At 36.2% G+C, this 140,304-nt stretch overlaps 9 protein-coding genes across 9 annotated transcripts; 4 read left to right on the top strand and 5 right to left on the bottom strand.

The window, feature by feature from the left end:
* Window positions 1-45,313: 45,313 nt before the first annotated feature.
* K441DRAFT_540712 (uncharacterized protein) lies at window positions 45,314-45,646 on the bottom strand (the record flags this gene model as incomplete). The annotated part of the gene is made up of 1 exon (XM_067642606.1): window positions 45,314-45,646. The coding sequence occupies one exon, from the start codon at window positions 45,644-45,646 to the stop codon at window positions 45,314-45,316; it is 333 nt and encodes a 110-aa protein (XP_067508553.1).
* Window positions 45,647-60,315: 14,669 nt separating this feature from the next.
* K441DRAFT_653479 (uncharacterized protein) lies at window positions 60,316-60,523 on the bottom strand (the record flags this gene model as incomplete). The annotated part of the gene is made up of 1 exon (XM_067647546.1): window positions 60,316-60,523. A coding segment is annotated over one exon (168 nt), but the record flags the coding sequence as incomplete, so codon positions are not given.
* Window positions 60,524-60,752: 229 nt separating this feature from the next.
* K441DRAFT_703085 (t-SNARE) lies at window positions 60,753-62,142 on the bottom strand (the record flags this gene model as incomplete). Its single annotated transcript, XM_067653448.1, has 3 exons — window positions 60,753-61,467; window positions 61,533-62,065; window positions 62,120-62,142. The coding sequence occupies 3 exons, from the start codon at window positions 62,140-62,142 to the stop codon at window positions 60,830-60,832; spliced, it is 1,194 nt and encodes a 397-aa protein (XP_067508551.1). The 3' UTR covers window positions 60,753-60,829.
* Window positions 62,143-62,654: 512 nt separating this feature from the next.
* On the top strand, window positions 62,655-63,516 carry K441DRAFT_541014 (calmodulin; the record flags this gene model as incomplete). The annotated part of the gene is made up of 5 exons (XM_067642624.1): window positions 62,655-62,714; window positions 62,817-62,832; window positions 63,033-63,158; window positions 63,216-63,428; window positions 63,482-63,516. Coding segments are annotated over 5 exons (450 nt in total), but the record flags the coding sequence as incomplete, so codon positions are not given.
* Window positions 63,517-65,200: 1,684 nt separating this feature from the next.
* K441DRAFT_693236 (uncharacterized protein) lies at window positions 65,201-69,522 on the top strand (the record flags this gene model as incomplete). Its single annotated transcript, XM_067652632.1, has 2 exons — window positions 65,201-65,878; window positions 66,375-69,522. The coding sequence occupies 2 exons, from the start codon at window positions 65,201-65,203 to the stop codon at window positions 69,441-69,443; spliced, it is 3,747 nt and encodes a 1,248-aa protein (XP_067508549.1). The 3' UTR covers window positions 69,444-69,522.
* Window positions 69,523-71,010: 1,488 nt separating this feature from the next.
* K441DRAFT_703084 (glutamine-dependent NAD(+) synthetase) lies at window positions 71,011-74,522 on the top strand. The gene is made up of 16 exons (XM_067653447.1): window positions 71,011-71,103; window positions 71,167-71,415; window positions 71,489-71,517; window positions 71,577-71,587; window positions 71,646-71,717; window positions 71,774-72,428; window positions 72,487-72,528; window positions 72,579-72,834; window positions 72,880-72,949; window positions 73,006-73,029; window positions 73,088-73,123; window positions 73,181-73,707; window positions 73,762-73,777; window positions 73,843-73,874; window positions 73,929-74,359; window positions 74,469-74,522. The coding sequence occupies exons 1-15, from the start codon at window positions 71,094-71,096 to the stop codon at window positions 74,132-74,134; spliced, it is 2,235 nt and encodes a 744-aa protein (XP_067508548.1). The 5' UTR covers window positions 71,011-71,093; the 3' UTR covers window positions 74,135-74,359; window positions 74,469-74,522.
* A 5,143-nt stretch (window positions 74,523-79,665) lies between these two features.
* Window positions 79,666-81,205, bottom strand: K441DRAFT_628373 (phosphatases II). The gene is made up of 3 exons (XM_067646194.1): window positions 81,021-81,205; window positions 80,591-80,916; window positions 79,666-80,492 (listed from the first exon to the last, which is right to left on the bottom strand). Exons 1-3 carry the CDS (start codon window positions 81,083-81,085, stop codon window positions 80,017-80,019), a joined length of 867 nt encoding a protein of 288 aa, XP_067508547.1. The 5' UTR covers window positions 81,086-81,205; the 3' UTR covers window positions 79,666-80,016.
* A 1,065-nt stretch (window positions 81,206-82,270) lies between these two features.
* On the top strand, window positions 82,271-84,639 carry K441DRAFT_603273 (UPF0187 domain membrane protein). The gene is made up of 6 exons (XM_067645296.1): window positions 82,271-82,945; window positions 83,000-83,147; window positions 83,215-83,422; window positions 83,476-83,831; window positions 83,893-84,066; window positions 84,139-84,639. The coding sequence occupies exons 1-6, from the start codon at window positions 82,769-82,771 to the stop codon at window positions 84,513-84,515; spliced, it is 1,440 nt and encodes a 479-aa protein (XP_067508546.1). The 5' UTR covers window positions 82,271-82,768; the 3' UTR covers window positions 84,516-84,639.
* A 17,013-nt stretch (window positions 84,640-101,652) lies between these two features.
* Window positions 101,653-101,808, bottom strand: K441DRAFT_541694 (uncharacterized protein; the record flags this gene model as incomplete). The annotated part of the gene is made up of 1 exon (XM_067642660.1): window positions 101,653-101,808. A coding segment is annotated over one exon (156 nt), but the record flags the coding sequence as incomplete, so codon positions are not given.
* Between the last annotated feature and the right edge of the window lie 38,496 nt (window positions 101,809-140,304).

Here is a 140,304-nt window from a genome sequence, read left to right as displayed (position 1 = left end):
AGTCGATTAAACTACTTAATAAAAGGCCTTTACTGAACTACCACTTCTAATATTAATCTGCTTTAATTGTGTCGGCCAAGAGTCTATTACGCTTATTAGTAACGATCTTTTTAGCTTAACTAAAGGCTTATTTATATATAGAGCTTATCGCTAGTATAGAGAACATATTAAGAGTAATCTTGGCAAGCGTTAGATAAAGGATTTAACTAATTTTAAGCCACTAGTTAAGAGGATTAGGAACAATGTCGTTCCGCTTATTACTATTATTAGAACGGATCTTAATAAACTTAAGGCCTATGTTATAGTAGCGGTTAAGCTTACTAGCGAGCTTAATACGCTTTTAATTACGCTTTAAGGAAGTAAGGCTCTTATCTATAACTAAGGACTATATATATTCATTAGCTAAATTATTATTAGATTTATAAGGAACCTTCCTATATTATAGCTTAGCTAGTTTCTTATCTTCCTTATTTACTTACTTATTAATATAGTTATTAAATAGAGTCTCTATACACCGCTTAGCGTGCTTCTACTACTAGGGCCACTATTTCCACTTATCGCGAAAGTAGGCGCATTTAAGAGACGGATAAAAGATTACTGCGGCAAAATAGTAAGGGCTCTTGGCCTTTATTTTATTAAATATTTATTAATCTTTTTAATAGCCATATTAACGCCTAATTTAAGGAAGGAGTTATATTTATTCTTAAGGCTTAGCTAAGTCCGCTAGAGGATTTAATAAAGGAGCTCTATATTAGTAATTAACTCCCATAAAGCGCTATATAAGCCTTTAGTACTAAAACTATTAGCGTCGCCTTTTATACGCTTAGTAGCTAATATAAAAGGCTTTAGGATCTTAACGAGCTGCTCTACCTACTACTGATCTTCATTAGTAAGCGCGTCCTAAGATAGATCATAGCTATTATTAGCGGGCTTCCTCTAAGCTAGTAAATATTTATTAATTACTTTATAAAGAAGTAATACACAGCAGAGTATAAAGTAAGTATAATTTTATTAAACGCCTCTATTCTTAATAAGCAGAAGCTTTGCTTAATTAAAAAGATTATCCTTAATATAGGCCTTAGTCTAGTTCTTAGCAAAGTCCTTATAGCGTTTTATTAATCGTATAATATATTTAACGATATTATAAAGCTTGCCTATAAAGCCTCTCTACTATATAAGATTAAATTTAACGTAGTTACTTACGCTAATTATTAAGCGTTTAAGCTTGCTTATACCTTTACCATATATTAAAGCCTTAATAATAAGGTTAATAATATAGCCAACACACTAAAGCCGCTCCTTTTTAGCCACTAAGAGGCTTTATAAGAGGTAGTTATAGAGCTTATTATTATTAATGGCGTTATTAGTTATTAAGGAGCCAAGCTTATAATTAAATTAATACTTTTAAATTACCGACACTAGGGCCGTTATTATATTCTTAGTAAAGTATAACCCTTATAGTCGCGGAAGGCCTAAAAGCACTAATTAAAGCCTTCTACCTTTATTAATAAAATAAGCCACTATACTAAGCAGTAATATTCCGTTTATAGATATCCAGATATTATAGGTAAGATTAATTTTACTAAGTGCGGTAAGGAGGAGGTCTTTAATATTAACGCGTTGCTATTTAAATGCGGTTTTAACCTAATTGCTTAGTAATATAGGCGCCTTTATAAAACAGTCTTAAATCTAAGGACGGTTAAATATTAGCAAAGCGCGTGTAGAAGGACTTATAGCTTAATAAAAGGTAATGTCTTATAGAATTGTCTAATTAATATAGGCTTAAATGTAGCTAGCTGCCTAGAACGGCTAGCGTTTATAACTGCCAGCGGAAGCAGAAGTAGAAGCTTCTATAGCTAGTAGTCGTATTCTACCACTATAACTTTTAGGGCTAATAGTAAGGTTATGCTTTAATTTCAAATGGCCGTTAATATAATTGTTGCCGTTAATTATAAGTAAAGCACCTAGTCTTTAAGCTAGATGGCAGAGCTTATATAGCTAGAGCCTTTTTTTACCTAAAGGGCCGTCCTAAAAAAGGTCTACCTTATACTTCCATATTAGTAATATAGAAGCTTTACTTAATAGCAACCGCTTATTAGTAACTTGGTATCTATATTTACTAATAAGCTTGCCGTATATTATTAAGTAGAGATTGCCCTAATTAATAGGAAAGATATAGACGTAGTTTTAGTTAGCTAGAGGAGGCTCTTACAATATAGAATTATTTTAATTGCCTAATTTAATATCATTGTTAATTAGAAGAGGGGAGGAAGTAGTTAATCTATAAACCCTACGTAGTACTAAAGTTAAGTAACGCGTAGATTATAGATTTAATAAAGAAGTAGAGGAAGAAGTAGAGGAAAAAGTAAAGGAAGAAGTAGAGGAAGAAGCTCTACTGCCTAGTTAACGCGTAAAATATAATATACGTTACATTTTATATAGGTGGTATAGGGGAACGGGCTCACGGCGCGTAGTGGAGATATTAGGGGAAATGCTTTATTTACTATGACTAAGCAAGAGATTCCTATAGGTTTCTTATTACTTAGCGTATAATCTTAGTTAAAGATTTAAATATCCTTAACTTCTACTAAAAGCTTTAACTTACTACTAAATCTTACTACTAAGGCAGCGAGCTGTTAGCTAGCTGTAGTCTTATAGCTAACTAACTGTTATAACTCTATAAGCTCGCTGACTGCTTACGTTATCAGCCTCTTGGCAGCGACGCTAGCAGCGATGCTAACTCTTAGACATATTAAAGGGCCGTAATAAGCTCCTCGTCCGTCTATTTATAAGGCTCTTTTTTATTAGCGACGTCCGTTAGCACCTTTTTAAGGGAGGATCTCTTATTTTACTTAATAATATATACTTCTCTTTTAACTAGGTAGTTACGGATTCCTATTTTAGTATTGGATTATACTTGTTTAAAAAGCTCTAGTATAAAGTCCTTAAAGTCTTTCTAAAATACTATCTATAATTGAAAATCTGTAAGATTGTGCCGTGTGTATAGGTATATTTTAGTCTCTATATACTCCGTTAAATCGTTATTTATAGCCGTCTTTAAGTTAATTCCATAGCCACACTTAGTAATTCTCTCCTTTTAATTAATTTCTATATTGTTATATCTTTGTATATATTATAATTTAAGGTTAAGTAAAGGTTCTAGAGGTTTAGGTTTAAGGTTTAAGGTATTCTCTATAGCCTTAGGGCCTATAGAGTTGGTCTTAGCAAGACTATAGTCCTTTTATGCAATCGGTACTGTTTCTAATACGGTTCTTAAGCTTTAGCTTTTGCGTATCTTCTAATCTATACGTCTACTAATTAGTGTCGGTATATATGCTTTAATTAACGTGTATAAGTATTACTATATTGCGATATATATGCGGTATTAGTTAATAGATAATTAATTCTCCTCTAATATAGTGTTAATAATATATATACGCGTCTCGCGTAGATTATATGCTCTATATACGTAACACGTAAAACGAATAACTACTAATAATAACCTAGCTTAATAATAAATCTAATAAAATTTGTCTTTCTTATAAAGAACTTGTATTTCTTAATTGCTACTAGTATCTGTTCTTCTTATAGTCTTTTTAAATCCTATTTAACGTATTCTCCATGTCTTTCCTTAGTTATTAAGTAAATAATAGTGTCGTTAAGGTATACTATAATAAACTTATTAAGGTATTCTCCTAATATACTATTAATTCGCTTCTAGAATATTGCTAGTGTATTTATAAGTCCGAATTATATAACTAATAGCTTATATAGTCTTTCCTTTAACCTAAAGGCTGCCTTTTATTTATTGCCTTCCTTAATTCTAATTTAATAGTACGCATATCTTAGATCTATCTTTATAAAGATTTATACATTACCTACCCAATTTTAGATTTTGCTAATTAAGGGTAAAGGATACCTATCCTTCCTAGTAATGCTATTTAACTATCTATAGTTAATATATAGCCTAAGTTTTCCGTTTTTCTTTAGTATAAATAGTACTAGATATTCTATTAATAACTATAATAGTCTAATATATCCCTTTTATAGGTTCTTCTAGACAAACTCTTTAAGTACTCTTAACTTTTCTTTAGTTAGCTTATAGATTAGAAAGAACTTTAGACTTATTTTTAGTTTTAATTCTATCTTATAGTCTTATACTATATACTCTAACAGCTTTTTACTTTCTAGGCTCTATAGCTTTTTGCCATACTTATAGTATCTCTTTAGTATATAGGATAACCCCTTCTTAGTTTCCTTATATATCGCTCTGACTTAGTACTATACTAACTTAATTGCTATATGCCTCTTGCGTTATTAAGTATCTCTAATATTAACTTAACCTATAACCTAATTAATCCTTAGATTATATTCTTATAACTAAAGTATACCTAATACTACCTTATCCCTTCCTAATAGTAGGATATCAAAAGATATTTTAATTTGTTTTCCTTTAATGGTTATTTAAATAGGTCCTATTTTAAGGTTAATAATGCCTCTATTATAGGCTATTAGATCTCCTAAAATTGTAACTAATAGATAAGGGTGCTCCTTTTATCTATAAGGTAGTCCTATCCTTTTTACTACTACTAGTTAAATATAGTTCCTTATTGCTATACTATCTATTAGTGCTTTAAACTATTAATCTTACCAATTAACTTATAAATTTAGGTGTTGTTTTTAAATTCCTTTAAGGGTTTAAGGCTCTACTACTAGCTCCCTTTAGTTTTATAGGCCTCTACTTTTCCTAACTGTTAGCTGCTTAATCCTATTATACTTATTAGCTAATACCTAGTTTGCTTTTTTATCCTTAATATACTATAGATATATATTCTTTAGGCATTTCTACTACTATTATTCGCCTAAGTATTTTTCTATAAGGAATCTTCCTAGTTAAAGTATTAGATCCCCTAATCCCTAAACTTCTACTAGATGCTATCTATATATATACTTAGCATTTCTATACTATCGCTTATCTGGCGTCTAATATATCCTTATAGGGTATTTCTAATTCTTTTCCTTTAGATTTTTGTGTATATTATATATATTATCTATATATACAATCTATACTAATATATAATATGCTAGGTATCTTAGGTTAACTCTTAGCTTATCTTTACTTATAAGTTTAAACCTCTATTTAGTTAATCTAAACGCTAGTCTTTTATTTATAGGTACTATAATTTACCTCTTACTTCTCTAGTCCTCTAATATTTTTTTCTAGATTTCTTAACATTATAATTAATACTCCTTTAATGCGACTTATACATTTTTCTATAATTACTTAGTTTTAAACAACTTTCTTATCTAGCTATATATAAAAGTCTTCCTACTCGTTATTATATCGCTGCCTATACTATCTTTAGTATAGCTCTGTAAGTGTATACGATCTATTTATAAGGAAATATCTTATTATTACTGCGTCATTATAACCTTTAGTATGCCGTTTTTTAAATCTAGTTAGAACCCCTAGGTCCTCTTCTTATTCTAGTTCTTTAAGCCACTTTACTCTTAACATGCCTACTCTTAGCCTATTAGTGATTTTCTATATAGGTACTTTAACCCTAAGTCTGCCTAGTATTCTTAACCCTTAGTAGCCTTTTTATTCTTACTGCGCTTTAATTTAATTCCTAAATCCTTTCTAGTTCTCTCTTGGTTTATATCTAGCTATAAAATCCTCTAAACCCGTAAACCTTATAATTCTAGTGTTAATTGCTTAACCCTAAGGCTAAATACTTTGTTTACCTACTATAGGTACTCTTATTTATTCTTTAGAGTCTTACGCCCTTAGGAATTCTCTCCCTATACTTATTTTTATATCCTTAAACTAAGCTACTACTTTACTCTATTAATTTTTATCTATTATAGGTCCTTAAGCTTATCTTATCCTATTTTAGGAATCTTAAGCGTCTCTTATCTTTTCCTAAGAATCTTAAGCCTTTAGCCTTTTGCCTTTATTAAGTGCTAAAGTAGTTTACTATTCTACTTCTCTTGCGTCTTATAAAGCGATAAATATTGTATTTAATAGAGTCTTAATCCCTATTACTAATCCGTCCTCTATAGTGGATTTAACTTCTGCCTTTATTATAATATCTTTAAGGTCTATATGCTTCTAGTAAGCTGCCTTTATTACCTTATTATCGCTAAATGTTTCGCCTATATTAAATTTATCGTCTTTAATATCCGATCTATAAGATGGTTCGTTAGTTCCTCTAAACTCTAATAATTTTAGCTCTTATAGCTAATAGCTTGCGCCGTACTTAGCATCCTTATAAATTTAGTATATGTTATTATAATAAAACGCAAAACTTTTAATTAAACACTCTTTTAATTCTTATATATACTATTATCCCTCTATATATATACGTCGTCTACTAGTCTAGTTCCCTTTACTATATAGTTTTTTTTTATAACTATCTTTACAGTCTCTGGCGAAATAACCCTATTTTCCGTAATTTATATAAGCTTCTTCTTTAAACCATTTTTCTTATTATAGAGTCCGCCTAAACGTCTTCTACTACTAAGATATCTAGTTTAGCCTCTGCTCCTTAGACCTTTAATTACTTAATCCTTATCCTTTAGGTTTCTATAGTTATTTACTTTTATACTTTTTAGTACCACTTAGGTCTATTAGCTCTAGCCTGCCATTTTATAGTTTCTAACTTAGTTAATGCGTACTCTGCGCCTTATACAACTATAGAACTCTATCTTAACCTTTTTAGCCTACTCCCTTTAGTAGATCTTATTATTAATCTTAATTACTTAATTAATTAATTCCCTTAGGGTATCCGCATCTTCTATTAGGATAATTACGTCCTAGACTTTTACCTTAAGTCCCTGTTTATACTATACCATAAGCGCTTTATTATTTTATTTAACCTATATAGCTAGCGTTTAAAACTATATTATATACTTAATTACTAAGGTTTATTATACTAGGTTTTAAAGCTTTTTTTTTTACCATAGTGGTTACTTTTAGGTCCCTGAATATCTATATAAGTTATTCCGTGAATTCTCCCTAACTTAAGAATATAAACTTAACCTTTGGGTTCGTATTTATGCTTCTGTTCTTCTATATCTTAGTAAGGTAAGGTTTAAACTACTTAAGTGCTCTTCCCATTAGAAACAATTCTGCGTAGACTACTTAGTCTATTAGTATAGTAAGCTTTATACCCTCCTATATTACCTTAAAACGCATTTATACTAAAAACCCTTTAAGCTTTAACTTCTTCCCTAAAAATCGCTTAACTAATAGTAACTTAACCTTTACTACTCTAATGCCATTAATTTATTCCTTAAGTATTTAGTTATTATCTATTAATTAATTAACTATCTCCTATAGTTAACCTACTGTAACTAGCTATAAATCTATATCCTATATACTAGTGTCCCTAATTATTCCTAAAGTGGTTGCTACTATTAATGGCGTTATAACTAGTGCTTTTGGTGGTATGTTATTTAACTTTATTAATACCGTAACTAGGTAGTGAATATATAATAAAGCCTTGTAGTAATAACTACGGTAGACTTATTAATAGGCTAGGTGTATAGATAATAATAAAAGTTAATAACGTAATAATAACTAGTGGAGTAGTTGCCTAATAGATTAACTCTAATTATATTCTAAGATTTACTATAAAGAAGAGAACTATTTAGGTAGGGACCATAGTCCTTTAAATACATAATACTGCGCCTAAGAAATACTTAGATATGTTAGCATATTAAATAACTTAAGTATATAACGTTCTAATAGATCTTATAGATCCTATGTTCCGAACTTATAAAGTAACTAGCTATATAACTTAGCTACCCCTTATCCTATAGCTTAATCGGTTCTAGCGCCTCCTATACTGTCTTAACTAACCCATTTATATATCTTCTTAGTAGTCGTACTACTGCCGATATAAGGTCCGTAATATTAAATACCTCTTATATAGCCCAGACGCCTATTTTAAAGAGATACTCTAGTTTCTATATAATAAATATAATATAATAGTAGTATAGAGTATACTATTAGCTAGATTAAAGTAAAGGAGATAGAGTAGAAAGGTTATAAGGTGTAAGGGCGCGAAGAGGCTTTAGAAAAGATTTAAAGGAATAATATAAATTCTATCTAAATCTAAGGGTATATAGCTCTTGTAGAGAACAAGGCGTTGCGTAAAGAAGAGAAAGGAATAACGAGAGAATCTTATAATTAAATAGTTAGGGGTCTTAGTGGTCGATACGTGTATATATACGCACGCGGTTTTTAACAGACTTTAATAGAATTTAATTAATCTATTAGAACTTAGTAGAATTTAGTTAAAGCATTGGAATTTATTTGTTAAGTGTTTTATTAAGATATTCCTACTATAACTAAGCTAGTCCTATTATAGTACTCCCCCTTTAGCTAAAGGTCTAAAATAATTTAATTTAGTTAAGAATTTATATTTATATTGTATTGTATTTTTGCGTTAGGTAGCGGTATAGAGTTTTACTAGTTTTAATCGTTAAATAGACTAATTAGGATTTTCTATACCTAGTATAGAAAATCGCTATTAGTTTAGTTAAGGCAGTAAGCCGAACTAATATCTTTGTAGTGGGTCTTAGTAAGGCAAATCTAACTAATTAGACAACTTTAACCATTAGTTAAAGTTCCTTAATATCTTGCGTATTATATAACTGTATTATAAACGTTATAATATTTTAAGTTCTTTTTAAATTTAAGTTTCCTACTATCGTGTTTCGTGTATTTATATTAGGTAGTAGTTATTTACCTTTATATCGTGTCTATCTAGCTAAATTAGGCCGCGAAGGATAGTCCTTATAGAATTCTTTTACTAAGGAAGGCGCGTCGGCCTTAATCTAGTTATAGGTTTCCTAGGTTTATATTTTATATCCTTTCTACTTAATAAAAAGTTTAAATTATTTAGATTATGTTTTCTATTAACGTATGTGATGGGGTTATAAAGGTGACCCTAGTTATAACCGATTTGAAAATCAAAATTTGCCAAAATGCTGATTTGGTGGTAAATAATTAGTAAAAGCCATTACAAATTATCGCATAATCCTTCCTGCGAGTCCTTTGGTAAAGCAGCTTCTTTTACTACCTTCTTAGCGGTCTTCTAAAGTTGCATAATAAAAGCTGTAGCTGTAGCTGCAGCGGTGACTACAGAAGACTCTTCTGCCCGCTTTTGCAGCTTATCCGCAATTAGTTATTTCCATGCCTTAGTATACGCTGGGTAGACTCTAGGATGCGTTATATAGGCTATAAAATACGCACCCGTGCTTGCGCGTACGTTAGTGTGAAACTGTTAGGGACCTTTATAACGTCATAGGCTTTCGCAAAAGGTTCAGCGCTTTTATAGAAACTTGCTGTTCGCTAGGTTGTTAAAGCTGCTTATAGATGATCTTTTGTATCTAGAGCACGCGGCCAGCGAGGCATGGCTTTGGTAATATGGAGTTCTATATAAGGGAAGTAAGGAGAAAAGTTTAATGTGTTGATGTTCAAAGCGGCAGTATATTTTAGGCAATAAGTTAGCCTAAATAAGAAGGCGGTAATATAAATCGGTTATAACTAGGGTTACCTTTATAACCCCATTACATACGTTATATATTATTAATTAAGTTAATAAAGTAAGAACCGTTACCATTGTTAATAATTATAGAAAGTAGCGGCGGCACTTTACAAGTTAAAGGTTTACCCTTTAAAGGTTGTAGTAAGCTTACGTAAAACGTTAGGTATATTTTTATTTTAGTTAATAGTTTAAGCTTATAAGTATACGGGCTTAGTTTCTTCTTAATTTGGTATAGGCCCGTAAACTTTTATTTAGGTTTCTTTAAGGGCCGTTAAGTCTTTATATTTTGTATATTTAGGTAAACTATATTACCTTCTTTGAAGTCCTACGCAGGAGCTCGTCCTTTATTTATATACCATTCCTATACTATTTAAGCGTACGTTAATTTACTTTATAGTAGTTCTATTAACTACTTTATTTAATTAACAAAGTTATATATATTAATTAACTAAATCCGCTTAATTGTGGGTCCTATTATATTAATTTTAGGTTATAGTTTAAATCTAAATTAAGGGTCTTGTTTGTAGGTTGTGTAAAATAGCATTATACCTATTAATTTGTTTATTATATTATTCGCAGTAAACTTAGCTAAAAGCAGCTACTTTTCTCAGTTATCTTATAGGTAGGAGCAGTATATTTATAGGTATTGTTCTATAATTGCGTTCGTAATTTTAGTTTAACCGTCTATCTCTAGATAAAACGTAGTTAAGAGTTATATTTATATACTTAATCGTTTATATAGGGCTTACTAGAAGTCTAAAATAAAATAGCTTTTACGGTTAGGTATTATTAAATTAGGAAGTCTATATAGCTTAAAGACGTATTTAACAAAACATTTAGCTACTAAGATAGTATTAATTAAGTCTATAGGAATTATATGCCGCATTTTTATAAGGTGGTTAACTACTACCATAATATTTATAAATCTATTGCTACTAGGTAAGTCTACTACAAAGTTAATTAAGATATTACGCTATCTTTATATTAGAATTAGTAATAGTTAGAGTTATAATAAAGCCTTATAGTAGGAACTACGGTAAACTTATTAATAGGCTAGGTATATAGGTAAATAAGAAGTCAACAATATAATAATAACTGGTGGAGTAGGTTGCCTAATAGATTAACTTTAATTATATTCTAAGATTTACTATAAAGAAGAGAACTATTTAGGTAGGGACTATAGTCCTTTAAATATATAATACTGCGCCTAAGAAATGTACTAAGTACGTTGATACGTTAGTACGTTAATATATTATATTCCTATATTCTAAACCTATAATATAACTAGCTATATAACTTAATTATCCCTTGTCCTATAGCTTAATTAGTTCTAGTACCTCCTATACTATCTTAACTAACCTATTTATATCTCTTTTTAGTAGTTGTGCTACTGCCTATATAAGGTCCGTAATACTATTCCCCTCCTCTTTATCTTTATCTTTAAAGATATCTCCTATCTTTAAGTTATTTATTAAAGGTATAGCATTCCAATCTTTAATTTAATAACCTTTATTATTCCTAATACCTCCTATTAAATCCTCCATATTTACCGTTATAATTAGCTAATAATATTTATTCTTTTATTTAGTAAAGTTATACAATCCTATTCCCGTTATATAGAGAAGAAGTTAATATATATTACGATTACGGCTCTATCTAGTTACTAACCTTCTTTTTATACTAAATATATGCGAGCGAATATATAGTTATCTTATAATGTTTAATTTGTCTTTAATACTAAGTATACGCGCTCTATAATTTTATATAACCGTCTAGTTCCTTATCTAATCTGCTATAGGGTCTCGCGTATTAGTCGCGGCTAAAAGACTAGAGGGTAAGCTAGCTAAGGCTCTTACTAAGGTTTAACGTTGTTTTAATAAAGTGTCTTAGGCCCTAAAGGCTTAACTTAATACTTACGCTTAACTAAGCCGTCTTATAAAGGTTTATAAAAAGGTATACTTAAAAGAGTTACGTCTTATAAAGTAAGGTCTCTTTAAGCTTAAGGCTAAAAAGGCTAAAAAGGATTTTAATTAAGAAGAGGCGGAAGCAGTTTATATACTAGTAGTAGATCCCTTAGATAATCCGGCTTGTCTATTACCTAACCTATTCTCTTTTAATACTCTTATACCTTTCCTGTAGAGTTCTTTAAGTTCTATAGTAGTTCCTAAGTAGTCTCATTATAGCCTATCCACTTTACTTTATACTATATTTCGTTGTTAATATCCTTATAATTAATAATCTTTGAAACCTACTATTTGTCTTCCTCTTATCCTCTATATATATCTACTTTATGAACTAGTAGCTCTATATCTCTATACGCTGTATAGGGTATATCTTTATCTTTACTAGTAAGTTAAGTCTATATATAACTCCTAAAATCTTAGCTAAGATTTTAAATGGTCCTAGTTTAACGTAATTTAACTTCTTACTTAGTCGTCGACTTGTGAAATTTTTGTGTAATAGCTATACTTTATCCCCCTCCTTAAGATCTAGTCCCTTAGATCTCTTAGCGTTATAGTACTTTTTTATAATATTTTTTTATATTAATTTTGCTGTAAAATAGAAGTCTTTATAAAGATTTATTAGAGTCTCTATTCTCTACTTTACTGTTTTACTTATCTTTTTCACTTATTTTAGTAGTAGCGATATTCTAGACCTATATCCGTAATTTGCCTAAAATAGTAACATTTCTATGCCTTTCTATAGTGTTATATTATATGCAAACTATATAACTAATAATAATAATACCTAATTATTCTGTGCATAATTAATATAATATCTTAGGTACTGTTCTAGTGTCAAATTTAATCTTTCCGTTTATCCGTCCGTCTGCGGATAATATATAGTAAAAGTTACTGCTTAAACCCCTTATTTTGCTAAAAATACTTTCTAGAATACTGCTATAAATCTTAAATCTCTATCTAATATAATTTTACTTAGTGCTCTATATCTTACAAACACTTCCTTAATATAGATTTTAGTAATATCCTCCACTAAGATTTCTTCTGTATATGCTATAAAGTAGCCCTATTTAGTTAACTTATCTACTATTACTAGGATTACATTATATTCCTATTTAGTAATAGGATCTCTTAATTTCGGCAACTTTATAATAAAGTCTTATAATATTATTTCCTATAGATGTTTTAGTATTTTAATAGACTATAGCTTTCTATACAGCTTATACCTTATTGGCTTATTTCTTTAGCAATTTATATACTCCTTTATAACTTCTCTTACTAAGCCCTAAATTTTATTAATAATATATTCTTCCTAAAGCCTTAACACTAAGCCTATAGCTCTATTATATCCCTATATTATTCCTCTATAGAAATCTCTAACAAACTCTTTTACAATATCCTTTAGCATATACATTACTTCTTAATTTTTATATTACTCTATATCTAGGTCTTTAAATTATACCTTTTAAATCCTTTTAGTTTAGTTACTTTCTAATAGCTTATATTCCTAAGTTACTATAATCTTAGAATAATTATACTTAATTAATCTATTACTATCCTTCCATAGTATTACTCATAATAGTTTCTTATTATTTTATAATTTAGCCTTTCCACTAAGTACGTCTGCTCTTGCATTTTTGGTTTCTTTAGTATACTAAATCTTAAAATAGTATTCTGTAAGTATTTCTACCTATTTAACTTATCTCTAATTAAGTTCTTTTATTATTAGGAACCCCACTAGGTTCTTATAATCCGTGTTAACTATAAATAGTTTCTCTATACTTTATAAGAATGCTCTCTATTCCTTAAGTACTATAACTATACCTAATAATTTCTTATTATAAATGTCATAGTTTAGTCCTAGTGGTGTTATTTTTTAACTATAGCATATTACTAGATGCTATGCATTCCTATACCTCTATAGTAAGCATACTCCTAGTATAAAGTCTAATACGTCCGTTTCTATAACCGTTTCTAATCCTAGTTAATAGATCTTAAGAATTAGTTCCTAGGTAAACAACTCCTTAAGTTCTTTAAATAATCTTTTTTATTTATTTCCCTATACCTATAGTTCCTCTTTCTTTATAAGCCTTATAAATAGTTCGATATTCTTTAACTACTATACTATAAACCTTCTGTAGTAGTTGCAAACCCCTAAAAATAACCTTAACTATATTATATTTTCCGGTTCTTGCTAACTTACTATAGCTTTAACCTTCTTTAGGTCTATACTAATATAACCTAGCTTAATAATAAATCTAATAAAATTAGTCTTCCTCGTAAAGAATTTATATTTCTTAATTGCTACTAGTATTTATTCTTTTTATAGTCTCTTTAAAACCTATTTAACGTATTCTCTATATTCTTCCTTACCTATTAAGTAGATAATAATATCGTTAAGGTATGCTATAATAAACTTATTAAGATATTCTTCTAACACGCTATTAATTCGCTTTTAAAACGTCGCTAGTGCGTTTATAAGTCTAAATTGCATAACTAATAGCTTATATAGTCATTAATTTAACCTAAAGGCTACTTTTTATTTATCGCCTTCTTTAATCCTAATCTAATAATACGCCTACCTAAAATCTATCTTTATAAAGATTTGCGCATTACCTACCCTATTTTAGATTTCGCTAATTAAGGGTAAAGAATACCTATCCTTTCTGGTAATACTGTTTAACTATTTATAGTTAATATATAGCCTAAGTTTTCCGTTTTTCTTTAGTACGAATAGTACTGGATATCCTACTAATAACTGTAATGGTCTAATATATCCCTTTTATAGGTTTTCCTAAACAAACTCTTTAAGTACTCTTAACTCTTCTTTAGTTAATTTATAAACTAGAAAAAACTTTAGATTTATTCCTAGTTCTAACTCTATATTATAGTCCTATACTATATACTTTAACAGCCTCTTACTTTCTAGGCTCTATAGTTTCTTACCGTACTTATAGTATCTTTTTAGTACGTAGGATAACTCTTTCTCGGTTTCCTTATACGTTACTCTAACTTAATACTATACTATCTTGGTCTGTTACTATATCTTATCTTATTAAGTATTCTTAATATTAACCTAACCTATAACCTAATTAATCTTTAGATTATATTTCTGTAACTAAGGTATACCTAGTACTGCCTTATCCCGTCCCAATAATAGGATATTAAAAGGTATTTTAATATATTTTCCTTTAATAGTTATCTAAATAGGTCCTCTTTTAAAATTAATAATTCCCTCTCTATAGGCTATTATATCTTCTAAAATTATAACTAACGTTTTACACAAGCGAGCGCCGCACACGGCCGAGCGCCGCAGCTTAAAACCCCACCAAAAATTAGAAAATTCATACTTTAATATCTTAACAACCACTAAATAATAAATTCTAATAATTTAGATTTAGACTTATATATACACTCTATAGCTTCTATTAAAGTTATATAGTAAGTAGTTTAGTAGTTTTTAAGATATTAAATCTTAGAGGCTAAAATAGGGCTAGGTTACTATTATCTTAAAAACTACTAAACTATTTACTATATAACTTTAATAGAAGCTATATAGTGCATATAAAAGTCTAAATCTAAATTATTAAAATTTATTATTTAGTGGTTGTTAAGATATTAAAGTATGAATTTTCCAATTTTTGGTGGGGTTTAGACTTGCGGAGGATAGGCTGGATAGGCCTCTCAGATAATAGGCCTATCAGCTAATAGTATCCGGAGACTATCCGGATAGTCTCCGGATAGTCTTAGCAAAATCCCCTTAATATGCTTATACTTGTAATGCACCTCCCAATATTAAATAAATAAATTTTATATTAGTATAGATTTATAAAGCTTATAAAGCGCTTTAAAATGGTATTACTTTTATCTAAATATCCTAAGGATAAGTAATAATAATAAATTCAATTTACCGCCCGTCCTGGTCCCCCTAGTGGGTCCACGCAGGCTAATACCTTTTATAGGAAAAACTCTAACTTAGAGAAAACCCCACCTCGGGCCACGCTGGAGAGATAGCAGCGTTCCGACATGGAGCGCTAGTGACTCGCCTTTTACCTGCCTTTAAGTCTGCATATTAAGCCAACTGGCCGCGCTTTGCGGATAATCTTACTCTACCCCCTTCTTTCCTTATCCTTTTACCCTTATTCTTTTACTAGTCCTCTAGGCTTTAAAAGGGCTAGTATCCACTTATATCCTTTATATCTATTACCTTTACTGCCTAAAACTGGGGTAAAATACCTAACTGTACTAGCCATTTTGCTACTGCTTAGGCGCTTTCTTTATTATTTAAAATATCCTAAAGGCGTTTAGAGGCATATTTTGCTATAAAGTCCGCCCTTTAGTAGTATAGACACTGGAGTAGTATATAGTAGACTATCTACCTTATCTAGCCATATTTATACCATAGGAGAACTGTTAGTATACTAATGGATATAAGCCATATATTAAGCCCTATTACCTCTATACGAAGGAGAAATAGTGCTATAGCCTCTGCTTTTATTAGGCCTTTATATAATAGGATTATAGGTTTCCCCTATAGGGTCTTCTATATGGTTTCTATGCGGTCTTTAGCCTTTACTTACTACTATTATCGCTATTCTAAATCTACTTATTTCGCGATAAAGGTAGTTGCCTGCCTTTGGTGCTAGTGGCCTCCTATATAGTGGCGGCGCTCCGCCTACGCTCTACCGGCGTTCCGCTAGCTATGCTTATAGGGGTTTATTATAGCTTTCTGCTTTATATAGTCCTTCTAGTACGTAAGGAAGCCTTATATTTTATTTTTATGGTCCTTTACGCGTTCTTTAAGCGCTTCTAATAGTACTAGTAGCCGTTTTATTTTTTACTAGCGCTTTACTAATATATTCAAGATACCGTTAAGTGCCTCTACTAATTCCTTTTCTACCCTATTAGAGGCCGTCTTGGCGGCTCTTTAAAGGGCTATTGTTTTAATATGGAGTTAGATTGGGGGAATAGCCGCTTCCTTCTCTATTGCAGCTATTAGTATTTGCCGGTATGCCCCTATAACCCTATAGAGACACTAGTTCTAGACTTTCTATAGTAGTTTAAGCAAGCTTTTCGCTGGCGTTTCGCCGTTGTCCCGTACTCCCTATACTTGGGCGCTATATAGCATCGCTAGTTAGACGGTAGCTATATATAGAAGGCGTGAGCGGCGTATTAATAGGCCCTATATAGATGCGGTAATTCTTAACATCGCTTTAAAGGCTGCTAAGCCCTTACTCGCGGCCTTTTTAACCTATTTTTTCTATTAGAGCTTAGGGTCTACCTAGATCCCTAGGACTTATATACTGGTTTTCTGGGGGGCTATCTTATAGCCGGCGATACGCACAGTAAACGTAAGGTCTGCGGTGGTGTAGCGCCGTTGCCTTATAAAGTGTATAAGCTAGTACTTCTTAGGGGCGAACGCCGCCCTGTGTTAATTTGCCTATACAGTATAGTAGTTATAGGCGGCCTCTAATTATCGACAGTTCTCTGCCGTAGAGTCCCCCTAGGTAATAAGGTTTGTGTTATCTATAAAGCTAAACCCTAGTGTGCCGCTGTTAGGGCGCTAAAATTCCTCTAACAGCTCTGATATAAAAAAGAGGAATAAGATTGGTAATAAGGGTAACCCTTAGGGGATGCCTATCTGTATCTAGATCTAGTTGCTCTTATATTTTATAAACTTAATATAGGTTTTACGTACTATTAGGAAGCTTTATACGAAATCTATAAGCCACTTTAAAAAGCCTTTTTTTTTAGAATATAGAGGAGCCTTTTATAGGAGACATTATTAAATACCCCTACTAAGTCTAAGCTTAGCATTAATACTATATACCTACGGCGCGTTCGCTACGCCGTTTATATATAAGAGCTAAGTAGTTCTACCGCTAATAGTGTGGATTATTTACGCCTTACTCCTATCTGGTTCTAAAGGAGTAGCCTATACTCCTCCGCAGCCTTAGATATAATATTAGCTATATACTTTTCTAGGACTTTTGCTAGCGTATTTTTAAGGGTAATTAGTCTATAGCTACCTAGGAAAGAGTAGTCTTTTTTCCTTTTTTACGTAATACTATAGTTATGGATTCTTTAAGGCTTTCTAGTATTATTCCGCTGGTAAAGTAATAACTAGCTACTTCTGCTAAATCTTTTATAATAACTAGGGCAACTACTTTAAGGACCTTGTTTGGTATACTATCTAGCCCTAGGGCTTTTTTATTTAGAAGACTCCTAATAAGCTTACCGATTTCTTCTGTTAAGATAGTAGGGCTAATATTAAGCATATTTTGTTCCCTTATTGTCTCTATATTACTAAGGTCTGCTATTTTAGTTTTAGGAAAGAACTTGGCTATAAGGATATTAGCCTTTATAATATTATTATCTATTAAGGGATCCTTAGTAGACCTCCTAAGGTCTAATAGATAGGGGTCCGCCTTCGCTACGCTTACTTTTCTGCTCCATTTTAATAGAGTCTAAAGTCCCTTATTATATGGTTTTAACTAGTCTTTAGTAAGTTTATAAATAAAGTATTTTTAGTTATTACAACTAACTCTCCTAATCTCTTTTTATAGTTAGTTGTTTAATGCTAAATATCTTTAGTAGTCCTTAGGGTTATTATAAGCTTAGAGCTATCGTCGCGCCTATTAGGCGCCGGCGTGGAGCTATATAGCATATAGCGACTATTCTTAACGGGCTTACCGGCTAGGCTGTGCTTATAGGCAGTATTCTTTAAGTGCTTACTTAATCCCTTCCTAAAGGGCTTAAAAGGGGTCTTTAGATATGGTCTAGTTAAGCTCCTAAATGCTTTAGAGAAAGCCCTATAAGTTTAGCTTCTTAAGGGCGAGGCGCTGGCGTTCCGCTAGCAAATAGCTAGCGTTATTAATTTGGATGCGGATTAGTATATAGTCTCTTATAAGGGCCTATTCCTTAACTATACTATAAAAGTTAACTTTTCTATATAGATCTAGTAATATAAATATAAGGTCTATTATACTTTCCTATTACCCTCTTTTTTATATAGGCTCTCCTTTTAGTATAGCGAGTACTAGGCCTCTAGTATTAGTTTTGGCCAAAAGGCGTTCCGCCTGCTCTTTGCTGGCTATATACTTTCCGCCCTATATTAGGTAGTGGGCGTTAAAGTTACCTAAGAGTATAATTTCTCCCTTAGCTTCCTTAATAGCCATTTTAACCTTAGGCTATGCCCTAATCTAAGGGCCATCTTTGCGCGGGTTATAAATATTAATAATTATAGCCTTTAGCCCCTTTAGGCGTACCTAAAGGGCTGCGGTAAAGGGGCTATACTGTCTACACTTCTAATACGCGGCGTTAATATTCCGGCTAATTATAAAGCAGACCTTTATTATAGGGAGAGCGTTATATATAAGTATAAATCCCCTAGGGCAGTATATTAATTTGGTATATCTATTATATACTAGCTTTTAAATTATAAGGACCTAGTAGTCCGCTAGCGTAACGCTATTAAAGAAGAGGTAATACGCCCCTTAGTTTGCATTTCCGCAGTTATACTAGATAATTATATACTTACTTATTTAAAGTAGGTGTGGGCTTATCTATATCTATATCCTATTCCTCTTCATTTTCGCTATTAACTATTATTACTCTATTAGCGCGAAGCCAGAGCCTTAATTATAATCTATCTCTACTTACTATTTTAATAAAAGATAGTTTACCTAGTCCCTATTTAAGTGGTTATTCTTAGGTTTTTAGGTAAAACATTTCCCGTTCTCTTTTCTTATTAGTGCTAATTATAAGGTTTCCTAGTATTAAGGGTTGGTATATTATTTTTACGGCTTCTTGCATACGGAGCGACTGCGTTAAAAGGGCTATCCTCTTTATTTAGATACCTTTAAGGTAGCTTTAAAAGGTCCTATACTCTTTTCTTTATTATACTTTATAGGCTTTACTATAGTTAGTATAGGATACCCTTTCCTTAGGGCAATCTGTAGTGTTATATAGTCCCGTATATTGCCTATATTTTATTTACTTTCCGTATACGCTTTATATATACCCCTATTAATTATAGCGGTAGCATTGCTTTATAATTACGCTATTCTTAAATAGCCTAGTCTTAAAAAGCTAGGATTTAATAACTATCCCGCTTTTTATAATCTTTTGCTAAATTACTTAGGTTAGGATGCTAATTATAATTATTCCCCTAGTCTTCTTAGGTTCTCTTTAGGCGCTACTAGAGTTTACCTAGCGTTTTATCTGCGCTTTAGGGTTATATAGCTATTAGATCTAGCTAATAGCTATCCTAAACATAAGGCGCTTTGTGGCTTTATAAATAGATTAAGTTAATTCTAAATTATCTACGTCCCTTCCGCTATTAATTAGGGTCTTAAGTAGGACTCCTAGTACTTTTAGGAGATAATCTTTTCTTAGTATCCTAAGTCCTAACGCGTCTAGCCCGTTTAGGATTTAGTCCTTTATTATTTAGAAGGGGATATAGATATCTACGTCCCTACTATTAAGGGTGCGTACAGCGTATACGCTTAGTATTATTCTCTAAATAGTCTTAAAAAGCTCCCCTAGTTTATAGCCCTAGGGCTCCTTAAGCCGGACGCGTATACTCGCTCTCTGTAGTACCGCGACTATGTTTACCGTATAGGCCGCCTACGCAGTGACGGCTGCCTAGGTTTAGACCTATACTAGGGGAACTCTTAGGCCTAGGGGTCCTCCTTTACGCGTTTCTTTTTAGATTTTCTTAATACTAGCTTTAATTTAGTTAAGCTAGGCCTTAGTTTCTTGTTCTTAGGTTATCTAGGGGACTAGACGCGTTAAAAGGGCTTTAATATACTATATTGCCTCTTAGACTAAGGCAAGTATCTAGTGCTATAGAGTTTCTTTTTCCTCTTTTATAAGATCGTTTTTAATTTATTTAAGTATTTCCTTTAGTTTTTACTATTACTAGTAGCTGTTTTTTTCGCGTTATTGCCTACCTAGTTTATGGTTCGGCTCCTACGCGTCGCGACTCTCACAACTCCGGCGGGGAGCCTGCGCCCCTCCGTCGTCCCCCATGCTCTAGATAGGGGGCGGCGTGGTTTTATAGGGTTTCTTAGTGCGGGGAATAGGATTCCGATATTGGGTTGCTTTATTAAGTAGTTTTTAGGCTAGTTTCGCTGCTGTTATGGCTAAGCGCTAAATATATAGATTAGATATAGTACTAGGATAAGTAATATTATATAGATATAAAGCTTATAAGAGCTCTGCGAAAATAAAGCTTTAGGGGAGCCGCGTACGGAGCTCTACTAAAGCTCTGCACGAAGCTCTGCACGAAGCTCTATACGAAGCTCTACACGAAGCTCTGCACGAAGCTTTTATATAGAGCCTCCGTAGTAGAACCGTTGTACGCAGAACCATCGTACGCAGATCCGTCGCGCAGAGCCTCTGTACGTAGAAATTCGTGTAGATTCTCGTATAAAGCCTTATATAAAGCTTTTATATGCAAAGCCTCTATATAATATAATAATATTTAATTAAAAAAATATATAACTACTTAGCTAATAAATCTTATTTTTGTAAAGATAAATATTAATTTTATTATAGACATCTAGACCTCTCTAAGCTTTAAATAATTATATACTAAGAAATATAGCTAAGGCTATCTAAAGACTATCTAGATAGTCTCTAAATACTATTAGCTAATAGGTCTATTATCTAAGAGGCCTATCTAGCCTAGATATAATATCTAGATAAGGCTTAGTATCTAAAAAATTTTTACTATAAAACTAAATCTTTTATTTCTATTATATAATACTATAAATATAGCTATTTCTAGGCTTTATATAAAGCTATGTACGTAAAGCTTCTATATATAGAGTCTTTAATATAAAGCGTTGTATAGAGCCCTATACGTAAAGCCTTTATATATAGATTGTTATATAGAGCATCGTATAGAGCCTCTATATATAAAGTTTTTAATATAGAGTATTATACAGAGCATTATATAGAGCGTTATAGTATATTAGTGCTATATATTAGTAAAGCCTTAGAGATCTAGATAGGGCTTTAAGTAGAGCTTTATAAAGAGCTTTTACAGAGCTTTATGCAGAGCTTTATGTAGAGCCTCTACTATCTACTATAAAAGATTGGTAAAAAATCGCCAAGCCGTAGCAGCGTGTATTGCCCTCCATTAAAACAATATACCCCCTATAGCCCCACTAATATAACTCTATATTTTATAAATAGAGGCCTATTTTATAGCTCTATTTTAGGGCTATAAAATATAGAGCGTTATTAGTAGGGTTATAGGGGATGCTTTGCAATGGCTTAAGGCTCTCCGCTGACTTATCCGGCCCCTCCATTCCTAGAAATAANTACCCCCTANAACTCTACNAAAACGGCCTTAAATTATATAAATAAAGGCTTATTTTATAGCCCTAGAATAGAGCTATAAAATAGGCCTCTATTTATAAAATATAGAGTTATATTAGTGGGGCTATAGGTAGTATATTATTTGGATACTAGAAGGGAACTCAATCTACCCCTCGCTACGCGAGGGGCGTCTCGCGGCTCGACTTAGGTGGCCTTTCGCTATTTCAACTTAGGTAGCCTTTACGTGATAATCGCGTATAGATTTACATAATTGATTACGTGATGTATATTAACAATAGCTATTTACATCGTCGTCGTCGTCGTCGTCTTCTTCTTTAAGCAATAGTACCAGCACTACCACCGCTGCTGCTGCCGCTCCTGCTTCTGCTCCTGCTGCTGCTGCCACTACTACTACCACCGCGACCACCGCCGCCACCATGTCCGCGCCTAGCCGCCGCTTCTCGTCCGTGCCGCCGCCGTCTTAGGGTGGGCAGCCTGCGCGTAGGACTCTTATAACGAAAGCAAAACTTCTAGATATATAATATTGTCCGTTTCTGTTTAATTTAGGGGAAGCAGTACTAAAATACCATTTACGGTAGTAACCTAAGATAGTACAACATAGAGCTAACCGTGTATAAAAACCGGCATCCGTAAATTAACGCCTATAAAGGTAAAAGACTAACCCTATGACTTATTTACGGTTATCGCAAAAGATAAACGGATAGGAAACTGCCGTCGACTAATAATAAACGGCAGCTCGCCTTCTGTAAAAGATAGTATAATCCATAGGATAACCCGTAGCTGGTTAGCGAAGGTGCCGCCAAGAATACGGGCTTTAAGACAGCGGCGGCCTATCCAGGTAAGAACTATACGGGTACCGTTATAGAGGCCCTCTTTAGGATATAGGTTCCGTAAAAGGATTATTAGAGCGCCAACCTTAAGGCAGAGCCGTGTAGGAGGAAGATATATAGGGTTAAAGCTCTGCAAAAGCTCTAGGGGGGGAGTATTTTTAGTATTTAGATCGTCCTGTTCTATAGTATCTATAGAGTGGAAAACAGACTTAGGGCCATTAAGAGAGTAGAGAATAGTATCATTAATAGCAGCAATAGTGTTGTTACGGATAGTTAAGATAGCACGGCCGTAGAATATATGGAGATTAGTATACACCTACCGTAAAAGATTAGGAGGGTAAATAAAGTCGATAAAAGGCTATAGACCGGTAAACTGGGCGATACCGGTAGGTAACTAGATACGGCTAGTAAGAGTAGGGTTATAAGAAAGACTGCAGACCTAGGTAGTAAAGCGCTAATTTAGCTTGCCGTCTAAAACGCGTATATTTTAGCGTAGCGATAGAATACAGAGGGAAGGCCATAAGAAGGACTGCCGTAAGTAGGCCGTAATAACATTAGCATAGGTCCCCCGTTTTACAACAGGGAAAATCTAAGTAAAATTACTACCTAAAATAACGGGAACGCCGCTAAAAGGAGCCTGGGTATTAGAACGGACGTCCGTAAGCATACAGTGCATAGCTTTAAAGTAGTAATAGTACTATATCAGCACTTCGTCCCAAATTATAAGGGCAGTAGAGCGCAGTAACTGCGCTAGCTAGGAGTCTTTAGGCACGTTACATACGGATTCCTTATATAGATTAATAGGAATGCGAAAACGGGAGTAGGTAGTTCGGCCGCTAGGTAGTAAAAGGGCAGCTATGCCAGAAGAGGCAACGTAGAGAATAATGCGGCCGCGGGAGCGGTAGTAGTGGCAGATACAGCAATAAAGAAAGGTTTTACCGGTGCCTGCGGGGCCCTATAGGAAAAAATGGGCGGTCTGCGGGTCCGTATCTATAGCGGTAGTAACTGCAGTAAAGTAGGCGGCCTAGTTAGAATTTAGCTGGGAACGCAGCTCCGTAAAAAGGCGGCCTTCCTTAGTAGTGCTGTAATTAAGCTTTATGGCAATAAGCGGGTTACCATCTATAAGGTCCCAGTGGTGCTATAGCAGAGGTAGAAAGTAATCCGTAAGAGTTTTGCTATAATCTATAAGCACCTACTAGATAAGATATAGGCCGTAATCCAGATATACATTATTAATACTGCCTAGAAAATTAGGCCGACGCTCTAAAACGCAAGGGAGATTATCGCAAAGAGACGGCTTAAATTTCGCCTAAAGGGCAGGAGGGTTGCTTACGGGGCCGTAAACTAAAGAAGTTATAAAAAGAGACCGCAGCTAGGCGCTGGTAGCGAATACGGATGCTTCTTATAGGTAGTTAACCCACTCTTAGTCGTTATTAAGGAGCCCTAAAGCCACGTAAGCGGCTTAAAAGGTTAGGTAAATAGTACCGGCGACAGTACGGAGGTGCTTAAAAGAGATAGCGCCAGAAACAACAGTAAGTAGCAGCCGTAAATAATACCGTTCGCTAGTAACGGGGCTGCAGTAATATATACGGCCGATAACGGTATCCTTTCGGCGGACGCGGCGCTGCCACTAGCGTGTTTTTGCCATAAAGGTATACCTATAAGGGAAGTCCTGGTAAAGCATAGTACGACTATCCGTATTTTCGGAGTTATACTAAAACCAAGCGGTTAAAGTTAAATAGGCTATTTTAAGGCGCTATTGCAGGTCCTCTATAAACTCGTCTAGCTAAAAATAAACGGGCTGCTGGCCGAAAAGGTATACGGTAAGGTGTATTACGGGGGGGTACTCCTCGTAAATAGGAAACTTAAATAGCCGCCAAACGGCCTCCATAGGGCCGATATATCTGCCGTAAAGGTACTTACTAATTTTGTCGTTATCGTCCAAGAGCTATACGGTTGTGCGGTCGTCCCCCTTATAGATATACTTATTAATATACTTTATAGCCTACATAGAGCCGCAGGCCTCAACATTAATATAGGCCCTATACTTTGCGCTAAGATACGGATTATATAGATATGTTTATATAGCTAAGCGAGCACTATAGCAGCACCCCTGCATCTTAGCAACACTAACATTATTAATATTTACAAAATTAAGCCTTGCTTGCTTGCTTTCTATATTAGTCTCATTTAAGAGCTAATACCTTATTTACTTAATTTCTAATAATTAACTATTACTGTTAATAACTTAACAACCTATACGCTCGTCTAAACCTTCGCGAATTGTCTATAAAAACCTTAAAAACTTAACTAACGACAATATACTTGACGAGCTAAACTCCTTAAAGGTTACCTACCAGTCTCCCTCACCTTCCCCTATACCTTTAGGCGATACGCCGGCGTTATAGTCTCTATCCTCTATAATGGCGCCTCTCTCCGCGGCTTAACGCGAGACTTTAGCCGCTAAAAAAGCTAAAGAACGGCTTTAGTAACTACATAAGAAGGACCTAAGAATTAAAAGAGCTTAGGTAAAGGAGATTAAGAATTAGGCAACTAACTAGAAAATAAAACTCCTTTAGGAATAGGAGGACCGTACTAAAATACTACGCGTTTAAAAAGAATAGGAAGATTAGGCAACTAAACTCCATATATTAAGCCTTGCTATAGTAATAGCGAGATTAGCTACGGCAATATTATTCTTAACCCTAATTAATAAACCGGGTAAGTTGCTCCTATCTATAGCTAATATCCTAAATACCCTCCTCCCTAGCGTCCTAAATAAAGAGATACTTAAGGTATTTTAGGGTACTTTCTTATCTAATAACCTCTTTTACCTCTAGATATACTAGCTCTAGTCTAAGCCTTAAAATAATATCCTTATTATTAACAGCGTCCTTTCTATAAGACTAAAAGAAGGGATAATAAAGAACTACCTATCCGTTAAAGTGTGGGTAGAGGGCTTCCTTAACTATATAATAATTTTAATCGTTATATATAAGAATCTTTTAGTAGATCTTATTCCCTAAATACTTACCTTCTATAATTAAGTTATTTGGCTATCTACTACCTACTAAATTGCTCCCTTAATAACTATGGCCTTAGAGCACCACTCTATAGTTATTTAAAAGAACTAGTTAGAGCTAGCTAACTAGAAGATCTTTAGTAACTTCCTAGATATCTATTGCAATCCTAGTACTTATAAATCCGCATCTATTTTAAAACGCATGTAAGTAAGTACTAATATCTTAAGGACCTATTATAGCTTTAATAGAGGAAAGTGTAACCTAGGTAAGGATTACAAGTTCCTATATACCTATAGTAAGTGCGGTAGCCTATATACTATAAGGAATTGCAAGTAGTAATTACTAAAGGAAAGTATTAATAAGGAAAAGAAAGAGGAGGAAAAGGATTTTATTAAGCTATACCTACACTCCACTAAAACTGTGCTCTACCCTTATAGTATAGGTAGGCTAAATACTATACTATTATTTCCAGTCTTTTTGCCCTCCTCTCCTCTATAGGACTCTCCCTCCCCCTTAATTATTTAAGCGTGGGGGCGTTATCTATCTCTATACCCTAGCAACCTTTAACGCAATATTATTGGTATCTTAAAGTTTAGATGCTAGATTAAGGCAGACCTAAAAATTAAGCTCCTCTCCTAGAAGAACTAAGCCTTAATAGCTATAAATATAGTCCTAATCTTAGAAAAGATTAGCGCCGATCTAGACATAGGTAGGATTATAATAGTAACGTCTCCCGTTATATCCTTACCGCTAGGTTTAGTACCTAAAGCGGATAGGGAATGGCGCCGTATTTATAACTTATCCTTACTATTTAGCCAATCTATTAACAACTTAATCCCTATAGCATTCGCCACACTATAATATTTAACAGTTAATTAGGTTCTCTAATACGTTATATATATAGGCCGTAATTATATAATTATTAAGAGGGATATTAAGGACGCCTTTTAAAACATCCCACTTTCTATTAAAGCTTAACGCCTTATAGGGTTCTCCTAGAAGGGTGTGGTATATTTTAAACGTTACCTCTTATTCGGCCTTTAAACTGCACCCTTTTTATTTAATCTTTTTATAAAGGGATTCTACTAGATACTTATCTAATATATCCTAAACGCCGCTTTAGAGCACTATCTAGATAACTTTATCTTTATACTCTCTAACGCTTCTATCCTCCTTTAATTACTTAGTATATATAACTAATTAAGTAATAAATTAGGCATCCTATAAAACAAATTAAAGAATATTAAAGGCACTACGGCTAAAGTCCTAGGTTATATTATAGATACTCTAAAGTCTAAGCTATGTCTTTCTCCTTTAAAACAGGCCACTATAATTAAGGAGATTAATAAAGCGTTAAGTGGTAGATCCCTAACGCTAGTTTAGAGTTAAAAACTGGCTAGTAGACTCGCTTAGAGCGCCTAGGTAATTAGGCTTAGGCGTTTATATAACCGCTTTATTTAGGAGTTTATCTCTACTTTTATAAAGGTAGGTAGTTATCCTCGCTAACAGCTAACAGCTAAACTTCGCCAAGACTTATTATAGTAGAGGGATGCTCTTACCCTTTTAAATAATATCCTCTTCTTTAATAATACGGATTAAAAACAATTCTATCTCTTTTTAGACATATCTAGGATTCTTAGTTATAGGGCCTTCTTCTTCCTTAAGGATTCTTAAGGGATAATATAGCCGCCCTATTTAGTATCTCTACCCTAAGACAATTCTTTAAGCTGCTACCCTAATATAGAACACCGCCTTGCCCTAATTAATAAGCGGGAGGTCTAAGCGATTACGACCTTATTCTAGCTCTAGGTAACGCGGTAGGAGTATAGCTTAGTCTATATCCATACGGATAATACGGTAGCACTCTTAGGATTCCAGAATACGGTAGTAAAAGGACTAGGTAATTACCCGCTCTATAAGATCCTCTAACTAACCACAGCTTATAATATTACGCTCTATATAGAGTAGGTTTCCTCTACAGAAAACAGGCTAGCTAATACTCTATCTCGTTTTAATTACGATAGGGTATTATTACTATACCCGCATTAGGATACTTCTAATTTACCGTTACTATACGCTTCTTTATTATATTTAATTTAACGCTAAAATAGGAGACCTGGTCCCTCTTAAAGACCCCCTACCTAATTTCTGGATTAAGGTAAAAGCCCCCTTAGAATGCTTCAGCCAACTATTATAGCATAGCCTCTCCAATAGAACGAGAGATTTATACTATCCCGCAATTAAAAGTTAGGAGGGCTACTATAACCTTTACGGAGCGGTAAAGTACCTAGCGCCTCTTTACTATTTAGGAGAATAAATTACCTAACAGATTTTTAGTAATGCTAGTCTAGAAATAAGCCGTATTAAGCCTACTATAGTTAAAGCCTATATCTCCGCAATTTAATCCCACTATATTAACGCTAATTATAACACCTCCGTCTTTAATAATCCTATTATTAAGAGGATCCTAGACGGTGCAACATTTATAAATCCCTTTACTACGGCTAAAAGATTGCTAATTACTAAAGATATCCTNNCCTAATTAGTTACCCNAAATACCNAATCCGTTAAGNATCTTAACTTTAACNCCGCCGTNACTACGGCCTTTNNGGGATTCCTTTATNTAGGNAAGATTACCTANACTAAGGCTTANAAAGATAGCTACNCCTTCTCTANTATAAAATATACTAGAAANGACATAACGCTAGNANAGGACNATATAATATTACGTCTAAAGCGTAGTAAAACGGACGTTAATTACTAAGGAGTCTTAATTATAATTGCCGCTTTAGGGCAACCTAAATACGCAGTTTAAGCTATAAAACACCTATTTAAAAATAACCCCTAACCCAGAAACGCCCCTCTCTTTTGCTTTAAAAGATCGGCCTTTATAAGCTACGCGGTTAGGAATAAGCTAAAGTATAAAGTTACTACTCTTAGCCTTTACTCTAAGCTCTATAACGGACACTTATTTTGGAAAGGTGCTGCTTAATACGCTTAAGATAATAGTTTCACGGACAGCTAAATACAGCAACTAGGCCGGTGGTCCTTATAAGCGTTCCAGCTTTACTATTTATTATTCCTAAAAGACCTATTCTAGCTAAGTGTAAACTTCTAATATAAAACGCCAATACCGTTCTTATTATTACTCGCCCTAGATATAATAGGCGAAGGTATTTAGGCACAACGGCGTGTAGAAATGCCTATTTTAGCACTCTAATATATTAACTTAAATCTCTCCTTTCCCCCCCTTTTTTATTTTTTACTTTTTCTTCCCCCTACTCTACCTTGTGTGGTACAGGCGCTGCGCTTCTAGGTCTATAGGTATTACGTTTAGTTAAAGCAGGGCAATCCCCTATAAATGGCCTTGCGAATATACCTATTCTTAATTAATGCCTTTAAGCCTATACCCACCAATTAGATTAATTAATCCTCTTTTCCGTAAGCGTATAAATAATAGATAAATATGTCTATATGGCTAAGCGAGTACTACAGCAGCACCCCTGTATCTTAGTAATACTAACATTATTAACATTTACAAAATTAAGCCTTGCTTGCTTGCTTTCCCTCCCACCTATACCTTTTTCTTTAGTTATATATTTTGGGCTTTATAAATAGATACTATAGCAATATACTTGCGCACGGGTCTATAGGCATCACGTTTAGTTAAGGTAGGGTAATCCCCTATAAATGGCCTTATAAATATACCCATTTTTAATTAATGCCTTTGAGCCCGTACCCACCAATTAGATTAATTAATCCTCTTCTCCGCAAGCGTGTAAATAATAGATGGTACTATATAGCGGTTGTTAAGGTCTATAGTGGCACTATTACTGCCTGGTATATAGATAGGCCACGACCGTAAATTATCGCGGCGCCGATACTAAGGGTACCTATCGTTATGCACGACCGTTACGGGGCAGAATGGCTTTAGAAACCGCTTTAAGCAGGTTAGCGGATACCCTAGAGCACTAGTAACCATATAGGGGGCGTTTAGATTAGCAGCACCGTAGGGCCTATAGACCATTATAGTCCGCACAATATCCGTAAGGCGTTTAGTAGGGTCATCTTGGGGCCGTAGGAGCTCTGCGGATATATAGCGGTTAATAACTACCAGATCCATAAACGAATCACGGTCCTCCGGATATAAAAAGAGAAGAAGGTAAAGATACGGCAGGCCCCGTTTTTAATATTTAATAGTCTAAACGCAGCTAAGGAATCTACCAAAAATTTACTTTTTCTTAAGGTTGGTAAGAAGGTGGGCAACCTTTATATGGAAAACACGGGCAACTAAATCAGGACGGTTAGTAGCAGTTTAGAAAGGTAAAAGCTCGCGTGTAACTTTGTCCCACCGCGGATTGGCCGTAAAAGTAATAAATAGGCTTAGACGGCCGTAACGGCGGACTATAGCTATAGCATCTTAGTAGCACTGGCTGATAAAGCGGGCGCTACCTAGGTAGTTTAAAGGAAAAATAACGCGGCGGCCGATAGAATTAGCGTTAACATCTCCGCGGGAAATAGCATCTATAATACCGTTATATAGATCCGCGCGGAGGTTAGACTAATAGGAACGGATCTAGTTAAGCTTGTTTTAGTTATATAGGGCCTAGGCGTTAACTACGTACTGCTAAAATAGCCGGCAAAAGGCAAACGGTACTAGTTTAGAGTTGTTACGGACGTAAAGGTAAAACTAAAAATAAGCTTACTAGGGAAGCCGGTTATACTAGTAGGTACGGGAATTGCTACGGAGCCGTATACCCCAGTGCCAGCCACGGTCGCTATAAGGGAAGAGCAGTATGTAGTATAGCGGCATATAAGCGGCGTAAGTTAGGCTAATATGGTAGTAACGCAGGGGCTTACCAGGCAGCCTACGGTTAGCAAAAACAATATCGCGGCAGCTAGAATTTTTATACTCGTTAGGAATAACAACAGCAACCTCATTAGCCGTAGGTAGATTTTTACAGCGCCGATCTACCCCCACTTTAAAAATTAGCTTTATCTGCGGGTTAAGAATAATCTATAATAGAGTAAATATGGTTTACGCCTAAAGCCGTTCTATAGTAGTCTAGTATAATATAATAAAAGGACTGCCAATCTCATATAGTATATTAGTAAGACACCGTAAAACGTCCGCATTAAGCTGCGGATTAGTCTATAGACGGATATTAGTAGCGTAGGCGGGGTTATAAAAGTAAAGCTAAGCATATTAAGGTGTAGCTCTAGAGGGAACTTCTATAGGCCTAGCAAGGTGGTACAGTTCGCTATAAATCTGGAAACAATTAATACCGGCCAAAGTAGCGCCGTAGTCGGTAGTGGTATAGTTAATAGAGGTAAAAGCCAAAGCTACGTTATATAAACAGAGCTAGTCCTAAAATGTACGGGCGAAGCGTTCCTAGGACTACAGCAAGGTCCGTAAATACTACGGCGGGGGTGTAAACAAAGGTAGAATAACATCGCCTTGCTTATAGCAGCTCTTAAAGTAAGGCTCTTTAGCCCGCGTAGAACCAATCCGTTCATCTATCCAGTATAAAGCTTAGCAGTAATTATAGGCCGTATTTATAGGCCCGATATCTAACTAGTCCGCAATAGGGCGGACCGTAGCAATAGCGGCCATACTTATAGGCCTAATATCTAACTGGTCCGTAATAGGGCGGACCGTAGTAGACCGTAGCTAGATTAATACGGGCGGTCGCGGCTAGATTAATACAGGGGGTATAAGGAGGCGGGAAGTAGAGGGAGAAGTAGCGGCGGTAGCAGCGGTAGCAGCAGTAGCAGTAGCGAAAGCAGCAGCGGAAGCAGCAGTAGAAGCAGCAGCGGTGGTTATAGTTTAGTTTATAGGCTGCGGAGGGTCCACCAAAGGTCGTCGGGACCGTCGGTTTCTTTTCTCCTATATATATATAGTTAGAAAAGTAGCAACTAATAAAAGAGTTAAAAAAAGGTTTAACCTTATAAGATTTATAGTTCTTATACGCAGCTCNAAGACGGTTCNTTGCAAAGTNAGTAAAAGAGNGGTATTNGTTANAGCTAGTGNAAAATATACGATCGGAAGGCATTTAGGCNGTAGGTAGAGAGTAGTAACTAGGGTAGTAAATATAGAAGAGAGTAGTAATAAGAGTAGTAATAAGAGTAGTAAGAAGAGCAGTAATCAGGGGCAGGAAAGAGGGTTTAAATTTAATGGGGTAGCACGTGCTTAATTAGGTGACTAGGTTTTTTTCATAACTAATTAAAAAGCGCTAAGCCCCTTCGAACAGTATATATAAGATTATCCGGATATTATCCAATATCCGGGCTATCCTCGGATAGGATTATTATCCGCCCGACCGGATAGGATAATTTATCCTCCGCAAGTCTGGTAGGGTTTTAAGCTGCGGCGCTCGGCCGTGTGCGGCGCTCGCTTATGTAAAACGTTAGTAGATATAGGTGCTCTTTTTGTCTATAAGGTGGTCCTATCTATTTTACTACTGCTAGTAAAATATAGTTCTAGTTACTCTACTATCTATTAGTACTTTAAACTATTAATCTTACTAATTAACTTATAAATTTAGGTATTGTTTTTAAATTCCTTTAAGGATCTAAGGCTCTACTACTAGCTCCCTCTAGTTTTATAGGCCTTACCTTTTCCTAACTATTAGCTACTTAATCTTATTATACTTAGCTTACTCTTTAGCTAATACCTAGTTCGCTTTTTATCCTTAATATACTATAGACACGTGTTCTTTAGATATTTCTACTACTATTATTTATCTAAGCATTCTTCTATAAGGAATCTTCCTAGTTAATATATTAAATCCCCTAACCCCTAAACTTCTATTAAATGCTATCTATATATATACTTAGTATTCTATACTATTGCTTTTCTAGTACCTAATACATCCTTATCTAGTACTTTTAATTCTTTTCCTTTAGATATTTAGATATATTATATATATTATCTATATATATTATCTATACTAATATATAATACACTAGGTACTTTAGGTTAACTCTTAGCTTATTTTTATCCTTAAGCTTAAACCTCTGTCTAGCTAATCTAAACATTAGTTTCTCGTTTATAGGTACTATAATTTGCCTCTTACTTCTCTAGTCCTCTAATCTTTCTTTTAGATTTCTTAACGTTATAATTAATACTCCCTTAATATAACTTATGCGTTTTTTTATAATTACTTAGTCTTAAACAACTTTTTCGTCTAACTATATATAAAAGTCCTCCTACTTATTATTATATTATTATTTATACTACTTTTAGTATAGCTCTATAAGCATATATTATTTATCTATAAGGAGATATCTCGTTATTACTATATTATTATAACCTTTAGTATACCGTTCTTTAAATCTAGTTAGAACTTTTAGGTCCTCTTCTTACTCTAATTCTTTAAGCTACTTTACTCTTAGCATACCTACTTTAGGCCTATTAGTAATTCTTTATATAGGTACTTTAACCCTTAGTCTACTTAGTATTCTTAACCCTTAATAGCCTCTTTATTCTTACTATACTTTAATTTAACTCTTAAGTCTTTTCTAATCTTTTTTTAGTTTATTTCTAGCTATAGGATCCTTTAGATCTATAAACTTCGTAATTCTAGTATTAATTATTTAACTATAAGGCTAAATGCTTTATTTACCTACTATAGGACTCTTTCCCTTTATTGCGGAAGTTTCGTCTTCCTAATCTTTTACTTTAATCTATCCTCGTAGATAACTAGCTTATACTCTTATCCTTTCTTTAAAGTCTTAAGCCTTTAGCCTTTTGCCTTTATTAAGTACTAAAGTAGTTCGCTATTTTACTTCTCTTATGTCTTATAAAGCGATAGATATCATATTTAATAGAATTTTAATCTCTATTACTAACACTTCCTCTATAGTAGATTTAACTTCTACCTTTATTATGACTTCTTTAAGGTTTATATGCTTCTAGTAAGCTATCTTTATTATTTTATCGTTGCTAAATATTTCGCCTATATTAAATTTATTATCTTTAATATCCAATCTATATAACGGTTTGTTAGTTTCTTTAAATTCTAATAATTTTAGCTTTTATAGCTAATAGCTTGCGCTATACTTAGCGTCTTTATAAATTTAGTATACGTTATTATAATAAAACGCAAAACTTTGGATTAAATACTCTTTGGTTCCTTATAGTACACTATTGTCCCTCTATACGTATATATCGTCTACTAGTCTAGTTCCCTTTACTATATAGTTACTCTAACTATCTTTATAGTTTCTAGTAAAATAACCCTATTTTTTATAATTTATATAAGCTCCTTTAAACTATTTTTCCTATTGTGGAGTCCGCCTAAACGTCTTCTACTACTAAAATCCCTAGTTTAGCCTCTACTCCTTAGACCTTTAATTACTTAATCCTTATCCCCTAGGTTTTTATAGTTGTCTACCCTTATACTCTTTAGTACCGCTTAGGTCTATTAGCTCTAGTCCGCCATTCTATAGTTTTTAACTTAGTTAATATATACTTTACGCCTTATACAACTATAAAACTCTATCTTAACCCTTTTTAGTCTATTCTTGTTAATAGATCCTATTATTAATCTTAATCGCTTAATCTATTAGTTCCCTAAGTATATCCGCATCTTCTATTAAAATAATTACGTCCTAGACTTTTACCTTAAGTCTCTATTTATACTGTGCTATAAGCGCCTTATTATTATACTTAACCTATATAGCTAGTGTTTAAAACTATATTATATACTTAATTACTAAGGTTTGTTATACCAAGTTTTAAAGCTTTTATTCTGCTATAGGTATTACTTTTAGGTCTTTAAATATCTGTATTAGTTAGCTTACAAACCAATTCCAGCTTAAAAACATATATTTAACCTCTAGGTTAATAGTTATATCCCTATACGTCTATATCTTAGTAAGGTAGGGTTTAAACCACTTAAGTGCTCGCCTTAATAAGAATAGTCCCGTATAGACTACTTGGTCTATAGGTATAGCAAGCTTTATACCTTCTTATATTACCTTAAAGCGCATTTATATAAGAAACCCTTTAAGCTTTAACTTTTCCCCTAAGAATCGCTTAACTAATAGTAACTTAACTTTTACTGCTCTAATTCCATTAATTCGTTCTTTAAGTATTTAATTATTATCTATTAATTAATTAACTATTTTCTATAGCTAACCTACCATAACTAGCTGTGAATCTATTTCCTATATGCTAGTGTCCCTACTTATTCCTAAAGTAGTTACTACTGTTAACGGCGTTATAGCTAGTGCTTTTAGTAGCATATTGTTTAACTTTATTAATACTATAATTAAGTAGTAAATGTGTAATAAAGCCTCATAGTAGGAACTACGGTAGACTTATTAATAGGCTAGGTATATAGGTAAATAAGAAGTTAATAATGTAATAATAACTAGTAGAGTAGGTTGCCTAATAGATTAACTCTAATTATATTCTAAGATTTACTACAAAGAAGAGAACTATCTAGGTAGGGACTATAATCCTTTAAATATACAATACTGCGCCTAAAAAATGTACTAAGTACATTAGTACGTCAGTACGTCAGTGTATCGCATTCCTACGTTTCTACGTTTCTATGTTCCGAACCTATAACGCAACTAGCCACGTAACTTAGTTACCCCTTATTCTATAGCTTAATCGGTTCCAGCGCCTCCTATACTATCTTAATTAACCCATTAATATCTCTTCTTAGTAGTTATATTACTGCCGATATAAGGTTTGTAATAGGAGTACTCCTTATTTCTTTACGTAAGAAGTCTTTCTATAAACGCACGTTCTATATACTTGGATATATTTTTGTATATAGATATATATTATAGGCCAGTAATACGCTTATTAAACCATCTTATGCATCTTTATATAGCTAGGATATCCTACTATAGAAGAGTTATATATAAATTTGAGTATTTTAAATTGCAAGAGTTCGGAATTTGGGACTACTATCTTCTATTAATAGTATAATTGGTTATTGTAGATTTTATATTTAGCGAGCATAATATCCTTATATTGCCGTTTTCCTATTTAAATTGCTTTTATTATATCTACTATTTAGGAATCGTCCTTATATTTATGCTTTATTAGTTTATCAATTTCTATATCCCACTTATTAATTTCTAATTTATTTTTATTAAGCTCCTCGTTTAGAAATATAGAGCGTAGTTTCTTAAAGTATTTAGGGGACAGTAGAATTTATAATTAATTTATAATCTATTTGTCGGAGGTGTTTATAGGTAAGTCCTATAATTATTATATTAATAAGTCGGGCTTCTAATTAAGTTTGCTAAGTTAGTATATAATCTTAAAGTTAAATTATAAGAGGTATTTGGCCTAACAAATTTGGCGCTATATTAATTGCTTTATAGTTATAACATACTATAGGTTTTTATGGTCTGTTAATACGCGTATTAGAAATAATAATCCTTTAAGTTTTAGGCACTATTGTTTAAAATATCTAATAATTATAAGCAGTTCCTTATCGTATATCTCGTAGTTTAATTTAGTAGGGGTAAGTTTTTAAGAGAGAAAGGCTACTAGACGTAGCTCGCCGTTCTTATTATATTATAATAACATTCCTTCTAGTATATAATTAGACAAATCTGTTTTAATAATATATTTAAGGTTAGGGTTAAAGTAAGCGAGAATTAGAGTAGTTGTAAAACGAAGTTTTAGGTCATTAAATGCTTATTTATATTTAGTAGTCCATTTAAATCTTACGCTCTTCCTTATTAAGTTTATTAATAGCTAAATAATTTTTAAGAAGTGATTAATAAATTAATAAAAGAAATTTATAAATCCTAAAAATCCTTAAACGTCTTATACGTTACTGAGACTTTTTGTTATAGGATACCCCCATAACACCTTATATACGTCTACCTATTTCTACTAATTTAGCAACTAGAGACCGACTACAAGACGGTAATCTAATAGCAATCTACGGCAATCTAACGGCAATCTGCTATATTCTGCTATATTCCACTAAGTTCCATTAAGCTTTACTAAATCCTATTCTACTCCGTGTATATATTAACTAAGTAATTAAGTCCATAATATATACCCTTTCTTTCCATTTTTCCACCTTCTTTCCTTATATAATATCTTAATCTTATTACACAGTTTATATATATAGCTTAATAATATCTACTCTGCTATATATTATTGTCGCTTATACTTACTCCGTAACACTATATTACATTAAACCTATACCCTATACTACCCTAATTAGTATATAGAATAATCTAGAAGCCCCTATATCTGCAAAAGACCTATATAATATATTTACCAAATAAATAGAGACTCTGTAATAGGCTTTTACGGACACACTTACCCGTTAAGAAGCCCGATATTATAAGTTAATTAAATCTCTAAAAAAAAGGAATTAAAGAGATCTGCTGAAACCCACCGTCTGCTATACCATTACCCCTACTTACCCCCACTGGCATTAACCTATAAATTCTAGATAGAGAGAACGTGTCTAAAACTAGCTCCTTAACCCTAAATTCGCTAACTAGTACCCCTATAAAGAAGTTAACTAAACGTCTCCCTAATCCTCTTACCTATTTAGGTAAAAGGAGTGAGATACGCTCTTTTTTTTTATAACCAACTTAAGAATAAGCTAAATGGCAATATTAATCGCTACCTAACCCCTAATAGCCAACTATGTTACGCTATAAGTCGTTTAATAAGAGATGCTATAGAAACTATATACCTGTTCTAGCTAAGCACTATAAAAGAACTAGTTACTATACTAGAAGCATTATATAGCGACCCTAACTAAATTACTATAGTATAAAGAAAACTAAATAAGATGATATAAGGCTCTAAGAGCTTTCCATTATACTTTACTAAATTCCACTACTATACTAAAGGGACTAGATAGAACGAACCCGCCTTAATTAATCGCCTAGTAGAATCCTTAAACTCTAAATTAAAGGCCTCCCTTATGGGAGTTAAGCTTTTAGATACCCTTACTACTTACGCTAATATTATTAATAGCCTATATAATAATATACTACGCCTTATCCTAAAATATATACCCTAATACTTCGCCCCCTAGCCGCCTAAGACTTATAAAGATCTAAACGCTATAGATATTAACATTAGAATACTATAGTATACTCCACTAGGGTCCTCTGAATAAGAACGATATATTAAGCTAGGCCTTTGCTTTAAATACAGAAGCAAAGACCATATCTTAAGAAACTGTTCCGTCCCTTTACCTACGCCCTAAAACAATTTATAAACGTCCAATTTTGGCAACTATCTACCGCGCCTAACCTTAAGTTATCGCTTACGGCCTTCCTTGTCCGGTTTTGGCTTTACGCCTAATAAGCACTACTTATAAGGACGAAGCTATAATTAATACGCCATAAGAACTCCGCCCTAATTGCCTCTAAAAGGAAGGGTTTGGAGCTAAGTTACTCTCTAAGACGGCTCTGCCTTAGGATCTTATTAAATGCTTTAGATATTACGAACTCTAACTCTTAGGACTATAGTATAACCGTTAACTGCCGCCTATAGTAGAATAATTAATAGGCTAATATTTAAGTTCTAATTAATATAGGAGCTGGTAGTATAGGATTTATTAATAAGATCTTTATATAAGATAATGGTTTTACCTTAACCCTCCTTAACTAGTATATTAACGTATTTAGATTTAATAGTAAACGCACCGTCTTAGGTTATATTACCTATATCGTATCCCTAAAACTCTAATACCTAAACTATAAAGAATTAATTAAACTTTTTATTACTACTATAGGTTACTTAGTAATTCTTAAATAATCTTAGATAAAGCTATATAAGGTAACTATTAATTAGGATAACCTTAAGCTTCTATTTACTGCCTCCTGCTATAAGTAGAAGTGCCTTATAACTTACTGCTTAGACTTAAAACTAAAATCTAAAAAATCTACTAAAATTTATCTTATACCTAAGAATTCTACCTAATTTTACTAACCTAGGAACTATACCGAATTCCACGGATATAAGACTTTTACTAATATCTATTAAGGATCTAAAAATTTTACTAAACCCTATAAACCAATTCTAACTACTATACCGCCCTAAGCTAAGTAGAAGCTTAAGCTTAATATACAAAAATACTAGAAGAACTAGTATTCTACTATAAAAGGATTCTTAAAGAACTTAAACCTAAATTTAACACTAACTCCGTACTTAATACTAAACCTAAACCTAAATAAGAAACTATGGACAATCTAAATAAGCTTAGCACCCTAGACATCTATATAATTAGAGCTACTCTACTAGTATAACTTACTAAGAAACCTAAATATATAATCTTTACTGTTATAATAGCCGACATTAAGAAGGCCTTAGCATTAAAGAAGTATACTAACCCTGCTATAAAGGTACTAGTAGACTACTATAATTGTCTAAAAGTATTCTTATAAAAGGAAGCCGATAAGCTACTGGAATACTAACCATATAACTATAAAATCGTACTTAAAGAAGGAAAGTAGCTTGGGTTTAGACCCCTATATAGAATATCCTAAAATAAACTTTAAGTACTATAAAAGTATCTAAACAGGAACCTAAGTAAAGGATTTATTATAGTAAGCTCTTTACCTATAGTCGTACTAGTAATCTTTATTAAGAAACCTAGCGGCGGTTTACGCTTCTGCGTAGACTACTAAGCTTTTAACGCTGTTACTATTAATAATTAATATCCAATCCCGCTAATATAAAAGATACTAAACTGACTAAGTAAGGCTCACTACTATATAAAGCTTAATATTATCTCTATATTTAACCGCCTCTATATTACAAAAGGAGATAAATGGCTTACTGCATTTTCTACTTAGTATAGATTATTTAAATACTTAGTAACGCTATTTAGCCTCGCCAATGCCCTAAGCTCGTTTTAGTATTACGTAAATAATACCCTACGTCCCTACTTAGACATCTTCTATACCGCTTATACAGCCTGTAAAGGCTCTAGTGTCCCCCCCCCCCCCTATATGCGCGCGCAACCACACAGCAATTTCGGTAATTACTAGTTAAGTGCACCATCTAGCATAGATACTGTGCGCCTGCTAAAAGGGCTATGCACCCACAAAAGAGGCAAAGCCTTTAATCTTTTAAGCTTAATTACAAGAGTTAAACTTAAAATTCTCTAGTGCGTACGAAGCGAAATTGCTATGTGTGTTGCGCGCGCACACAGGGGGGGGGGACACTGGAGCCTTTACAGGCTGTATTAACGATATCTTAATATATAGTAATAACTGAACTAAATATTAGAAATATGTTAACCTTATTTTATAAGCCCTATATAGAGCTAGTTTATAATTAGATATAAATAAATATAAGTTTTATAAAACGGAAGTCCTATATCTTAGACTCCTTATGTCGGAATATATGGACAGGAGTATATGGGCAGACGTTACGTGGTCGTGTATCTGATTAGTCATCCTTATAATGACTCATCAACCCCCTACTTAGGCACCGCGATCCTTACGATCCTCTGCTTTTAATACCTATTAGACAAGAATCAATTTATCAGTTAATAGGCCATACAAGTGCACTTGGGTGATACCGACATTGATCAATGTCGGTATCACCCAAGTGCACTTGTATGGCCTATTAACTAATGAATTGATTCTTGTCTAATAGGTATCGAAAGCAGAGGATTGTAAGGATCGCGGTGCCTAAGTAGGGGGCTGATGAGTCACCATAAGGGTGACTAATCAGAGACACGTGACTACGTAACCCGTCCATACATTCCTGTCCATATATTCCGACAACTTTTATTGCTATTTTATTACTATTTTATTTCTAATACTATTTTTAGTACTATTTTTATCTTTATTATCATTATATATATATTATTACTATCTTTACTTTTACTTTACTTTACTATTTATCTAAACTACTCCTTATATTACTTAATACTTTTTTTAACTTCTTATCTACTACTTTAACTTTTACTTTTACTATTTTTAAGTTAGTTAGTTATTTCTTGCGCCTATGGTAGGCTTTTATCATTTTAAAACTAAGTACTACCCTTTTACTATACTACTTTTTCTTTTTCTCCTACTTCTACTACTACTACTATACTATTCCCCTACCTTTTAGCCTATAACCGCTAGTAATATTCTTTTTTCTTATATATACTAAGACTAAAATAATATTTATAATATATATATAGTTAACGTAAAGAGAATAATTACTATTTCCTATATAATTATATCTTTTTAATTAGCTTTTATATTATATATATATATATCTTATTTTACCTATTTTATTATTATTAAGCTAAAGTATAATCTATTACTTTATATACTATTTTTTTTTACTTTTATTATAACTTAAATACTACTATTATTATTTCTTCTACTATTCTTTTTACTACTTTATTACTTTTATTATTACTTTTATTACTATTTTTACTATAACCCTAGCTACTCCTTTATTATTACTTTCTTTACTACTCTTTTTATTTCTATTACTATTACTATTACTTTAATTTACTGCTTTTATCTCTATTTTAACTTAGCTATAGTTACTATTTTAGTTACTACGTTCAATACTACTTTAGCTATCTTTTCTATTATTTTTATAACCTTTTTTATAATATATCTTACTTTATATTACTATATACTAAAAATAGTAGAATTTAATATATATACTTTTATACTTTTAAATAATAACCCTTTATATTAAACCGATATATTTTATAATTAAATTTTCTTTATTATTACTATTTTATTTACTATTTTATTTATTACTTTATTATTTACTACTTTATATTTATTTTATCTATATAAAGAACCTTTAAAAATAATTTAAATAAATATTAATTTTCTTTTAAATATTAATTTTACTTTTATTTAGATTACTATTATGGCTTTAACCCTTATTACTACTTTAATACTAATTTTATTTATAGTTTAATAAATATTTTTATTACTATAGCTTTACTTTTATTGCTTTTATTTTAACCTTTATTTTTAATATTAATATAGCCTCTACTACTACTTTTAATACTATTTTAGTTATTATTTTATCTTTTATTTACTACTTATTAAATAGAGAATTAAGTATAAAAACTTAATTTTATTATAAAAGGCTTTAGAGCCTTATTATATATATTAAATAGGTATTAAAAAGGCTAATAATAAGGATATAATTTAGTTAATAATAAGTAATAAAAATCGGTAATAAGATATTTAATAGTAGGAAACGGGGTAATTAGTTATAAGTTAAGAGGTAATTAAGATAAAGTATATAAATATAATTTAGATTAATAGATAGTATAGTAAGAAAATCTAATTTAGGTTAATACTACTTTATCTACTATTTACTGGCCTATCTACTACCTACTACTACTCCTACTACTGCTTCGTCTGCTGCTTGTCTACTGCTCCCACCGCTGCTTGTCTGCTGCTCCTACTGCTGCTTGGACTGCTGCTTGTCTACTGCTCCTACTACTACTTGTTTGCTACTCGGTCTACTGCTTAGACTACTGCTCGGACTACTGCTCGGACTACTGCTCGGACTACTGCTCGGTCTACTGCTCGGTCTACTGCTCGGTCTGCTGCTCGGTCTGCTGCTCGGTCTGCTGCTCGGTCTGCTGCTCGGTCTGCTGCTCGGTCTACTGCTCGTCTACTGCTCGGTCTGCTGCTGGAGCCGTTATAGAGCCGTCGTAGAGCCGATCGTAGACGATGCAGAGCCGTTCGGATAGACGATGCAGAGCCGTTCGTACGGACGATTGTATGGGCGACTGTATGGGCCATAGTAGAGTTGTTTGTAGAGTTGTTCGTAGAGCTATTTGTAGAGCCGTTATAGAGCCGTCGTAGAGCCGTTCGTGGAGCAGCTGTAGAACCGTTGCGGGGCCGTTGTAGGGCCGTTCGTAGAGACGATGCAGGGCCGCTCGTAGGGACGATGCAGGGCCGCTCGTAGGGACGATGCAGGGCCGTTCGTAGGGCCGTTCGTAGGGCCGTTCGTAGAGACGACGCAGAGCCGTTCGTATGGATGATGCGGAGCCGTTCGTACAGCAGACGATGCAGAGCCGTCGTAGAGCCGTTGCGGGGCCGTCGTAGGGCCGTTCGTAGGGACAATGCAGAGCAGTTCGTAGGGACGATGCAGAGCCATTCGTAGAGACGATGCAGAGTCGTTCGTGGAGACGATGCAGAGCCGTCCGTAGGGTCATTCGTAGAGCCGTTGTAGAGCCGTTCGTAAGGACGATGCAGAGCCGTTCGTAGAGACGTCCGTAGGGCATCCGTAGAGACCATTATAAGACTTCCTAGTATATTAGTGCTGCATGTTAGTAGAGCTTTGGAGCTCCAGATAGGGCTTTAAGTAGAGCTTTATGGAGAGCTTTTGCAGAGCTTCGTGTAGAGCTCGTAGAGCTTGCAGATGTAGAGCCTGCAGAGCTCCGTGCAGAGCTCCGTGCACCCCCCGCGAAATTTTTTCCGCAGAGCTCTAAAGCTTTACATTAGTATAGTATTACTTAGCCTTAAGATATATAGACAAAAGTAGTGCCATTTTAAAGCGCTTCGTAAGCTCTATAAAACTATATAAATAGAAATCCTATATATCTACTATTGGGGGGTGCATCGTAAGTGTAAGTATATCGGTCGGTCGGTCGAATTTGATGGGGTAACACGTTCCTCATCAGGTGACCGGACCAATTTTCTCACCAATTCAAACTCTCGCTCAAAATTAATTCAGTATACGGAGGTCGCTGTCATAAGTTCTTGCACCTTCCTAACTAGGAAAGTAGCCTTGACCGCCTAATGGCAGAATACTTATTTCATCATAAATCGATCAAAAGCTGCCCAAAAGGCTTCAAATAAAATGCGATATTGATGCGGTTGGTTTATCAATTAATTAGCTATATATTTTGAACGTCGCGAGCTCTGCGCGACCGTATAATCCTGCCCTGTACTGGCTTCTCTACCGAATCTACGAGCCCATCTGGTTGAGAAACCACCTCTCGTCGCTGCCGTCTTCCTGATTGCTTAATACCCGCCCGTATAGACTTTTGGTGTTGTAGAGGCTCTATAGGATAATCCGTAGGTAGCTCTATTGACTTCCCTCTGTTAATTGAGCTGCTAGTAGAGGCCCCGCCCTTATCTGGAGGCTCCGTAGAGGCAGCAGTAGAGTCCTTTTTCCTTACTAGCTTCTTTGTAGATTGATTAATTGTATACCACCTGATATTTACTGCTTCGCGTTAATCCTCCTGCGGCTGCCGCTCTTGCTGCTGCCTATTCTGCGACTGCCCGATTTGAGGCTCTATAAAGCTGACTTTGAACATTGCCATTTTAGTGTTTCTGCCCTTTGTATTTGGTCGATTTTGAAGCTCTTGCGGCTGAGGAGGAGGAGGCTTAACGGGCGGTAGAGGCTTGAGAGGAGGCTTGAGAGGGGGCTTTTGAGAGGAAGGTTTTAACTAAGTAGGCGGCTGATTAAGGGCCCATTTAGCTCGACGCCGGCGGCGCTGCTTTGGCTCAGGATTGTTATATAGAAGCTCTAGATCTAGAAGTTTATTTGGAAGCTGAGGTCCTATTCGCATACGCTCTGGAAGCTCTGGTTCCTGCGGTTTTCTTAGTAGAGGCTCTGTAGGATTAACTCGGTTAAGCCCTAAAAGCACCTGCTGTCGCATATAAGCAATTGTATCGCGTTGATATCGCGCTATGCGCTTTAAAGCCTTCTAATCGCGAGTAGAGTCAGCAGCGCCTTTAACGTAGTTATTGCCACCTCTGCAGCGAATTACCTCTTAAATATATCGTGGTATTCGCTCAATCTAAGCTTGAATTCGCCACTGCTTAAGCTCCTCCCAAGCCTATTGCCATACCCGTTCAGCTTCTGCTCGAGACTTTAGTGCTCCCTTCTTTATAGTAACTCGTTTAAGATGCATCTAAGCTGGCTCAATCATATTTAGATCGGGTGAATTACCCGGCCAAATAAGACGCTAGAGGTATGCTGCGTTAAAGTAGATCTGTTAATAATGCGATGCGTAAGACGGAGCCTTATCCTCTTAGATAATACTATCTAGGCGGTCAATTTAACATTTAACGCTAAAAGAAATAAGAATTGGTAGGAGAATCGTTGTTAGATAGCGGTACCAATTAATACCGCCTTTCTCGCTAGTTTGTTTAAAGGCGCCGTTTACTTCTATTATGCGGAACTAAGGCTTTCTACCTAGCTTATTGCGAAGCCTAAGTTGTTACATACTAGTGTTGATATCCCAAGCCTTATAAAGCTCTGGCTTAATTACGTCATTAATTACTTTAAGCTCACGCTTTACGGCCTCCTTTTATGCTGCAATTTCTGGCTTCCATATATAGCAGGGTAACTTTTAATTATATAAGAAGGCGCCCCAAAATATAAACTCTGTTCCTTTAGGAAAGCGCGGTTAAATTACCTTCTTATTTACCTTCTCACTAGCTAGGCGCCAAAGCCTATAGCTACCTCTTCGATGGCCTAAAACTACCCCCGTTTTATTAGTCCAGATAACATTTTTCCAATCCTTAATTGTCTAGTATTAATACCGTAAGGCAAACTGCAGACGAGCTTCTTTTATCTCTAGTAAAAGGCAGGGCTTTCTTGTTAGCTTTGTCTTACGATATCCATGGCGGCGAAGAACTCGCTAGACGGTTTTTGCGGAGCAGCCGCACTTAGCAGCAATATACGCGGAAGACTTCTCTCTTCCATATCGATCGGAGGTAGCTTTCTTAATTATTCGTAGTTCAAACTCGCGGGTAATCTTAATCTTTCTTCCGGTATAAGGAGCATCGATAATATAGCCGTCGAGAATCAGAGGACGAGAGATAGGGTCCCAGCCACGGCTGCGGGCTTTTAAGAAGATATATTGCAAAGTACGACGCTTAATTTGAGTGATATTTTCGATATAGTCAAGAGTTGCTCCTATAGCCTTTATAGCCAGGGCCTGAGCCTTGGTTGCGAGCTGATAAAAGCCCATTATTGGCAAAGTTGTCGGGTAATAGAGGCAATTAAGGGGTGGAAGTATTCTGCCATTAGGCGGTTAAGGCTACTTTCCTAATTAGGAAGGTGCAAGAACTTATAACAGCGACCTCCGTATATAAGATAAATTTATCTAAGTGTTCTCCTAACATATTGTTAATACACTTTTAGAACGTTACTAGTGCGTTTATAAGCCCGAATTGCATAACTAATGGTTTATATAGTCCTTCCTTTAATCTAAAGGCTGCCTTCTATTTGTCGCCTTCCTTAATTCTAATCTAATAGTACGCCTATCTCAGATCTATTTTTGTAAAGATTTATACATTACCTATCCTATCTTAGATTTCGCTAATTAAGGGTAAAGGATACCTATCCTTTCTAGTGATGCTATTTAACTATCTATAGTTAATGCATAGCCTTAGTTTACTATTCTTTTTTAGTATAAATAGTACTAGATAACCCGCTAATAACTGCGATGGTCTGATATATCCCTTTTATAAGTTCTCTTAGATAAACTCTTTTAGTGCTCTACCTTCTTCTTCAGTAAGCTTATAGATTAGAAAGAACCTTAAACTTATTCCTAGTTTTAATTCTATCTTATAGTTCTATGCTGCATACTTTAATAGCTTTTTACTTTCTAGTGACCATAGTTTCTTCCTATACTTATAGTATCTTTTTAGTATATAGCTTAGCCCTTTTTCTATTTCTTTATAGGTTACTCCTACTTAGTACTATACTAACTTGGCTTATTATCGCATCTTACGGCGTTAAATATCCCTAATATCGACCTAACCTATAATCTAATTAATCTTTAGATTGTATTCCTATAACTAAGGCATTCCTAGTACTGCCTTATTATTCCCTAATAGTAATATATTAAAAGACATCTTAATTTATCTTCCCTTAATAGTTAGCTGAATAGGTCCTATTTTAAGATTAATAATGCCTCCTCTATAGGCTATCGGATCTCCTAAAATTATTACTAATAGATAAGAACGTTCCTTCTGTCTGTGTAGTAACCCCATTCTTTTAACTACTACTAGCGAGATGTGGTTCCTTATTGCTCCACTATTTATTAATGCCTTAAATTATTAATCTTGCTATTTAGCTTATAAATTTAGGTGTTGTCCTTAAATTCCTTTAAGGGTTTAAGGCTCTATTATTAGCTCCCTCTAGTTTTATAGGCCTCTACTTTTCCTAACTGTTAGCTACTTAATCCTATTATACTTAGCTTATTCTTTAGCTAATGCCTAGTTTGCTTTTTATCTTTAATATACTATAAATACATGTTCTCTAGGCATTCCCACTACTATTATCCGTCTAAGTATTCTTTTATAAGAAATCTTTCTAGTTAAAGTATTAAGTTACCTAACTTCTAAACTTCTACTAGATGCCAGCTATGTATATACTTAGCATTCCTATATTATTGCTTATCTATTATTTAATACATCTTTATAGGGTATTTCTAATTCTTTTCCTTTGGATTCTTATATATCTTATATATATTATCTATACATGTAATCTATAATAGCGTATAGTATACTAGGTGCTTTAGGTTAACTCTTAACTCGTCTTTATCCTTAAGTTTAAACCTTTATCGTGCTAATCTAAATATTATAACTTTATTCGCAGGTACTAAGATATATCTCTCGCTTCTCTAGTCCTCTAATTATTCCTCTAAATCCTTTAACGTTATAATTAAGGCTCCTTTAATATAGGTTATAGCCTTTTTTATAATTAGGTGGTCTTAAATAACTTTTTTATCTAACTATATATAGAAGTCTTCCTACTCATTATTATGTCGCTATCTATACCACTTTTAGTATAACTATTGGAGTGTATACGGCTTATCCGTAAGGAAATATCTCTTCATTACTGCGTTGTAATAGCCTTTAGTATGTCGTTCCTTAAACCTAGTAGGAATCCCTAGATCCTCTTCTTACTCCAGTTTAGTAAGCCACTTAGCTCTTAGTGTGCCTACTCTAGGCCTATTGGTAATTCTTTATACTAGCGCTCTATCCTTTATACGTCCCAATATACTAGATCTCTTATCTAGTTTCTGTTCTTGCTATGTGATAATTCTTTATCTAAATTCTTTTATAGTTTCTTTTGGTTTGCGTCTTACGCTCTAATTTTTAAAGTTCTCTTGCTTCTTAATCTTAATATTAATTTTCCGATCCTTAGTCTAAACACTATATTCTACTAGTAAGTCTTCTAGGTTTATATATCTGTCTCCTAGTCTAGTTACTATTTATATTATAGATTCTCTAATCTATAAAGAAGCCACTTACTTCTTATTTATAGGCGTTCTTATTTATACTCCGAATTCCTAGTTCCTTAGATTTTTTAGTCCCAAGCTTACTTCTAACTTAAGTATTACTCCAGCCTTAGTCTAACTAGGCTTGCTTAGTATTCTTATCTTATTTTAAGAGTCTTAAATCTCACTTATCTTATCTTAAGAGTCTTATACTTGTAGGAACTTCTGTTCTAAGCTTATTTATATATCTTTAAACTAAGCTACTGCTCTGCTTTATTAGTTTTCGTCCGTTATAGGTCTTTAAGCTTACCTTATCTTATCTTAAGAATCTTGGTTATCTCTTATCTCATCTTAAGAATCTTAAGCCTTTGGCCTTTTACCTTTATTAAGTGCTAAAGTGGTTCGCTGTCCTACTTCTCTTGCGTCTCGCGAAGTAATAGACATCGTATCTAGTAGGGTTTTGATCCCTACTAATATTCCCTATTTTATAGTGGAATCATCCTCTACCTCTAGTATAATATCTCTGAGGTCTACGTGCTCCTAGTAAGCCGCCTCTATTGCCTTATTGTTATAGAATGTTTCGCCTATATTAAATTTATCGTCCTTAATGTCCGATCTGCGAACTGGTTTATTAGTCCCTCTATACTCTATAGATTTTGGCTCTTATAGCTAATAGCTTGCGCTATACTTAGCGTCTTTATAAATTTAGTATGCGTTATTATAATAAAACGTAAAACTTCTAATTAAATATTCCTTTGTTCCTTATAGTGCACTATTATTTCTCTATACATATATCTCTTCTACCGCTAGTCTAGTTCCCTTTATTATATAGTAACTCTAACTATCTTTATAATCCCTTATAAAGTAACCTTATTTTCTACAATTTATATAAGCTCCGTTTTTAAACTATTAATTTTACTATAGAGTCCGCCTAAACGTCTTCTACTACTAAGATCCTTGGTTTAGCCTCTGCTCTTTAGTCCTATAATTACTAAATCCTTAACCTCTAGGTTTTTATAGTTTCTTACTCTATCTCCTATAGGCTTCTTTAGTACCGCTTAGGTCTATTAGCTTTACACTATACTATAGTTTCTAACTTAGCTTTAGTTGCTATATGCTCTACGTCTTATATAATTATAGAACTCTATCTTAACCTCTCTTAGTTTGTTCCCTTTAGTAGATCCTATTATTAATCTTTATCGCTTAATCTATTAGTTCCCTTAGGGTATCCGTATCTTTTATTAGAATAATTACGTTCTGGACTTTAGCCTTAAGTCCCTACTTATACTGTGCTATAAGCGCCTTATTATTCCACTTAACTTATATTGCTAATGTTTAAAACTACGTTATATACTTGATTGCTAAGGTTCGCTATATAATGTCTTAGAGTTTTCTTTCTGCCGTGGTCGTCGCCTCTAGGTCTCTAAACATTTGTATAAGTCGTTCTATAAATCCGTTCTAGCTTAAAAACATAAACCGTACCTCTTAGTTTGTAGTTGTTATTCCGTTTACTTATATCTCCGTAAGGTAAGGCTTAAACTATTTAAGTGCTCTTCCTATTAAGAATAGCCCTATATACGCTATTTAATCTATAGATATTACCAGCTTTACTCCCTCTTATGTAACCTTAAAGTGCATTTATATAAGGAATCCTTTAAGCTTTAATCTTTCTCCTAAGAATCTTTTAATTAATGGTAACTTAACCTTTACTACGCCTATCCCGTTAATCCTATTTTTAAGTACTGCATTATTCTCTATTAACTAGTTAACTATTTCTTATAATTGTCTTACCGTTATAGGTTACTGCAAGTCAGTGTCCGCTATACTAGTATTACCCCCTAACCCTAATGTAGTTGCCGCCGTTAATAGCGTTATAGTAGCTACTTTTGGTGGCATGTTATTTAACTTTCTATATTTAATACCGTAATTAGGTAGTAATTGTATAACGGAACCTTGTAGTAGGAACTACGATAGGCTTATTAATGGGCTAGGTGTATAGGAAATATAAAGATAGTAGTTAACAACGTAATAATAACTGGTAGAGTGGTTGCCTAATAGATTAACTTTAATTATATTCTAAAAATTACTATAAGGAAGGAACTATCTAGGTAGGGATTAAGGGTCCTTAAATACACAACCGTACTCCTATAAAATCCTTCTTATATATAATATACATGTGCTCTATCTACTCTGTTATGGATTATATAGATTCTACAGATTATATAGATTACGTTATGTGACCTTGGTTACTATTCCTTGTCACATAGCTCTATCGGCTCCATCCTGGACCGTGCCTAAATTAATTAACTAGCTTCTTCCGTCTCTTCTCTAAGTAGTCGTAATATCGTACTTAAAGCGTTTGTAACAATCTGCCTATAATCTATCCTTTACAGCCCAGGCAGTAGACCTATAAGAAGAAAATATTAAGTAGCTTAATAAGCGCATCTAGTAGCAAATCAACAATGTAGTAAGGGGACTTACTTTTGTACCACTAGACCTAAATTCCCTTAGCCTACTAGTATTTACGGACGCATCTTTTGCTAATAATAAAGACCTATTATTATAAATCGGCTTTATAATTGTACTTATAGACCGCAATTAGGACGTAAATATACTGCACTAGTCTTTAATTAAGTGTAAATAAGTAACCCGTATCATACTAGCTTCTAAACTATATACACTAGCTTATAGATTTAATATAGCAGCCGCAATTAAATTAACGGTCTAGAAGATTCTATAACTAGAGTAGTTACCCCTAGTTTTATACACTAATTTAAAGTCCCTCTATAACTGCCTAGTTAAACTAGGTACGATATAAGAGAAGAGGCTTATGGTCGACCTAATATGCTTACGTTAGGCCTATAAACGACGTAAGATTACGGAGGTTAAATAAATCAGCAGCGGAGATAACCTAGTAGACGTTATGACTAAGGCAAAGCCGTGTTAAGCTCTTAAAACCCTAATTAATACGAATAAGCTTAACCTAAAAGTTATAGAATAGGTAGAGCGAGACTAACGGAGCATTTATGGTTTAGTTACGGCCTGTCGGAAGGCTATATAGTGCATTTACGGCCCGTTAAAAGGCTGTATAGTTTATTTTACGGACCGTAAGCAGGACTTACGGCCAGCTTAAAGCACTATTTGGAAGGCAACCTAGAAGGCACCTTAGGAGGGATTTCCTATATATTTTCTTATGTGTTTTATAGTTCTATTAAGACAATTATAGAGGCTATATATAAGTGGTTTCATTTTCTAAGTACTGCTAGTGTATAATTATAGCACCTGTTATACTAACCGCGTGCTTACGCGTTTAGTACGCCGAGTACGCATTTACGCGTTTAGTACACTAACTACCCACTTATACGTCTGGTGCACTTCTAAAGCACTAACTAATTAGGGGGGAAGCGCATCAATATATAAACTACGTAGTCTGCTTTATATAATTGATAGTTACCACTATCCCAAAGAGCATACGATACTATACGTATTTCGTGCCCCGGGATACGACTTACTCGTACTATTAAGTTAATACGAACAATAACTTATTACTTTTAATAGTTATCTAATTCCCTAATTAATTTGTCTTAGGGTCTTATATTTAATCTACTACTACGCGGCTAGATAATAAACTGTTTATTACTTTAGCGGAGTTATATTATTCTTATAACGTAGAATAGGAGGCTGCTAATACTTAGTAACGGGCCCTTAAGTCTTATCTTGCGGCGTCCGCTTAACTAATCCGTCTTAAGAAGGTCTATAAAAAGGTCTGTTTTAAGAAGTAGAAGCTAGTAGAATAAGGTTTACAGAAACTTGGCAATAAAAAAACGGATTCTCTTTTAATAGAGAAGGAAATAGATCTAAGTAGTTTAGCAACTGCTCTTCTTAGGTCCCCCTTAGGTAACTTATTCTTTAGCAATCCTTTTTTATTAATACTACCTAACCTAATTTCTTCTAATACTCCTATACCTTTCTTATAGCGTTTTTTTAAATTTTCTAGTAGTTTCTAGGTAGTTTTAGTATAGCCTATCTACTTAACCTTATACTATATTTTATTGTTAATGTCCTTATAACTAATAATCTTTAAAACTTACTATTTGTCTTCTTTCTATCCTCTATATATATCTACTTTATAAACCGGTAGCTTAATATTCCTGTATACTAGCTCTAGTATTGCAATATACTATATAGGGTAGATCTTTATTCTAGCTAATAGGTTTAGCTTAAACGTAACTGGTAAAATCCTCTATATAATTTTAAAAGGTCCTAGTCTAACATAGTCTAATTTCTTACTTAGTTGTTAACTCTTAAAATTTTTATATAATAGCTATACTTTATCTCCCTCCTTAAAATCTAGTCCCTTAGATCTCTTAGTATTATAGTACTTTTTTATTCTCTTTTATACTTTCTTTACTAATTCTATAAGGTCTATATAAAGATTTATTAATGTCTTTATTCTTTCTTTAGCTATACTACTTATTTTCTTTACTTACTATGGTAATAACGATGTTTTTAGCTTATATCTATAATTTGCCTTAAATAGTAATATGCCTATTCCTTCTTAAGGTGTTATATTATATGCAAACTATATAACTAGTAATAGCNATACCTAATTATTCTATATATAATTAATATAGTGCCTTAGATACTGTTCTAGTGTCTAATTTAATCTTTCTATTTAACCGTCTATCTATAAATAATATATAGTAGAAGTTACTACTCTAACTTCTTATTCTGCTAAGAATACTTCCTAGAATACTGCTATAAATCTTAAATCTCTATCTAATATAATTTTACTTAGTGCTCTATATCTTACAAATACTTCTTTAATATAAATTTTAGCAATATCTTCCGCTAATATTTCTTCTGTATATGCTATAAAGTATCCCTACTTTATAAGCTTATTTACTATTACTAAGATTATATTATAATCTTATTCGGTAATAGGGTCTCTTAACTTTAGTAATTTTATAATAAAGTCCTATAATATAACCTCCTATAGTCTCTCTAGTATTTTAATAGGTTATAGCCCTCTATATAGCTTATGCCTTGCTAGTTTATTCCTTTAGTAATCTAAATACTCTTTTATAACTTTTCTTATAATATTTTAGATTCTATTAATAATATACTCTTTCTAGAGTCTTAATATTAAGCCTATAGCCCTATTATGTCCTTAAGTTATTCCCTTATAGAAATCCTCTATAAATTACTCTACTATGCTTCTTAGGATATACTTTACTTCTTAATTTTTGTATATATCCGTCTATAGATCTTCTAGCTATACCTTTAAAATTCTTTACTTCTAAAAGCTCCCTAGTAATTTATAAATTCTGCTTAGTTTATTATCTTCTTAATTTACTATAATTTTTGGATAATTGTACCTAATTAGTCCGTCTATATNTTTTTATAGTAAAGCCCCTAATGGCTTTTCGTTATTTTATAGTTTAGCTTTTTAACTTAGAGCGTCTGCTCGTATATTATCCATACCCTTAGTATACTAAATCTTAAAATAGTATTTTATAAGCATCTCTACCTATCTAACCTATCTTTAATTAAATTCCTTTATTGTTAGGAATCCTATTAGGTTCTTATAATCTATTTTAACTATAAATAGTTTCTCTATACCTTATAAGAATGCTCTTTATTTTCTTAATACTATAACTATACCTAATAACTCCTTATTATAAATGTTATAGTTTAACTTTAGTGGTATTATCTTCCAACTATAGTATACCACTAGGTACTATCTATTTTCGTATTTCTATATAAAGTATACCCCTAGTATATAGTCTAATATATTTGTCTTTATAATCGTTTCTAGTCCTAGTTAATAGATTTTAAAAACTGGCTCCTAGGTAAACAACTCTTTAACTTTTTTAAATAATTCTTATTACTCCTTTCCCCATACCTATAGTTCTTCTTTTTTTATTAATCGCGTAAATGGTTTAATATTCTTTAACTATTACGCTATAAACCTTCTGCAGTAATTGTAAAACCCTAGGAATAATCTTAACTGCGTAACGTTCTCCAGTTCTTACTAATTTACTATAGCCTCGATCTTCTTTAGATCTATACTAAGTTAGCCTAGTTTAATAATAAATCCTACAAAATTAGTCTTCTTAGTAAAGAACTCGCATTTTTTAATTACTACTAGCATCTGTTTCTTCTATAGTCTTTTTAAAACCCATTTAACGTGTTCCCCGTGTTCTTTCTTAGTTATTAAGCAGATAATAATATCGTTAAGGTATACCATAATAAATTTATCTAAGTGTTCTCCTAATACGTTATTAATACGCTTCTAGAACGTTACTAGTGCGTTTATAAGCCCGAATTGCATAACTAATGGCTTATATAGTCCTTCCTTTAACCTAAAAGCTACCTTCTATTTATTGCCTTCCTTAATTCTAATCTAATAGTATACCTATCTTAGATCTATCTTTATAAAGATTTATACGTTGTCTATCCTATCTTAGATTTTGCTAATTAAGGGTAAAGGATACCTATCCTTTTTAGTGATGCTATTTAACTAACGTAGTCGGTAAGCAAGTGGGCCATGCAAGCATCCGGGCCACCGCAAAACCCCACCAAAAAACCCCAAAATCGGTCTTTAATATCTTAACAACGGCTTAATAATAAATTATAAAATTTTATAATTAGACTCTTATACTTACTTTAAGACCTCTATTAGAGTTTTAGAGTAATTACTTAAGCCATTATTAATATATTAAGATTTCCAGACTGCCTGCCTCCGGAGTATTACAGGCGGGTATAAGCGAACGGCCACAGCACTGCTTGAGAAGGAATCCAATATTCCCCCCCTACAGTTATATATTAAAGCCGCTGTAATATAAAGGACGCAAAATAAACGCAACTCTAATGTCATAAAGTACATTAAGACACGCTTAAGTAAACTATGGAGGGACCCTAGGGTGCCCCGTAGGAGAATAAACCAACAACTCCAAAGTAGGGAAGAGATATTAGAGAAACAGGTAAAGAAAGTAGAAGAAGAATAGTGCCGCTTTAGGGCCCAGGCCTATATAGAGGAGGAAGGGAGACGCGTAAGAGGTTAGCAAAGATAACAGCAAGATAGAGAAAGGAGCTAAAGTAGAACACGTAAGAATGCTAGGAAACCATCTACCGTAATATAATACTGGTTGGACTAATGCTAGAGAGGCGAATGGGAGTTAAAGGTATAGAGGCTAACTTAGGCAAGACAAACCTAAGCCATAGTATAGTTAATGCTATAGGGGGTAAATACCTAAGGGCTCTAAGAAGGCCTAATAAAGGCAGAAAATATAATAGTAACACTCTTAAGAACAGAAATAATAGGACTAAAAGATTGGCTTTACTAGGTGGGTATCCTAGTAGGTAGCCTAAGATGCGAATGTGGCTAGCTAAGATAGACACTAAAACACGTAATACTACTATACCCCCTACGCACCAATTAAGAAATAATGCTCTTAGCAGCTGGCATAGAGAACTATAATACACTGCTCTTAATACAAAAAGGCCTTAAGGCGGTTACCCAGTGGCTTATTAGTTAAAATGTGCTAAATCAGTTCCGGGTTATAAGGGAAATGGTAATAGAAGGCAAGGGGGCAAGCAGTAGGTGCCCCCTAGTAACTCTATAGTAGTAGAGTAATAGTTTGTAATACTAGCGCGTCTATAGGCTTGTTACGGTAGCAGTAGTTCCTAAGAAGGTTAAATAGTAAGGTAGTAGAGCACCATAGGCGACTTATAGGCGCTAAGTAGGCGAGTCCTAAAAGGCGGGGAGATAGATCACGGGGTTTTCTCATTTTTCTTAAATAGAGTTTTCTCCCTATATGTAAATAAGGAGTAGTCCGCGTGGGCCTAATAGGGATCCGAATCGGACGTTAAGCAATGAATTATTATTAATATATTAAGATTTAGCTCTTAAATCTAAGCCAAATTATTATATCTTAAGAACCACTTATTAAATTACTTTAAAACTTTAATATAGGTCTTAAGGTAAGTATAAAAATCTAATTACAAAATTTTATAATTTATTATTAAGCCGTTGTTAAGATATTAAAGACCGATTTTGGGGTTTTTTGGTGGGGTTTTGCGGTGGCCCAGATGCTTACATGGCCCACTTGCTTACCGACTACGTTATCTATAATTAATGTATAACCTAAGTTTCCTATTCTTCTTTAGTATAAACAGTACTAGATAACCTATTAATAACTATAATAGTCTAATATATCCCTTTTATAGATTTTCTTAGATAAACTCTTTAAGTGCTTTACCTTCTTCCTTAGTAAGCTTATAGATTGGAAAAAACTTTAGACTTATTCCTAGTTCTAACTCTATTTTATAGTCCCATACTATATAATCTACTAGCTTTTTACTTTCTAGGCTCTATAGCTTCTTGCTATACTTATAGTATCTCTTTAGTATATAACTTAAGCCTCGCTTAGTCTCTTTATATATCGCTCTAACTTAGTACTATACTAACTTAGTTTACTATTATATTTTACGGTATTAAGTATCTCTAATATTAACTTAACCTATAATCTAGTCGATCTTTAAATTATATTCCTATAACTAAGGCATCCCTAATACTGCCTTATCCCGTCCTAACGGTAGGATATTAAAAAACATCTTAATTCGTCTTCCTTTAATGGTTATCTAAATAGGACCTATTTTAAGATTAATAATCCCTCCTCTATAGGCTATTAGATCTCCTAAAATTATAACTAATAGATAAGGTTGCTCCTTCTATTTGTAAGGTAATCCCATTCTTTTAATTACTATTAGTAAGCTATAGTTTCGCGTTACTCTACTATTTATTAGTGCTTTAAACCGTTAATCTTACTACTTAACTTATAAATTTAGGTATTGTCCTTAAATTCCTTTAAGGGTCTAAGGCTTTACTACTGGCTCCCTTTAGTCCTATAGGCCTCTATTTTTCTAACTATTAGCTACTTAATCCTATTATACTTAGCTCGCTCTTTAGCTAATACCTAGTTTGCTTTTTATCTTCTATATACTATAGATACGTGTTTTCTAGGTATTCCCACTACTATTATCTATCTAAGTATTCTTCTATAAGGAATCTTTCTAGTTAAAGTATTAAGTCTCCTAACTTCTAAACTTCTATTAAATGCTAGCTATATATATACTTGGTATTTCTATACTATTACTCTTCTAGTGCCTAATATATCCTTATAGGGTATTTCCAATTCTTTTCCTTTAGATTCTTGTGCATTTTGTATATATTGTCTATATATACAATCTATAATAGTATATAGTGTACTAAGTGCTTCGGGTTAACTCTTAATTCGTCTTTATCTTTAAGTTTAAACCTCTATTATGTTAATCTAAACGTTATAACTTTATTTATAGGTACTAAGATACGCCTTTTACTTCTTTAGTCCTCTAAACGCTCTTTTAGATCCTTTAATATTATAATTAAGGCTTCTTTAATATACGTTATAGCCTTCTCTATAATTAAGTGGTCTTAGATAACTTTTTCGTCCAGCTATATATAGAAATCTTCCTACTTATTATTATATCGCTGTCTATACCACTTTTAGTATAGCTGTTAAAGTATATACGGCTTATCCGTAAGGAAGTATCTTCTTATTACTATATTATAAGAGCCCTTTATATATCGTTCTTTAAACCTAATAGGGATCCCTAAATCCTCTTCGTTTTCTAGTTTAGTAAGCCACTTAGCTCTTAATGTGCCTGCCCTAGGCCTATTAGTAATTCTTTATACTAGTGCTCTGTCCCTTATATATCCTAATATACTAGATCTCTTATCTAGTTTCTGTCCTTACTATATAATGATTTTTTATCTAAACTCTTCTATGGTTTCCTTTAGTTTATATCTTATAAATAGATCCTTAAAGTCTTCTTACTTTTTAATCTTAGTATTAGTTTTTCAATCTTTAGGCTAAATACTTTATTCCCCTAGTAAATCCTCTAGGTCTATATATTTGTCTCCTAATCTAGTTACTATTTATATCGTAGATTCTCTAATCCTTTATCCTTTATATATAGATGTCTTTATTTATACCCCAAATTCCTAATCCCTTAGATTCTTTAATCCTAAGCTTACCTCTAACTTAAGCTTAGCTCCAGCCTTAGTCTAACTAAGCTTATTTAGTGTTCTTATCTTATCTTAAGAGTCTTAAATCTTACTTATCTTGTCTTAAGAATCTTATACCTTTAGGAAACTTCGTCCTAAGCTTATTTATATATTACTAAACTAAGCTATTGCTCTGCTCTATCGGTTATTGTCTATTATAGGTCCTTAAGCTTACCTTATCTTATCTTAAGAATCTTAGTTATCTCTTATCTTGTCTTAAAAATCTTAAGCTTGTAGCCTTTTACCTTTATTAAGTGCCGAAGTAGTTTACTATTCTACTTTTCTTACGTCTTATAAAGCAATAGACATCGTATTTAGTGGGGTTTTAATCCCTACTAATATTCCCTATTCTATAGTGGAATTATCCTCTACCTTTATTATAACATTTCTGATAGCTATATATTTCTAATAAACCGCCTTTATTACCTTATTATTATAAAATGTTTCGCCTTTATTAAATTTATCGTCCTTAATGTCCGATCTGTGAACTAGTTTATTAGTTCCTTTATACTCTGCTAAGTATAGCTCCTATAGCTAATAGCTTGCGCCGTACTTAGCATCCTTATAAATTTGGTATATGTTATTATAATAAAACGCGAAACTTTTAATTAAATATTCCTTTGTTCCTTGTAGCATATTATTATCCCTTTATACGTATATATTATCTACTAGCCTTATCCCTTTTACTATATAGTAACTCTAACTATTTTTATAGTCTCTAATATAATAACCTTATTTCCTATAATTTATATAAGCTCCCTCTTTAAACCATTTTTCTTATTATGGAGTCTGCCTAAATATCTTCTACTGCTAAGATCCCTAATTTGGCCTTTGCTCCTTAGACCTTTAATTACTTAATCCTTATCCCTTAGGTTTCTATAATTTTTTATTTTATCTTCTAGATTCTCTAGTACTACTTAGGTCTATTAGCTCTACGCTATACTATAGTTTTTAACTTAGCTTTAGTTATTATATACTCTATACCTTATATAACTATAAAACTTTATCCTAACCTCTCTTAGCCTGTTCCCTTTAGTAGATCTAATTATTAATCTTAATTGCTTAATCTATTAACTCCTATAGGGTTTCCGTATCTTTTATTAGGATAATTACGTCCTAGACTTTAGCCTTAAGTCCCTATTTATACTATGCTATAAGCGCCTTATTATTTTACTTAACTTATATTACTAACGTCTAAAATTATATTATGTACTTAATTGCTAAGGTTCGTTATATAATATTTTAGAGTTTTCTTTCCGCTATAGTTACTGCCTCTAGGTCTCTAAATACTTATATAAGTCGCTCTATAAACCCTTCCTAGCTTAAGAATATAAATTACACCTCCTAATTAATAGTTGTTATTCCGTTTGCCTATATCTCTATAAGGTAAGGCTTAAACTACTTAAGTGCTCTTCCTAATAGGAATAGTCCCATATAGGCTATTTGATCTATAGGTATTGGTAGTTTTACCCCTTTCTATATAACCTTAAAGTGCATTTATATAAGAAATCCCTTAAGTTTAAATTTTTCGCCTAAGTACCTTTTAATTAATAGTAATTTAGTCTTTGCTACTCTAATCCTATTAAGCCTATTTTCTAACATTATATTATTTTCTATTAGCTAGTTAACTATCTTTTATAGTTATCTAACCGTTATAGGTTACTATAAGTTAGTATCTGCTATACTAGTGTCGTTACCTAACCTTAATATAGTTGCCGCCGTTAATAGCGTTATAGTGGCTACTTTTAGTGGTATATTATTTGACTTTCTATTATTTAATACTATAACTAGGTAGTGATTATATAACGGAACCTTATAGTAGGAACTACGATAGGCTTGTTATTGGGCTAGGTATATAGGAAATGCAAATAATAGTAGTTAATAATTTAATAATAACTGGTGGAGTGGTTGCCTAATAGATTAACTCTAATTATATTCTAAGAATTACTATAAGGAAGGAACTATCTAGGTAGGGACTAAGGGTCCTTAAATACACAACCGTACTCCTATAAAATCCTTCTTGTACGTAATGTATGTGTACTTTATCTACTCTGTCACGGATTATATAGATCCTACAGATCATATAGATCACGTCACGTGACCTTGGTTACTATTCCTTGTCACATGGCTCTATCGGCTCTATCTTGGACCGTGCTTAAATCAACCAACTAGCTTCTTCCAGCTCTTCTCTAAGTAGTCGTAACATCGTACTTAAAGCGTCCGTAACATAAAGGCTCTAAATGGGGTGGCTAGAATATTACTGAATATCTTTATAGTATCGACGTATACGATTATATTAAAAAAAGGTTTAAAGATCTTTGGGCTGTTCTATAATAGTAAAAGGCGTCAGTATAGGTGGTATAGGTTCAACAGTAAGGTCTACCTCTTTAGGCGCTTTAGAAGTGTTCTTTACAGTATTCTTAGGTGCTTTAACTCTCCTCCTATGCACTATAGCGCTAACTAAAATAGGAAATATAGGCTTTAAATGGCTTTAAAAAATAGGCGATGGCGATATAATAGTATAGAGGATGGGTGGTGGCATACGCGAGTACAGAAAAAGTGTTCAAACAGGTGAGGATTCGGCAAATTTCTATTTTTGATCATGGTTTCTGACATTTGGTTGTCTTTTTCCGAAGCGACTATGCCGGGACCAAGAGAATGATTTACTAACTTACGCCTGCAGATGCGGAGCGAAGTTCGCTACCAAGCATGAGCAGATTGACAATTATTGTATTTGGCCGAGGCAAGGAAAGGTCTTTCATTTGAAAGAATATTTCTTTCATTGGAAGGTATGGTACAGAGATATTACACGATTACAATGCTATAACATCTTCCTTCATTCCCTGCCATAACCTCCTCTTCCGTCGATGCCAGTCTTTGCTTGGTCGCAATGGCACTACTCGTGCACTCAAGGAGCCTCGATCAGCAAACTGGGGAGGCGCAGGCGGGGAGCCCGGGGTTTCGGGTACCGGAGGAGCCGGAAGCGGACTGCTGCCTTCCTTTCTACTTAATTTCAAGGAGAGAAGAATGAACATGCCTGCGACTAAGATCAATAAGAGGAGAATAACCTTCCGCTTGATGCTTCGTCGTTGGTATCCCGTTGCTACGGTGAGTTCTTTGTCTGCGGCTTTCACATCTACAGCCATACGCTCAACGTTATAATCAATACGATCAAGCATACTGCCTTGGTCGATGACCATTGTTTGTAGTTCTTGAAATATGTTGGCGAGTTCGATAATACCTTGGGCAATGTCTTCGATTTCGCGTTCGCGCTGCGCAATGAGGGTGGCATTTGGGTCATGGGTGAGTCGTTTTTGAGCGGTTTGCTGGAGCGTAGATTGCGAGAAGGAGCGGTCGGCATCGGACTCTTGGAGGGCTACGTCGTTGTAGGGATTCTGTATAGGCGTTGGAGAGCGAAAAGGCGAGGTGAGACCTCCAAGGGCGCGGAGTTCTGTAGATTGGTATCAGCCACTGGCGGAAAGCATACATGCAAACAGAGGTATGAGAAGAGCATACTCTTAAGATATGCTGACTGCTTCTTCCTAAACATTGCGCTCACTTCTCCGACTCTTGACGCTAAGGAGATTTTAAGGTTTTTGGCCATGGTCTCTTCCCCTTTACTTATATTCCCAAGCTGTATTGCCTCACGCACCATCATCTCGATCCGCTGAATCGCCTTTTGACAGCTTTGGAAGCCACGAGTGATTTCTTGGGTCAACTGCTCGATTTCTTGCTCTTCTCGCTTCTTGACATCTTCATCGTCGAAGCCAGGGAGAACATGTTTCTGATGCAACTGCTCCAGCCTTCTGTTCTGTTTGGAAATGTCTGCGAGATATTCTGTGACTTCGTCCTGGATGTCCAGCCACCGGGGAGGCAGTAAATCCATCTCAATCACCGCATCACCATCATCCTCAAATGCGCTAGCGGACATGAGTCCCCGACGCTCCTCGGATGCCCGCGCATTATCACCAAAGCCACTGGAAGGAGGACCGCCATATCGAGGTTTCTTTGCAGGATGGTGCGAATACGACTGACGGTAGGAAATGAAGCTGTTCAGGATACGTCAGCCAATTCCAGCAACCCAGGGAGTGAAATTAGCGTACAGGTTTGTTCGGTCCCGCCACATAGCGTTGGCATGGGAGCGTCTAGGCTCTTAGAACATGGTAGGAACTAAAGGCCCAAACAGTTTGGATATGCAAGTTGAATAATAGCACTTGGTGTTGTATGTCAGCCTGCTGGCTTCACGTGGAGCATGAGCCGCATCGGCAGGGGCGCGGCAAGCGAGGCAGACAAGGCAAATGATGGTTAATTGGCGGCACTTCCCGCCAGAAGGAGGTGATTTGGGGGCTTGGTGGGCGCAGTCAGGAAAGCGGGACATTTCAGCCCTCATTTCATTTCCAACTCGCAGCCTACACCACCTACCATCTTTCTCTATCGTCACCACTCGCAATTCCAAAGACAGCTTTTATTTACGCCTAGTCTCACCATCAACACACAGATAATACTACTATCCCCGCGGACACTATCTTTAACCATGGTTTGTGCCTCCCTGACGCCATTCTCATACCCCGCCTTCGCAAAAAAAACATCACGATAACGCTTCACGCATGGGCCTGAAGATGCGCTGACAAGACATGACAGGCCGATTCCTTGACTGAGGAACAGGTCTCTGAGTTTAAGGAGGCCTTTTCTCTATTTGTGAGTTTACCTTCCCTTCTTTCATTTCACGTTCGTTTCTGCCTGATTGTTGGCTGAAACGCCGGGTTGGGCTCATGTGCTAACGTGTATGAATGCTCTCAGGACAAAGATGGCGATGGTCAGTAGACTCCCTGTATCCCGAAGCCTCCATCGACAACCTCAAATACCAGTGTCAGCTCTGACCTACCTCCTCCCTCACCGCCGCTCTCTCTCCGCCGATCATACAAGGGTGCCCTAATAGCGTCAGCCTTGTTGGGAAGGGTCACTGGTGGCCTCGAAGGCTGAATCGCATGTTGCTAACATGCATCTTTCTTGCAGGTCAGATCACAACAAAGGAATTGGGCACAGTCATGAGGTCGCTAGGCCAGAACCCAAGCGAGTCTGAGCTGCAAGATATGATTAACGAGGTGGATGCTGATAACAACGGCACCATCGACTTCCCAGGTATAATCCCTCAATCCTGGAATTCTCGTGAAGCGTGCTGATTAAAATGGAACGCAGAATTCCTCACAATGATGGCTCGAAAAATGAAGGACACCGACTCTGAGGAGGAGATTCGGGAAGCATTCAAGGTGTTTGATCGTGACAACAATGGCTTCATTTCGGCCGCCGAGTTACGCCACGTTATGACTTCTATTGGTGAGAAGTTGACGGATGACGAGGTTGACGAGATGATCCGTGAGGCTGATCAAGATGGCGATGGAAGGATCGACTGTATGGTACCGGTGACTTTATTTTTGATGCCAGCACTAACCCAATCTTCCCAGATAACGAGTTCGTGCAGCTGATGATGCAGAAGTAAAGCGGTGGAGGGAATTGCTTAGTGAGACGACTACACTTTCAATTGTGATTTTTTGTGCAACACCGGAAATGGCTAAAGGCATGGTCTATTCATTCAGAAGCACCGGTTGCTTGCGATGCTTGTTGTGTTTAACCCACCAACTTGGGTCTTCTGTGGCCGTGTTTCGACTTTCATATATCCTCCAATCCGACGTATCCCGTGTATTTTTTGATTGGGCAATTGGTGCGAGTGATCAATATTCTTGTATGCTTGAACAGGAAAATGGCCGCATACTTTAGAAATAAGCCTTGGTCCTATCGATCGGATAGATGACCGAGATGCCAGTGATATGTTTTCATTCCTGCGCGGTGTTGGGCCGCAATCAGAGGAATGCAAGCGTCGAAGTCATGCATTGCATAAGGATGCAACCGACAGTCCGTTAGTGGCATTAGCGCATTCCAGTCAGCAAAACCTCCGGTACGTCTTCAGCCAAGCATCTAGATCTTTGAAACACCAACAGTGCTGACAAGTCACGAGACCATGCAGAGCCGCAATGTTTGTCACTCCATCCCGCCCACGTTTCCCACATGTACCTTGCCTCACCGTTTATTCGATTGCATTTAATCTTAGCCATCATACAAAACACCAACGAACTCAATTCATTATGTGCCGTTAACTATTCTACAGAGTCATTGTTTTCTAACACATTGTTCGTGGAAAGTTAGCCCTTGGCACGGTGGCGTCCTCAACGTAAGTGGTCCGTGCAGGAACGCCAAAATCAACCTTATATTTCTGAGCACGCCCTTAAATTCTATTGATTCTATTGGCTAAATCCTTATCGATACCACGAGGACGAATTTTCAATACCTCTACTCAACAAAGGAGATTAAATTCTTTGCAATCTACCATAATTCATCAAATATCACAATCAATCCGAGCTGATGCTGAACTATTTTCTCTCGCTCCTTCTCATTTTACACCTCCATAAGCCCTTTCAAGTCCTGTCTTTGAAGTTCCGAATCCGGAGCCTGCAGTCTTTATTGTTCTTGCCTTTCTGTCTACGGTCAGCATTCCCGAAACGGAACATAGTGCGTAAGAACGAAGAGGGCAAGATGCCTTCAAAGTTCCTTGAGAAAGTCCCAGTGAGCTTAATCGCGGGAGGCAGATTTACCTTTACAACTTACCACGATTTGTTTTGTCTTACCTTAAGTGTCTACCGAAACTCGAGAGGCCTGAAGCTCATCAGCGCTGAAAAAGAACATCCCAGTCAGGCTTCAGATGCAGAACTTCATTCGGCCGGCATTCCTCTTATCCAAATCATATATTACAACCTTCTGCGACAGATGTTTCGTAGACGGTGGCTCAGAAAATGACGCAATCCGCTAAAATCCTGGACATTTCCCGAGAAACCGTGCGCGAGATATTTAAACACTGCGATCGCCAGACCAGTTGTGCACTGCGAACAAGCTGCCACGAGTTATACGATGACCTTGATTTAATGGAATTTGAACTCTATGAACCATTTACTTACGAGGACTGGGAGGGACTTACGCGGAAGGATTGGCAGAATGGAGAAAACGGCCGCAAGACTTGGAACTATCGCTATAGTAAAGGGGACAGATATAACTGGCTCGGTGCCCGTAGGTGGCAGACCTTTAAGAGTCGCATAAATCCTAATAACGGTCACTGGGTTCGACGCATCGCCATGGCTCATTGGATGACTATAGAGGATTTCGTTTGGATTGCTAAAGAGCTGCCGAGGTTAGAAGCACTGGATTTGAGCGACATTAGCGATAACTATAGTGCCCAGGATGATCATAATGTCGATGATAAGGCAAAGATATTTCGTTGGAGACAGGTCGTCAACGACATAGCTAAAACCGGGGAAGTTCGTGTAATACTTACGAAGATTGACGTCGATTACTTTACCTGTCTCGACAGCAACGAAAAAATTCATTACGGGAACAAGATTTTTGAATTACGGCAAAGGACGAGGCAAACTCCTGGAAACGATCTGGAAAAACTCGAATTGTACAATATATGTGAGCAACTGCTAGACAGAGAACGTGTTGCGCGGAAGAAAGCAGAAGAATTGGAGATTAACAAGCTGGCAAAGAGAATGGGAGAGGCCAGGAAAGCCAATAAGCCGCTCACTGCTTCAGACGAGGTCGAAGGGGGTCAAGATCCTAAAAAGCTAGAAAGATTGAAAAAGTTGAAAAGTCTGTTAAATCGTCGCCCGGCCCAAAATTTGCTTAAGAGACTGAAGTGGCTTGGTGTGAGGAATTGGACAGACTCAAGATATCATTTGATCGAGCATTACACGTCTGCGGGTGCCCACACTTCTCGACGACTACCTGGAGGTGGTAATGTGGCAGAGACCTTTGTTAGGGCCTGTAGTCAATTGGAAACCTTATCCATTCGAGCAGCGGTCCCAGTAATGAATGGATTGATATTTTGACCAAATATCTATCATTATCATTAAGGGAGCCAAAATATCGCGATATGAATGGATATTCGCGATATAGCTTATATACGTACTTACCTGAGCTCTATCACCAGTCTTGGCATTCCCCCTTTATTGCTCACCAGCAGTTTCCTCTTACTTTTTACCCACAACTTTAACGCGAAATATAGCGCACAAAATTAATACTACGCATACACTTTAGCATTATTTTGCTACAATACTATACCACGACGAGGCTTTAACTTTCCTATACATATTCATAAGCTTATGGATATTCATTCATAAGGATTTCAAAATATCCAATCGTTATCACTGCTTATGAATGAATATATCGTTAAGAAGCAATGGATATAAATATCATTGGGACCCCTGCATTCGAGGCAATTACAAGCCAGACTACCGCCATTCAACCCAGGAACAAGTTCATGACCATATCTGCAAGCTCGTCGACGATATTACAAACAATGTATCTGAAACCGTAACGAAGTTGGAGCTACGACAATCGATTGAGTGGATGAATTTTCTACTTAACGAGCTTGAGGAGAAGGCGCAAATTCGCATGTTGGGACTGGACCTAGGAGCATGGATACAAATCTACCCTCTCAAGAAGTACTCGCAAGCCAGTCTAGATCAATCCCGAACCTTAGATGACCCATCATGGGTGAGATTGGATGATTCTGCTGGATGTGAGCGTGCATATGAACACCAGAACACTGTCCACAGTATTGTGTCTAATAGAGCTATGACGCTTGCTGAATCACTGCATCGGCTTCATCTAGCCTTTAACGGTAAAGACAGGACGATAAGACCTGTGTCGCTCATCCCTCAGCGCACAAGCACTGATACCCTCTCACCTCTCACTCTTATCGAACGTCGACTGGGCCCATATCCCAATGTACTCGCTGATTTCGACCATGCCATCCATCTTCCCGAAATATTTAACTGGCTTAATGCCACATTCGAATGGCGTCCTCTATTCGACTGGGACGAGCTCATGTTACCGGACTCTCCAAACGCACCAAGCGGTAACGAACTTGCCCAAATCCTCGAGCACTTCTACTGGCTGCGTGCTGCACACATTAAATTACACCTCTTGATCGGCAACCGCGCGACCCAAGCATCGAGTCTCTACTGGGGAACATACCCATACGATGCCACATGGTGGGCAGATTGGCTTAGCGCAGAATTCAACGCGAACCTCAAAGACATCGCACCGATAGTCGACCATCTAACCCTCTCTTATGAGCTACGGCACCCGATCCCGGAGGAGTGGGTTACTCTTATGCAGAAGCTCGACACGATATCCAGGCCGCGAAATCTCGGACTATTTCCACTCACCCAGAAAATGGCCAACAAGCTCCCGCATAAGAACACCTCGAGTAACCCCCGAGCCATGCCACTTCGCCGCAACGGCACGGCACCCACCCTACCCTCCTCGGACTCGGAGGCCCTGGAACACCCCTCCGCAACCAACCCGTCCCTGGTGCAACTCGCCCGCCGCGCCGCCCTCGCCCGCGAGGCCGTCGGCTGGCAGCGCTTCTGGGCGACGTACGCGCTGCGCCTCGGCGCGCTCACCCTGTTGCGCGTCCGCATGCCCAAGGCCTTCGACCGCGTGTGGTCGTACCGGCTCGCGCGGCTGCTGGACCAGGAGCTCGGTTGGCGCGTCGTCTACTTCGACGAGGAGCGGCGCCCGCACGCGGACGGCGTGGGCATCGTGCATGTAGAAAGGGATGGCTTGTTCCTTCGGAGCTGGCGGGTGGAGTCGCCGACGCCGCCTTCTGGAGGCATGTTTGTGCGGCGCACGTGGTTTTGGGGGTGGAGGGAGCGGGCGGATAAGCGGGTTGGGGCGAGGGTGCTGAGTGAAAGGGGGGACAGGGTGTTTGTGCTAGGTGAATGGGAGAGCACAGATGAGGTAGAAGGCAGCGAGTTGGAGAAGGCCATCGAAAGAGCCAACGCAGCGACGATGAGAGAGCGGGCAGCTTCATCTAGGCTCACAGCTACAGGTGGTGCTGGTCCTTCTGATGGCGGCGGTCCTTCTGGAGGTGGTGGTCCCTCTAGCGGTGGCGGTGGTGGTCCTCCTTACCGCTACTACCGTAGCTCCACGCCTTCAATACCCGACGATGCATCTTCAGTACACTCCTCACCAGAAGCAAACCCGAACGATTATCAAGGCAGTCACAGACAGGGCCTCTCCGGGCTCCTTCCGCCGCTAAGCGACCTACCTTCTAGCAGCGACGAGCCAGACCGGGACTGGCTTATCCCTGGTGGCGTTGATGGCCATGCGAACGGCATGCCACGCCCACCACCTCTGGATACGCACAGCGATCACCCGAATCCCCTTCCCCCGCTGCATTCCCTGCTGAGCCATCAGCCCTCGGGCGGTGACGAACCCGGGGACTGGAATTGGCCCGGCGCTGGAGCAGCCGGGCCAAGCAACCAAGGCGTAGCGGAGCCGGCATCTGCTGGCCCAGTCTATAATGGCGGAGGCGATCAGGGGCTCTTTGGTGATGATGGTTTGTTTAACAACGTGCCGGATGCAGAGCAGCCTGAGCGTGCTCCTGCGGACGGAGATCAGCCGACGGCAGATGCGCCGCGTGTACCTCCACCGGCGTCTCGGAGCGCTCACGCGGCGGAGGTATCTGAAGCGCAGCGACGCGTCGATGAGGCGAGGCAGAGGCGGGAAGAACGGCGTGCGGAGGAGGCGTTGCGTGTTCGGGCTGTTGTTGAGCAGCGGGCTCGAATAGGCAGGGAGTATCAAGAAATGACGGAGAGGGAGAGGTCCGAAAAGGGGGCAGAAGAGAAGCGCAGGAAGGACAAACAAGAGGCGCAAGCGAGGGGAGCGGGAGGAGAGGCACAGAGGCCTGACGACGATGCCCCTGGCGATGCCGAAGAATTGGAAGAGGAAGAGGCTTCGACGAAGCCTGCACGCGGTCGTGGGAGGGCCACACGAGGAGGTGTTGCGGGTCGTAAGGGAAGTAGAGGCGGTAAAGGGGTAGCAAAGGCTAGAGGTGGCAAAGTGATCACAGCTGGCCAGAAGCGCAAGAATCCAGATGGTGCTGCCGCAAGCGATGAGGATGGAGGACGCAGAAAGGGCCATAAGCGCAGGAAGTCAGGTGAAACAACCCTAGGTGGTGAAGAGGAGGAACCTCCCGCGAAGCCGACGAAGCGGAGGAGGGACTCTAGTGACGATGGAGCTAGAGCTGCAGGGAATGCCTCGAAGAGACTACGCGAAACAGCCACGGGTGTTGAGGATAAAGAAGCTGAAGTTGCTACAGCGCGCAAAGGGAGTAAAGGGGGAAGCAAGCCTAAGAAGTCACGTAGAGTAGCCGTACGTGATGAAGACGAAGAAGCTGAAGGGGATCAGCTTGCGAAGCCGAAAAGGCGGAAGAGAGACCCTGATGATGGTGAGGCGGGAGCTGTAAGGAGTGCTCTCAAGAGGCCTGCGGCGACTAATTGGGGCGGAAGGCTTAGGAATAAGCGGTAATATGGATAACTGGGTGAAAAAGGCTGATTTATTTGGTTGTGTTTTCTCCCATTTCCTAATAGTTAGTGTTTTGGAGCTGAAATTGATTGCTTTTGTCTCATAATGTTTGAGAATCCGTGGCCCATTGCTTCTAAGGTGCAGCCGCAGTCAAACGCGGGTCAACTCTCAAGAAACTTAGGTTTGATTCAGATGCCGGCCATTTTCTACGCAACAGGAGAATCGGACGTGAACCATTTACAACGCAAGGCCATGTCGGCTATTTTTGCGCCATGCACTTTATTAGACGCCTTGATTTCTTTGCCTTGGATAATGTCTATGGCAATGTACCTGGGCGAGAGATATGCACTAAAGCATTCAAGCGCGTTTCGCAATTCCTGTACCATCCGGGAGATACATACTAATATCCAAATGCGCGAAATCCCGAGGTAAGATAAACTCAAGGGATATACCGCGAAGGCAGGACGAACCGATGAAGTTTAAGAGCTCCTTCAAAACAGCATCCTCCATCACATTGAAATATCTTTTACATTGAGTAAGAGGTCAGAATTAGCTCTTTGATAACCATTCAGCTAGGCGAAGCAGGCTGCTGAAATGCCCTGGCTGCATCAAGAGGACTCCCATAGCTTCGTCGTGTATCTGTCGACAGACCTTCATGGAGGCAGAGTAGTATAGATTATTTTCCGATCTTGAATACGGGGAATAAATCAAATAACAAATAAAGAGATTTTGATCCTGATGTCAAGTTCTAGGCGAGGTCTTGAGATTGATGTGGCTGGCAGCTAGGCTGTAATAAAGGCTTACCGACATCTGCGGACTACAAAAATTAGTTGAAACTCTTTACTGTAGTTGAAACTCCTTACTGTAGTGGGGCTGGAAATTTGCTAATATGAAAGCATCGGGCAGGAAGTCTCAACTCTTCAAATTCGTCCGTAGAAGCTTAGGTAGTTGAAGAACGATTCTGCATACAATTATATAGTGCAATAGAGAACTCAGGATTATTCCGTGTCTTTTTATAGCTTTATAAATTCAAAATTATATTTAAGAAGGTAAAATTAACGTATTTTACTCTGGTGTATCTTGTGAAGATTTGGCCAAGGTTTTGATGAACTGAATGATATTGGAATGAATGAATCTATCGAATCTAACTACGAGGAATATAGGCCCTAATATAGGCCTATATCTACGGATACCGAAGTAGTTGCTGCGGAGACCGAACGAGAAGGGACTCTGCTTATGTAAGCAGGAAACGCGTGTAGACGCATGTGGAGGACTCTTCCAGAGCCATCGTCAGGTTTGGGCGCCAGAACTGAGCGATGACGGGAGGACTGGTGCTGAACGCAGTTCCCATTTGGTTAGTCATTTGGGGAGTCCCGGTCCTTCTCCGCTGGCTTGCGCACAACCAAGTCTCCTGCCTCAGTCAAGGACCTGCAGCAGTGTCGCAATCGCTTTAGCCTGATCGAGGGGGTGAGCCCGGGCAGGCCCTGAGCAAGCATGTGGGTCCTCCGAAATCGGCTATAGTTGCCCAGCCGCATTCCCCATTGAAATCATTCGGTGACGCATTGCCCCAACTCATCCCACCCTTTACCTTCGTCTTTTAGAAGCAGCACCAGTACGGCTCCAAACTTCTCGTATTGAATTCTCCTGATAACAATGGGCCACTGTAAGCTTATCCTTAAAGCAGTATGGCTACACAAGCGTACGAGTCTAAAACCAATTCTCGCAGTGAGCACACTCGCAACATGTCAGCTCAACCAGTGGGCCTTGGACTTCGAGGGCAACCTGGAAAGGATCCTCCTGAGCATCAAGAAAGCAAAAGAAGCAAAGGCTACCCTACGTGTGGGCCCAGAATTGGAAATCACCGGCTATGGCTGCCTTGACCACTTTCTGGAATCAGACACCTTCTTGCACTCATGGGAAATGATTGCTCGGATACTGAAGGATCCGTCATGTCGAGACATCATCCTCGACATAGGTGAGTCCCGTTTCCGCTTCCCTTTCATAACATCGACTTCCCCACTAAACTCTCACATTAAAATATGTTCTAGGTGCACCGGTCATGCATCGCAATGTTAGAGTACGTTGTGGAAGAATCGCACTCTCAGATATCGCAAGGATAAAGCTGATCAGATGTAGTATAACGCTAGGTGTGTCCTGCTACTTCAGGCTTTCTCGGTAACAAGCTGAACCACTGATTCACAAAAGAATCGTTTGCTTCAACGGACAGATATTGTTGATCAGACCCAAGCTCTGGCTAGCAAATGACGGGAACTATAGGTGGTTTTCCTTCTCATATGTAACAGCAAATCGCTGCAAGGCTAATATTCGTCAAGAGAGATGCGATACTTCACGCCATGGTCCCGAGAAGGACACGTCGAGCAATACTACCTCCCTCGCATTATCCAGGACATCGTAGGCAAAGTCAAGGTTCCCATTGGCGATGCTGTTATCTCGACGAGGGATACATGCCTTGGATGCGAGAGTTGCGAAGAGCTCTTTACGCCCAACGCTCCTCATTCCGCGATGAGCCTCAATGGCGTCGAGATATTCACGAACTCCAGTGGCAGTCACCACGAACTTAGGAAACTCAATACTCGCTACGATCTGATCTTAGAGGCAACACGTAAAGCCGGGGGTATCTACCTATATGCGAACCAACAGGGTTGTGATGGCGATCGACTGTATTATGATGGCTCTGCTATGATTGTCATCAACGGCAACGTAGTCGCTCAAGGTTCTCAATTCAGCTTGAACGATGTGGAAGTCATTACAGCAACAGTCGACCTCGAGGATGTCAGAAGTTTCCGCTGTTCACCATCGAGAGGACTTCAGGCGGTGCAGGCACGCACATACGAACGCATCGAGGTCGACTTTAGCCTTTCGGCAGAGAGCGGCGCCCTCAATACGAACATTGGTCCATCGAAAGCACGAGCACCGTTCTTCCATGCGCCGGAAGCCGAGATCGCGTACGGACCCGCATGTTGGCTGGTAAGTCACGCTATCATTGGCAAGCTATGTACCAATGTGCCGTACTGACGTGGAGCAGTGGGACTACATAAGACGTAGTCGCCAAGCTGGGTTTTTCATTGTAAGTATGAGGAAAATTGCTTATAAGATAATACAGTACTAAGCGTCTAGCCGCTGTCGGGTGGGATAGATAGTTGTGCCACTTCAGTCATCGTGTACTCGATGTGCAGGCTGGTCGTTGAGGCCTGCAAAGCCGGTAATCAGCAGGTTCTCAGGGACGTCAGGATGGTCTGCGCCGAGGATACCTACACCCCGGAGAGTCCGCAGGAGTTTAGCAATCGAATCTTCCATACCTGTTTCATGGGCAGCACAAACTCGTCAAAGGAAACTCGAAGTAGAGCTCGTGACCTTTCGAAAGCTATTGGAGGTATGATCAAAACAAGCACCTGAGAGGAAGCGTTGACAAGTCCAGCTTACCACACCGATCTCAATATCGACTCAGTCGTAAATGCTATAATAAGTCTATTCACTTCTGTGACGAGGTAAGCTGGTCCTTCCCGAAGTCTGCATCAATGCTAACAAGCTGTCCTTTCCATAGCTTCGTGCCTAAATTTCGGATCTAGTAAGTGCGCGCATTACGAAATCTTAAGAGATCTTTGAAAGGCTTACGAACATCTTAGTGGCGGAAGCAATGCTTCGAACCTCGCCCTCCAGAAGTCAGCGCCCTCGTCTCTCAGTTATTGTTTAATATGTCCCACTTACAGATCTTCCAGTATACAAGCAAGATTGCGCATGGTCATCGCCTATCTATTTGCGCAAATGCTCCCGACGGTGAGGAAGCGGCTAGGTGGAGGCTCGTTGCTCGTTCTAGGGTCGGCCAACGTCGATGAACTCCTGGTAGGTTATTTGACAAAGTATGACTGTTCCAGCGCAGACATAAATCCCATCGGCGGAATATCAAAGACGGACCTTAGAAAGTTTATAAGGTGGGCCAGCACAAATTTCAATCTTCCAATACTCGACGACTTTATTAATGCAACGCCTACTGCCGAGCTCGAACCGACTACTAAAGACTATGTTCAATCTGACGAAGCGGATATGGGCATGACGTACGACGAACTTAGTGTTTTTGGACGCCTTCGGAAAGTTTATAAGCTTGGGCCTTGGGGGATGTGGGAGCGTCTGATACACGATTGGAGGGATAAGATGGGGCCAAGGGAGGTGTACGAAAAGGTTCGCCGGTTCTTCTGGTACTATGCAGTTAATCGCCATAAGGCCACTGTGATTACACCGGCCTACCGTAAGTATTTCTTCTTGGTTACTGCACGAACAAAAGTCTAATAATCTCTTATAGATGCAGAGCAATACAGGTACGCTTTATCTTGCTCCGTGGTGAGTATCTGACCGGTCCAAGTCTGACGTCAACCTTTATTAGTCCGGACGACAACAGATATGACCTGCGCCCGTGTAAGCGTTCTGCATGCCACTCTTGAGCCATCACTTACTTGAATCATTTCACAGTCTTGTATCCGATCTTCTCCACAGCATACGGCAAGATTGAGGACGCGTTGAGTAAGTACGAGGATGCTGAAGGGAAGGGTGATTGTGCTGGTAAAGATGAGGGAACGGGAGATCTATGCGGCGGAATGGGGAAGGAGAAGCAGCATCAGGCCTTGGTGGCAGGAAGGTTGAAGCGGCACGGCGATACACAGGAGACTGAGATGTAATTAAGATTTGGAATGTGTATGCTTAAATAGCGAATCCGGAGAGACGGTCTGTTGGAATAATTTCATTAGCTCCTTCATATGAAATTGGGTAGAAGTGAAATTGATATTAAACAATGTTAGGGCTCGGGATACCTATTCTAAACTCGCGAGAGCTAAGGTCAGCTTCTTTTAAAGAAAGGTATTAGGTAACTAATCGATAGAGGATGAGTGCAGCGCCAGAGGAAGGTAAGGAGTGACTCCTCTAGTAAAGCTGTCGAGGAATTAAGCTAGCCGGATCGTGGATTAATTGCGAACTTAATAGGTACTTAAGCTAACTTTCTAACCTTATCTTTAGTAAAGCGGGTAAAAAACTTAAAATTATTATTTAAACCTCCTTCCTCAGGCAGCCATACGTTAATAAGCTTCTAGATAGGCCTAATCCTCTTAAAAGGCTTCCGCGGCTATATAGGTTCGGTGTCGGTAAATGAGGTAGCCAGCGTGGCCGCTATAGTGTTGCTATTATTAGTTTATAGTAGCTACAAGACGCCGCGAAAAATATACGACGTTTAAGCTCGTCCATACTAGGATATCAATATTGGGCAATGATCGCTTACTTGACCAATTAACGGAAGGTCGCACTAAATGTATATGTAAGCACTAAAAATTAGCTTTACCTTTCGTCAGATGCCTTCGTCAATTTATCGAAACCCCCCTATTAGGAATGTGAAAGATGCATGGCGATGGTTCTAGTTTGGGGAAGGGGGCCAGATTTGGACCCCGGGGCGATTTCTGACCCTTCGGTTCAAAAACAGGCTCACATGCAACTTTTCGTCTAGACTTTGTCGACCCCAACTGGGCACCGAAAGAATTGGTCCTTTTGGCAGCGCCAATTAGGACAACATATAGCCTCAAATTCCGGTCAACAAGACTTGACGAAGAAGATAAAGGCGGGTATGACTCGAAAATATATGTTATTGGCTGCGAAAAAAACATGAGGGGGCGTGACAGAGTAACGGGTGAGCAGCCTGAGCAATGGATGAGCCGAGGGCGATTAGCGCCCGAGCAAAGCGGCGATGCTGACTAACTAGAAGCAAGGAGTGAGAGTGAATGTCTACCCAGGGAGTCTACGTGAGCAAATCTGGAGATCTTAGAAGGCTGAGTGAAACCTAGAGCGGTAACCATGAACCTTTTACCATCACGCACTTTTAGCAACGTTCTGCAAACGCCCACCCACATCGATACTCACTATCATAAAAGAGCTTACAACCCAGATAATCTGGGAATTTTAGCACTTTGACGGTTTTAAAACAAGAATAACACTAAGCTGAAGACTCTTGCATACAAAAGTAATTCTCGTGAAGCAATTACGTTCCGCTACTCCATAACAGCATCTTACTAACTACTACCAGTCTGCCACCATGATACATATCATGCCTCTAGTTATGATCCGACTTACTCTTTACATCGTCGGGTATCTCCGGAAGGTGCTACACCTGCTTTCCATGACGCGTCAGCGGCGACAGTCTGCTTGCCAACATAGGCATGTCTCTCAGTGTTCTCTTGCTCTCCTAGAGACCTCTTCGTTTCTGCAAGATATCTCTCCATTGTGGTCATGCCGTCGTAGCTTGTTGCCATTTCGTTGACCATTCGCTCGGGCAATTCGATACCTAAGTCTCGAATAGCTGCCCTGAGCTGCTCCGAACGGTCCTTTCGTATCTGTTGAGATACGGCTGCATTATTCCAAAGATACGCCGAGTTGTTGTGGTGCTTGGCCAGATTGTTTTGTGTCAACCTCACTGGGACGATGTTCCCTGTATGTGTATGGGACTCAGGGGAGGAGTTGAGGCCGATAGTTGTGGTGGCGGATGAGGAACGAGATATTCCAGAAAATGGGCCGGCGTGAGGATTATCTTGGAAAGAGCTTGGATGTATCCTTTCAGCTCTGATAAAGAATCAGCAACATCGAACAAGTACGACTATCTGAAAGACAATGAAAGGACTGATATCAAAGAAAAGACGCTGAAGCTGCTATCAGGTTACACTAAGTAAGCGAATAAGTAAAGAAACTCAGTCACCCGGACACCACGAACTTTAGGATAGAAGTGATTTGAGACGGTGGCATACGAGTCACATCCATTTCTGGTACTCTCTCCCAAAGTAGAGACGCCCCTCGTAGAATCTAGCTGTTGAGATCTCACTATGGCCGAAGAGCCTTGCTTTTTGGCGAGAGGTATAGTTGATGGCTCGGTTAGAGCGCGTTGTAATTAGAAGGTGAAAAAGTTGCGTTTTTGTAGAGACAAAACTCCCCTTCCGGAGGGCCATGGGCATGACTTATAACTACTTAGTGTGGGTATGTAGCGGCATATACAAGATTATGCGTTATTTGCACATTTGCAAAGGTAATAACTTGCGCCTCGGACTTCTATTCGCAGGATCCAAAAAGGCAGACTTTTCTTTGCCGTTTTGTCATCACCATCCGTGTCACTATCCCTGGAGTTATGGGGCGCGGGTGTACCATTGTGTAGCATGTTTATGCAATGTGCCGAATTTTACACTAAAATTTATCGGAAAAGAGGACATACGAAGGCCCACTCAGATATTCTTTTTTAATGTAAGCGATTGCACTTTTGCACTTTTGCACTTGCACAAGGCCGTCTATATGTGCAATGTGCAATTTGCAAGAGCGACTCGCAAGAGCGACCCGCGAGAGCGTGTCCATACCCAGTCCAACTAAACTCGCAAGAAAGTCCTGCACGTTGCACTTCTGCACTTTCAGCACGGCTGCCAGCGCTGCTGATGTGAAAGCCCATTGGCGGCGGTTCTGTAGCAGCTGCATAGCACGGACAACAAATTTATTTGCTCTAAGCAACTGCGAAAAGAGCATGTCAGGTGTTTGTCGGCTCGAGCTCATCGAGACCGCCGGTCTGCGCGAGCTTGGCCCGATGGGGTCATATGGCCGGCAGATCAAAGGCAAGCGTTTCAGCCTTCTCTAAGTTAAAAAAGTATTCATCTTTCACAACTTCTTTTTGAAGCTTAGTTAACTTATATCATCCTTAGCTTCGTTATATTAATTCTACTTCGTGGACCTTTCGGCCTTGTTAAGGTGTGAAAATGCCAAAGGAATGGGACGATGTAAAAGAGGAGATTCGAAAATTATACAAGACTGAAAATAAGACCCTACTTGAGGTGATGAGACTCATGAAAGGGAAACATAGTTTTCATGCCTCGTAAGTTCGGAATGCTCAATCCGTTGAAGATATAGTAACAAGAGTACAGCGTACGTTCCTACAGGACCCAGCTCCGTAAATGGGGATACATGAAATACAACACCGAAAGTTTCTACGCGCATCGTCCTAGGGAATCGAGGAGCGCTAGGCTAGGATTACCTACTAGTAGAGGGCTTCGTACAGGTCATTCTACCTCAACAGCCACAGTGACAAGTCAATGGGCCCCTTTCCAGTACGTACTATTCAGTCTTCATTCACCATCAATATTATACTGATGAGCTTTCTCGCTCTGGATACAGCCTCTCATCCATGCCGACTCTATTAGAAACATACCCCCAAGAAACAGAGCCATGGGAATTTCACACACCCGCGGAAAATGTCGCAGGCCCTTCACAAAATAACTACTCTGATTTCAGTCAAGCCATAACCGGAGCTAGTCTTCCTCAACAGGATAGTCGTATCCTAAGCTCAAATACACAAGACAATGACGGCAGAACGCGGCTTCATCGGGCGGTCATTAACGGGTCGAAAGAGTTGGTTCAGAAATTGCTTATCAGTGGTGCGGCTGTGAACTTGAAAGATCATGCTAACAATCAACCTTTACACTATGCTATACTTGGGTATTTCGTTGAAATTGCCGAACTTTTGCTGGAATTCGGAGCCGATTTCGATTCGAAGGGACAGGATGGAAGGTCGCCTTTGCACATGTCTGTGTACTATAAGGCAATGCTGGAAGCTTTGCTTAAGCGACCCGTAATCGTTTCCTGCCAGGATGACAAAGGCGATACCCCGCTTCATCTGGCAATATCTCTAGCCGACATGGAAAGATTACCTTCCCTTACCGTTATTCCACTGCTGCTGGATGCGGGTGCAGATGTCAATATTGCCAATATAGCTGGAGTTACGCCTTTCCACATGATCGTGGACCAACCAACCGAGTGCAAGTATACAGGGGTGTACTTGGAGGTATTTTTGGATTCCGAGCCAGACATTTCATTACGTACTCGAGAAAACAAACTTCCTTTTGAGATATTCTTGGAAAAGTCGGGGGCGCTTTGGACAAATACGTTGATTTACAACTTGAACTTTCGGCGTTTCTTGAGCAAAGGAGCGAGTCTGGACGTTCGGTTACGCTCGGGAAAGGTATTGCCTCATGACTATTTATCCGAGCTCTTATTTTCCCGAACTGGAAGTTTCGATTTAGTAAAGCGGCTCTGTAAAGCTGGAGACCCAAGCAAAGTAGGTGCGGATGGCAGCTATTTGCTACACGCAGTTTTGATGAACCATAGAAAACTCCCGGATAAATCCACTAGCAGCATAACCCTACTTAAGATTGTCTTGCGCCAAGGCGCAGATCCCAATCGGCTGAATCTTTCTGGTCAATCTCCTTTAATGACGCTGCTTACGACAAAGTCGAATGACGGAAGCTGCGCTACGGAGGCTGTCAAATTGTTATTAGCCAAAGGAGCCCATCCAATGCTCCGTGATCTTTCAGGAAATCTTCCTATTTATGAAGCGATACGATACTTCCCCAATTGGTCCAAAAAAATAGGGAAAGAATTGCTACTTGCAGATATAAATCTTAGAGACCATGACAGCGAAAGTCGCCACAACTGTGATGCCATGGACGATCAGCTATGGTGGCAGGAATGGGAATTGGCTAGCGCTAAGGGCACTTGGGATGCAGCAAAGGAAGGGCTGTGCAATCTTCAAAGTTCGTTGCCTAACGACGTTAGCAAACAAGCCTGCATAATATCTCTTGGAGTCCTTGCAGGAATACATCTTCAGATAGCTAAGGATAGGTATGTTGCTGGAAATTCTGCTTTAGAGGAGCATCGCAGTTACATCGCGAGTATACTTCGAGACTGCCGAAAACTAGAGCTTGAGGTACAAGCTGAATGGATTGATTATGTCTTAGGCCTTTGTATTTCATAGCTAGTATTTGCGTTCTTTTCATGTTAACAAAAGCAATGTGTTCGTGGGATATCTGTGAAACCTCGGGCCGGACCGTTATAATCTCGATTTTTCACGTATGTCTGCATTAGAGTAGATGTTTTGAAAGCATTTCCGTTGTATAATGATTTCATATTCAGTCGAGGCATCCCAGCGAAACTCGGCTACCTTCAGATAAAGGTGTATCTTATGCTTAGGCCAATCGCCGTAATTCCAATTCCTCCCGTAAAGTTAAGCCTAACATTTCATTATTGTTGACCTGGTGCCGATTACTACTATATTAGGGTTAGATCAGGGGTGCCTATGACTCATCCACCGTGTGTATATAGCCTCATTTTCTTCGTAGATCGATCTACACACGAGTTCGTCTGACAATTATCAACTGAAATTTTTATCAACTCACCTCTTCTAACCTGCTTAATACCTTTCTTTCGCTTCACTCGGGCTATAATAATATAAAATATTTATAATAAAGAGCAAATCATCTAGGCTAGAGTCAAGCATTGAATAAAGCTACTTAATGAGCCATGTGATTGCTGCGATTGCTCTTGAAAAGCTGTTGCTCCATTAGTAGTTAATGCTTCTACTTGCATTGGTTATACAAGTTAAAAGTTTTGACTATTTTTATCAAATCCTTCTTAATGATTGCTAAAGCGAGATTCTGTCAGTGCTTGGATGTCGAGTCAAATATCAAGGTTTCAAGACACCGTGCTTGCTAACGTATCACCCAAGTTGCTTTTCCCCAGTCTCTGGCGGATCTTCACCTGCAATCAATCTCCTGTTCCAGTCTTTCTCCATCTTCTCGACTCTTTCCCGGCTTTTCCGTTTCCTCTCTTCTTCTTCACTCCCCACACTACCTTCCTCACCTTTACTGTTTATATTTTTATTCACTTTAAGCCTCCTCTTCCCGAACTCGGCTGCCATAGTAGCCATTGATGAAAAGCGGGCTTTATTAGTAGCTTCTTCGCCTCGATCTAAGAGGTTATCACGCTCGGCTTTCCAGACTTTGTATGCAGTCTTCTCTTTCAGTACTAATCCAGGGGCCGACACCGATTCAGGTTCGCGCACATAGACATCACATTCGCAAAAACCCCATAAACGAAGTTGGCGCTCAAATCCTACATTCGGGCATACCAAAGGGCGGCACTCCCTAGCCATAGAGAGAGCCGAAGAGTATTTGAGCGAGAAATTGCGCATCACTATGGAAAGTGTATGAAAGCAACAGTCAGAGCAGGGACAAATTTTATTAGGAGCGAGTGGATGAATCCTCGACAGAGTTTCTTTGGAACATACGTACAATACGCTATAACAAACGACGCGGAACGAGAGATTCCTTGGGTGCAGTGAACCACTACGCCAACTTGCTTTGATCCCTCTCCATCTTTTGACCGAGAGAGAAGACCGCCATCTATGAAGTCGCAAGCATCCTCCAAGTGGCATAATATGTCTTCTGTTGGATCGTCGTCAATATCGATATGTTTAGTTACCACTTTGCGTGCAAAGGCATCTGCTTCAGAAGGGTCTGATGAGTTAAAATTCGGCAGATCATCCGGGCGTACTACGGATAGAATGTAGCCAATATTGTGGGATTTAAGAAGGGAAACTGAGCGTGCGGCAAAACGACTAGAGTGTAAATGTTAACTAGGTTCAAGAATATATTATAGTTTCCTGTGAAGCCGCCATTGTTTATGTGACCAGATGGATTGCAGTATATGGTGCACACTTACTCTGACAAGAACAACCCGGGGACAGGTTTAATTGGAGATATACTTGTATCTTTCAAAGATTGCATCGCGACAGGGAGTTTGAATATCGAATAATTTTTTTTGTAAATAAAGAATATACCAGAGAAAATTATCTTTATATACAGTTGGGAGCTATACTCTTTATTTTGTAGTATAATTGTGTTGCCTAGGGAGGCTGAGTAGTGGCAACGTAAGCAGTGATTATTTTCGGATGTTGCAACTTTTTCGACGAGGACGGATCCACAAGCTAGTATAAATCAGGAATAGTCCACTTCCTGGGTTTCTTTTCCTTTCTTTTCTGCAGGCCTAGGTGTCTCGTGAGCACGGGTCAAGAACGTCAAAACGCGCAGGGACGTGAGAGCGTGTAAGTCCCGTGACACCCGACGAGTAGGGTTAATAGGAGGTACTATAATACTAGGAAACGTATTAAGATAGGGCAAATAGTAGGGCGATGTTAGCTTCAACTTACTAACTAATAGTAAGGAGTTATATTAATAATAAGGCGCGTTTAATATAGAAACAGGCTATCTTATGATTTTATATATAAAGTTAGATGCAAAAATCGGGGATCTACATGTTAAGGATTTTAATACATTTTATAAACGACTAATAGGTCCGAGATTATATATATAAGTGTAATATTTAGTGCGTTTTGTAATAATAACTAGAGAGGTTTTTGGCCTTTAATTAACTAGTATATATAATAAATATATATGCCTATAAAGCTTCCCCTTCTTTTTATTATACAGTTAATTATAATTAATTATATAGCTACTTTCTTTCGCTATAGCTTATAGGGCTTCTTTAGTAAAATTAGAGGTATTATATAGGGTCTCTTTATAAGATTTAGAGATAGACATCGTGTTATAATAACTATATTAAATTTTTAGAGTATTAATGGTATGTTATAATAAGCACGGGCCGACTAAAGAGAGCGTGAGGATCTGCTAACATAATTAGGGGGGGCCGACCACCAAATTTTTTTTTTGTTGGGGTCGGGGGGGTAGGCGGATATGTGAACCCGTTGTTTTCTCTTTTCTACTCCTTCCTTCCTCGCGGCGCTTGAGCACATCATCGAAACGGGAGTAATTCATAGAGGCCAGACCCAGCCTTATTCAGTTTTTACACAGCTTTTCGTGATACTTTATCTCCGGGTCCCAGTCGTCTTTGAGCGCGAGATTTAATGTGTGAAACTGGCCCAGCTTCTGTTTTCCTAGCATTCAGCCGCCGATCCGATACATTGATGCCCCGCCTTCCCGCTCGCTCCAAGACCGACTTCCAGCCCGGTCCTCATCGCCTCTCAGTGAGTTCTGTGGCGTTTTGGGGCGCCCTCCAAGACCAATCGCGGGGTGCGTATTGGAAATGGGCTAAAGCTAGAGGGGCGAGGTGCAGCATTTATCAAACCGCCCTCAGTTGTCAGCTAAGAGAGAGCCCAACAGCAGCCCGGGGCTGGATGCCCGCAGCTGCGGCTTTCTGGGGAGACACGTCATTGAGAAGGGCAATGGCCGTCGTTCGCTGTATTCAGCTGCGGAATATAGAAATGAGGTGCGACTGAGGAGCTAACAGTATTTTTAAGCTTTACACCCACAGTCTTTCTTTCTTTTAAATAGAAGATCCTGTGCTTCATTCTGAGATCTAGTTATCTATCAATTCCCTAAAATTGTGCCAGCTTCCTGTTTTTTCAGTGACAAGATAGCACCGCTCAAATATACCTTATTACTAGAGCAGCCATGGATACTCCGCGCCCTTCGGTTAACGCGGAGGAAGACCAGACGAGCATCTCAACCACGGATGAAACATTGATATCCCGAACGAAAAACATTCCACATTTCACACCAGAGCCATTCATACTTTCGTCGAGGGACAAATACCGAAGTAATGATAGTTTGACGTTCGATGAGTACTTCGTAGGTCCACTGAAATTTCCTGTCGCTGTGGCAGTTACTGACTTTTTCTAATAGCTTGGTCCTCGTGAGCTTGACAGACATTCCAAATGGCCGATGTTTCTGCGGATCCACGGAAGCCTTCTGCCGGGGCTGATTCTTCCTTTGCTTCTTGTTGGCCTTTGGACCACTACAGTGTGTCTGTTTTCAAGACATGTTCATGATCGTGAGTTCAATTTCCGAAATACCGATATTTCTTTCAGCTGACCGGCGCTCGCGTGTTTGTTTCACAGTTGGAATCTCAGCCACTCTACTCACCATTCTTGGATTTGTCGTTGCCCTGTCTCTGTCATTCCGTAGTTCGACAGCATACGAACGATACATGGAAGGCAGAAAATCTTGGACGACGCTGATGTTGGCGTCGCAAAATCTCGCACGCACTATCTGGATCAATGCTGAAGAGAGAGAGGATCATGCAAAGGATGATCTACTAGCAAAAGTGTTTGTCTTCGACATTCCCTGGCCGTTAAGCGGGAATCTGACCCAGGCCATAGGACTGCTTTGAACCTCATTGTCGCTTTTGCTCGATCGCTCAAACATCGCCTTCGTTTCGAACCATACACGCATTATAGTGACCTGAGGGATCTTGTGCAACACCTCGACACCTTCGCAAAAGAAGCAACTGAGCTGGAGCCAGAACGAGACAATCCAGGCCCAACATCTCTCTGGGAATCCTGGGGAGAGTACCTTGGCATTTCCTTCACCATCTCGAATCCTAGGAAGCTTATCAAGCGCGCCAAATACCCGCTTGGTAATCTACCTCTCGAGATCTTAAATCATTTGACGGCCTATATTCATGGCATCATTGACGCCGGGTGCCTCAAGGCAAATCCTTACCAGACGCAAGCCTGTTAGTCCATTGCCCCATCCGCACGGTGGCGATTTGGGAGACTTACTTGTCGTATTTTCAGTAAACGCAGTCTTGACCATGAACGACGTTCACGCCACTACTGATCGTATTCTTAACACTCCACTACCCCTCGCCTACGCAATCGCCATCTCCCAAATAACCTGGGTGTATATCCTCATACTCCCTTTTCAACTGTACGACACTCTCGGGCTCATCGCGATCCCAGGAACTCTATGTAAGCCCACAATCTACTTCCACGACAAACTTATAGCTACCCCAAATAAATAGCTGACCGCATCCATGCTAGTTGCTGCATATATCATCCTTGGTTTTGCTTTCATTGGTCAAGAGATCGAGAACCCCTTTGGCCACGATGTTAATGACCTCCCGCTCGATAACTTTTGCAACCAGCTCGAAGCTGACATAGATATTATCACGTCTTCTGCACCACAGAAAGCCGACACCTTTGTCAAGAGTAAGCAGAACCGGATTATGTACCCGCTTAGCCATAACGGCTATGAGGTATGGAAGGATAGGAGTCTCGAGGAGATCAGAGAGGCGCTTAGGAGGAAGACATTGGTTAGCATGAAAAATGCCAAGCCAAGGCCAAGAAGTCGTTATAACACGGATAAAGATGACGGGCAGTATGAGAGGGTGAGGGCGTCAGGTATAGAGGTGGTATAAACGAGTGAGCAGTTTTGATTCATCTCGGGTTATCTTACTTCCTTCTCAGTGGAACAGCTATTTTATAGAATAGAACGGAAATCCGTATCATCTTCTATATAAAAAATCAAGCCGGCTTACTGACCCCAAGCATATTTATGTCGCAGGACTGTTGGCTGTACCTCAGTTGTCATTATTTCGGAGGTGGGAGTAACGTCTTAGCCACCCAGTCGAGCCATCCCCTGAGCCTCTAAACGGAGCTTTCCGCTGCGCACTGACATTCACTCGAATTCCTTGATTTTAGCTATCTGCATAAAATATTACTTTCAACAGGCATTTTGTAAGCTTTGCAGTGTGTGGGAATTGAACGAGCGACTTGATTGTAAATGTAGCTTTAACGTCTCTATATATACACGAGGTATGGGGCAAGAAGATGACGACGATGATCCACAATAGCCACTGTAGACAGCGCCACTCAGTCGGTGATAGGTAATAGAAATAGGTAATAGAAATAAGTAGTGAGACATGCGATGGCAAGAAGTAGGGTAGTGAGTCATAAGGTAGCGCAAGCTTTGGTACCGGTAGTCGGTAACACCCCCCCCAGATTTAACGGTGTAGTTAAAAGCTGTAGAAAATAAGAATAAAGGTAGAGACTATACCAAAATAGGAAATTAGATATAATTTAGAAGTAGCAAAGGTAGAGATCGCGAGGGCCGCTAAGGCGCTAGTAGTAAGCAAGCTAATAGCAATTTTCCATACCGGGCATGGAAAATCCTAATTAGTTAATTTAAATTAGGGTTAGTAGAATATTTAAGCGTCTTTACTAGCGGTAGTAATCTAATATTAAATATCCACCAAATTTAATTACTTTATCTATGCTTCATGCTTTTAATAAGGTAGGATTTTAGTAAGACTATTGGTAGGTATTTTAACGATAGGGACCCATTGTCACGGGACACCCCCGTAACACCTTGCACATGTCCACCTGTTTCCACCAACTTAGCAATTAGAGACCGACCACGAGATAGCAACCTAACGGCAATCTGACGGCAATCTGATGATAATCTACGGCAATCTGTTATTGTTGGTTTCATAAGGTGATATCACGTATCTACAGGTTGCAGATAGTATAATGGTTGTTATTCTATTTTTCCTTCTTCCTTAAGGAAGGGCGAGGAGCTTAGGGCTCCTCGCCACGCTAGTGCCGCGGCAACACGTGACGGTAACTTACCTCACGTGACGGCAACTTGCCTCGCGTAACGGCAACTTGCCTATATTCCTAACACTAGCAACTCTTCTTTTGTGGTTGCTATCTATATATATATACTGCTCGACTAGCGTAATAAATATTAATCCTCTTTACTTACTATTGCCATTATAATATAAGTCTCGCTATCCTAAAATTTACTTCTTAGCATATAGTGCTTTCTTACTTAGGAGTTATAGGTAGGTATCGGAGGTCCGGGTTAAGCTTGGCATAACCTTAGGTTACGCACAACCCCCTAAGGTCTTCGACATATCGTTTAAATATCACCCCCCCCCTTTAGTGGTGGCCCCTACTTTTCGGACGCGTTTTTAAGGCCTAGGTTAGTACTGGGTTAGTATAAAGGTCCTCGTTACGCGCTATTAACCTTACCGTTGCCTTAATAATCCTATTTTCTAACCCTCTACTATTTTTGTGCCTGCGCTGGCTCCTAGCTTATACGGGGCTTCTAATTTTATATAGAAAGGCCTGCTATAATTCTAATTCTATAATATAGAGCCCTCTTCTTTTTCTTCTCTATTAATATTTACGCGTTTAGTAGCTTTATTTACCCATACCACGCTTACGCGTCTGCCCCTTTACCTCTTACGGATATAGAGTCCCTTAAGAATCTTCTTACCCTACAGTCCACTACGGAAGCCCCCCTAGCCTCCTCCCCCTATAGCCTCCTCTAGAACAAATTTAAGGCCTAGACAGTACGGCTATAAGATATTTATAAGGCCTAGCGCTTAAAGAATACCTTAAGGGCGTATAAGCTAAAGTAGAAAGAGTGGGAAGACTAGTGCGTAAGACTAGAAGGTAATACGGACGGCGCCTGGGTAACGGAAGATAAGCTTTGCCTATTTTTAGAGCAGTAAGTTATTAATTAAAAATTGTGGGCCGCTGGCTATTAAAAACGGAAGTTAAAACGGAAAGAGATATGGAAAGATGGCGAGCGGGCGAAGAAAAGGCAGAAGACGACCGCAGGAGGGCCGCTAGGGAGAAAGGCAGCTGTAGGGGCAGCCGCAGCTATAGGGGAGGAAGCTATAAAGGAGGAAGAAATATAGGATAAGGAGGCCCTAAACGCCCTATTTAACGAGACGGTCCGATACTTAGTTATAAATAGCTACGTCTCCGCTATTACTAAGCTCTATATATAGTAGTCGGAAGGTAAAACCTTATAGCCGCTGCGGGGGGCGAAGCTCTTAGCGGTATTAGATAGCGTCCGCCGTAATAAGGACCGGATTTAACGCGTTAACTTTATTAATTAAGGCCTATTTATAATTACTAGTAGCTATAACGTTAAAGGGCTTAAAAAGGTAATTACTTAGTGCTAGGAGATGGGCTCTAAGAAGCTAGGCTTAATTAAGTCTTACCTTTAAACTGTAGCTAAGTATTTATTAGGTTTATATATACCCTATCTAGTCCGTATAGCTACCATTTTCTAACCCGTTCCTTAGGCCATACTACCGTTACCTAAGGTAAAAGTAGATAGGATGTTTAGCTTGCTAACCTTATCTTTATTAAACTAGAGAATAAAGGGCCTAAACTAGACGAGTTAGCGCCGTATATAATTATATTAATAATATAAGGGAAGTAGAATTAGCACGGTAAGGTTGAGTATATGGGCTATATGCGCAATACTAACCCTATCCTTTACCCTCTCTCTATAATAGCCTTCTACTTCTTTAACTACTAGGGTAAGGATAGCGCTAAGAGCTTCCTATCCTTTTGGTAGCTAGAGGACTACTACGGCCTATATATCTTCCCTAGCAGTATTAAAGTACTGTAACAGCCGTTAAGCTATTATACGCAGTTTAAATGGAATAAAAAGATATTCTAAGGGGTAGGGATTTATTTAAAAGAGAAGACCTATAGCGCCTGTAAGTAGAGCGTCTGGCATGCCAAGCTAAGCGGCGTTAAGGAGACCTAAATTAGATAGGCCGAACGCTAGAATACGGACGCGATAATAGGAGCCTACCTTAGCTATCTACCCCGTATATTTATACGGTTAATTACCGGCTTCCTAAAGGAAGGAAAGGGCTACTTTTTTTCCCGCGCACGGGAGGTACCGAAGGAGGTACTTTATTTAAAGATATGGCCTAAGACTAATATCTGGCTAAAACATATAGAGACCTACTACCCAGAGAGGGCAGATAATGAGGTTGTATGGCTTAACTTTATAGGCTTAGGATTTCTACGCCTCCTCCGTGTGCTTAGGGTAATCCTATTATAGGACTTAGTAATCCTATATAAGTAGTTCCCGCTCTACCCTCTATAGAAGGACCCCCTCTTTAGCTGTAAGGAGTACTAGAGGTTTACTACGTGGGTAGAAAGCTTGCTAGCCAGCGTAGTTATACTAAATAAGATAATAATACGGAAATACTGGCCCGCCTATAAGGCCGTAGCTAAGCTAAGATATAAGGCCGCGATCTTAGAGATAAAGGGGGTTTAATTACGCGTGTAGACGATTTTAGAACGCCTTAGTAAGATAAAAAGGTCATTAGCATTATTCGCACCTATATAGATCTAGTAAGGGAAGACAGGTATCTAGATAGGGCCTACGGAGTCTATACGGCCGTCTTTAGACGGCCCTGTACCCGTACCTATGCCCGTACCTATACCTATACTTATACCCACGTCCGTTCCTAAACGTATTAACGGCTAGATTCCGTCTTTAAATAAACCCTCTCCTATATATCTAACCCCTATAGAGATATTAAGGGGTCCTTAACTATCTACCGCTGTAGAGCCTACTTAGCCGTCTACTATAACGTCTACTATAACGTCTACTATACCCCTATAGTAGCTGCCGTAAGCTTCTACTATACCCCCGCCGTACCTACTGTAAGCTTCTACTATACCCCTACCGCAGCTGCCGTAAGCTAACGCTTAACCTCTTCTATTTATTCTTAACCTATAGGCGCCGCTAAGGAAATATAAGATGCTTTGGGGCGGTAATTTAGTGTTCTAGCTCTAGGCTAAGTGGACTTTAGGGCTAGTAGGTAGGCTGTTAATTAAAGCTCTTAATTGCTGCTAGGGGGCGTATTAGCGGGTTAACGGCGAGGCTATATTCTATAGCCGTCGCCGTACGTCAGGAAAACGGGAAGTGGCGCAGGAAATTTGGTTTCGCTAAAAGTGTTTTTAGGGCCCGGGGCTAGCTTTCCGCCATATTAGCTAACCCCCCCTNGCCCNGGGCCAGCTTTTAGCCATATTAGCTGACCCCCCCTAGCCTAGGGCTAGCTTTTAGCTATATTAGCTAACCCCCCCTAGCCTAGGGCTAGCTTTTAGCTATATTAGCTAACCCCCCCTAGCCTAGGGCTAGCTTTTAGCCATATTAGCTAAGCCCTAGAGCTATACGCTAGCACTATACTAGCTTATAGCTATAAAATAAATATTATTACTATTATTGTATTTATTGCTATTAGGGTATTAAAATCCTAAAGGCCTCCGGGCAGGCTCCTAGCAGGCTTCCTAGCAGGCTCCTAGCAGGACTTTAATTTTCCTTATCATCTAAATCGTCCGAAGTACCATCGGGTCCCCGCTATATTCCCGACAGCCTCTANANGTNCCTTTNNATACCCCTTNTACACCTAAATGCCACCTTTACCCTTCCTTCCTTCCTTANATCCTCCCTACTTAGGGAGGCACCAGAACGGTAGCTAGAGGACTGTGACCAGAACTAGACGACCGTCGCTAGAACCAGACGACCGTCGCCAGAACCAGACGACCGTCGCCAGAACTAGACGACCGTCGCTAGAACCAGACGACCGCTGCTAGAGCCAGACGATAATCGTTTAAACGACCAGCCAGCAAATACCACGATTAATTCAATCGATCGATCGAATCGAACTAGAGCCTTGATATTATCCCATTACCAAATCAAATCGAATTAAGGCCTCTTAGGGAGGTACCCTAGACGACCACCGTTTAAACGTACAGCCAGCGAACGCCCAGAGAGAACGATTCGAATTAATATAATTAATCGCAATTAAATTAAGCAGAGCCTTTGATCGGGCCGACCTCTCCCCTAAATTATAGATACAGACAGGTAGGCATAGACAAGTAGGCACGACCGGCAGGCATAGATAGGTAGGTATGAATAAGTAGGACGGTTAGACGGTAGGACAGGTAGGACAGGTAGGATAGGTAGGATAGGTAGGACAGGCAGGACAGGCACTAGGCCTAGTTAGGAAATCAGTACATGGCCGGCGGATTATTGGGAACGCCGCCAATTGATGATTTGGAAACTCTGCGAGAGATATCCCTTATAGCTACTATTAATTTTAAATTTTTGAATTTTGAATTTTGAATTTTGAATTTTGAATTTTATTATAATTATATATATTGCAGCTATAGGAAATATTATATAAAATATATAAAACGTATAAAATGTATAAAACGTATAAAACGTATAAAATGTGCTAATGTTGCTAATATGGCCCCGGGCTAGCCTTAGGCTAGCGTAAATAAGTGTATATGAGCAGATTAGCGGATCCAGCTGAAATGACCCCGGGCTAGCCCCGGGCTAGCCCCTGGCTAGCCCCTACTACCCTCCCGTTTTCCTAACGTAGGATAATTAAGGATATAAGACGGCGCGTAAAAGACGGTATAGTAAGAGATAAGAGATAGGCTATTAACTAGCTAGAATAGCTACGAGGTTGGTATTCTTTAGATTAGCTTTATAAGAATATCTAAATAGTTATTTTATTATAGTAACCAAGACGCCTTAATATATAACTGTACTACGGTAACTAACTAAGACGCCTTTATGTATAAGTGCACTATAGTAAATAAGACGTCTTAATGTAAGACTATACTAATAACCAAGACGTTTTAATATAGGACTGCACTGTAGTAACTAAGATGCCTTAATATATGACTATAGTAACTAAGACGCCTTAATATACAACTGTACTGCAGTGACTAAGACGCCTTAATATAGGACTATAGTAACCAAAACGCCTTAATATAGGACTGTAGTGACCATAGCGCAGTCCTATATTAAGACGTCTTAGTTACTAGAGTATAGTCCTATATTAAGGTGTCTTAGTTACTATAGTACAAATATTTTAAATTTAGAGTAATATTACGCGACCGCCTAGAAGTACTAATTAAACTTAAATTATATACCTTTTCGCCTAAAATCGCGTGCGAGGGTACTTGGGGGCGGTTACTGCGCGACTAAGTATGGGGTTTGGGCGTGTTATTAATAGAGGTAGCCCTAACCTTATATTAACCCGGGTTATAACCGCGTTAAATGACCCCCCTAGATATATAATAGGTATTAGAGGTCTGGGTTAAGCTTAGTATAACCTTAGGTTACGTATAACCCCCTAAGGTCTTTAATATATCGTTTAAATATTACCCCCCCCCTTTAGTAGTGGCCCCTACTTTTTAGACGCGTTTTTAAGGCCTAGGTTAGTACTAGGTTAGTATAAAGGTCCTTATTACGTATTATCAACCTTATTATCGCTTTAATAATCCTATTTTCTAACCCTTTGCTATTTTTATGCCCGCGCTAGCTTTTAGCTCGCGTGGGGCTTCTAATTTTATATAAAAAGGCCTACTATAATTCTAATTCTATAATATAGAGCCCTCTTCTTCTCTTTTTCTATTAATATTTACGCGTTCGGTAGCTTAATTTACCTATACCGCGCTTATATATCTACCCCCTTACCTCTTATAGATATGGAGTCCCTTAAGAATCTTTTTACCCTATAGTCTACTACGGAAGCCCCCCTAGCCTCCTCCCCCTATAGCCTCCTCTAGAACGAATTTAAGGCCTAAATAGTATAGCTATAGGATATTTATAAGGCCTAGCGCTTAAAGAATACCTTAAGGGCGTATAAGCTAAAGTAGAAAGAGTGGGAAGACTAGTATATAAGACTAAAAGGTAATATAAACGGCGCCTAGGTAACAAAAGATAAGCTTTACCTATTTTTAGAGCAGTAAGTTATTAATTAAGAATCACGGGCCGCTGGCTATTAAAAACGGAAGTTAAAACGGAAAGAGATATAGAAAGATAGCGAGCGGGCGAAGAAGAGGTAGAAGATAACCGCAGGAGGGCCGCTAGGGAGAAAGACAGCTATAGGGGCAGCCGTAGCTATAGGGGCAGCCGTAGCTATAGGGGAGAAAGCTATAAAGGAGGAAGAGATATAAAATAAGGAGGCCCTAGACGCCCTATTTAATGAGATAGTCTAATACTTAGTTATAAATAGCTACGTCTCCGCTATTACTAAGCTCTATATATAGTAGTTAGAAGGTAAAACCTTGCAGCCGCTGTAGGGGGCAAAGCTCTTAGCGGTACTAGATAGCGTCCGCCGTAATAAGGACCGGATTTAACGCGTTAACTTTATTAATTGAGGCCTATTTATAATTACTAGTGGCTATAACGTTAAAGGGCTTAAAAAGGCAATTACTTAGTACTAGGAGATAGGCTCTAAGAAGCTAGGCTTAATTAAGTCTTACCTTTAAACTGTAGCTAAGTATTTATTAGGTTTATATATACCCTATCTAGTCTATATAGCTGCCGTTTTTTAACCCGTTTCTTAGGCTATACTACTATTACCTAAGGTAAAAGTAGATGGGATGTTTAGCTTGCTAACCTTATCCTTATTAAACTAGAGAATAAAGGGCCTAAACTAGATAAGTTAGCGCCGTGTATAATTATATTAATAATATAAGGGAAGTAAAATTAGCACGGCAAGGTTAAGTATATGGGCTATATGCGCAATACTAACCCTATTCTTTACCCTCTCTTTATAATAGCCTTCTACTTCTTTAACCGCTGGGGTAAGGATGGCGCTAAGAGCTTCCTATTCTTTTAGTAGTTAGAGGACTACTACGGCCTATATATCTTCCCTAGTAGTATTAAAGTACTGTAATAGCCGTTAAGCTATTATACGCAGTTTAAATAGAATAAAAAGATATTTTAGGGGGTAGGGATTTATTTAAAAGAGAAGACTTATAGTGCCTATAAGTAGAGCGTCTAGTACGTTAAGCTTAGCGGCGTTAAGGAGATCTAAATTAAATGGGCCAGATGCTAAAATACGGACGCGATAATAGGAGCCTACCTTAGCTATCTACTCCGTGCGTTTATATAGTTAATTACCGGCTTCCTAAAGGAAGGAAAGGGCTACTTTCTTCCCCGCGTATAGGAGGTGCCGGAGGAGGTACTCTATTTAAAGATATGGCCTAAGACTAACGTCTGGCTAAAATGTATGGAGACCTACTACCTAGAGAGGGCAGATAATAAAGTTATACGGCTTAACCTTATAGGCTTAGGATTTTTACGCCTTCTTTATATGCTTAGGGTAATCCTATTATAGGACTTAGTAATTTTACGTAAGCAGTTCCCGCTCTACCCTCTATAGAAGAACCCCCTCTTTAGCTATGAGGAGTACTAGAGGTTTACCACGTAGGTAGAAAGCTCGTTAGCTAGCGTAGTTATACTAGATGAGATAATAATGCGGAAATACTGGCCCGCCTATAAGGCTGTAGCTAAGCTAAGATATAAGGCCGCGATCTTAGAGATAAAGGGGGTTTAATTACGCGTATAGACAATCTTAGAACGCCTTAGCGAGATAAAAAGGTTATTAGTATTATTTGCACCTATATAGATCTAGTAAGGGAAGACAGGTATCTAGATAGGGCCTACGGAGTCTATATAGCCGTCTTTAGACGGCCCTATACTTATACCTATACCTATACCTATACTTATGCCTATACCTATATCCATTCCTAAACGTATTAACGGCTAGATTCCGTCTTTAAATAAACCCTCTCCTATATATCCGACCCCTATAGAGATACTAAGGGGTCCTTAACTGTCTACCGCCGTAGAGCCTACTTAGCCGTTTACTATAACGTCTACTATAACATCTACCGTACCCCCGTAGTAGCTGCTGTAAGCTTTTACTATACCCCCGCTATAGCTACTGCAAGCTTCTACTATACCCCTACCGCAGCTACTATAAGCTAACGCTTAACCTCTTCTATTTATTCTTAACCTATAGGCGCTGCTAAGGAAATATAAGATGCTCTAGGGCAGTAATTTAGTATTCTAGCTCTAGGCTAAGTGGACTTTAGGGCTAGCAGGTAGGCTATTAATTAAAGCTCTTAATTGCTGCTAGGGGGCGCGCTAGCGGGTTAACGGCGAGGCTATGTTCTATAGCCGTCGCCGTAGGATAATTAAGGATGTAAGATAGCGCGTAGAAGACGGTATGGCGAGAGATAAGAGATAGGCTATTAACTAGCTAGAACAGCTATAAGGTCAGCATTCTTTAGATTGGCTTTGTAAGAATATCTAAATAGTTATTTTACTATAGTAACTAAGACGCCTTAATATATAACTGTACTACGGTAACTAACTAAGACGCCTTTATATATAAGTGTACTATAGTAAACAAGATGTCTTAATATAAGACTATACTAGTAATTAAGACGTCTTAATATAGGACTGTACTGTAGTAACTAAGACGCCTTAATATATAACTACAGTAACTAAGACGCCTTAATATACGACTGCACTGTAGCAACTAAGACGCCTTAATATAGGACTATAGTAACTAAAACGCCTTAATATAGGACTATAGTAACTATAGCGCAGTCCTATATTAAGACGTCTCAGTTACTAGAGTATAGTCCTACGTTAAGGCGTCTTGGTTACTATAGTGCAAATATTTTAAATTTAGAGTAACATTACGCGACCGCCTAGAAGTACTAATTAAACTTAAATTATATACCTTTTCGCCTAAAATCGCGTGCGAGGGTACTTAGGGGCGGTTGCTGCGCGACTAAGTATGGGGTTTGGGCGTATTATTAGCAGGGGTAGCCCTAACCTTATATTAACCTAGGTTATAACCGCGCCAAATAACCCCCCTAGATATGTAATAGGTATTAGAGGTCTGGGTTAAGCTTAGTATAACCTTAGGTTACATATAACCCCCTAAGGTCTTTAATATATTGTTTAAATATTACCCCCCCCCTTTAATAGTGGCCCCTACTTTTCGGACGTGTTTTTAAGGCCTAGGTTAGTACTAGGTTAGTATAGAGGTCCTTATCGCGCGCTATTAACCTTACTATTGCCTTAACAATTCTATTTTTTAACCTTCTACTATTTTTATACCCGCGTTAGCTTTTAGCTTACGTAGGGCTTTTAATTTTATATAGAAAGGCCTATTATAATTTTAATTCTATAATATAGAGCCCTCTTCTTCTCCTTCTCCATTAATATTTACGTGTTTAGTAGCTTTATTTACTTATACCGCGCTTACGCGTCTACCCCTTTACCTTTTATGGATATAAAGTCCCTTAAGAATCTTCTTACCCTACGGTCTACTACGGAAGCCCCCCTAGCCTTCTCTAGAACGAATTTAAGGCCTAGATAGTACAGCTATAGGATATTTATAAGGCCTAGCGCTTAAAGAATACCTTAAGGGCGTATAAGCTAAAGTAGAAAGAGTAAGAAGACTAGTATATAAGATTAGAAGGTAATACGGACGGCGCCTAGGTAACGGAAGATAAGCTTTACCTATTTTTAGAGCAGTAAGTTATTAATTAAGAATTGTGGGCTGCTAGCTATTAAAAATGAAAGTTAAAATAGAAAGAGATATAGAAAGATGGCGAGTGGGTAAAGAAGAGGTAGAAGATAACCGTAGGAGGGCCGCTAGGGAGAAAGGCAGCTGTAGGGGCAGCCGTAGCTATAGGGGAGGAAGCTATAAAGGAGGAAGAGATATGGGATAAGGAGGCCCTAAACGCCCTATTTAATGAGATGGTCTAATACTTAGTTATAAATAGCTACGTCTCCACTATTACTAAGCTCTATATATAGTAGTTAGAAGGTAAGACCTTATAGCTACTGTAGGGGGCAAAGCTCTTAGTGGTACTAGATAGTGTCTGCCGTAATAAGGACCGGATTTAACGCGTTAACTTTATTAATTAAGGCCTATTTATAATTACTAGTGGCTACGACGTTAAAGGGCTTAAAAAGGCAATTACTTAGTACTAGGAGACGGGCTTTAAGAAGCTAGGCTTAATTAAGTCTTACCTTTAAACTATAGCTGAGCATTTATTAGGTTTATATATACCCTATCTAGTTTATACAGCTGCTGTTTTCTAACCTATTCCTTAGGCTATACTACTGTTACCTAGGGTAAAAGTAGATAGGACGTTTAGCTTGCTAACTTTGTCCTTATTAAACTAGAGAATAAAGGGCCTAAACTAGACAAGTTAGCGCCGTATATAATTATATTAATAATATAAGGGAAGTAGAATCAGCACGGTAAGGTTAAGTATATAGGCTATATACGCAATACTAACCCTATCCTTTACCCTCTCTTTATAATAGCCTTTTACTTCTTTAACTACTAGGGTAAGGACGGCGCTAAGAGCTTCCTATCCTTTTAGCAGCTAGAGAACTACTACAGCCTATATATCTTCCCTAGTAGTATTAAAGTACTATAACGGCCGTTAAGCTATTATACGCAGTTTAAATAGAATAAAAAGATATTCTAGGGGGTAGGGATTTATTTAAAAGAGAAGACTTATAGCGCCTATAAGTAGAGCGTCCAGCATACTAAGCTTAGTGGCGTTAAGGAGACCTAAATTAGATAGGCCGGACGCTAGAATACGGACGTAATAATAGGAGCCTACCTTAGCTATCTACCCTATGCGTTTATGCGGTTAATTACTAGCTTCCTAAAGAAAGAAAAGGGCTACTTTTTTCCCCGCACACAAAAGGTGCCAGAGGAGGTACTTTGTTTAAAGATATAGCCTAAGACTAATATCTAGCTAAAATATATAGAGACCTACTACCCAAAGAGGGCAGATAATAAGGTTGTACGGCTTAACCTTATAGGCTTAGGATTTCTACGCCTCCTCTATACGCTTAGGGTAATCCTATTATAGGACTTAGTAATTCTATATAAGCAGTTCCCGCTCTACCCTCTATAAAAGGACCCCCTTTTTGGCTGTAAGGAGTACTAGAGGTTCACTACATGGGTAGAAAGCTTGCTAGCTAGCGTAGTTATACTAGATAAGATAATAATGTGGAAATACTGGCCTACTTATAAGGCCGTAGCTAAGCTAAGATATAAGGCCGCGATTTTAGAGATAAAGGGGGTTTAATTACGTATACAAACGATCTTAGAACGCCTTAGCGAGATAGAAAGGTTATTAGTATTATTCGCACCTATATAAATCTAGTAAGGGAAGACGGGTATTTAGATAGGGCCTACGGAGTCTATACGGCCGTCTTTAGATGGCTTTATACCCGTACCTATACCCGCACCTATATTTATATTTATACCTACGTCCATTCCTAAACGCGTTAACAGCTAGATTCCGTCTTTAGATAAACCCTCTTCTATATATTTAACCCCTATAGAGATACTAAGGGGTCCTTAACTATCTACCGCCGTAGAGCCTGCTTAGCTGTTTACTATAACGTCTACTATAACGTCTACTATACCCCTATAGTAGCTGCCGTAAGCTTTTATTATACCCCCGCTACAGCTACCGTAAGCTTTTACTATACCTTTGCCGCAGCTGCCGTAAGCTAACACTTAACCTCTTTTATTTATTCTTAACCTATAGGCGCCGCTAAGGAAATATAAGATGCTTTAGGGCGGTAATTTAGTGTTTTAGCTCTGGGCTGAGTGGACTTTAGAACTAGTAGGTGGGCCGTTAATTAAAGCTCTTAATCGCTGCTAGGGGGCGCGCTGGCGGGTTAATAGCGAGGCTATATTTTATAGCCGTCGCCGTAGGATAATTAAGGATATAAGACGGCGCGTAGAAGACGGTACGGCGAGAGATAAGAGATAGGCTATTAACTAGCTAGAATAGCTATGAGGTCGGCATTCTTTAAATTGGCTTTATAAGAATATTTAAATAGTTATTTTACTATAGTAACTAAGACGCCTTAATATATAACTGCACTACGGTGACTAACCAAGACGCCTTTATATATAAGTGCACTATGGTAAATAAGACGTCTTAATATAAGACTATATTAATGACCGAGACGTTTTAATATAGGACTGTACTATAGTAACCAAGACGCCTTAATATATAACTGTAGTAACTAAGACGCCTTAATATATAACTGCACTATAGTGACCGAGACGCCTTAATATAGGACTATAGTAACTAAAACGCCTTAATATAGGACTGCAGTGACTATAGCGCAGTCCTATATTAAGATGTCTTGGTTACTAGAGTATAGTCCTATATTAAGGCGTCTTGGTCACTACAGTATAAATATTTCAAATTTAAAGCAACATTACGCGACCGCCTAGAAGTACCGATCAAACTTAAATTATATACCTTTTCGCCTAAAATCGCGTGCGAGGGTACTTAGGGGCGGTCGCTGCGCGACTAAGTGCGGGGTTCGGGCGCGTTATTAGTAGGGGTGGCCCTAACCTCGTATTAACCCGGGTCGTAACCGTGCTAAATAACCCCCCTAGATATGTGATAGATATCTTATTAGGAGGACCGCTAAGGCGCTAGTAATAAGCGAGCTAATAGTGATTTTCTATCCCGGGAATAGAAAATCCTAATTAGCTAGTTTAAGCTAGGGTTTACAGAATATTATACTCCTACTCCTTTTTAACCTAACCTTTAACTTATATATATAGAGTATTTATATTAATAAACGTCTTTAGTACCTTATTTAGGTTTGCCTTTGTTATTATATCTACTAGGTTATCTTAGCTATTAATCTATTAAATTTTAAAGAGTTCTTAATACTTATAAAATTGCTAAAGTGCTAAAATATTAATTATAAAGCGCTTCTCCTTTATAGTACTAAGCTTAACTAGACACTTATAAAGGGAATATAAGTTAGTATACACAATTATAGGGATAACGGGAAGTTTAAGTCGATTTATAATTATCTTTAAGGTAGTTCTAATTATAATTGCTATATTAACTCCGCTAACTATTCTATATATCTCTAATGCTAAAACGCTTTAAGTAATACGCTTACTTATAGTTAAGCTCTAATAGATAAGATTACTATAGATTATAAAGTTATTCTCTCTAGTAGATTTATTTGTAATAATAATCTTATATCCTAGCTAGGAGCTAAAATCTTTATTATTTATAAATAATCTATTAATAAATATAAAGAGCTTAGCGGTAGGAAGATTAATAGGCATATAGAGTAGTCTCTAATTAAGGTGGTTTATTTACTAGGAAAGACGCTTATTTAGGGTAAGAATATCATCCTTAGTTAGTTCCTAATATTAAGCGGCAATAGATAAATTAAAGGAAGCTTTAGGTTAATAGATAAAAGCAATATAAGCTCTATAGGCGCATTACTCTATATATCCTTACTTTAGAGAATTAACATTAATAACGTTAATCTTTTTACCTTAACCCTTCTGGCGTAAAGCAATAAAGTCCTTATTTAGGGAGAAGATATATCTATTAAAGAGCAATAGTATTATTAAATTAAGCTTCCCCTTTAGTTTTACTATTAGATTTACCTTTACTAGCTTATTTTCTTTAAGAGCTAAGAATTAGTTATCTCCTAAGATAATTATATTATTAGTTTATATACTAATAATTCTAAATAGAGTTCCTATGGTTATAATAAGGAAGTAGGGATTAAATATAGATATAGTTATTAAAAGCTTCTCTTTATAGTGCTTACTATAGGTAGCCCACTAATAAGTTCCTACCTCTGCAATTTTATATAATGGCTTAAGCATAACTATAATTATATCTTTGGGATATTAGTAGCGAATTTACTCTAAAAGGTGTGCTAATATTAAGCGCTAAAGGTGCGTCTCTAATTAGGTATAGGCCTAAGTAATATCTTATAAATAGACCACTATTTTATTCTTTATTAAGGAGAGAGCTAATATAATAATAACTTGCTAACTAGCTCGTTAAATCATAGGAGATTATATAAGAATTATCTCCTTACTATTATTGTTATAACCTTAGATAATAAGCCTTAATTTCTTAAATAGGGNNTTANTAGCNTTNCCNTTAATCTNATTAACNATNCTTAACTTAAAGATNCNNACTNTATTAAANTTAGTAGGGTTATACTTCTTAAATTTAAAGACTCCTCTTATAATAAGACTATTAATCTCCTACTTATTAGATACTTAGAAAGGAGCTCTAGGAGTTATAATATAACCTTCCTATTGGAAACACAGGGCAAATCACCAATACTACTTAAGTAGATACAGTGATGGAAAAGGTTGTTATTCTAGATAGGGGAGGGTAAGGAACTTAAGGTTCCTTACCGCGCTAGTGCCACGACGGCACGTAACGGCAAGTTGCCTTACGTGATGGCAATTTGCCGCATATAAGGGCAAATTGCCTTATTCCCAATACTGGCAACTCTTCTTTTTATAGTTACTATCTATATGTAAACAGACCGTATATAATAATATAACAGTAGGTAGAATATAGCAGACTTTGGTAGGTAACATACCTTATTCTGCTGACCCGGACTTCTACCAGCCAATTATAATTTTCCATACCCGGTATAGAAAATCGCTATTAGCTCGCTTACCACTAGCGCCTTAGCGGCCATCGCCGCATCTTCTATTCCCTCTTAACCTAACCTTTAACTCGTATATATAGAGTATTTATATTAACAAACGTCTCTAGCGCCTTATTTAGGTTTGCCTTCGTCATTATATCTACCGGGTTATCTTAGCCATTAATCTATTAAATCTTAAAGAGTTCTTAACGCTNNTAAGATTGCTANAGTGCTATAATATTAATTATAAGGCGCTTCTTCTTTATGGTACTAAGCTTAACTAAACACTCGTAAAGGGAATATAAGTCGGTGTATACAATTATAGGGATAACGGGAAGTTTAAGTCGATCTATAATTATCTTTAAGGTAGTTTCGATTGCAATTACTATATTAACTCCGCCGACTATTTTATATATCTCTAACGCTAGAACGCTTTAAGTAACGCGCTTACTCTTAGTTAAGCTCTAATAGATAAGATTACCGTAGATTATAAAGTCATTCTCTCCGGTAGATTCGTTCGCGATAATAATCTTATATCCTAGCTAGAAGCTAAAATCTTTATTATTTATAAACGACCTATTAACAAACACGAAGAGCTTAGTGGTGGGAAGATTAATAGGTACGTAGAGTAGTCCTTAATTAAGATAGTTNATTTNCNAGGAAAGACGCTTATTTAGGGCAAGAACATTATCCTTAATTAGTTTCTGGTGTTAAGTGGCAATAGAGAGATTAAAGGAAGCCTTAGGTTAACAAATAGAAGCAATATAAGCTCCGCAAGCGCGTTGCTCCACATATCCTTACTTTGGAGAATTAACGTTAATAACCTCAATCTTTTTGCCTTAACCCTTCTAGCGTAAAGTAATAGAATCCTCGTTTAGGGAGAGGATGCATCTATTAAAAAGCAATAGTATTATTAAACTAAGTCTTTCCTTTAGCTTCGCTATAAGATTTGCCTTTACTAGCTCGTCTTCTTTAAGAGCTAAGAACTGGTCGTCACCTAAGATAATTATATTATTAGTTTGCATGCTAATAATTCCGAATAGAGTTCCTATATTTATAATAAGGAAGCAGGGATTAAATATAGAAGTAGTTATTAAAAGCTTCTCTTTATGGTGCTTACTGTAAGTAGCCCACTAATAAGTTCCTGCCTTTATAATTCCGTATAATAGCTTAAGAACAACCATAATTGTATCTTTAGGATATTAATGGCAAATTTGCTCTAGGAGATATGCCAATATTAAGCGCTAGAGGTGCGTCTCTAATTGGGTATAGGCCTAGGTAATATCTCGCAGATAAACCGCCATTCTATTCTTTATTAAGGAGGGGGCTAGCGCAATAATAACTTACTAACTAGCTCGTTAAATCGTGGGGGATTACGTAAGGATTACCTCCTTACTATTATTGTTATAGCCTTAAATAACCAGTCTTAATTTCTTAAATAGGGCGTTAGTAGCTTTGCCCTTAATCTCGTTAACCATTCTTAACTTAAAGATGCGAACTCTATTAAACTTAGTAGGTTCATACTTCTTAAATTTAAAGACTCCTCTCGCAATAAGACCGTTAATCTCCTACTTATTAGATGCTTAGAAAGGAGCTCCTAGAGTTATAATACGATCTTCCTTTTAGAGCTGTTTTACAAGCTTAAAGTTAGCCTTCTCTTTAGCTGTTATAAAGGCTATTAACAACTTAGTACCACTCTCGATGGCAGCAACAAATTGCTCTTTAAAATTGACAAGATGTTAGCGATTTCGTGATCCCTTCGGGCGACCTCTGCCGCGTCGTAGTTGCGGCACATCTACTACAATTGTATTAGGATCGTAGTCGCCTTCTAGGGCACGTTGATCGTGGTTCTCCTCTGGGGCATCTTCTGGGGCATCCTCTGGGGCATCTTCTAGGGCATCCTCTAGGGCATCTTCTGGGGCATCCTGCAGGGGTTTAGAATTGTTATCTTTATAGTAGGGCTTAATAACAGTTAAACGGAATTAAGTGGGTCTATAAGGCATCTAAATTATACAAGTTTAACCATTAATTGTAATGAGTTTATATGGGCCTAACCATTTTTTCTTTTTACGCCATACGCGTACTTTAGCTTGGAGTGGCAGATCGAGCGTAGTTAAGGTATTTGGGCCATTTCTTATTCCTAATACGTCGTTGACCTAGCGTGTAGCATAGAGACGTCGTACCTCCTTTATTGCCTTGTGAATAGCCTTAGCTCATTACACAATAGAGGGAGATAGTGGAGAATCGTTAGTTATTTAAGGGTAGGCGCTAAAGACTAGCAGCGTAGGTACGAGCCCATCTAGGCTAGCGGAATCGTTAACAGCCTTAACAGCTATCTATAAGATAAGCTCTTCGCTAGCGCCTTCTAGTTTTAAAGAAATAATCTTATATACATGGCGTAATAGCGCGTAATATCGCTCCACTTTTTTAACACTATTATATGCCTTAATAGGGACTTCCTTAACCTTAATTGCCATTGCCTTTACCTATTATTAAAACTCTATAGATAAAAAGTTCTTTCCTATATTATAAATAATTTAATTAGGGGGTTCTAGGTAGACATTAATCTAGCATAATTAAAGAGTATCCCATATATTCTTAGCCAACATATCCCTTAAGAAACGTACGGCTTAGAAGGAGGTTAAGAAGTTAACAACTTAGAGGACTGGCTTACCGCTAAGGTACATAACATCAATAATAATAGAAAAGTTAAAGTTATAGTTATCTTTAAGGGTAAATTTAAATCGGCCTAGGGACTTCTAGTTTATTTAGCATTAATAGCAGTACTTTATAAGATACTTAATTATCTTAGCCTTAACTTTATAGCCTACTCGCTAAAGGACCCTAAGCAGTTAATAAACGGATAGGTAGCCAAAACGACGGTATAGTTAACGTAGCTCTAACTTAGTTAAGTGGCTCTAAGCAACACTCCTTTCTAGCTATTAGAGGAGCAACTAAGGGTAACCCTACTTACGTACAACAGGCACCCGATTATCTCCCTAGATAAGCATATTCTTAAGGTTATTAAGCTTAACACCTAATTTATTTATATCTTAGATGCAGAATAGGAACGGGGTGTTCGCGGGAATAATATAGAAAGTAATATATCCTAACGGGGTTTGGACCTTAATTGTGCCAAGAGAAATTATAATACCCTTGCTAAAGCAAATTATATATTAGCCTGCCGTTAATTAGTCAATCTAAATAGAACTATTAAGCTGCTAAAGAGCTTGGACTTGGGGTTCTCCTACTATAGATACTCCTACGGCTCCAGTATCTAGCATAATACTATAAAAGACGTTTGCTAAGTATTTGTCGTTAAAGGAGAACGCGGAACTTTCCTTTAGCTTATTAAAGATATCTAACCTTATAATAGAATGGAGTATAGATTGGTTATTAAGGATAGCAACGGTTTATATACCATTTACCTTACTATACTCAGTAAAGTATTAGTCGGGAGAGTAGTCCTCAATTTCCATATCTATAAGGAGCTGTTCAGCCTCGTCAATCTCACCCTTAAGATCTTCTTCGCCTTTATATTAAACCAGGAAGCTTTAGAAGTAGGCTATAGTAACTTCTTAGTTTCTAATATTTCGTGCGCTCTAGCGAAACTTATTATATGCCTCCTTTTGTCTATTAAGGGGGTGTCTAGTTAACTAGCAATTTGGCTTCTTACAAATATAGCATTTCTTCTGCCAATTGTTACAAAATAAACCTCCACAAGGACCTCCACAATTGCTTTATAGTTAACGTTAATTATACCCTCTATTATATCCCCTACCACGACCACTATATGTTTAATCAGTCCAGTTATAATTATATTGGTCAGCTGGGTCGATTAAAGTAGGTTAAAGTTAGGCGTTAAATTGCTGTACTTCTTAAGAGCGTAGGGCGGTGCCGATAGAGGATCTTAATTAAGCATATACTCCTTTATAAGTACTTATAGGGTTAAAGAGAGTAAGGTTACATTCTTTAACACCTTAGTATACGCTAATAACTTAATCGCGCAGGCTAAAGTCCTCTTAATATAATTTGGATAAACTACACTAAATTATCTAGAGTTAATTAAAGAGCTTTTAAAGACAATCAAGTTAAGAGGCACCTAGGTTTATAGCAATAATTCTTAGGAAGGTAGTCTCTCTCTACTCCAACATATACTGCTGCTTATTCTCCTCTATTTTAAAGTGGCATCTTATTTTATATATCATTTAGTTAAAATCGTATCCTTTTCCTACCAAACGATCATAATAGAAGGTACTAGCTCGGCCCTTAAGCATAACTAAATAAGCAATATGGTATTAATTAGGTTCTAATCTAACCTTCTAGCAACAGTTATAGAAGATATATAACTTTAAATTAAGGATATTATACAGTTCTCCGCTAAACTTCTTCTCCTATTTTAAATAGAGCTTTATAAGCTCTGTAAGCATTTTTAAGGTACCTCCAATTAGTGTTTAGCTATATTATATTACAGGCTATAATAGTAACGTAGATTTAGTCGGCGGAGTTTAAAGGTTATTAGATCGCGAAGTAAGGGGATCTTGCGCTTATTAGGGGTTATTAATTAAGGCTGTGGGTTAAGCTAGTTAATACAGGGGAGTTAAAGACAGAGGTAGAGGCGATAGATATAGAATGTTAGAACTCGTGCCTAAAGCGATAGAGTTAGAATACGTCTTTAGTAGTATATTACTTAGGTTTTATCGTAATTTAAGCTTCTTTATAGTGCGTAGTTAGTGCTTAATCTCTTATAGAGTCCATTTATGCTCTTCCTTTGCATTAATAACGTATTCCTAAATATTGTCCCTAATACTACCCCCATCTATAGGGACAAATACTCTATACTCCTAAAGGAAGTTACGGAAGTCCTATACGATATCTTTATTTATAGGAACCTATATTTCCTTTATCCATCTAATAAAGTCCTCCTTCATACAATACCATAGCGCGGTATTATCGTATTTGCTATCTTTGTAGTGTTCTATACGGTATACTAAGAATCTATTTAGGTCCTATTGCTTAACGGTTACAAAGTTGGTTACGGCTCTGTCCTATATCTCCGGGTTAATATCTTTCTTATACTTCTTCGGATAGGTTAACGCCATAGTAGGTAGAATCGACGAGGTGTTATACGTTAAAGGTAGGTAGGATTTTCGGTTTTATAGGATCTCGTAGGTTTGCTTGTCTAAAGGTAGGCAATTTAAGATATTATTTAACGCGTTTCGGACGTCAACTTAGGACCTTAGGTTTAGTAACACTTTTAACCTAAAGTACTCGACCAAATCTTTATAAACGTGATTATTCTGCGTAATAGACGCAACTTAGTATCTCTTAGTACTTAGTAACACTTCTATTACTAGTTTTCCGCAAGTTTAAGGTAGTACAGTATCGCCGGGATCCATTCCATATAAGCGTATATAGCACCCCTACACGAGACTATCTCTTCTATTAATAACCTAGCTAGTCTATAGTTAACTATGTATTTAACTACTAATCAGTATTAGAAATACAGGGCAAATTACTAATACTACTTAAGTAGATACAGTAATGGAAAAGGTTGTTGTTCTAGATAGGGGAGGGTAAGGAACTTAAGGTTCCTCACCGCGCTAGTGCCACGACGGCACGTGACGGCAAATTGCCTCACGTGACGGCAATTTGCCGCACGTAAGGGCAAATTGCCTCATTCCCGACACTTCCTTTTAAAGCTATTTTACGAGCTTAAAGTTAGCCTTCTCCTTAGCTATTATAAAGGCTATTAATAACTTAATTTTATTCTTAATAGCGGCAATAAATTGCTTTTTAAAGTTAATAAGATATTAGCGATTTTATAATCCTTTTAGGCGACCTCTACCGCGTTATAGTTATGGTATATCTACTATAATTATCTTAGGATTATAGTCGCCTTCTAAAGCACGTTAATTATAGTTCTCCTCTATAGTATCTTCTAGGGTATCCTATAAAGGCTTATAACTATTACCTTTATAGTAGAGTTTAATAACAGTTAAATAGAATTAAGTAGGTCTATAAGGCATCTAAATAGTATAAGTTTAACTATTAATTATAATAAGTTAATATAGGCCTAACTATCTTCCCTTTTTACGCTATACGCGTACCTTAGACTAGAGTGGCAGATTAAGTATAGTTAAGGTATTTAGGCCATTTCTTATTCCTAGTGCGTTATTAACCTAGCGTATAGCGTAGAGACATTATACCTCCTTTATTACCTTATAGATAGCCTTAGCTTATTATATAATAGAGAGAGATAGTAGAGAATTATTAGTTATTTAAGGGTAGGCGCTAAAGACTAGTAATATAGGCACGAGTCTATCCGGGCTAGTAGAATTATTAATAGCTTTAATAGCTATTTATAAAGTAAGTTCTTTATTAGCATTCTCTAGTTCTAAAGAGATAATCTTATATATATAGCGTAATGGCGCGTAATATCGCTTTACTTTTTTAATACTATTATATGCCTTAATAGGGACTTCCTTAACCTTAATTACCATTACCTTTATTTATTATTAAAACTCTATAAATAAGAAGTTCTTTTCTATATTATAAATAATTTAATTAGGGGGTCCTAGGTAGATATTAATCTAGTATAATTAAAGTGTATCCTATACGTTCCTAGCTAATATATCCTTTAAAAAACGTGCGGCTTAGAAAGAAGTTAAGAAGTTAATAACTTAAAGTACTAGCTTACCGCTAAAATATATAACGTTAATAATAATATAGAAGTTAAAGTTATAGTTATCTTTAAGAGTAAACTTAAATCGGCTAGAGGACTTCTAGTTTATTTAGTAGTAATAGCAGTACTTTATAAGATATTTAATTGCCTTAATTTTAACCTTATGGCTTACTTACTAAAGAACCCTAAGTAATTAGTAAACTAATAGGTAACTAAAACAACGGTGTAGTTAGCGTAACTCTAACTTAGTTAAATAGCTCTAAGTAATACTCTTTTTTAGTTGTTAAAGGAGCAACTAAGGGTAACCCTACTTGCGTATAACAGGTACCTAATTATCTCCCTATATAAGTATATTCTTAAGGTTATTAAGCTTAATGCCTAATTTATTTATATCCCTAATGCAGAATAGAAATGGAGTGTTTATAGAAATAATATAGAAAGTAATATATTCTAAGGGGGTTTAGACCCTAATTATACCGAGAGAGATTGTAGTACCTTTGCTAAAACAAATTATATATTAGCCTGCCGTTAATTAGTCGATCTAAATAGAGCTATTAAGCTACTAGAGAGCTTAAACTTAAGGTTTTTTTACTATAGATACTCCTATAGCTCCTATATCCGGTATAATACTATAAAAGACATTCGCCGAGTATCTATTATTAAAGGAAAACGCGGAACTCTCTTTTAGCTTATTAAAGATATCTAATCTCGTAATAGAATAAAGCGTAGATTGGTTATTAAGAATAGCAACGATTTATATACTATTTACCTTACTATATTTAGTAAAGTATTAGTTAAGAGAGTAGTCCTTAATTTCTATATCTATAAGGAGCTGTTTAACCTTATTAACCTTACCCTTAAGATCTTCTACGCCTTTATATTAAACTAGGAAGCTTTAAAAGTAGGCCGTAATAACCTTATAATTTCTAATATTTCTTATACTCTAATAAAACTTATTATATACCTCCTTTCGCTTATTAAGAGAGTGTATAGTTAACTAGTAATTTAGCTTCTTATAAATATAGCACTTTTTTTAGCAATTACTTTAAAATAAACCTCTATAAGGACCTCTACGGTTACCTTATAGTTGGCGTTAATTATACCCTTTACCGTATTCCCTACTACGGCCACTATATATTTAGTTAGTCTAGTTATAATTATATTGGTTAGGAATACTTAGTTAGGTAGGGTTTTTAGTATAGAACTATTAAGATTCTTATATTTGTATTATAGTACCTATAGCAGAGTGTAGCTTAGTATATACTCCTTTAAATATATCCATAGGTTTATATAGCGCTAAATTATACTTAGGAACGCTATAGTAGGCTAAGATAACCTAGTCCCTTAAACTATTCTTATTTTAGTAAGTTTTAGTAAAACTACATTAGATTTTCTAAAGTTTATTAAAAAGTAGTTAAAGGCATTCTAAATAAGTCTTTATTAGGTTAGAAGTAATAACTCTTTAAAATATAGTCTCCCTGTTACGGGACACCCCTATAACACCTTATACACGTCTACCTATTTCTACCGACTTAGCAATTAGAGACTAACCGTAAAATGGTAATCTAATGGCAATCTAATAGCAATCTAACGGCAATCTATAGCATTCTGCTATATTCTGCCAAGTTCTACCAAATTCTGCTAAGTTTTACTAGAACTATAACCTAAACCCTATTCTGCCTATGCACGTATTAACTAAGCAACTAAGTTAACAATATATGCCCTTTCTTCCCGTTTTCCTACCTTCTTTCTTTATATAACGTCTTAACCTCCTTATACAGTTTATATATATAGCTTAATAATATCTACCTTGCTATATATTATTGTCGCTTATACTTACTCCGTAACACTACGTTGCGTTAACTACCTATATTACTGTTAATATGCAGAATAAACCTAAAGCCCCTATAACGGCCGCCGGTATTATATCCGCACTCTAAGAATAATTAGTAGGGATATAGAAGTCTTTTATAGACGCCCTTAAATAGAACTAAGCCACTTTAAATTAATAATAAGCCGAATAAGAAGCACGATACTAGCAATTAATTAAGGACCTCTAAGAAAAAGTCCGCGCCTTTAAGATGCCTATGCTAGGACCTTAAGACTAAACGCTATCTCTAGAGATAAATACGCGGAACGCGAGCCCTAAACCTATAGTAGCCACTTACCCTAAGCCGACTACTATACTAAAACGATCTAAACGACTACTAAATCCCCTAATATTTATTAGTAAATAATAAAAGCTCCAATTATTTCTAAGCTAGCTTAAAAATAAGCTAACTAGTTGTTATAGTGCTGCAATAAAGTAGACTAAATAACTACGTTGTGGTATAAAGAGGAGAAGAGGCGAAAAGGGATATTGTATATAAATAGTAGGGCCGGCCGCCAAGGCGCTAGTGGTGGGCCAGCTAATAGTAGGAAATAGTATGAGATAGGTTAGTGCCGTAACAGTACTCCCCTCCCCTAAAAGGGTTGGTCCCTAAACTAAATAAGTAACTCTAAAAATAGAATGTTACGGTACTAGCAAACTGCTATTAGATTACCATTAGATTGCCATTATATAATGGCAATTTGCGGTTATATAGCTAGCTTAACAACTAGCGTCGGCAGAACTCTACACCGCTACCTAAATTAATTAGGCGTGGCGTTCTTAGCAAGAATCTAACTAATTAGATAACTTCAACCGCCGGTTAAAGTTCTATAAAATCTTAACTTTTTTAAATTATTATAGTCGTTGTCTACGGCCTTGGCGTAGTAAGTCTCTCTTATTTTATACCTAGTCTAGGGGTCCGGGCTTCTTAGGGTATTATTTATAGAACTTTAGTAGTATACGCTTACACCCTTTTAGGGACTTCTTAGGTTCCCAGGTTTTCTTATTATAATACTTCTACTTAATACAATACGTTAAGCCGTGCTCGTCTTTTTATTTATTATATACATTAAGGATTTTCTTAAATTCCCACTTATCCGTAATATTGCCGTCGTTATCTCTTTTAACTATCCTACCTATAATATTGCGACGTTCCTCTTTATTAATACATACTTAGCCAGAGATCTCTTTAGGGAACTAGATACGGACTTTTAAAGTATAGAAAGACTTATTAACACAAATATAGTCTAGGAGGTCTACTATAACTACCCCTCTATAGGCAGCTAAGACGGGCTAGGGTCCATCCTAGTTATTATCCCATTTTCTCTTAGGCTAGTTAATCTTTATATTTTTAAGGCTAACTATAACTATATTATCCTTTTTAAATATTATACCTTTATCCTATTTTATATTAGCGTTATCTTTATAGCATTGCTGGGAGATATAAGCTAGGGCCTTAAGCTAAGTTAGAATACACTTAAAGCGGTTAGTAATAGCATTAGCTTATAGGTACTCTTTCTTTATATATATAAATAGGGCTAATAGCTAGGGGCCTACTGGTTCGATGCCTAAACGTAGGTTATAGCTATAGTTGGCAAAGAACGGTAAGATTTCTATAGTTTTATTAACCTAGTTATTTATAGCAAACTTAGTAAGGGGGAGCCAATCTACCTAGTTATCTTAGGTAAAGCTTACAAAAGCGCGTAGATACTTATTTATTACTACGTTAATAATCTTAGTCTAGCTATCTATTTTAGGGTGCTATACGGAACTAGGGCTTAGAGTTACCTTTAGGCGCTAATTTAGGCGGCGCTAGAAGTCGGAAACGAATAAAGAGCCTCTATTAGAGATAATAGTACTTAGGGCGCTGTGTAACTTATAAATAGTATAAATAAATGCTTTAACAAGCTCCTTTATGTCTAGGCTGGTAATAGGGATAAAGTGTCTTATCTTTATTAGGTAGTTAACAACAATAAAGATATATTTATATGTTTTGCTATTATAAAGGCACTTAGGCAGGTTAACGACGTAGTTAATAGAGATATTAGTCTACGGGCGGACTAGTAGTTCTAGTAGTTTTAGGAAACTAGGCGGTACTAAGCATAGGGTCTTTATATAAAAGTAGAGAGCGCAGTCTTTTATAAAGGTAGCTGTAAACTATAAAATACCTAGCCACTAATAGGTTTAGTTAAGGAGGTTTAGTGTTTTAACGCGGCTTAGGTAGCCCGCAGGACCTAAACTATACGTGCGGTATATAACTTCTAGTTAGAGTTTAGGTAAATTAGGGACAAATACTTAATTCCTATAGTAGATTAAGCCGTCAATAATTAAATATTCGGATTTATTATAGCGGAGTAACTTCCTAATCTGCTTAGGCCAACGGCGTACTTTATAGCCTTCCTACTCGCGTAGCGCAGCCAATATATCCCTAGCAAGTTTATTCTCTTTATAGGCATTCTTAATAAGCTCCTTAAGGGGCTTTTTCTTAGGCTTTAGGTCTATTACTACAATAAAGTCTTTAACACTCTAGTCTTAGGATTTGCTTAGTAGCTCTTCTAGGATAGCGGGGTTAACTTTTTTTGGTAGTAGGATAACGCGGTTTTAGTGTCATAGACATTTATTACTAGTATTAGCAGGTACTACGCCTAAAAGGCGGCTAAAAGCGTCTAGGATTATAGCTTTAGTGCTAGGCCTATAGGTAATAACAAAGTTAAACTAAGAAAGGAACTCAGCCCAACGGACTTAGCGTTAGTTTAGTTATTTCATTATTATAAAAGTTTAGAAGTTCTTATAGTCTATAATAATCTTAAACGGTTACTTAGTTCCTTATAGTTTAGGGCATTATTTTTCTAGTACTTTTATAATTGCTATGAGTTCCTTATTATATATCTTATAGTTATATTTAGGGGCGAAGTATTTAGCAGAGAAGAATATAACTAGCTTAAGTTTGCTATCTTTACTAGCTTAGTAGAGCACTCCTTCTAAAGCCTAGTTTAAGGCGTCTATCTCTACTACAGTCTTCTTTATATAGTCGTAGTATACCAAAACTGGTGCTATAGTAAACGCTATTTTTAGGGTCTGGAACGCCTGTATTTAATTAAGGCCCTATAACCAGCCAGTGCTTTTCTTTAATAGCCTAGTTATAGGCTCAACTACCTTAGAAAAGCCTTAGATAAATTATTAGTAGAAGTTCGTGAAGCTAAGAAATTGCTATAATTCCTTAACTAATATTGGGTCCTTTTATTCCTATAAGGCCTACACCTTCTTAGGGTCTATAGTCATGCTATTAGTTAAGATAATTAAGCTAAGGTATTTTGTTTTAGTGGCATAAAACTTAAACTTATTAATGTTAATCTAGAGTCCAGTATTACTAAGTCTCTAAATAATTTTATTTATATATTTTATATGCTCGGTGCGTGTTTTTAAAAAGATAAGGATATTATTAAGATACGCAGTACAGTAGTCGTTAAGGGCGTTGTGTAAAATATAGTTAATATAGTTTTAGAATATAGCGGGTGCGTTATAGAGACTAAATAGTATAACTAATGTTTTATAAAGCCTAAACCGGGTAATAAATACTATAAGCTACTTATAGCCTTCCGCAATCTAAATCCGGTTAAACGCAGTAATTACGTTAAGCTTAGTAAAGTACTTAGCACCATAGAGTGCGTTAAGTATCTCGCGGATTAATAGTAATGGGTACCAATTCTTAATAGTAACTATATTTAGGCCTTAGTAGTTATAGTAAATTTATATACCGCCGCCAGGTTTTATAGTAAGGAAAAGTAATACGGCAACTAGAAACATTAATTTATAAATAAAACCCTTGTCTAGCATCTTATTAATCTACTTTTTTATATAATTAAGTTTAGCGGGTAAAAGTGGTCTGTTTTTATAATACGGGGCTTACTTTCTAGGTATAATCTTAATTTTATAGTCCCATAGTTGGTAAGGGGGCAGCTTATCTACATTCTTAGGGAAGAAGTGTTTAATATATTCGCGGAACTCTTTTAGTAAGCGTTATAAAATATCTTTACGGGTTAATCCTAGTTTACCTTTTAGGAATTTCTCAATATTAGTATTAACTATTTTTTGGCATAAAAACTTAGACTTAGTTTTTAGGTTTGTCTTAAGGAAGTTATAGAAATAAGGGGGTAGTACTTTACGGGCTTCCTCCATTATATAGTTGCCTTCCACTAGCCAGCAAAAAGACCTTTTTAACAGGTTTGGTACTTCTATTAGGCCTATAGGCAGCTCTTTAAGCAGCTATTAATGCTCTTCTTATTTAACTAGTTCTACTAGCTCCGCTATATAGATCCTTATCACCTTTATATCTTTTTATTTATAGAACTAGGTAAAATTAACGGCATAAGTGCATCTAATATTATCTAGGTTAGGGCGTGTCTAGTTCTCTAATGCTATAGCTAGGCTAGCGCAGCTTAGTTAGCTTAGGGAGGCGGAAATAAGGCGGCGGCCCTATATAGTACGCGCGGGAGACGGGTATAAGGTTAGGCGTTACAAGGGGGAGGTCTTAATTGCTCTGGTTTTGGTCTTAGATATAACGCCTTTAGCTATTATACGTGCGGTCGCGTATACGTATAGCAAATAACTTAGAGTTAGGTATCTTATTAGCTGGCTTAGGTTAAGCGGGTGTATATAGGGGACTTATAGTTCTAACGGTGTTTTTATTCTTAGGGGTAGGGCAGTAGTCCAGTCTTCCAGAATCTCCGCTTCGTTTACTACATATACTAGCTCACTAGTATTAGGTACCTCTTTTACTATTAGCTAACGGTATCTAAGCGTTAGCTATGCAATACGTCCGTATAGTACTACTTAGTTACAGTTAGGGATATACTATAGGAGACAGTTATAGGTATAGTAATTAGAGTTAAACTTAAGCTCTAGAATAGAGAAGTCTATTTTTAGGTTATACTTTTAAGCTAGGGCATTCTAAGAATTACTAGTATTAAGGGTAATAACTTTATAATATAGAAAAGCATAGATTCTATATAGTGGCCAATTATTATTTTTACTGTAAAGTAATAGGTAATAAAGCTAAATAGGAGTCCGTTAATAAGGCGGAGTGGTTTTAAAACTAGGAGTCTTTTTATTATAACATTATACCTTTTTATAAGCGAGTCTTCGTCTATAAACGCTAGTGCTATACTACTACTATTAATAAGGCTTATTGTTTTAATAAAAACTTCTAGGAGTAGGTTGCGCGGTAAGGAGAGGTAGGTCTAAATAAGGATAGCATTTCTATTATTATTTACTGTTTTAAGGTTAAGTAGTAGCTGGCTTAAAATAAGGTCTAACTAATCTAGTAATATAAATCTAATCCTTTTATCCTCCTCCCCGTATAGTTCTAACCCTTAAAGGTAACTTAGTCTAAGGGTTAGCCTTTTAATAACTAGATTATAGGGCTTGGCTAGTAGCTATAGTCTTAGCTAGTATATCCTAACATATTGGTCTCTAACGGTGTATATATACTAAGCGGTACTTCTCTAATAATATAGCCGGTTTTACGATTGGTAGTAGTATAAAGTACTTATCCGTAGTTTGTATACGGGACCATCGGCTAGGGCTATATTAGGAAAGGAAATCGTAGGGGTAGGTCTCTATATCTAAACCCACGTCCTTATCCGCGGTTACTGCCTTAATTACTATCCCCTCTGCTAAAAAATCCGCCGCGGCTAGGAGGGGGTTAGTGTGGTAGTATTAGAAGGGAATTTAGGTTCTTCTAGGGGTTATAAGCATCTTTTTAGTAGCTAGGTTAGCCACACGCTATATAGAGTCTATTATCTATATAATATCTTTAAACATTATTAGGGAGACCACTACTACCGCTACTGAACTTAACAGCGTCTAGGTTTATTAGGTTATTCTATAATAATATAGGTTAATAACCGCCAGCGGCACTTAGCTTAGCGGTATTTAGCTTAGTATAGTAGGCATAGTTTTGTAGGTTATAAGCGAATATATCTATCTACTCACTCTAGCCTTTATAGTTATTATCGCTAATCTTACGGCTAAGGGTAAGGGCCAGGTCCTTTATCTTAAAGGAAATATTCTTCTTAAGCAAATCCACTTTTTATTCCTTAGTCTTGTTTGCTTTAATTATTAACTTATTAAGCTCTGCTTTCTAGGACTAGTAATTACGCTCACCCTAGCTTAAGGTATCCAACTTATTTTTAGCCGCTTGGGTTATATCCATGGTCTTATAGTGTCTTCTTATATACGTAAACATAGACTCTTGGTTAGAAAAGGTCCATTTACTTAAGTTGTTTAGGTATATACGTAGCATATTAAGGCCATATTTAATATAGTTATAAGCCTTATTTATTAGCATGTCTAATATATAGAGGACTTCGTCCATTAAGGTTTTAAAGCACTTTATATCTCTTCGGAAAACGCCCTAGATCTTTATTTTCTATATTTTAAAATTTTCTTACTTTTTAATTAGTAGTCCCTTGCCATTAAACGGGGCTAGATTTTTTGCTTTATGCTTTTTTCTTTAGGGCTTAATTAGAGGAAGGTGGCCAGTAGCAGTATTCTTATTAGTAATAGTTTAGGTAAGTATAGTAATCTAAGAGCTTAGGTTTTATATAGTCTTAGTATATATTAAAGCTTGCTGTTTATATTGTTTTATATATAGTTTAAGTGTCTTAAGAGAGTTAATTCTATACTAAGCTTCTTTAAGTTAGGACTTTGTAGTTTAGCCTTTATTGTAGACGGTCTAGAGGCCGCTCTTAACGCTAGTTAAGAAGGTTATATACGTAAAGAGGTGCTAGAAGGTTCCTGCCGCATTAAGGTCCTTAGGATACTTAGAACCATTCCTAATTGCCTAGGTAATATTAGTGTGGGAGGTATTAAAGAAGTAAGCGAGCGCTTCGCGGGTGTTCGTTAACGAGGTATTATCTATATTATAGTCACCCATTCTAAGGGATCTAGGTGAGGCAATTAAAATTTATAAGGCTAACTATAATACTAAGATTGTTAAATTTATCTAGGACAATACTAAGGTTATCTGGGACTATAATATAGTATTATTAGTCGCGCCGGGTCGCGATTGCACTGGGAAAACGGAGATAGTAGGCTAAAAAAAGAAAAATAAAGATCGTAACGGGGCGTAAGAGGAGATATCACAAACTATCATAGTGCTGCAATAAAGTAGACTAAATAACTACGTTGTGGTATAAAGAGGAGATGAGGCGAAAAGGGATATCGTATATAAATAGTAGGGCCGGCCGCTAAGGCGCTAGTGGTGGGCTAGCTAACAGTAGGAAACAGTATGAGATAGGTCAGTGCCGTGACACTAATAACGCTAACTGTTACCTAACTAAAGCTAACTAACTCTGTTACGCCCTAAGTTGACTAAAAGGAGATGCAGCTAACCTTATTAAACTACTTTAGCTAAACTTAGTGTAAAGCCTAGTTGTACTTCTTAAAGCTATATATAGTGACCTAAACCGCTAAGCTACTACTTAAAGAAAGATAAACTATATAACTTAAGGAACGAAAAGTTTCCTAGTATACTTCTCTAAATTTAACTATTACGTAAAGGAAATAGGCTAGAACGACTCCGCGCTAATTAATAGCCTTATTAAATCCCTAAGCTCTAAACTAAAAACCTCCCTAATAGGCGTAGACCTACTAGGAGCCCTTAATGCCTGCTTAAACGTTATTAATAAATAATATAATAATATACTACGCCTAATACCGAAGCCTGCTCCTTAATATAATATAGTAACCCCGTAAACGTCTACTAAGTTATTATCTTAGCCTAAGCACCCCGACGCTATAGATATTAATACTAAAACCCTAAGGTACGCCCTACTAGGGTCCTCTAAATAAGAATAATGTATTAAGCTAGGCCTCTGCTTTAAATATAAAAGTAACTCTTACCTCTCTAACTACTACTCCGTCCCTATACTTAAATATAAATTATAAACGGCTAATACTAGCAGCCGTTTACCGCATTGATCTTCTGGTTACCGTCCCTAATCTCTACCTAGTTTTAGCCCTATATTTAGTAAGTACCATTTATAAGGATAAAGCTACAGCCGACGTCCTATAAGAACCCTACCTAAATTACCTCTAAAAGGAAGGTTCTAGAGCTAAGTTGCTCTCTAGGATAGCTCTACTATAGGATCTCGTTAAATATATTTAACGTTATAAACTCTAACTCTTAGGACCATAGTATAACTATTAACTGCTATCTTCGGTAAAATGGTTAATAGGCTAATGCTTAAATCCTAATTAAAATAGGAGCTAGCGGCATAGGATTTATTAATAAGATTTTTGCGTAAGATAATAGTTTTATCCTAACCCCCCTTAACTAGCATATTAACGTATTTAGATTTAATAGTAAACGCACCGTCTTAGGCCGTATTACTTACGTAGTATTTCTAAAACTCTAATACCTAAACCATAAAGAATTAATTAAACCTTTCGTTACCACCCTGGGTTACTTAGTAATCCTTAAATAACCCTAGATAAAGCTATATAAGGTAACTATTAATTAAAATAACCTTAAGCTTCTATTTACCGCCTCCTATTATAAGCAGAAGTGCCTTATAACTTGTTGCTTAGACCTAGGACTAAAATCTAAAAAATCCACCAGAATTTACTAGTCTAAAATTTCTATAACTATCTACCCCATACCTAAGGAATCTACTAAATCCCACTAACCTAGGAATTCCACTAAATTTCACCGACGTAAGATTTCTACTAATGCCTACTCTACGCCTAAGAATTCCATTGATATCCACTAAGGATCCGAAAACTCCACTAAATTCTATAAGTTATTACTAAGTACTGCACCGCCCCGAGCTAAGTAAAAGCTTAAGCTCTATATACGAAAATATTAGAAGGACTAGTATTCCACTATAAAAAGAATTCTTAAAGAACCCGAACCTAAATCTAATATTAACTTCGTACCTAATACCGAACCTAAACCTAAATAAGAAACTATGGACAATCTAAGCGAGCTCGGCACCTTAGATATCCGCATAATTGGAGCTACCCCGCTAGCGCAACTTGCTAAGAAACCCGAGTATATAATCTTTGCTATTACGATAGCCGATATTAAGAAGGCCTTAGCACTAAAGAAGCACACTAACCCTACCATAAAGGTACTAATAGAGTATTATTATCGCCTAGATGTATTCTTATAAAAGGAAGCTAATAAGCTACTAAAATACCAACTATATAACTATAAGATTATACTTAAAGAAGGAAAGTGGCCTAGATTTAGACCCTTATATAGGATGTCCTAAAATAAACTCTAAGTGCTATAAAAGTATTTAGATAAGAACCTAAGTAAAGGATTTATTAGAGCAAGCTTATTGCCTATAGCCGTATTAGTGATCTTTATTAAGAAACCTAGCGGCGGTCTACGCTTCTATATAGACTACTAAGCTCTTAATACTGTTACCGTTAAGAACTAATATCCGATTCTATTAATATAAGAGACGCTAAACCGACTAAGTAAGGCTTGTTACTATACAAAGCTTAATATTATCTCTGTATTTAACCGTCTCTATATTATAAAAGGGGATAAATAGCTTACTGCATTTTATACCTAATATGGACTATTTAAGTACTTTGTAATACCCTTTAGCCTTATAAACACTCTGAGCTTGTTTTAATATTTTATAAATAATACTCTGCGCCCCTACCTAGATATCTTCTATACTGCTTATATTAATGACATTCTAATATATAGTAATAACCTAACCGAATATTGGAAATACGTTAACTTTGTCTTATAAGCCCTATATGGAGCTAGTCTATAATTAGATATAAATAAATACAAGTTCTATAAAATAGAAGTCCTATACCTTAGACTCCTTATTTTTATAAACGGTATATAAATAGACCTAAAAAAAGTTAAAGTAATTATAAACTAGCAAGAACCTAAGAATATTAAGGACGTAAGAGCTTTTATAGGATTTGCTAATTTCTATTAACGGTTTATTAATAACTTCTCCGCCCTAGTTTTACCCCTTATAGCTCTAACCTAAAAGGATAAAGTCTTTGTCTTTAATAAGGAATATAAGAAGGCCTTTGCCTATCTAAAGGTTATATTTACTACTACGCCTATACTTTAACACTTTAACCTAAACTAAATAAGTGTTATAAAAGCTAACTTATTTAACTACGTTACTAGAGGTATCTTATCTTAATTTAATTAGGATAGAGTATTATACCCTATAGCATACTTCTTAAAACAACTAAGCCTAGCTAAATGCAACTACGAGATCTACGATAAGGAATTGTTAGCTATTATTAGATATTTTAAATAATAGCGACCTAAACTAAAAGGCGCTGGATTTCCAATTAAGGTCTTTAGCGACTATAAGAACCTATAGTACTTTATAACCATAAAACAGCTAAGTTATTATTAGGCCCGCTAGTTAAAATATCTATTTTGTTTCTAATTCTTAATTATATACTGCCTAGGCGTCTAAGGCTAAAAGCCTAATACCCTAACCTAACGCTCGCAAGACGCGCTAGCCCTAGAAGAAGCGCGCTCTTACCAAAATTAGACCCTACTTCGCCCTAAACTATTTAACCCTCCTACTAAAGATCTTATGGTATACGTCCTTAAAATAACTAATTAATTAATTAAATAGATTATAGTTAACAAATACCTAAATAATAAGTTTATTTAAAAGACGCTTAAGCTAATATAAGATGGCATTAGACGCTCTAAAAAAAATTCAGAAAGGAAAAGAGGTACTTTTTCTATTTCTAAATAAGACAAGGATAGCTACTGGAAAGTGGCTAAAAGCAGTAGGATCTTTAGAAGAAGGGAACTCTTACTAGAATTCTAGCAAACAGATAATAGTAAGCAAAAGGACAGAAATAAAATATAAAAAAAGGGACAGGGACAGGCGTTAGGATTTCTTATTTTTACTGATTTTCTACTGTTTTTATACTACCTAATAGTTAATAGTAACCTAGTATCTTACTAGGGAGCGGTAAACCTCTAGCGTAGAGGCTTATAAACTATTAGGACATAGTTACTAGTATATATTAAGCTACCTAAAAAGGATTCATGTATATAGGACTATAGCGCTATAGCCTAGAGGCTGCATGCGCAGAATTGTACGTAGTATAATACAATGGATTGAAAAAAAAATTCTTTAAATAAATACAAAGCCTATAGAAATCGCTTATATTACTAAAACCGCCTAGTTATCCCTAATTATAATAAGCTTAAGCTTAAACTCCTTAAATACGTATATGATCTACCTGTCGCCGGCTACCTAAACCAAGAAAAAATCCTAGAACTACTCTAACGGGAGTATTATTAGCCGAATATATATAATATAATATAATATAAAGGTACGTCTCTAGCTGCCACACCTACTAACGAGCTAAAGCCCCGTATAAGACGTATAACGGTCTTTTAAAGCTACTACCTGTTTTAAACCGAAGATAAAAGGATATCTTAATCGACTTTATTATTAACCTTCCTAAGAGTAGAGGCTATATAAATATTATAGTAGTTATAAACCAACTATCTAAAATAAGACACTTAATCGCCTGCCCTAATATGTTAACGCCTACTATCGCCTAACTATTTCTAGATTACGTATAGAAACTCCACGGACTCCCTAAAACGATTATCTCTGATAAAGGCAGCTAGTTTAACTTAGCATTCTAGAAAAAACTAACTACTTAACTCCGTATTAAAGCACTATTATCTACTATATATTACCCAGAAACGGATAGCTAAACGGAATACATAAATGCTATAATAGAATAGTATATTTGGATATATACGTCGTATTTATAGAATAACTAGATTAACTGGCTTATATTCGCCGAGTTTACTATAAATAATTCTATCTTGGAAACTACAAAAGTCTCCCTATTCTTAGCCAATTACGGCTAGCACCTATAAATGGGGTTTAAACCCTTTAGTAATGTTCCTTACCCCGCTTATTATACCTTATAAGTTGCAAAAATAAATAAATTCGTAGAGAAGATAGAGGAACTATAATAGTTTCTTACTAATGAGATAATATGGGCTTAATCTATCTATAAAGCCGTAGCGAATAAGAAATAAACCCCAGCACCGGCCTAATAAATTAGTAATTTTGTCTGGCTAGATATAAGAAATCTAAATATAAAACAACCTATTAAGAAACTTAATTAGAAGAACGCTGGCCCTTATAAGGTTAAAAAGGTTATTTCTCCTTATACCTACTAACTAAAGCTCCCTAATACGGTTAAAATCCACCCCATATTCTATACGTTAGTCCTCCGCCCTACTACCCCTCTATTAAACGCCCTGCCTAAATAGATATAAGACCCTTCCCTATTAATTAAAGTAGATGGTAAGAATAAGTACTTTATTAAAAGAATTAATAATATTAAGTATAATAAACGGAAACGCTAATATATATATCTTATAAAATAGAGAGGCTTTACTAAGTCCTTATAGGAACCCGTTAACTCTATAGGACTTATATAAGCCGTAGAAGACTTTTATAAACTCTACCTAGAACTACTACAGCCCCATCTTATAGAAGCTCGAGTTTAAAGGGGGGGTACTATTATGGGATACCCCCATAACACCTTATACATATTACGGAAGTAGGCACGAGCTGGAATACAATATACTAAACAGGGTAGTAATTGAAGAAGGCTACGTACGCGTAACTATGCGTGGTTAATACAAAGACATTTGGATAAAGAAGAAGATTCTTTATGTGCCAGGTCGGGTATAAATAGGGGTTGTAGGGGAACGTGCGTAGCTGTCTCGGGACGAACGTGAGCACGGGTCAAGAACGTCAAAACGCGCAGGGACGTGAGAGCGTGTAAGTCCCGTGACAATACACGTCTACCTATTTCTACCAACTTAGTAATTAGAGACTAACCGCGAAATATTAATCTAACGGCAATCTACAGCATTCTACTATATTCTGCTAAGTTCTACTAAATTCTGCTAAGTTCTGCCAGGACTATAACCTAAACCCTATTTTACCTATGCACGTATTAACTAAGTAACTAAGTTAATAATATATGCCCTTTCTTCCCGTTTTCCTACCTTCTTTCCTTACGCAACGTCTTAACCTCCTTACACAGTTTATGTATATAGCTTAATAATATCTACCTTGCTATATATTATCGTCGCTTATACTCACTCCGTAACACTCCCGCCATTTAGATATATAAAGTTAGCAATTTTTATTAGTCTTAAAGTAAGCTCTAGTAAGCTAAAGCATTATATTAAAGCTATAGTTTTTACCTATAATTTAGTTATAATAGAATATTACCACCTATCCTTTTAATATAATAGAGAAAGCGTAATAGTACTAGTGGCATTAAATTCTAACCTTATTATAACAGTTATAAAAGACCTATAGTTTTACTCTAAGTATATTATACAGTTCTCCTTTAAACTTCTTCTCTTTATCTAAATATACCTTTATTAGATTCGTAACTTCTTATAGTAGAGGCTTACCGGTTAGTTAGAATGGAGGAGTTAGAGGCGGTGGAGAAGGCGGAGGAAGGGCACTTTTAGGTAGGAGAGCACCTCTAGGTAAGAGAGTACCTTTAGGTAAGAGAGTAGCGTTCTAGGGGTTTTATTTTAAATTAAAGTTGCCTTTTAAAGAATATAGGTTAGTTTTAGGTTTCCGTAGTTAATGTATAATCTTAGCTTTTGTCTATACTGGTTCTTCTATACTAATAATAACAGCCTAAATATTACTAGTAATTAGGTTACCGTTTTTAGTAATATATACCCTATTCTTACAGAGGAAGTCTTAAAAATCCTAAACAATATTAATATTTCTAAGTGCCTAGGTATCAGCGGTCTATTTTATAAAATCCTCCCTAAAATATTCCCATAGCTATAAATCGGCGTAGTAGCTATCTTAGTAGAATAGAATATAGTATAGGAGAAAGCCGTTAACTTATTTTATGGTATAAGTTATTATATTAATAGTAAATTTGTCCTAATTTTTATTAATAAGTTTCGCGTATATAGCTACCCCTAGTAGTAAGAAGTCTTTTTAGTTATTTAGAGTAGCCATATTTTCGGAGAAAGGGAAGTATTATTAGTATAGGGATTGTTATTTAGTACGCGTTCGTAACAAGAATCTATAATTATTAGGCTTAGGACTAGTTCTAGCCTTAAATTGTAAAGACTTATAAAGCGTATTATTCTACGTAATAGACGCAAGAATCTATAATCTGGGAGAGGCTTAGGACCAGCTCTAGCCTTTTAGATCCTTAGATTTGTGGAAAAGTTCTATTTAAGGTTTAGGACCAGTTCTAACCTTAAAAGATAGCTTCCTCAAACATAAGTAGCACTAGTATAGTAGCTTATCTCTTCTTAGTGGAATACCTAGCTGTTCTATAGTATAACAGTAAAGTTAACTACTAATTAGTGTTAGTTTTATAAGGTAATATTACGTATCTATAGGTTGCAGATAGTATAATGGTTGTTATTTTATTTTTCCTTCTTCCTTAAGGAAGGGCGAGGAGCTTAAGCCTCCTCGCCACGCTAGTGCCGCGGCGATACGTAACGGCAACTTACCTTATATGACGGCAACTTGCCTTATGTAATAGTAACTTACCTATATTCCTAATAGTTATATTCTGCTATATTCTACCAAGTCCACCAAATTTTGTTAAGTTCTGCTAGGACCGCTATTTAAATCCTATTCTGCCCCGTGTTACGGACGCTTTAAGTACAATATTACGACTACTTAGAGAGGAGTTGGAAGAAGCTAGTTAGTTAATATAAGTACGGTTTAGGATGGAACCCGTAGAACCATATAACGAGAAATGGTAACTAAGGTCACATAATATGCTACGTATACTACGCGAGGAATGAGAGGAACTTACGTACCTTATGTATATCACGTACATCACGTATAAGAAGGATTTCTTAGGAGTACGTTTGTGTATTTAAGGACCCTTAGTCCCTACCTAGATAGTTCCTTCCTTATAGTAATTCTTAGAATACAATTAGAGTTAATCTATTAGGCAACCACTCTACCAGTTATTATTACGTTGTTAACTTCCTGCATTACCTATATACCTAGCCTATTAATAAGTCTACTATAGTTCTTGCTATAAGGCTCTATTACACAATTACTACCTAGTTACGGTCTTAGAAGTTAAACAATATACTACTAAAAGCAGCCATAATGACGCTATTAGCGGCAGCAACAACCTTAGGGTTAGGTAATAATACTAGTATAGCAAATACTAACTCGTAACTAGTTATAGTCGGATAGTTACAGGCAATAGTTAATTAGTTAATAGATAATAATACGGCACTTAAAATAAGGGTTAATAAAATAGGAGTAGCTAAGGTTAAGTTACCTTTAATTAAACAATTCTTAGGAGAGAGATTAAAGCTTAAAGGATTCCTTATATAAATACACTTTAAAGTCACATAGGAAGGAGTAAAGTTAATAATACTTATAGATTAAGTAGTGTACGCAGGATTATTCCTAACGGGAAGGGCACTTAAATAGTTTAAACCCTACCTTATGGAGATATAGGATAATAGTATAACAACTACTAATTAGGAAGTATGATATATATTTATAAGCTAAACTAAATTTACGGAATAATTAATATAAATATTTAGGGACCTGGAAGTAATAACTATAGTAGAAAGAAAGCTTTAGGACCTAATATAGCGAACCTTAGCAATTAAGTATATAACGCAGTTTTAGACGTTAGCTATATAGGTTAAATAGAATAATAAGGCGCTTATAGCATAGTATAAATAGGGACTTAAGGTAAAAGTTTAGAATGTAATTATTCTAACGGAAGATACGGACACCCTTAGGAAATTAATAGATTAAGTAATTAAGATTAATAATAGGATCTTCTAAAGGGAATAGGCTAAGAGAGGCTAGGATAAAGTTTTATAGTTATATAAGGTGCAAAGTACGTAATAATTAAAGTTAAATTAGAAACTATAGTATGGCGCAGAGCTAATAGACCTAAGCGGTACTAAAAAAAACTATAAGAGATAGAGAAAATAACTATAGAAACCTAGAAGTTAAGAATTAAGTAATTATAGGACTAAGGAGCATAGGTTAAACCAAGGATCTTAATAGCAAAAGATATTTAAGCGGACTTTATAGTAAAAGCAATAGTTTAAAGACGGAGCTTATATAAATTATAGAAAATAGGGTTATTTTGCTAGAGATTATAGAAGTGGTTAGAGTTACTACGTAGTAAAGGGAACTAGATTAATAGTATATAACACATATATATAGAGGGATAATAGTATACTACAAGAAATAAAAGAGTATTTAATTAGAAGTTTTGCGTTTTATTATAATAACGCATACTAAATTTATAAAGACGCTAAGTATAGCGTAAGCTATTGGCTATAGGAGCTAGAGTTAAGAGGACTTAAAGAAACTAAAGAGTTAGATAAAGAACAAAATTAACTCTATAAGCTAGATTAAGATATTACAGTAATATATAGATAAAGATTAGTAATAATAATAATAGAGTTAAAGTACTTATTAATTAACAGTAATAAGGGAAAAAAAAGAACTAACTAGGGGTATTTAAGCCTTAATAACGTAATAGAAGTAGAGACTGAAACCGCTATAAAGCAAGGTTCAGTAATAGGTATTATAACACTATTAGATACAGTATCTATCGCTTTATAAGACAGAAGGAGTAATATTTAAAGATAATTAAGTAAGCAAACAACTGCTAGTACTAGCTTACTACTTAATAAAGGTAAAAGGCTAAAGGCTTAAGATTCTTAAGATAAGATAAGGTATACTTAGGGACCTATAATGGATAATAACTAATAGAGCAGAGCAACGGCTTAGTTTAGTAATATATAAATAAGCTTAGAATAAAGTTTCCTAAAGATATAAGACTTTTAAGACAAGATAAGTAAGATTTAAGACTCTTAAAATAAGATAAAAACACTAGTAAAGCCTAGTTAAACTAAGGCTAAAGTATAGCTTAAGAAAGAAGTAAGCTTAGGATTAAAAAATCTAAGGGACTAAGAATTTAGAGTATAAATACGGACACCTATAAGTAAGAGGTAAGAGGCTTCTTTATAGATTAGAGAATCTATAATATAAATAGCAGTTAGACTAGGAGACAGATATATAAATCTAGAAGACTTACTAGGGGAACGTAGCGTTTAGCCTAAAGATTAAAAAGTTAATACTACAATTAAGAAGTAAGGAGACTTTAAAGATCTATTTATAAGGCGAGTAGTTAAAGAGATAATGGATAAATTTAGAGTAAGAATTATTATATAGCAAGATAAGAAACTAGACATAAGATCTAGCACACTAAGTCATATATAAGATAGAGTACTAGTATAAAGAATTACTAATAGGCCAAAAGCAGGCACGCTAAAAGCTAAATAGCTTACTAAATTAGAAAATAAAAAGAATCTAGGAATTCTAACTAGGTTTAAGGAACGGTATATAAAGGGCTATTACAATATAGTAATAAGAAGATACTTCCTTATGGACAAGCTGTATATACTCTAATAGCTATACTAAAAGTAGTATAGGTAGCGACATAATAATAAGTAGGAAGATTTCTATATATAGTTAGATAAGAGAGTTATCTAAAACTACCTAATTATAGAAAAAGCAATAAATTATATTAAGGGAGCCTTAATTATAACATTAAAAGATCTAGAGGAATAATTAGAGGACTAAAGAAGTAAAAGATGTATCTTAGTACCTGCAAATAAAGTTATAACGTTTAGATTAATACAACAGAGGTTTAAACTTAAGGATAAAAATAAGTTAAAAGTTAATTTAAAGCACCCAGCGCATTATATATTGGCATAGATTGTATATATAGATAATATATATAAAATATACAAAAATCCAAAAGAAAAGAACTGGAAATACTTTATAAGGATATATTAGGCGCTAGATAAGCAACAGTACAAAAATACTAAGTATATACATGGCTAGCATCTAGTGAAAGTTTAGGAGTTAGGAGACTTAATACTTTAACTAGGAAGATTTCTTATAGAAGAATACTTAGATGGATAATAGTAGTAGGAATGCCTAGAGAATACGTGTTTATAGTATATTAAGGATAAAAAGTAAGCTAAGTATAATAAAATCTAACAGCTAATAGTTAGGAAAAGTAGAGGCCTATAAAACTAAAGAAAGCTAGTAGTAAAGCCTTAAACCCTTAAAGGAATTTAAGGATAATACCTAAATTTATAAGTTAAATGGTAAGATTAATAGTTCGAAGTATTAGTAGATAGTAAAGTAATAAGGAATTATATCTTACTAGTAGTAGTTAAAAGGGTAGGGCTACTGCATAGATAAAAGGAGTACCCTTATCTACTAGTTATAATTTTAGGAGATCTAATAGCCTACGGAGGAGGTATTATTAATCTTAAAATAGGACCTATTTAGATAACTATTAAAGGGAGATAAATTAAGATATCTTTTAACATATTACTATTAGGGAATAATAAGGCAGTATTAGGAATACCTTAGTTACAGGAATATAATCTAAAGATTAATTAGATTATAGGTTAGGTTAATATTAGGGATACTTAATGCTATAAGATATAATAACAGGCTAAAATAGTATAGTACTAAGTAGGGGTAACCTATAAAGAAATAGATAAAGGACTAAGTTATATACTAAAGAGATACCATAAATATGGTAAGAAACTATAATTACTAAAAAGTGAAAAGCTGTTAGAGTATGCAGCATAGGACTATAAGATAGAATTAGAACTAGAAATAAGTTTAAGGTTCTTTTTAATCTATAAGCTTACCAAAGAAGAAGGGAGAGCACTAAAAAAGTTTATCTAGGAGAACTTATAAAAGGGATACATTAGACTATTATAGTTATTAGTAGGATATCTAGTACTATTTATACTAAAGAAAAATAGAAAACTTAGGCTATGCATTAACTATAAACAGTTAAATAGCATCACTAGGAAGGATAGGTATCCTTTACCCTTAATTAATAAGATCTAAAATAGGATTAGTAATGCGTAAATCTTTATAAAGATAGATTTAAGATAGGTATACTATTAGATCTAAATTAAGGAAGGTAATAAATAGAAGGCAGCCTTTAGGTTAAAGGAAGGACTATATAAACCATTAGTTATATAGTTTAGGCTTATAAATATACTAGCAACATTCCAGAAACGTATTAATAATATATTAAGAGAGCACTTAGATAAATTTATTATAGTATACCTTAATAATATTATTATCTACTTAATAAGTAAGGAAGAGCATGGAGAACATATTAAATAGGTCTTAAAGAGACTATAAAAAGAGCAGATGCTAGTAGCAATTAAAAAATGCGAGTTCTTTACTAAGAAAACAGATTTTATTAAATTTACTATTAAACTAGGCCAACTTAGCATAGATCTAAAGAAGATTAAGGCTATAGTAAATTGGTAAGAACCAGAGAACGTTATATAGTTAAGGTTATTTCTAGGGTTTTACAATTACTGTAGAAGGTTTATAGCTTAATAGTTAAAGGATATTAAGCCATTTATAAGGTTAATAAAGAAAGAAGAACCTTAGATATAAGGAAAAGAGCAAAGGAAACTATTTAAGGAGGTTAAGGAGTTGTTTACTTAAGACCTAATCCTTAAAATCTGCCAACTAAAGCTAGAAATAGTGGTCGAAATAAATATATTAAACTTTATACTAGGGGTATACTTCCTATAAAAATACAAAAACGGATGGCACCTTGTGGCATACTATAGTCGAAAGATAATACTACCGGAATTAAATTATAACATTTATAATAAGGAGTTATTAGGTATAGTTATAGTACTTTAGAAATAAAGAGCATTCTTATAAGGTATAGAGAAGCTATTTATAGTTAAGATAGATTATAAAAACCTAACAGGGTTCTTAATAACGAAAGAACTTAATTAGAGATAGGTTAGATAGGTAGAGATGCTTATAAAATACCATTTTAAGATTTAGTATACTAAGGGTACAAACAATATATAAGTAGATACTCTAAGTAAAAAGGCTAAATTATAAAATAACGAAAAGCTATTAGGGGCTTTACTACGAAAAGATATAGATAGATTAATTAGATACAATTATCTAAAAATTATAGTAATAAGAGAAATTAGTTAGACCTATAAGGTATTAGGGAGTATATAGTTATAAAAGATCTAAGATATATAGGTAGAGGATCTAAACTTAGAGTAGTATAAAAACTAAGAAGTAATATATATGCTAAGAAATATTATAAAAGAGTTTATTAAGTTATTTTATAAGGGACTAACTTAAGGACATAACGGAGCTATAGGCTTAGTATTAAGACTCTAGGAGGAGTATATTATTAATAGAATTTAGGGACTAGCAAGATAAGTTATAAAGGAATATCTAGATTACTAAAGAAATAAACTAATAAGGTATAAGCTATATAAAGGGCTATAACCTATTAAAATACTAGAGAGACCATAGGAGGTTATATTATAGGACTTTATTATAAAGTTGCTAAAATTAAGAGATCCTATTACCGGGTAAGATTATAACGCAATCTTAGTAATAGTAAACAAGCTAATAAAGTAGGGATACTTTATAGTATATACAGAAGAAATCTTAGCGGAAGATATCGCTAAAATCTATATTAAAGAAGTGTTTATAAGACACGGAGCACTAAGCAAAATTATATTAGATAGAGATCCAAGATTTATAGCAGTATTTTAGAAGGTATTTTTAGCGAAGCAAAGAGTTTAAGCAGTAACTTCTACTATATATTATCTGCAGACAGACAGTTAAACGGAAAGATTAAATTAAATACTAAAGTAGTATCTAAGACACTATATTAATTATATACAGAACAATTGGGTATTATTATTACTAGTTATATAGTTCGCATATAATACAACACCTTAAGAAGGAATAGGAATATTACTATTGCTATATTAAGCGAAAAGAACGAGTAGTATAGCTAAGTAAAGAATAGAGATACTAATAAATCTTTATAGAAACCTTATAGAAATAGTAAAGGTGGTATAGTAAAGAATAAAAAAGTATTATAATACTAAGAGATCTAAGGGACTAGATCTTAAGGGGGGGGGATAAAGTATAGCTACTATATAAAAATTTTAAGAGTTAACAACTAAGTAAGAAGTTAGACTATGTTAAACTAGGACCTTTTAAAATTATAAAAAGAATTTTACTAATTACATTTAAGTTAAACCTACTAGCTAAAATAAAGATCTATCCCGTATAGTATATCGCGATACTAAAGCCAGTATATAGGAATATTAAGCCACTAGTCTATAAAGCAGACATGTATAGAGGATAAGAGGAAGATAAATAGTAAGTTTTAAAGATCGTTAATTATAAGGACATAGACAATAAAATATAGTATAAAGTAAAGTGGATAGGCTATAATAAGACTACCTAGGAGCTACTAAAAAATTTAAAGAATATTATAGGAAAGGTATAGAAGTATCAGAAGAAAAAAGGTTAGGTAGCATTAATAAAGAAGGATTATTAAGGAATAAACTACCTAAGGGGGACCTAGGAGGAACGATTGCCGAACTACTTAGAGTTGTTTCCTTCTCTATTAAAAGAGAATCCGTTTTTTTATTACTAAGTTCCTATAAATCTTATTCTATAAGTTTCTACTCCTTAAAACGAACCTTTTTATAAACTTTCTTAAGACGAAGGAGATAGGCAGATACCGTAATATAAGTATTTAGGGCCTTCTATTCCACATTACAAAAACGCTTAAGCTTAGTAAGGGCCTACACTAGGTTACTATTAAGCTTTATAGCAGTAGACTAAATATAAAACCCTATAATAAATTACTTAGGGGACTTAAAGATTATTAAGAGTAATAGGACGCGTATATTTAGCGTTAGAAGAAGAGCGAACATCGCAAGACAATTAGGATATTTGCTTTAGTACACTCTAAGCAAAAAGAGGGTTGCTAAAATAAAGGACTTGCTAACGTAATACAAACTAACCTCTTTTTCACACAACGAGAACATGGAGACGGTATTGTTTTACTAAGCAATAGTATAGAAGCAACTATATATATATAACGTTGCGCGTATAAAGAAGAAGAGGCTTTAAGTATAATAAGTAAAGATATTAACTAAATTAATTAGATAGATATTATACCTCTAGTAAACAACCTAGAGATACTAGGTATCTTTAAGGACAAAGATAAAAAGAAGGGAGATAGTATTACGGACGCTTTAAGTAAAATGTTATAACTACTTAGAGAGGAGTTAGAAGAAGCTAGTTGGTTAATATAAGCATAGTTTAAGATAGAACCCATAGAACTATATAACGAGGAATAGTAACTAAGGTTATATAATATACTACGTATACTACGCAAGAAACGAGAGGAACTTACGTACCTTATATATATCACGTACATCACGTATAAGAAGGATTTCTTAGGAGTACGGTTGTATATTTAAGGACCCTTAGTCCCTACCTAGATAGTTCCTTCTTTATAGTAATTCTTAGAATATAATTAAAGTTAATCTATTAGGCAACCACTCTACTAGTTATTATTACGTTGTTGATTTCCTGCATTACCTATATACCTAGCCCATTAACGAGTCTACCGTAGTTCTTGCTATAAGGCTCTATTACACCCTGTATACGTATTAACTAAGTAACTAAGTTAACAATATATACCCTTTCCTCCCGTTTTTTACCTTCTTTCCTTATATAACGTCTTAACTTCTTATATAGTTTATATATATAGCTTAATAATATCTACCTTACTATATATTATTGCTACTTATACTTACTCTGTAACACTATATTGCGTTAACTTTATATACTACCCCCAAAATATAGAATAACCCTAAAGCCCCTATAACGGCCGTTAGTATTATATCTATACTCTAAAAATAACTAGTAGAAATATAGAAGTCTTTTATAAACGCCCTTATATAAAACTAAACTACTTTAAATTAACGATAAGCTAAATAAGAAGTATAATACTAGCAAATAATTAAGGACCTCTAAGAAGAAATCCGCATACTTAAGATGCCTACGTTAGGGCCTTAAGACCGAATACTATCTTTAGAGATAAATATGTAGAACGTGGGCCCCGAACCTATAGTAGCTATTTACCCTAAGCTAACTACTACATCGGCAAAATATGGTACCCTACCAATGGCCTTAATGGTTAGTGGTTGACGCAATTAGCGCGCAGTTAAGGGCATTTAGCAACTCAACCGACTAGCCTATATCGTGTTTTTTTAACACGCAGCCTGCGCGCAGTCTACGCGCAACCTACACGCAACCTACGCAAAACCTGCCAGTAATCTGCGCATTTAGTAACCACAATTATATTTACCTCTTTTATACTAATAGCATATTTTAAATAAATAAAAGCTACTTTAAGGCTATTTATAAGGCTAGCAAAATAAATATTATTTTANATAATTTAATATAATATAGNAATGGTTCTCTTCTACCTATCTACCTATTAACTTACCTACCTACCTATCTACCTACCTACCTATATCGCCTACCTATCTACATTGCCTACCTGTCTGCATCGCCTACCTATCTGCATTGCCTACCTGTCTACATCGCCTACCTGTCTGCATCGCCTACCTATCTACATCGCCTACCTGTTTACATTACCTACCTATCTACATCGCCTACCTATCTGCATTGCCTACCTATCTGCATTGCCTACCTGTCTGCATCGCCTACCTATTTATATCTGCCTACCTATCTATATCTGCCTACCCGTCAGCATTTACTTACCTATCTGCATCTGCTTACCTATCTGTATCTAATTACCAGTCTGCATCTGCCTACCTGTCAGCATCTACCTACTCGTTAGCATCTCCCTGTTTGTGCCTACCTGTCTGTGCTGCCTTAATTTAATTGATCGATTAAATCGTTTATAGTGTTTGCTGGCTAGTCGTTGTCGTCTAGCTCTGGCAACGGTTGTCTGGTTCTGGCGACGGTTGTCTAGTTCTGGTAACGGTTGTCTGGTTCTAGCGACGATCGTCTGGTTCTGGCGACGGTCGTCTAGCTCTGGCGACGGTCGTCTGGCGACGGTCGTGTGGTTCTGGTAACGGTCGTCTGGCGACGGCGACGGTCGTCTGGTTCTGGTAACGGTCGTCTAGTTCTAGCGATGGCGGTCTGGTTCTGGCGGACGGTTGTCTTGTTCTGGCGACGGTCGTCTGGTCTGGTAACGGTGTTCTAGTTCTGGCGACGGCGACGGTCGTCTGGTTCTGGTAACGGTCGTCTAGTTCTGGCGACGGTCCTCTGCTAGCTGCCGTTCTGGTGCCTCCCTAGGTAGGGAGGATGTAAGGAAGGATGGATGGATAAAAAAAATAAGGTGGCTACATAGGAGAGGCTATCGGGAATATAGCGGGGACCCGATGCAGAGCTTCGTGTAGAGCCTCTGTACCGCAGAGCTTCGCGCAGAGCCTCGTGCAGAGCTTCGGTGCAGAGCCTCGTGCAGAGCCTCCGTACGCAGAGCTTCGCGCAGAGCTCTGTACGTAGAGCTTCGGGCAGAGCCTCTGTACGCAGAGCTTCGTGTAGAGCCTCGTGTAGAGCCTTATGCAAAAGCTTCGTGTAGAGCTTCGTGCAGAACTTCGTGCAGAGCTTCGTGCAGAGCTTCGTGCAGAGCTTCGTGGCAGAGCTTCGTGCAGAGCCTCTGTACGCAGAGCTTCGTGTAGAGCTTCGTATAGAGCCTTATGCAGAGCCTCTAAGTAATAAAACTGTGTTAAAAATTCATTTGCGTAATTAGTATATAACTTTACCTTAATTGCATGTCAAGGAATATACAGTTAGCTTTTAAAGTTGTTAAGTAGGTTAACTGCGTGTTATTTTAACTTTTAAATATATTATTTAAGTAGGTTAACTACATATTAAGTTAGTTAAATTGCATATTAAGTAGGTCAACTGTGTATTAAGTTAGTTAAATTGTATGTTAAGTAGGTCAACTGCGTGTTAAGTTAGTTAAATTGCATATTAAGTAGGTCAACTGCGTATTAAGTTAGTTAAATTGCATATTAAGTAGGTCAACTACGTGTTAAGTTAGTTAAATTGCATATTAAGTAGGTCAACTGCGTGTTAAGTTAGTTAAATTGCATATTAAGTAGGTCAACTGCGTGTCGAGTTAGTCAAATTGCGTGTTAAGTTGGTCAATTGCGTATTAAGTTGGTTAATTACGTGTCGAGTTAGTTAAATTACATGTTAATTACGCGAAACGCGAACACTAAAGTCAACTTAAATCTCATCCTGCGAATATTTTCCCAATGTATACCGTAATAATCTAAACGGCTATTTAACCCTTTAGTATTTACTAGTAAATAGTAAGAGCTCTAATTATTCTTAAGCTAGCTTAAGAATAAGCTAACTAGTAATGCTGACCGTTATCTAACTAAAGCTAACCGACTCTATTACGCCCTAAGTTAACTAAGAGAAGAGGTAGCTAACCTTATTAAACCCCTTTAACTAAACTTAGTATAAAGTCTAGTTATACTTCTTAAAACTATATACGGTAATCCGAACTGCTAAGCTACTGCTTAAAGAAAAATAAACTATATAGCTTAAGGAACGAAAAGTTTCCTAGTATACTTTTCTAAATTTAACTATTACGTAAGGGAGACTGGCTAGAATAACTCTGCACTAGTTAATAGCCTTATTAAATCCCTAAGCCCTAAACTAAAAACCCCCCTAATAGGCGTAGACCTATTAGGAGCCCTTAATGCCTATATAAACGTTATTAATAAACGGTATAATAATATACTACGCCTAATACCGAAGCCCGCCCCCTAATATAATACGGTAACCCTATAAACGTTTACTAAGTTATTATTTTAGCCTAAGTACCCTAACGCCATAGATATTAACACTAGAATCCTAGAGTACGCCTTACTAGGGTCCCCTAAATAAAAAAGACGTATTAAGCTAAGCCTTTACTTTAAGTGCGGAAGTAAGGACTATATCTTAAAATACTGCCTTATTCCCTTACCTACGCCCTAAAACAATTTATAAATAGCTAACGTTAATAACTATTTATCGCGTATAATCTTAAGCTATTAATTATAGCCCTCCTTATCTAGTTCTAGCCCTTTATCTAGTAAGCACCGTTTATAAGGACGAAGCTCTAACTAATGTCCTATAAGAACCCCGCCCTAATTACCTTTAAAAAAAAGGTCCTAGAGCTAAGTCGCTCTTTAGGACAGCTCTACTATAGGATCTTATTAAATGCATTTAACGTTACGAACTCTAACTCTTAGGACCGTAGTATAACTATTAACTGCCGCCTTTAGTAGAATAGTTAATAGGCTAATGCTTAAATCCTAATTAATACAGGAGCTAGCGGTATAGGATTTATTAATAGGATCTTTATATAAGATAATAGTTTTATCCTAACCCCCCTTAACTAGCATATTAACGTATTTAGATTTAATAGTAAACGCATTATCTTAGGCCGTATTACCTACGTGGTAGCCCTAAGACTCTAATACCTAAACTATAAAGAACTAATTAAGCTTTTTGTTACTACCTTAGGTTACTTAGTAATCCTTAAATAATCCTAGATAAAGCTATATAAGGTAACTATTAATTAGGACAATCTTAAGCTTCTATTTACCGCCTCTTATTATAAGCAGAAGTGCCTTATAACTTGCTGCTTAGACCTAAAACTAAAATCTAAAAAATTCACTAGAATATACTAGTCTAAAATTTCTACTAATATCTACTTTACGCCTAAGGAATCTACCAGATTCCACTAGCATAAGAATTCTACTAAATTCCACTAATATAAGAATTCTACCGATATCCACTAAGGATTTAAAAACTCTACTAAATTCTATAAGTTATTATTAAGTACTATACTGTCCTAAGCTAAGTAAAAGCTTAAGCTTAATATACGAAAATACTAGAAAAACTAGTATTTTACTATAAAAAGGATTTTTAAAGAACTCAAACCTAAATCTAATACTAACTTTATACCTAATACTAAATAAGAAACTATGGACAATCTAAGCAAGCTTAACACCCTAGATATCTATATAATTAGAGCTACCCCGCTAGCGTAACTTGCTAAGAAACCTAAATATATAATCTTTACTGTCACTATAGCTGATATTAAGAAGGCCTTAGTACTAAAAAGGTACACTAACCCTACTATAAAGGTACTAGTAAAGTACTATAACCGCCTAAAGGCATTCTTATAGAAGGAAGCCGATAAGCTACTAGAATACTAACTATATAATTATAAGATTATACTTAAAGAAGGGAAGCAGCCTAGATTTAGACCCCTATATAGGATGTTCTAAAATAAACTTTAAGTGCTATAGAAGTACCTAGACGAAAACCTAAGTAAAGGATTTATTAGAGTAAGCTCTTTACCTATAGCTGTATTAGTAATCTTTATTAAGAAACTAAGCAGTAGACTACGTTTCTGTGTAAACTACTAAGCTCTTAACGCTGTTACTATTAAGAACTAATATCCAATCCCGCTAATATAAGAGATGCTAAACTAACTAAATAAGGCTCGCTTTTACACAAAGCTTAATATTATCTCTATATTTAACCGCCTCCGTATTATAAAAGGAGATAAATAGCTTACTACGTTTTATACCTAATATAGATTATTTAAGTACTTAGTAATACTCTTTAGCCTTATAAACGCTCCGAGCTTGTTTTAATATTATATAAATAATACCCTACGTCCTTACCTAAATATCTTCTATACTGCTTATATTAACGATATCCTAATATATAGTAATAACCTAACTGAATACCGGAAATACGTTAATCTTATTTTATAAGCCCTATAAGGAGCTAGTCTATAATTAAATATAGATAAATATAAATTCTATAAAATAGAAGTCCTATACCTTAGGCTTTTTATTTTTATAAACGGTATATAAATAGACTTAAAGAAAGTTAAAGTAATTATAAACTGGTAAGAACCTAAGAATGTTAAGGATATAAGAGCCTTTATAGGATTTGCCAATTTCTACTAATAATTTATTAATAACTTCTCTACCTTAGTTTTACCCCTTATAGCTCTAACCTAAAAGAATAAAGCCTTTATCTTTAATAAGGAATATAAGAAGGCCTTTACTTATCTAAAGGTTATATTTACTACTATACTTATACTTTAACACTTTAACCTAAACTAAATAAGTATTATAGAATCTAACTTATCCAACTATATTACTAAAGGTATTCTATCTTAATATAACAAAGATAGAGTATTATACCCTATAGTATACTACTTAGAACAACTAAGCCTAGCTAAATATAACTATAAAATCTACGATAAGGAGTTACTGGCTATTATTAGATATTTTAAATAATGGTGACCTAAACTAAAAGGCACCAGATTTCTAATTAAGGTCCTTAGCGACTATAAGAATCTATAGTACTTTACAACCATAAAACAGATAAGCTATTATTAGGCCCGCTAGTTAGAATATCTATCCTATTTCCAATTTTTAATTATATACCGCCTAGATATCTAAGGTTAAAAGCCTAATACCCTAACCTAACGCTCGTAAGACGCGCTAGCCTTAAAAAAAGCGCGCTCTTATAGAAATTAGACCCTACTTTACCCTAAACTATTTAACCCTCCTACTAAAGATCTTATAGTATACGTCTTTAAAATAACTAATTAATTAATTAAATAGATTATAGTTAATAAATACCTAAATAATAAGTTTATTTAAGAGATGCTTAAGCTAATATAAGATAGCATTAGACGCTCTAAAAAGATTTCTTTAAGTAAATATAAAGCCTATAGAAACCGCTTATATTACTAGAACCGTCTAGTTATCCCTAATTACAATAAGCTTAAGCTTAAGCTCCTAAAATATATATAATATCTACCTATCGCCAGCTACCTGGGCTAAGGAAAGATCTTAGAACTACTTTAACGGGAGTATTACTAGCTAAATATGTATAATATAACACGAAGGTACGTCTTTAGCTACTATATCTATTAACGAGCTAAAGCCTTATATAAGATATATAACGGCCTTTTAAAGCCGCTGCCTATTCCGGACTAAAGATAAGAGGATATCTTAATTAACTTTATTATTAACCTCCCTAAGAGTAGAGGCTATATAAATATTATAGTAGTTATAAACCAACTATCTAAGATAAGATACTTAATTGCCTGCCCTAATATATTAACGCCTACTATTACCTAATTATTTCTAGACTACGTATAAAATCTCTACGGACTCTTTAAAACGATTACCTCTAATAAAGGTAGCTAGTTTATCTTAGTATTCTAGAAAGAACTAACTACTTAACTCTATATTAAAGCACTATTGTTTATTACATATTACCTAGAAACGGATAGTTAAATAGAACGCGTAAATACTATAATAGAATAGTATATTTAGATATACACGTCATATTTATAGAATAACTGAATTAACTAGCTTATATTCGCCGAGTTTACTACAAATAATTCCATTTTAGAAACTACAAAAGTTTCCCCATTCCTAGCCAATTACGGCTAGCACCTACAAATAGGTTTTAAACCCTTTAGTAATATTCCTTACCCCGTTTATTATGCCTTATAAGTTATAGAAGTAAATTAATTTATAGAGAAGATAGAGGAACTATAACAGTTTCTTATTAATAAGATAATATAGGCTTAATCTATCTATAAAGCCGCAGCGAATAAGAAATAAACCCTAGCACTAGCCTATTAAGTTAGTAATTTCGTCTAGCTAGATATAAGAAATCTAAATATAAAACGACCTATTAAAAAACTTAGTTAGAAGAACGCTGGCCCTTATAAGGTTAAAAAGGTTATCTTTCCTTATGCTTACCAACTAAAGCTCCCTAATATAGTTAAAATCCACCCTGTATTCTATACGTCAGTCCTTTACCCTACTGCCCCCATATTAAACGCCCTGCCTAAACAAATATAGAACCTTCCCCTACTAGTTAAGGTGGATAGTAAGGATAAATACTTTATTAAAAGAATTAATAATATTAAGTATAATAAACGGAAACGCTAATATATATATCTTATAAAGTGGAAAGGCTATACTAAGCCCTTATAGGAACCCGTTAACTTTATAGGACTTATATAAGCCGTAGAAGACTTTTATAAACTTTACCTAGAACTACTATAGCCCTATTTTACAAAAGCTTAAGTTTAAAGGGGGGATACTATTATGGGACACCCCTATAATACCTTATATATATCTACCTATTTCTACCAACTTAGTAATTAGAGACTAACTATAAAATAGCAGCCTAATAGTAATCTAACGGCAATTTAATAATAATCTATAGTAATCTGCCACATTCTGCTATATTCTGCTAAGTCTACTAAATCCTACTAAGTTTTGCTAGGACTATTGCCTAAATCCTATTCTACCCCGTGTACGTATTAACTAAGTAACTAAGTTAACGATATATACCCTTTCCTCCTATTTTCTTACCTTCTTTCCTTATGTAACGTCTTAACTTCTTATATAGTTTATGTATATAGCTTAATAATATCTGCCTTGCTATATATTATCGCCGCTTATACTTACTCCGTAACATCTATTAGACATTAATCTTTTTATCTTAGACCTCCTATCTAAGCTAATACTAATAGATGTTAATATATTAAAGCTTAGTATTAAGTTTTGGTGTATCCTGTCTTAGTAGGCGTACGGTCTATATATTATTATATAGTAAGATAAATTCGCGTTCTAAATTAAAGCCAATTGCTTTAAAGAAACGTTACCACTAGATAATCTTAATAGTAGTAGTAGATAGGGAAAGAAGTTCTACATTAGTAGTTAATTAAGTAACGGACCTTTATAGGGTTGCTTTCTAATTAATTAGTCCTCTATATAGTATAAATAGGTATTCTTAAGAGCTCTATCTAGTTTCTTTATAGTCTGTAAATGCTATATTAAATGCTCTATAAAAGGTAACGTCTTCTTCTTTAGGGTTCTTAAAGTATATATATACTCTAAATACTTTACTAGAATATTTAATAGCTATAGATTTTATTCTAAGGTAATAGGTAATTACTTAGTTTGCTATATTAAGGTACTTTTAATTTAGATTAGTAAGGAATTTAGCCAGCTTAGAATACGTTTTAGTAATATTAGGCCTTTTAAATATAGTAAGATATATAAGCGAACTAACCCGTTACTAGTAGGCTAGAGTTCTTTAAGGGTTTATCTACTAGTTGGACGGAATTAGTTCTTTAGCGGGAAGTAGTAACTTAGGAAATCTACCTAGTTAAATATTAAATTAATTAGCTATCTTTTTAATATAGGAATCTTAGTAAAGCTAGAGCTTTTAACTTAGTTAATCTTATTTAATTTAAATTCCTAGGAACTACTATAGGTCTCCTAATGCATAGATCTTATATTGTTATAGTAATTTAGCTTTAAATTCTTCTAGTCTTAGTAGGTCCTTTTTAGTAAATAGAACAGCAATATTATCTACGTAAAAAAAGACAATAAGTTATCTATTAGTAAATAGGCAGTTAGTATACTAGCAAGTTCTTTATACTATAGTAGTGGTAATATTT

The sequence above is a fragment of the Cenococcum geophilum genome (genome assembly GCF_001692895.1).
Source record: "Cenococcum geophilum 1.58 unplaced genomic scaffold K441scaffold_5, whole genome shotgun sequence".
NCBI lineage: Eukaryota > Fungi > Ascomycota > Dothideomycetes > Gloniales > Gloniaceae > Cenococcum > Cenococcum geophilum.
Note: the sequence above shows the minus strand (reverse complement) of the source record. Positions and strands in the feature narration are given on the sequence as shown.

What these genes read in the sequence shown, in the direction of transcription:
- K441DRAFT_703084 (XM_067653447.1), top strand. An exon ending in CCTTTCGAAAGCTATTGGAG is followed by an intron (nt 72,835 to 72,879) that starts GTATGATCAAAA and finishes TGACAAGTCCAG; the next exon opens with CTTACCACACCGATCTCAAT. An exon ending in TCGAACCTCGCCCTCCAGAA is followed by an intron (nt 73,124 to 73,180) that starts GTCAGCGCCCTC and finishes CAGATCTTCCAG; the next exon opens with TATACAAGCAAGATTGCGCA.
- K441DRAFT_628373 (XM_067646194.1), bottom strand. Translation starts at nt 81,085, where the DNA reads ATGCAATCTTTGAAAGATACAAGTATATCTCCAATTAAACCTGTCCCC. An exon ending in CCCGGGTTGTTCTTGTCAGA is followed by an intron (nt 80,917 to 81,020) that starts GTAAGTGTGCAC and finishes TTTACACTCTAG; the next exon opens with TCGTTTTGCCGCACGCTCAG. An exon ending in GTCGTTTGTTATAGCGTATT is followed by an intron (nt 80,493 to 80,590) that starts GTACGTATGTTC and finishes CACTTTCCATAG; the next exon opens with TGATGCGCAATTTCTCGCTC.
- K441DRAFT_603273 (XM_067645296.1), top strand. Translation starts at nt 82,769, where the DNA reads ATGGATACTCCGCGCCCTTCGGTTAACGCGGAGGAAGACCAGACGAGC. An exon ending in TTCAAGACATGTTCATGATC is followed by an intron (nt 83,148 to 83,214) that starts GTGAGTTCAATT and finishes TTTGTTTCACAG; the next exon opens with TTGGAATCTCAGCCACTCTA. An exon ending in TCCTTACCAGACGCAAGCCT is followed by an intron (nt 83,832 to 83,892) that starts GTTAGTCCATTG and finishes TCGTATTTTCAG; the next exon opens with TAAACGCAGTCTTGACCATG.